General features: G+C 41.1%; 1 protein-coding gene across 23 annotated transcripts; it reads left to right on the top strand.

Moving 5' to 3' along the window:
- Positions 1–37,313: 37,313 nt before the first annotated feature.
- On the top strand, positions 37,314–137,308 carry MPDZ (multiple PDZ domain crumbs cell polarity complex component). Of its 23 annotated transcripts, none has more exons than XM_075447189.1 (50): positions 37,314–37,365; positions 45,720–45,795; positions 46,372–46,538; positions 55,615–55,836; positions 58,031–58,170; positions 60,119–60,332; positions 62,214–62,342; positions 63,554–63,757; positions 67,227–67,341; positions 69,333–69,421; positions 71,087–71,276; positions 72,609–72,698; positions 74,708–74,787; positions 75,508–75,654; positions 76,299–76,466; positions 77,444–77,629; positions 81,338–81,547; positions 83,186–83,302; positions 85,809–85,967; positions 88,931–89,218; positions 90,138–90,261; positions 94,483–94,681; positions 97,564–97,605; positions 102,035–102,133; positions 102,945–103,034; positions 103,422–103,599; positions 105,763–105,873; positions 106,401–106,484; positions 109,115–109,216; positions 110,417–110,488; positions 113,216–113,378; positions 113,980–114,176; positions 116,920–117,011; positions 117,289–117,379; positions 117,717–117,797; positions 118,901–118,993; positions 119,085–119,159; positions 120,596–120,773; positions 123,327–123,472; positions 123,796–123,879; positions 123,987–124,180; positions 124,435–124,582; positions 127,747–127,833; positions 129,231–129,327; positions 129,985–130,028; positions 131,849–131,971; positions 132,666–132,770; positions 132,888–132,997; positions 134,073–134,196; positions 135,053–137,308. In XM_075447189.1, exons 2-50 carry the CDS (start codon positions 45,780–45,782, stop codon positions 135,197–135,199), a joined length of 6,411 nt encoding a protein of 2,136 aa, XP_075303304.1. In that variant the 5' UTR covers positions 37,314–37,365; positions 45,720–45,779; the 3' UTR covers positions 135,200–137,308. The 23 variants fall into 23 exon arrangements, with proteins under 23 accessions (XP_075303304.1, XP_075303315.1, XP_075303307.1 ...); XM_075447200.1 differs by lacking the exon at positions 37,314–37,365 and adding an exon at positions 37,545–37,603 and having other exon boundaries at positions 55,726–55,836; XM_075447192.1 differs by lacking the exon at positions 37,314–37,365 and adding an exon at positions 37,545–37,603 and having other exon boundaries at positions 102,948–103,034.
- The last annotated feature ends 6,871 nt before the right edge of the window (positions 137,309–144,179 follow it).

Raw genomic sequence — 144,179 nt, 5'->3', positions numbered from 1 at the left:
AACCGGGCTAGCACAAATACAATGGAAGGTATTTAAATTTGGATGGGTTTGAAAACAAATGCTTGATGAGGTTCATAAATGTCAAATGAACAGATGGAGCTGAGAATGAAACCAGCAGGGAGATAAGGCAGAGATTGCTGCGAGCAGGGGTGGAAAACAGGAAACTCAGGCTGGTGGGCTGAGGGGTGAGGACGAGGGACTAGAGACTGCCAAGATAAGAGCTGAGACAAAGGCGGATACGGAAGGTCCTCAGGCTGCAAGGAAGAGCGGAGGTCAGCACGATCAATTATGGGAAGAAAGACCCCTGCTTGCACACCCTGGAACCAGAGAGAGGGGTCAGGAGCAAGGTGGGCGAGGGAACCTGCTCGGAGCCAGGACGCAGATGGGTTTCCCTGCAGATCGGTTCGGCAGACTGCGTGCAGTTGGCGGACTGCGTGCGGTTGGTGGTCTGTGTGCAGGGCCACGTCCTGGCACCATCAAGTTTTGTCATTGGCTTGGGGAGGTCCGCACGTCCCTGACAGGATGCTCCTGCCTTACACACAACTGTTGCTGTGTGGTGGCTTTATGCACGGCCACGTCTACACACTTTTGTACTGATGAAATGAGCTTCTTTTTTTAAAAAAAAAAACGCAGCAGCAACTTTGTTTCTTTCCAGGTCATGCACTCCCCAACATCATGCCCATTATGAGGGTCTCCTGAGATTCAGCTTTGGCTTTACACTGTCTACCATGAAAAAGCAGCCTAATGAGCGCATGTGCGATGCAACCAGCTGCTGCCATCGGGTCCTCCTAAGCAAATGGCATCTTCACCGTAAGGCTGAGCTGTGTCGTCACCCCAACGAGCTGTCTGCCTTGCCAATGCTCTCAGGTAACTGCCACACAAAGTGAGCGTGCTGTAGGCCCAGATGACTATAGGGGTTGGACAACTGTAGTTTACCTTCATGTAAATCGCAGGAGGTTTCAATGGGATGTTCAGTGGCTCTCAAAACTCGGCTGCATGCACATTATCAAGTGCGTGCTGGCTCCTCTAACAGCATCAAGTGTCAGGTGTTTGTCCATGCATTCATTTACTTTCCAAGCAGAAACACACAATGCGCAGAGCATATTTGTTGGTTAGTTGGTTGACTTGTTTGTGCAGTCTGAATGACCATAGCATAGAAAAATGAGATGAGACTGCTGTTCGCAAACTTCACCTTTAAAAGAGCCCTGCCAAATTTAAAATACTCCTTCATCTTCATATTAATTTTTTTATCTTATTCTTGTTTCCAGTGTTATGACCACATTGCTTGAAAACAATGTGGCTAAAGAATAAGAGTGCCCTTTTTTTCATTAGGTTGCTTCATCAAGTTAGAGTATGCTGAGCATAGTCACATTTTGCCATACTTGGGTACTGTTTTGGAAAGAGTACTGACTTCTCAGGCACTTCGTGAACTGTACTATTATGGTTACTGTACTTTGGAGACCATCAGAATGTGATATGTATATAGTAAAAATTTTACGCGCATCAAAACTCTGAGAGTGAGAAATTTGATACCACACTGACTAACTGCTGTTCCTTCATGCAGTTATAATACTAAGGCATTGCACTCAAATGAGTTCATTTTCCTTCCTTTTTCCTTTTCTTTTTTAGCATGAAAATGCAACTGTGATAAAATTCCTCTTTTCCATTCCTCACATAAAGTAGGAGCAAGCAAGAGAGAAATGTAAAATGTGCTTAGTGAATCCAAACACTTTTGTCTTGACACTGACTCCTTATGGCACAGGCATGTTTCTTCTAAGAAATAATGTATTTAGGCTTCTGTGACATTCTAGAATAATCATCATATATAGTGAAGAAAAAAATTACTCTAAGAGTAAGTAAAAAAAATATTCTATAAGAATAAATGTGGGTTTTTTTGCAGCCAGATAAAGGCACTTGCAGATATCCTTGCATGAAGGCTGCTTCAGAGTTTTTATTTCACTGCAAATGGTTCTAGTCCAATATTCCACCCGCCTTACACTTATTTAAAACTGAATCAGAATTGAAATAAGGATTAACCACCCACGGAGTCTGGCGTGACAATAGAAGTACTCACTGACTTTTTTCCTACACATTATTAGCAGAGGGAATTTAGGTTAAAGAGTTTCATTACGAAAATATAGTTTTTAATTCTTGACTGTCCACCTTCTTCTGATTTCTTCTCAATGACTGAAAGTTTCCACATGCCCTTGTGGCCCAAGGTAATCTTTACTCAATAAATACTTTAGACAGGGAAAGCAGACATTCTTGTGAGCAAGTGGAGAAGTTGCTCAGCAAAACAAATAAATTGTATTGTTTTACTGAATTGGAGTAGTGCTGGGAAAGAAAAAGGGGCAATTTCTTGTCTTCCCATCTCTCGCCTTTAGTCATTCATTCAAAACAGTTAAAGTCAGACAAAGGCAACAAATATTTACAGCCATTTATGATATTTGTCTTCATATTTAACAGCAACAATTTCTTTCATTTACTTTGAACATTTGTAGCAAAGGGATAGAGAAAAAATTAAATTCTGAGTTATCAAATGCAGAATTTAATGGGCTGAAATAACAGTGTTTTTTATTCCAGCCTAATTTTCAGATGTTAACGTGTTAATGGATGGCTGAATCTTGGATGCTCCAACTGACACTAATACAACTACATGAAATTACTGTTATTAAGCTTAAGAAGGCATATCCAAATGTGGAATTTAGTCAGGTCATTCAGTGTTTATACCTGGGCATCTGCACAACATTAGTAATGAGATTACAGACATACCTACATATACGTGCAAATATCTTGAGTAGAGTTTGGAGCTGTAGTTGCAAAGTACTTTGACATTGGCTGAAAATGTTACAGTGAAAGGGGTGGTCTGGCAAACTGCCATTGTTTTTTAAAAAAGCAAGAATTTCACCTTTGAGACAAGTGCAATCTATTTTTCCCGGAAACTGTGGTAGTACTCTGTGTTACTAAACTGTTTATCTGTAACTACCTGTCCAGGGAGGATAAGAAGAAAGCACCGACAACACTAGTGGTCTCCAGCATTGTGAATCAAGACCCCATCAGATGCTCTCTGCATGGATGTGCTAGAACAGGTTGAGCGCTAACTCACTACCAAGATGGAGATGATGGGATCATTAAAATGGGGGTCTGACAGACTGTCCTGTTTTATCGTGTTACCCGTGCCTTTCAACAGAGTTGTGTTGTCTTGCTACATAATTTCTTACCTAGGTTTATTAGAGTGAACTGCTTGAGAGTTTTAACTGCAACTGAAACTAGGTGGTTGGCCAATCAACAAGAAGCTTCCTGCCTGTGCTGTAACAGAGCTGCATTTCTAAATTGTGTCCCTCCTCTCTATTGTCTAGGCTTCTGGCTTCATTTTTCTTCCTTAACAGCTAGTTCCCAGTGAGGGTGTACATAATGTAGAGACAGAGGTCTTCAAACACCGGTGTGAATTGTACGCACTGTGACTAATTTCACTGAAACCATGCAGATGGGGTGAGACTAAGCTTCTGCAGGATTGGAGCTGTAAGTTATACCACTGGGCATGCTGAAAAGGAGATTCTGTGACTAGATCCTCTTTCCCACTTTTGTCTACTAGGCAGCACGGTACAAGAAAAAAAAATTGTATCTCAGCTGGGAAGTTAGTTTTAGGAAAAAATTCTTTCAATAGCTGACATCCTATTTAATTGGGAAGGGCTCATCTTTCAAGATATCTGTTTTCCCAGCTCTGAATTTCCTTTCTGAATACTTCATTTGCAAAGACATAATGTTCTCTCATTTAAAACAAAACAAAACAAAAAATCCCATACACCACCAAAACTAATTTCCTTAATTTTCTCTTGGCCAGACTGCTACATTTCTATAGAATTACATCCAGTCCAGAGAACAAACTATGAAGCAGGGTTTTTTTCCAAGAGCTCGTAGCTTTTATTGTCTTTGGATAAAGTTTTCTCTTGTGCAATGAGCCTACTTGGGATCCCATCATACCTTACATTTCATGTAATACTTCTGGGGTAAGTGATCAAATAGCACAACGGTTTTCAGCAGTATTCTGATAATTCTCAGGTTGTCCTAGAGAGACCTTGCTGACACCAGGAAGTCAAAGAAACATTAGTATTAATCCTCTAAGATACGAGAGCTTTATCTCCTGCTTCAAGAACAAGTGCTGTATCATCGGGACAGATAGAGCCAACATTCCTCTTCAGTATCCATAGGCGTTTTATGTTTCTTTTGTTTTCAGTGCTTTTCCCTGCTTCCAGTGTTTGCTCACTGTGGATATTCTGTCTCAGATTACTGCAGGAAGCTACAAATTTTAAGCGAGTATCTCTGAGTAACCAAAAAGACTGAACTTGTAAATGTGCAATCTTTTCTGTGGTGGTGGGACACAGCTGCACTTACCACACTCAGCAGCGACCATGTGGCAAAACATGGAGGCTCTAGACCAAAGAATGACGTCTCCTCTGTTTAAACATGAATATTAAAAAAGGCACTGTTCCTTTGGCAAAGTTTAGGTCAGTGTGCGGGCTGCTTTGAGCAGTACTTGCCATCTGTGCTGTTTGATGGCTACTGGCATGGGTATTGACTGCCAGGTGGGGTGTCCCTTTCTGTTACCCATTCAAAGCTGAGCCAGACATCAACACTCCTACAGCATGACTAACAAGGCAGGTGAGAGAGGGTCATGAGCAGTGCAGCATGCATGGGACCACACTAGAAAACACTCAGACACATAGCCTCAAGACTGTGTGCTACCTGGCAAGACCTACTTTTCAGCCGTGCACCAGTACATTTAAAAAGGCAGTTTGGAGGATGGGTTGATCTAGGTTTAACCTTCCTCAGTGCAATGCCTGTTCACCTGACAAAAGTGTAACAGGACAATCTGAACTTCACGTTGCTAAAATTACAGAGGTCCAACAACATGCTGTCAGGTAAAGTGCAAAAAAAGAATTACACACAGAAACAACTTGGGGAAAACTTTCCCAGAAAGGCATATGGTTGCAGGAATTTTATGAATGGCTAAAATAAGAAATTTGCCAGTCAGATGTTTTTTCTAGAAAATATTTGCTTGTTTTTATTCAGTGTCACAAAACTGGTCAGTCCTGCACTTGCTTTCCAAGCTCACATTGTATTGTGGGCCTACAAACAGACTGAAAATGACCAGCTAGTTAGAGAGACAGATGGAGCACAGGGCTTTTTTTCTTCTTCTTCTTTTTTTTCTTTTTTTTAATTAAGAAAGCAGGTATCCGAATTAAATGTTCAAATTACCATGACCAACTCATGTATGCTATTTGCATGACTTGCTAACACTTGTGCACATTTCAGGAAATTCATTTGCCTTTTAAAATTGAGGCTGTAGTGCTCAAATGACGTGCCTACCCTTCAACTCAGTAGGTGCTTGATGGAGCCGAACAGCTGCACCGGCTTGAAAAGAGTTGCTATTGTGCATTGCACATTATGGTCCTGAGAGCAAGAGCTGACTGCTGCCAACCAGCATGGATCTCCACATTCACTGCTGGTAAGCACCCTCAAGATCAGAAACTGATGCCACCGAGTTTTTCCCCTGGCTTGCTTTCCCCCATGGTGATATATTTCTATGGACAAACCTGCTCTGCTGTAGTTATCATCCCAGAGACAGGGGAAGTTTGAGGGATGCTGTTATGGGTGATACAGATGGAAGACAAAGTGCTGACCTCTGATACTTCACCACTAGCTGGGCCCTTTTTCTCTGGCTGTAATCCCTTGATGACGCCCCTGGCTAGGTAGCATTAAATACTCGCTATTTAGTCCCCACTGCAGCCCATCAAGAAAGAGGAGGACATTGTATTCCAAGTGCTGACTCATTTTGAGCGCCAAGTTCAATAGTGCTAGCCACAAAAAAAATAATGCTGTATTCAAGTGCACGCCACATATTCTTCCTGATCTGCTCTTTAAAGCATTGTATTCTAACTAGGCAGGAGGCTTGTATCTGGTGATGACCAATACTGGCTCCTTGCTCTGCCGGCTGGCAGGTGTGGGTAGTCCTGCGGAGGCGGCACAATCAGCCCCTGTGGAGGAAAGAGTCCTTCACACCACTCAGCGGCAATCTCTCCTGCCAGTTAAGGAGATTTGTGGATGAAATCCAAGGGGAATTGCAACACGTTTGCCTTGGCTGGGGGAATGAAAGCTCTGGTCTGTGCAGGCAGGGCTGCAGGCAGGGAGAAAAGCAAAGAGCTGTTTGCAAACAGCTCCCTTTTGGGAGATGCAGATGAACTGGAAGCTATTTTAAGATTAAAATAAAAGTGGTACTTTTGAAAGGACAAGGCGAATTTTTTAACCCCTCATCACTTGCTAAGCTAGCGGGCACTTGGAGCAGAGTACAGTACAGCATTTTCGAAGGCTCATGCCCTCATTACAGTATGTAAGTGAAACATCACTGAGAATTTGTGCACTATTTATTCGCTCTTGGTCACAATGACATGGTTTTGACATTCGTATCACGAACAGTCTGGGACAAATGAAGCACCAAAGCGGACTGGCAAACAGTGAAATGGATGTCTTCTGGGGAAGTAGATGGAGGGAGTAGAAGGAAACCCCAAAAGACTTAGGCTGCAGGGGCCTGCCCGCTATGCTTTCCACTGTCAGACATGGCCAAAAGAAATATAATTTAGTGACTTTAAGTGTATGCATGGGATATCAGCTGGAAAAGCTGCCAATACCTTGACTGTTCTACCCTCAAGGGGGGTGAGTCTTATTATGGATTTAAAGGTTTTGAAGGTAATGTCCAAACCAGCTCTTCTGCTGCTCAATGGCAGAGGTGCTGAGCTGTAGTTCTTCTCAGGTAACATCTAGGGCTGAGCTAAAACCCACTAAACAGAGAAGGAAGACTACACTGTCTATAATCAGAAACCTTATCCATCCTCCTTTGCAGAGATTGGGTTAGCCAAACCAGGGAGGCTGTGTTGTAGTGCTGATCTGTGATAGATCAATAACCATTAATATTTTATGTTTTACAGAAATCCAAGTTTTGAGACCGTGAGCTCACAGCGGCCTCACAAAAATAAGCATAAGTATGACCATTTTTGCACTGAGTTTTTCACCTTAAAATGCTGCATGTAAAGCTCAGCTTTCATGAGCCATTGCACCCACACACGCCTCGCCTTATGCACAGCCCTGTCATGAAACTACCCTCTCTTGTAGCTAGAAAAATCAGTGGAAGAAAGTAATCTGTCCATCGTGAAATGTCCTTAACCAACACCAAGTTGTTTTGTTGCTCAGTGGCAACATTACTGTTTGTCTGTGAATGAAGGAGGAAGGGATATGACCTGTTAGTAGTTCCTCGGGTGTATTACCAAGGTAACACTTTAGCTCCTTCTCTAAAGACATTTACCTAATCATGTTAAATTTTAAAGGAAATTGAAGAAAATAGCCTTCTTAGAAACTGGAAGGCATAGAATATCCATTGAACACTCAAAAAATTCACCCTTTTTTTTTTTTTTTTCAGTTTTCTGTCTTCCAGAAGAATTTTGCCTTTGCCATCCCCGCAAAAGGGGTCCCCCCTTCTAGTGATCTCCATCCATTCAGCTATTGTGATATGATCTCAGAAATCCTTTACTTTTCATAGTGAGGGCTGGTAGGATAAAAATAAAATTTTAAAGACTAAATCATACTCGTATGTCTCTGTTGCCTCCAGGCACTGGCAGAATTGTGTCTTGTGTTACATTTCCACAGTAGCATCTCTTGGCTTCCAAGAGAAATACAGCTTGTATTTCTGCAGTTAAGAAACAGGATGTCCTGATGCAGGACCCCTAGAAGCTCTCCAGACTGCTTGAGGATGTGCCTGTGCACAGCAATACTGCATTGTGAATGTGGCATGGATTCAGTTCCGCAAAAATTCCTAACAGTGGTCTTTAAACGCAGTTCGCTGCCCTCTTCCTCCACACCTCCATCCTCAAGTATGAGACGACTAGCAGGATTTTTTTTTATTTTATTTTTTTTGTCATTGTGGTGCAATGTTAATTACAGGATTATCCTGACCAGTCCAGGACGTGTAGCCAGCTGGTCTCACTTCTGTGTGTGGGTAATAAACACCATGCACATTTCCTGTTTCCTGATCTCACACTGAGTATATTTATATGTATGTAGATTTGATGGTTGATTTCAACATTTATCACTGTTTCCCAGATAATTTCCGGCTTTCCTTCTCCCCGAAGCACACTCTTTCCTGAACTGTATCAAAGTAAAGAACATTTCTGGGTGGTGAACATTTGTTTCCGGACAGGTAACACCCAGCAGAAGCAGATAACTCTGGAGAGTTGATGTTTCAGCATGCAGATATTTTTGCAGAGCCACTAAATCCCAGCACAGCTTCTGCACGTCCTCCTAAAGTTGGCAAAAAACAACTCTTTGCCAGCTGGTACGGATCAAACTTTTCCTCACTCTTCATTTTACTTTGAGCTATGTACCATACGGCAGTTGGTGGTGTGCCTAAATGTAAAGGAAGAACAGAGCCGAATCCAAACAGTGAAGTTGCAGCTAGTCCCTCATCTTTGCCTATGCACTGTATTTCCAGTGCTTTGTCCAGTCTTATTTCATGTCTAGCACATATGTGATGGCTTTTCGTTGCACATAAGATAATGCCTTTGGCATTAACAGATGCGCAGTTTTATTTTATTGGCAACTTCATTGTTATAAGGTCTACATATTAATTGTTGGTTCTTTTGTTCTTCTTGTTTGGGATAGGCTTTTTTATAACTCTTCAAGCGTGGGGTACTCATTTTTTACCTTGTCTTAAGCAATTCCTTATATTTAAAAGATATTTATTTTTCAAAATAACCCCATTTCTGTCTAAAAATCTTAGTATTTGCAGAAGATGACGTTTTGATGACAGTACAAACTGAAATCTTCTTTTTCCCCAGTGAACTCTTCTAGCATGGATGGGAGCCAGATCTGCACAAATCCACTAGTCTGCATTGACCTGTTTGTGGAGGTACAGCTCTCAGAAAGACCTCTGTCCTCATACCTTGCTCACTCTTGTTTTGGACCCATCTTGGATACTCAACAGAGGTGCCATACACAACAGTTTTTTGCTTATCTTGGAGAACTAAGAAAAGACCATTTCATAAAGGTCGCTGATGCAACTTTTATTCAGCACTGTATTCTGATTTCAGTTATTCGAACCATTTGCCTCCACACGAAGGCCTTTTCAGGCCATCAGTTTTCTCAAACCCTTACATTAACATTCAGCCAACCTGTCTCCTCCTACTCTTCCCACAAAAATCATTTGTATTTATGTAACTCTTAACATTTCTGTCCAAAAATTACAAAAGTAGTATCACTAAGTTCTAGTGGCTGTTTTTCAAGGAGTGATGTAGGGGTTTTGCCTCATGGTGCTTATTAAATTTCATGAGTCGTATGACTAAATCCCATTACAAAATTCATTTAAAGTTTAAGGAATAGCCAGCTAAAACCAACAGACATGGATCTAGAGCAAAGAAAAATTACCCTCACTGGAGAGGGATTGAGCTAGGGTATATTTAAGCAAACTGGACATTCACAAGACCCTGGGACCTCACTGCATGCACCCACGAGTGTTGAGAGAGCTGGCCCAGGTCACTGTGAAATCACTCTTGGTTATCTCTGAAAGGTCACAATGACTGGGGGAGATCCCTGATGACTGGAAGACAGCAAATGTCACTCCTGTCTTCAAGAAGGCCAAACAGGAGGATTTGGGAAACTACAGGATGTTCGGCCTCACCTCAATCCCTGGGAAGATTATGGAGCAAATAAACCTGAAAACAATTTCCAAACATATTGAGGACAAGAACGGGATTGCAGAAAGTCAGTATGAATTTATGAAGGGGAGATCACGTCTGACGATTCTCATAGTCTTCTACAATGAGATAACTGGCTTGATGGATGAGGAGCAAGAAGTGGGTGCTGTTTAGCTTGACTTAGCAAGGCTTTCGTCACTGTTTCCCATAACATCATCACAGACAAGCTGGTGAGATGCAGGCTAAGTAAGTGCACAGGGAGGTGAATAAAAAAACTGTCGAAACAACTAGGCTCAAAGGGATGCGAACAGCAGCACAAAGTCCATCTGGACGCCAGTCACTACTGGTGTACCGCAGGGGTAAATACTAGGTCCAGCACTGTTTAACACACTCTTTAATGACCTGAATGATGTGACAGAGTCCACCCTCAGCAAATTTGCTGACAATACAAAACCAGGAGGAGTGGCTCTTACATCAGCTGGCCGTATTGCCATTCAGAGGGACCTGGACACAGTGGAGAAATGGGATGACAGGAATTCCATGAAGTTCAACAAAGAGAACTGCAAAGTCTGCACCTGGTGAATGACTCCATGCACCAGCACAGACTAGGGGCTGACCAGCTGGAAAGCAGCTTTGCGGAAGAACTGGAAGGGGTCCTGGTGGACACCAAGTTGATCATGAGCCAGAAACATGCCCTTTCCACAAAGAAGGCCAACAGTGTCCAGGACTGCATTAGAAGGAGTGTTGCCAGTAGGCCGAGGGATGTGATCCTTTCCCTCCACTCAGCACTGCTGAGGCCACGCTGGGAATGCTGGGTCCTGTGCTGGGCTCTCCAGTGCAAGAGAGATATGGAGACACTGGAGTAGGTCCACTGAAGGGTCACAAAAAAAGGTGAAGGGACTGAAGCATCTGCGGTACAAGGACAGGCTGAGACTGCTGGGACTGTTCAGCCTGGAGATGGCTCAGGGGGATCTTATTTATGTGTATAATACCTGATGGAGCAATTGAAGAAGATGGAGACAGACTCTTCTCAGTTGTGCTCAGTGACAGGATGAGAAGCAATGCGTACAACCTGAAATGTAGTAAATACTGTTTAAACATAAAAAAACCTCCCTTTTTTAATTGCAGTGGCAGTCAGCTACTGGAACAGGGGCCAGAGAGGCTGTGGAGTCTTCTTCCTTGGAGATAATCAAACCCAACTGGACACGGCCCTGAGTGACCTGCTGTAGCTGATCCTCCTCTAAGCAGATGTGGGACTGGGCAACCTGTAGATGTTCTGGCCAGCCTCAGCCACACTGTGGTTCTGTGATTCTGTGATTAATCCAATTAAATCCAATGAAAAACAAGTTTCCTTTATGTTTCTAATAAATAAAAGAAAATGGAGCTTAAGGGGTACAGTAGTTGTTTTAAAAACAATAAGTTATGCTAGAGAGTGCATTTTTTCCATTTTTCCATGTTGGAAGTTGTTCCTGAACAGGTTAATTTCAGTGAGATGGGGGCAGAGAGTAAACTGTAAGATCAACTCCAAATGTTGATAGCTCCTTACTGCATTTGTGAAAAATGTTTCATTCCATGGACAGTACTTCTTAAGGCTTTGAAGTTCTTCATTTGAGACCAAAAGATAAGATACCACAAGCAAACAGAACAGATATTGTATGTCTTTTTCGTGACACTTCCCAAAATATTCACTGAACATGTTGAAAAACTACATTACACGATTCTGGTAGATTACACCTGGGTTAATGCCAGCAAGTTACACACTCCAAGAAAGGTGAAAATCTCCCCAAACTACAGTGAAATTAATGCTGCCAAAACTTGGTTGAATGCTTTCCAAAAGTATTTCCAAATAAAATTCCTCCATTACTCACTTGGGTGCCAATAAACAGGTCAATTTTAAACCTTGGAACTTTAAATGCAGTGAAAGCCAAGAGCTCATTTGCTACATTTTCACGACAACCGAGATTTTTTTCTTTTTTCATTTGAGCTATTAGAGGACATTTTCTATATTAAGAAACAAGTTGCTTGTCCTGGCTTTACTTAAGTTATCAACCTTTTTGTGATCTTTCATGGAACAAAAGAACTGCAAAAGAAGTTCTAAGATTAATTTCTTTCTCAATTAAATTAGTGGTCATCATTTTGGCCTATACCATTGTAACCGAGGAGATGATGCATTTTTCTTTTGGAAAGTTATTGTGAGTGTATAGCAATCTAGCTACCCTTTCATGCATTTTTTTTCTTTTTTTTTTTTGTATAGTGAAAGTTGGTCTAATGATTAAATGTTTAGTAAATTATCTCATGATACTGCCTGTATTGAATCCAACTTGTCAGGCTTCCATGTATATAAATATGTAATTGGAACATCCTACTGAGTAAATGTAACACTAAAATATAATAGTATAAATACAAATTAAATAATTAGAAAGAAGTATCCAGTTATGCATGTAATTATTTTTCGTTTTTAACTTTCATTATACTTTATAAATTTAGAATTTGTATGGGTCTTTGATCTCTGCCAGAACACTCTGTGCCAGATTTTGCTTTTGTGTTACTCTGGTGACTGTTGTGCAGCTACATCAGTGATATATTTGGTCGCCTATGGGACCCTTTGGGGGTGGGGAGGGCATCTGACTTCATACAGTCACGCACATTTAGCTGTGAAATTTCCAGGTATGCAACACTATGCCACGTTATACAATGACATATATTTATGTATATGGTACCTATTGGTGTTTATGGTATCCGCTGCAGAACAACATGCTTCTTATTGAGAGTTTGTACATAGGGATTGATTTTAACTTTGCTTTTCAGTCTGTGTATGCATTGTTTTCAATAAGTAACCTCTAGCAAGTCATTTTTATGGAAAAAAATGGTGAGATTTTTAAGACAAAAAAGTGGAAGGCAGAAGAGGAGAGACTGAACTAATTTGCTTTCAAAAATGGAATTGAAATGGGGAAAAGGCTTTCACAGAAAAAAACAATTCTGTAAAATCTCAAAACACTTTGGAGAAATGGCCGATGAAAGACTGAGGAGAAAAATGATTCACTGCTATTTAGGAGGGGGAGAAAACAAAGCAGAATCAGAAAAACAGATATTTGGAACAGAAAAGTAGGATGAAGGAGAATGTCTTTAATAAAACTGATGGTAAACGCAAACTGAATAAAAATTTTAGAGAAACAGCTAAAAGAAAAACAAGGGAAAAAAAACCCAAATCAAGGATTAAGCTTGTTATTATGTTGATACATATAGTCTGGTATTGATTTACAAAATGACCACAGAGAAAAGCTCTGTTCTGTAGATTCCACAAGTGCAGTGAACCTGCTGGAGAGATCCAAGATCTACATGATGCATGATCTTAACTAAAGCATGATTTTATTAAATGTTCCTTCTACCTGTTATATTCTTGTTATATGTTGTGGATGAACTGGGATTTTAGATACACGAATAAAAAGCGCAAAAAAATCCCAAAGTGTCTCTGCTCTTTCTTGCCACTTACCCCTACAGAGTGCTTGTACAACTCTTTGAAGGGCTGAAATGATATAAGGAATTTTACCGACTCATTTTAACTGTGCCACCAAAGAAAACTCTCTGTTTTTTGGAGAAGGAGGGGGAAAAAAGGTAAGGAGGCACGTGTGTGAAGAAACACACTCTGTAGAGCTGTGCTGGAGGACCTTTTGGGGTCTCGGGCAACATCAGTAGAGGGCATCCCCCAACAGCATCAACTCCTCTACACAGAGCCACCTGTGCACACTGCTGCTGCTGCCCCATCTCTGCACCCATACCTGGTTTGGCACATTGCTGCTCTTCTTTCTGCTACCCAGGCTCTGACCCAGAAATCCTCATCCTGACAGCAGAAAAGGATCAATCCTTTCAGCTTCTGGCCTAGCTCCCACTACTTGCCCTCTCTAAAACTCACATAGAATTCTTCCCCTTGCAGCCTGGCAAGGCATTATCAAAAGTACATCAAGTTTGCAGTCTGCAGTAAGAAATCTGATGCCAGCAACACTATGAAGTATTCACGGAAGCATCTGAAGGGTGAAGGAGCATGGTGGTAGGAGAAGGGAATGGAAGCGGGGTCGGGAGGAGAGCACACGTGGGGTGGGCAGGGTGTGGGAGATGTGGTCAGCCATGGGAGGAGGCCCAGGGACAGGAATTTTGTATGCTCACAGTACCTTGCTTTTGTAAGTGCAGCGCTGTCATTTGGCACAAATGTTTTCGTATCTATTTCTTGTGACAGTTTTCTGCTGCGTTTATATGCACGTTTTGATTATAGCTGATGGGACACACACCAGTGTGCTAAGGGCTCCATGGCCTTACTCATTTATTGCTACAGCTAGCTAAAGGTTCACAGGTAAATACAAAGTAGTTTTTGAAATAAAACTTTTGGTTTGGTTTGGGATTTTTTTACAGTATGTTAAAAATCTTCTCCAAATAATTGAGCTTGGTATTTCAAAATACACCAGTGGACTGATATACTTTTCATATAAAGATTTTTCTGACTTTTCTTCCAATGTTATTGTCCCTGTTGGGTGTGTCTAAAAGCTTGTCTCAGTGCTAATAGCATTGTTTATAACCTGTGCCTATGGAATTCTGTGGGATATGGAAGCAACTTCTCATATCTTTCTTTATCATCCATTCTGCTTTGTGAGTTTTTCTTCACAGCGCCAGGCCAAGACAGGGAAAAAAAATCCTGTGTTTTCTCCCAGCACTGCTCATGGAAAGAAATGAAGCAATTAATCTGAAATAAATTTTTTTTTTATTAATGCTCTCACGGAAAAGTTCTAACTATAGCACAGCTTAAATGGAAAGATCATCCAGTTATGCTGTAAATTTCCACATACAGACAAGCACTGAAAAGGGAAAGCCAAGATATAAAAAGAAGAGCTATCCTTGCAAAGCCTTTGTGTTGGCCGAGCATCTGCCCCAGGCACACCAGCCAGCAGAGACCTCTCGAGGCTCCTCATGGCTTCGTCCTCCTGCGCGTTGGCATCCACCACACAGGAGATGCATCTAAACACTCCACCATCTGTGGGACAGCCATTTGCTCCCATGGTGCGTACACGAAAGTCCCACAGCTTTCCTATTTCTGGACCATATGCTGCTCTCATTTATATCCCATGGATTTGGAACTGAGGCATAATGTAAATGGGAAAGCCTAGTTATCGGGATCTGCTGTTTAATTTATGCAAAACTGGAGCACTGTCATTCTGCAAATCATATGGTACACATTTTAGGAATCCATCATTTGCATAAAGATGGGGGTGTCCTGAAAAGTAATACATGTATGAAGACACACATCTGAAGCACAGAATTCACACCCAGATTTCTATTACTACCTCACCTCCAGACACCGTGGGATTCGTTTCTCACTTTTAGGTTAGATCGTTGCAGACACAAAGATGAAATTTGCATCTGGGCAAGGTTTCCAAATGCCTTCAATATTTAGCTGCAACAGCGGTTTTCAGTCAGCCACTCTCTATTTAAAAAAAAACTCCTTTCCCTCAGAACCCTATGAAGACTCTTCTTTCTGTCTTTTAACAGTACATTTTTGACCAATTTAATCTGTGAATAATTTGGTCACCTGTAAATGATATTCTTTTGTGAATTAAAATACTGAGTTAGTTCTACCATGAACATGAACTCTGTAATCTGTGTTTCGAGCCAGATGATGTGGATATATTTTTTTTAACTCTTTTAATTTGCCTTATGGGTCTGGCAAGCATCAGCAGTCAAACTCGTCGTTATGCTTCCATCAATGCACACTCATATACAATTCTATTACTTTCATGACACATACTTCCAGTATGTTTGATTCCAAGTATTTAGAAGTGCTGTGGGCCTTTTGTTGATGCCAAGCTGTTCGGGCCATGACACTGCCGTCCTGAGGGCAAGTCTCACACCAAGTAGTGTGAAACTGAACTTTGACTAAGCTAACCTTGCCCACCCTTTTGTGCGCCATTGTTGATGAGCTGGGCACCTGGTACTGTCTAGAAAAAGGATACGGGGAGGCTGCAACAGCGAAGACTCCTTTCCATTTGCTACTAATTTGCATGCCCTTGTGCTGTTCTCAGATGTTGTATTTTTTTTTGTTGCCCTGACTGAAGGTCAGGTGAGTAATTCTCCAAACAGTTGTGGGCTAGGAGCTGGGTGCCTAAATGCTTTGTGGATTTGAACTTCAATGCCTTCCTCCTGGCACCATGAGGGTACTGCCTCTGCCATAAGCCACAGTACCACTGAGGCAAACCACTGAAAAACCACTAGTGGTACCAGAGGGCTTGTTTATTTCTGTTGCTGTGAAGAGCTTTGTTAGGGCAGGCTGCTCCTCATGTCCCATTTGTGGGTCTCTCTCATAACTCTCACTATTGAAGATCCTCTTCAGTAAAGTGGTCTAGCAGTCTTCAAAAGGCAGAATAAAAAGGAGAGAAGAGCTGCTGCCTTCCTTATGCTACTCAGTTCACCCTTCCTTCACTTTTTGCAACACTACCATGCAGTATGGAGGGTAGGGAAACATGTGGCTGCCCACTCCAACTTATCCCTTCGATAAGCTAGCAATGCTGTGTATCTCATCAAGCTATGTCAAGTATTCACTGCAAAGCGATAGAAACTGGAGCATCTTGCTATCTCATGGCAGCACAGAATTAGTATGTCAGGGCACAACTGGTACTTGCTGGGTTCCTGGAAAGAAGTAGGATGAAGGAGGGTTTAGCCAAGCTGCATACATTGTTAAGCAATGCCACCATCTGGTGAGCTATCATTTTTCACAGCAGATGGTCATGACACCCTCCACCAGCTGAACGGTCACTTCAGAGGCTATGGTTTGAGCTCAGCTCACCTGTGTCCGGACAGATGCCACTCTGGGGACCAGGGTCAGGACAGCTGTCTTGGGGTCAGCCAGGTTGTGTGAAGGAAAGCAGGCACTTCAGCAGGGAGCAGAGGAGACATGTGACTGTGAGATCCTAGCCGGGTATGCTCTGTGTTTGTCTTGGACTTCATGATTTCCCTGCTGGGGTGAATTTTGTGACCTAGTGGTGAGGCCAAGCCATCTAAGGGTTTTTAAAGCACTGAAATCTCTTGCATGTGCAATAGCATGAAGATCTGACTCATATGGCAGACGCATGACAAAGCGAACACTCAGCAAGGAATTATTAGCAAGGTCTGAATGATTGTGCAGCTTGGGAATTCAAGACAGGCGTTCTCCTATCACTTGTAAAATTTATTTTTCAGTTTAAGTAAAATGCAATAGAGCTTAATTAAACACGGCCCTCTCTCCCAGAAAGTCTTTACTTGCTATGTTATATTGTGTGAAATTTGTCTTCTCTCTGATGGTTATAAAGCTTCATCTCTCTTCTCAACTTTAGTTACTGAGGGGATGAAGTTTTCCCTTGCATTTTGTCAAAATATCAATGACTAATTTTAGGTGTTTGGCTCTTCAGAGAGCAACAAGTAGAACGTTTTTTTCTCTTTCACAGAGACAAGCCCTTCTCATGCAGTACCTATTGCTATGTGATTGATAGAAGTACTGGAGAAACGGGTGAAAGGCTTTGCAGTGCTACTTTCCATTTCCTTTCAGATGTCTGTTGATTTTAAAAGGCTAGTCTATTCCTTAATACAGAATATTTATTCCCCGTCTTTGATCTCAACCACATTTCCCAAGCTATATATTAACTATGGTCCCCTGAGTGCCTGATTGCATGCCTCTTCTTTCTTATTCACATATCTGGTCAGAGAACTTGGTGTCACTGATGCATATTCATCCCAAGCTCTGTAACCATCCTCCTGTACTGGATATTAAGTACTTTATACTCAATACCAGCTGTCTGGCAATGATCAGCAATGTGGGACTGATCACTGACTTTCAGGAGAACTGTGGAGATAGTAAATAATACAGTCTGTTAAGTTAGACGAAGAGATGTTAAAACTTTCTATGATTCATGAAGCCAAGAAGCATATTAGTCAAGAACAGACCTGTTGCTGATTACCCTGGCGTCCTTAAAGAACAATGTACATTTCTCAACTCATTCATGAAATATTCCACCTCATTGTAGAAAACTGGTATTTGTGCACAGCCAAGACACAGATAACAGGAGTCAGAGGGAGGAGACAGGAGCACATGACTTGGTGAAATTCCTCCATTTCAATGCACTCTGATCTGCATTCCATCTGGAGGGTTCTCCTGTGAGTTTCTAAAACTTTAAAGAAGTAGAGCAATTTGCCCATAATGACTTTGTTTAACTTGATGGTAGCATGTCTGAGTTTCTTTAAAAAGGGTCATTTAATAGACATTTTTTTCTACTCTCTGTTTCTTCTGCTTCGGTTTCAGGCAAACATCTCAACTGGTTTCATTCTGCATGATAGCCACAGACTTTAGGTTTTAGAGTGAGTTTTGTGTTTCTCTGTCAATAGTTAATGACATCACTAACACCTAACATCATCGTGGAGAATCTGTGTTCTGCTTTAGGTGTCAGGACTATCATCAGCTATTGCAGGAAAAAATAAAAAATCGGAGTCTTGGCATTTGAAAACTTCAAATAAGGAAGAACAGCATCACCAGCTATTTTACCTTTTCAATGTGATTATAAAGCTATCAATTCAACATTTCTGGTCCCACCAATTTAACTGCCTGTATAAGCTACTGTACACACACATATTTGTGAAAAAAAGGTAGTTGTGTGTAGAAGTGTAACAGGAATGTGAAATATGTGCATGGGGTTCAAACTAAAGCAAATTCTTTCTGCTTAGCTTGGATCTCATCATTTACATGAAAAAAATTTCTTTGCAGATTCCTCTGTGAGATGAAACAGGGCTTAACCATGACTCTTGTAGCATTTGTTGGTTTTACCCGCAGTTTGTAAAACACTTTGCTATCCTCAGATGACAAAGTAGCAGGAGGGCAGATAGCTGTCAGAGCAGTTCAAATCCAGACACAGAAGCCAGGCCTTTGTATCTCCAGTCTCGTGTCCTGTGGATCAGTTTCTCACCTGCGCAAGGACAGCTGAAGAAACAAGAAAAGTGTACTGCTGCACATGGAGGAACAGGTCGAGAAAACAGTTACCGCCACACTTTAAGTGCAAGTATTTCTTTCAACAGTTGTCCCAAGGTGCCTCAAAGCAAACAGTCATGTAAATGATGCAGAAGTCCCACAGCAGGACAGTTAAAAGCATATACATTAAAAATAGCCAAACTGGCACAAGAATGATAAGTCCATTACAACACTGCTCGATTAATATTCACCAGTAGGGAGGAAGGATAGCACCAGCATGGAAATGAGATCCTGCGCTACCTCCTTGGCTTTCTTGTCTTTCTTAGGTTCAGCCCCCATGGGGGTTCACACCCTGACTCTGCCCTGGGGTGCTGTACCACAAAGACCCAGTCACCCACCACGCTCTCCTCTACCTCCTGCATCTTTCCTCCTCTATCTTCAGTGCAAGGAAATGTCAGCATGCTTGCAGGAAAGTAATGACAGCAAGCAGTATCCAGCCACCTGGAAGACAGCTTAGCCATGGCTTTCATTCTGTGGGGCTTATTTCAGCAACTCTGTGGAGGGCAGTGAGGATAAGCATGTCAAATGAAATGGGAAAACGTAAGAGACATGAAAGTAAGCTGGAATTTGATGTTGTGGGAATTAATATCTACTGTTTCTGACCAACTATCAGGTTGTCTAGGTGGCATTTGAAGGCCTTGGAAAAGGACTGTCTGCTTGTGGCAGATAAAGCAGTTGACTGAGAAGGTACATCTCATTTTTTATTATTTTGATGGATGCTACTGGCCTGTTTTGGCCCAAGGTAAGCAAAACCAAGCTGTGTGAAGGATTCAGTGTCCAGTGTATTGACACTCCATAATGTTTGTATTTAGGATCCAGTCTGTTTTAAACAGCAAGGACATGTATGACTGAATTTATGTGGATTGTATACCTAGGAAAAGACACTTTTTTGGTGTAGTATGCTGTTGTAGCTCTTATAGTACTGGAATTGGTGGGCTAAGTATGGCCACTATTATATTGCCCCAAATATGAATTTTTGTTTATTTTGGTGCTACTCATGGTGTTAATTATGCAGCTCTTCGGGATTCCTGGAGGACATGAATTAGTCAGGATTGCAATTCAAACAGCAAGATCTTAAAAAGGGAATGAGAAGAGGTGAAATACTATTACAATACCATGGGAAAACAATCCTTCCAGACCAGAGCTGATAAATCAGAGTTTGCCACACCCCTATGCAGAGATATGGTGTAGAAACAGTCTAGTTCTGCGATTGTTAAGGCTGTTATCATGCCATTCCTACCTTCTCTTTACTTTGAGGGTTAACCAATTCGAGTCTTTTCATATTAGCTATCTCAAGCTTTACTCAAACTTCCCCATCCCCTTGAAAGTCAGAGGAAAATTTTGTAATATAGGCTTAGAGGAACATGAGTTGTAGTCTTCTCAGCTCTGGACTTGTCCTGGAAAAGTCAGAGAAAATTGCAGTTATTTTTGTTAAGTTGTAGCCATGCCTTTGGATCAATTTCTAATCCCAGGTTCTGCTGGAAAAAGCCAAGTCCCAATACCTATTTCTGTAAATGCTTGAAATTATCAATGTACAAACAAATAGCTTTGGAAAGAAAATGGAAAATCAGAATTGCTGTTCAGCAAGTAAAGAAGATATCTAGACAATATCTTTGAAACTTTTAGCACTGAAAATCTCTGCAAGCTCTTGATGCTATAAAAGAATCCATGTAAAAAGTACAGACTCAATCTTTTCCAAAACTGTCAGGCTAAGTGTTTCATGATATACTAACTTTCATCAGTATACTATCATTTGTCTGCAACACTGAATACAAAGAACATACTCTGCTACATTGTAGTTGAGTTCAATGACTGTACTGACATCTACTGGTACAATAATATTTTTAACTATTATGTATGATATCTGAGGCAAAAGATTATAAGCTTGTTAGTTACGATATAAGAAAACATCACTCATGCAAATACTTATTTTACTTTCCCTTTTTGTGCACTAAAACAACGAAATACAGTATTGTGCTCACATCTTGCTAGTAACAGGACACATTTTCAGGAACTGCATTTTCATTGTAATGAAATATATCATCATCAGGATTGCAATCTGAGTATTTTGGCTGGTATTTTGATTGGCTGGCATGTCAACCAATTTTGGTCAGTATTTTAGCACTCCCTGGTCGTGCACTGAAAGGGACTGGGGATGATTCAGGCTAATTCATAGAATCATAGAATCATATAATGCTTTGGGTTGGAAGTGACCTTTAGAGGTCATCTAGCCCAACCCCCCTGCAGTGAGCAGGGACATCTTCAACTGCACCAGGTTGCTCAGAGCCCTGTCCAACCTGGCCTTGAATGTTTCCAGGGATGGGGCCTCCACTGCCTCTCTGGGCAACCTGTTCCAGGGCCTCACCATACTCATGGTAAACATTTTCTTCCTTATATCCAGTCTAAATCTACCCTCCCTTAGTTTTAAGCCATTGCTCCTTGTCCTATCGCAACAAGCCCTGCTGAAAATAGTTTCCCCATCTTTCCTATAGGCTCCCTTCAGGTACTGGAAGGCTGCTATAAGGTTTCTGTGCTCCAGGCTGAACAGCCCCAGCTCTCTCAGCCTTTTCTTGTAGGAGAGGTGCTCCAGCCCTCAAATCATCTTTGTGGCCCTCTTCTGGACCTGCTCCGACAGGTTCATCTCCTTCTTGTGCTGGGGGCTGGGAGTTGGATACAGTACTCCAGGTGGGCTCTCACTAGAGTGAAATGGCAGAATCACCTCTCCTGACCTGCTGGCCATGCTTCTCTTAATGCAGCCCAGGATATGGTTGGCCGCCTGGGCTGTGAGCGCACATTGGTGGCTCATGTCCAGCTTTTCATCCACCAGTGCCCCCAAGTCCTTCTCGGCAGGGCTGCTCTCAATCCCTTCATCCCCCAGCCTGTACTGATAGCAGGACTTGCCCCGACCCAGATGCAGGACCTTGCACTCGGCCTTGTTGAACCTCATGAGGTTCACACAGGCCCATTTCTCCAGCTTGTCCAGGACCCTCTGGGTGGCATCGTGTCCTTATGGCATGTCAGCTGCACCGCTCAGCTTGGTGTCATCTGCCAACTTGCTGACGCTGCGCTCAATCTTGCTAAGTCATTGATGAAAATGTTAAACAGCACTGGTCCCAGTACAGACCAGAGGGACACCACTTGTCACCAGCATCCATTTGGACAATGAGCCATTAACCACTACCCTCTGGCTGTAACCTTTTCCTTAGCCACTGAACAGTCCACCCATCAAATCCATATCTCTCAAATTTAGAGAGAAGGATGTTATTAGGGACTGTGTCAAAGGCTTTACAGAAGTCCACGTAAATCACATCCGTAGCTCTTCCCTTGTCCACTGATGTAGTCACGCCATCAAAGCCACCAGGTTGGTCAGGCGGGACTTGCCCTTCGTGAAGCCATGTTGGCTGTCTCGAATCACCTGTGTCCTCCATGTGCCTTAGCATAGCTTCTAGGAGGATCTGTCCCACAATCTTCCCAGGCACAGAGGTGAAGTTGACAGGTGGATAATTCCCAAGCTCCTCCTTCCTACCCTTTTTAAAAGTGGGCACAATGTTTCCCTTCCTTCAGTCACCAGGGACTTTGCCTGACGGCCATGACCCTTCAAATATCATGAAGAGTGGCTTGGCAGTGACATCAACAAATTCCCTCAGGACTCTAGGATGCATCTTATCAGGTCCCATGCATTTATGTATGTTCAGGTTCCTCAGGTGGTCATGAACCTGCTCTTCCCTTACAGTGGGAGGGGCTTTGCCCCTGTGGTCCCCATTTTGCAGTCCATCAACTGGGGAGGGGCGAGAAGAGAGGTTACCAGTGAAGACCGAGGCAAAAAAATGGTTGAGTACCTCAGCCTTCTCCTCATCTATTGATATGAGGTTGTCATTCTTGATCATCGGGGTGGGGGGGGCTGGTACGCTTTCTTTAACCTTCCCTTTCTGGCTGACATACCTGTAGAAGCCCTTCTTGTTATTTTTAGCATTCCTTGCCAAGTTCAGCTCCAGCTGTGCCTTGGCCCTCCTCCTCCCTACACAATCCACCAGCATCCCTATACTTTTCCCAGGATGCCTGTCCCTGCTTCCACTGCCTATGTAGTTACCTCTTGCCCTGTAATTTGACCAGCAGGTCTCGACTCAGCCATGTCGTTCTCTTCCCTTCCTTACCTGACTTCTTACACCTGGAGACTTGGAGCTCCTGCGCTGTATGGAAAGTGTCCTTAAAGATCTGCCAGCTCTGTTCTGCCCCCCGGTCCCTGAGAACTGTTTCCCAGGGGCTCCTGCTGACCAACTCCTTGAAGAGCTGGAAGCTGGCTTTTCTAAAATTTGCTGTCCTGACTATACTCCTCACCTTTCCCATATCCCTCAGGACTGTAAACTCTACCAATGCATGACCACGGCAGCCCAGGCCACCTCCAGTCTTGACGTCACTGATTAGCTCACTTGCATTTGTGTGCATCAGGCCCAGTACTATGTCCCTCAAGTAGGGGTGTCAGTTACCTGGCTTAAAGAGTTATCCTCAATGCATTCTAGGAATCTTCTGGATTGTTTACAGCTCACCGTGCTACTTTTCCAGCAGATGTCGAGGTGGTTGAAGCCCCCCAGCAGGATGAAAGACTGCGAGAGTGAAGCCTCCTGGAGCTGGAGGAGGAAGGCTTTGTCAGCAGGCTCCCATTGATCAGGCAGCCTGTAGTAGGCTACTACAGGTTCCACGACCAGGTTCTCTTTGTTGCCTCTGTCTCTGATTTTTACCCACAGACTTTCAACCTGCTCATGACTATTCTTCAGGGACAGCTCTTCACACTGTATTGATTTCTTGATACAGAGGGTACCGCCTCTACCCGTCTTTCCCCGGCCGTCCCTTCTGAACAGCCTGTAGCCATTGATAGCCACACTCCAGTCATGGGATCCATCCCATCAGGTTTCAGTAAGGGCAATCAGATCATAGCTCTCTAGCAGCACGGTAGCTTCCAGCTCTTCCTGTTTGTTTCCCATGCTGCATGCGTTTGTGTAGAGGTGCTTTATCTGGGCTGTTGGCCATGTCACCTTCACAGAGGAACACCCCTTGTTTCCCCTGGGGTGTTTCACAGAAACTTCCTTGTTGGCTTCTACCACCTCAGGGGCTCCCAGCTCATCTCTGCAAGACTTTGACTGCAGTGTCCACAGCACACCTCTGGGCAACAGGCTGAGGGCCCGTACTAGTACCCTGTCCCTCCAACCACTCTTGTGGTCACCCCATAGTTTGTCACTGGCAAACCTGATATGTTCCCCCTCCCCCTTCACATTCAGTGCTAAACAAATGTCACTGCAATGACATATAAGGGATAGAACACAAGTTCAGTGATAGGTACAGGTTTTCTGAGTCACAGTTTAAATAGCCCTAGTATTACATCAGAACTGCTCTATCATCACTGACAATACAGAAGTCTGCATGAAGACAGAAAGACACCCACTGTCCCCTGCAATCACCTCTGACTGAAGTTCTTTTGACACTTCTTGGAGGAGTTTTTAATGTTCAACCACATCACAAAATGGAATGGAATTCCATTAGAAATGAACATGCTAAAAAGCTGATAGGCAGGGAACAGCACACATGAATTATTGCTCTTCATAATTCATGTCCTTAAAACACAAAAAGATAAACAAACAAGAACTTTAAAGGTGATAAGATTTCCAATGGAATGTGTCCTCAGCCATTTAACACATGAAGGGTGTTATGTTAGTCTTTTTTCAAACATCAGTTTGTAACCTTCTAATACATAACTTTTGCTATATTTTAGATGTTTTTTCCTAAAAACCTAAGGATGAACAAGGTATGCTAAGGCATCACCTTTTAAATAATGTTTCATTGCTAGATTTCAAGTCACATTTTACAAAAAGTCCAATGTTGGGAATGTTCTCTCTAATTTTGCTTGGGTCCTCTGATTGCAGAGAAACATTTTTATCTTGGCTGGAGGAGGGAGACAGAATGGGTACTGTGCCAGTTCAGGAATGGAGAAAAAAGACTAGGAAATGAGATTCTCTGAGGTTTAATAAGAAATTTGTATGCTTACGGATCTTTGAAATGGTCTGTGGAATTGCCCATTTAATAATGAAAGTTGCAAAGTATATGTAGCAGTTGTTGCTTGGTTTCTGTCTATGCTCATCATTAAATCTACTTCATTAACAAGATGCACAAACCACCAACATAACACATTATAGGACTGTGCTAGGTAGAACAGAGCAACCCTTGAAATAGTTGATTTATGTTTTACCTGCAGTCAGACAGAAACTACACTTCTACAAACTTCTTAAGTGTGATTATATTTTTTATTGCAGATTTTGGACTTTATCAAAACAGTAAGAAATTATGAAGTTTGAGATGGAGGAGCAGTAGTCTTGGATAGTGATTAAATGCTTAATTTTGGAGGTGAAAATACTGACAGATGTCTATGAGGATATTTTGTACAGGTGAAGATCTCATATGCTTTGAAAATTCAACATCACAATTACATTAGATAAATCCTTTTATGCTTCAGTCATTATAAGGACACATGACTCTCTACAGTTTGCTCAGAGGAACTGCTGACCAATAACCATGTTAAAAGCTTTCACTTTACTGATGCGTAGCTTCCTAAAACTACAACAAATCACAAGCAATCTGGCTCAGTCTAACCATCCTGACATGTCCTGTTCTCAGTGTGGCAGTAGAACAAGGCATTAGGAATATATACCAATTTATAATAAATGGTTATTATTTTTAAAATATTTGAAAGAGTATTTGAAAAGGTATTTAAAAGACTAATTTATTGTTACTATAGTTAGTAACAATATGAAAAGCAGGTTTTAGTTGGAGATCTCCAACTGAGTATTGCACAAATATTAGTTTAAAAACATAGTTCTTTTGCAGTGTTAATTTATGAGAATGACATTCTTTTTATATTTTTCAATACCAAATAATCCTTTTGTATCATTACATAATTTCTAAGGCTGTGGTAACAGAAAATCTAAACTGACATTCAGGACTGAGTAGTAAATTTATTTAAGATATTACAGAAATGCTGATGTAACTAGAAAACCTAAATATTTGAAAATGAGAATTTAGTACTCCTAAACAGGTTTAGAGCTTACCTTTTACTTTCCAACTGTAAGAATATTGTGATAGAGCTTGCTCTTTGCAAAAGGAGACAAAGGTGAGGATACTGGTAAGTTTACAGATGCTTTCAGAAACTATTCATATAATTAGATATCACACTTAAATGCCTATCTGACTAAATTTTCCATCATATGCCTTATGTGTTGTAAAATTTTGCCACCCATGGTCAAATCTACCACATACTCTACAACAGCAGACTTGACACCCACCTTTGAAAGACTATCACTAAACAAAACAAGGTTTCCAGCACAAACTTGTCAATTCACTGATGCTGTGGCCATGAAGTTAACCTCAGGTAGCCAGCCTAACTTCCTCTGCAGTCTAGGGCACCAGGTTTTAGACCTGTAAAAGTGGGTTCAGAGGAGGGCCACAAAATTGATCAGAGGGCTGGAACACCAAGTCTGTGAGGAAAGGCTGAGAGAGTTGGGGTTGTTCAGCCTGGAGAAGAGAAGGCTTTTATTGCAGCCTTCCAGCACTTCAAGTGGTGTTTATAAGAAAGATGGAGAGACACTTTTTACCAGGGCCTGTAGTGACAGGACAACGAACAACAGTTTTAAACTGAAAGAGACTAAGTTTAGATTCCTCCACATAAGGAAGAAATTATTTACAATGAGGATGGTGAGACACCAGAACAAGTTTTTTATTTCCCATTTTCCCTCTTTATCCCATTTACTGCTCTACAGTATCCCTCAGTCAGTGTTGGCTTCCTGTAAGCAAAGACTGTAGCAGCTATTATGGCATATGTTGGGGAAAAATGTTTGATGTTGTTCCAGTCAACTAATTCGTACATCTTCAAGTTCAATCATTATCACTAAAAACATTGCCTGTGTTTTATTGTACTGTAAAACAGTGATAGTATGTTAATCATCTGCATGTGTTGAGGATTGTTCACTCCCTGTAATGTAATGTATATTTGATAATTATGTGTGTCTACACGATGAGACCACATGGGTACCAGGAGAAGGATGGTTACATTAGCACAGTGTCCACCCAAGCTAAAACACTCTGTCGCTCAGAACTAATTATACAAGTCAAGGTACTGCACTAATGTGGATCTAGCGTTTCTGGTACCTAAGCCACCTCTGAACACCTAAAGCTAGGCTGCCTGTCTCTGCACAGCAGTGCACCATGCCACGTAGGCATACCTGAAGTGCTAGGTAGCAACAAGAAGTCAGGACTCGTCCCAGCAGCAGCCTGAACCACCCTGGGAACCAATTCTGCAGAGAAACTACTAGGGACATGACGCCCTTCCTGCTTTATGAGCTTGCAATAGGTTCAGCAAGTTGCAGTGACGGACACTCAATCACACTATATGCCTCTCTTCATCTGACACTTGGTAAATGTAGTGCTTAAATTTCTCTTAGTTTCTCTTGGATGTTCAGCTGATTTATTTATAATTTTGAAGAGAAATTATGAAATCCTTTTTTGAGCCATCTGCCAAATTAATTTGAAGTATAAATCTCTTTTGTTGATCCTCTCCAAGCTTCTATGCTGAAAGTCTATCAGATTTATTATTTCACTCATTGGAGAAATGCTTATTGAGTTTTAGCAGATGTTCAAATTGCTTAATTTCTAGAGTTTGCAATTCCGCCCTAGTCTTAACGAGTGTCTTCAGTACCTCTGGGTTACAAGGAGTTTATGTTTCCACAGAAAATTTGATTTCTGAAATCTCCCATCAAGGTTGAAAAATCACTTATCCCCTGCCATACTTGTAAGGAAAATACCCTGTAATGCATGACTGTCACCGCTGTACTCAGCACACACTCTTCTACCAGACTGCTGATACTTATGGCTTAATGAAGGCTTGAAGAAGCTGAAAGTCAGAAGGCAAAACTGGAATGTATCTTTTTTTCCTCAAAACTGTTTATAACTGGATATAAACATACTGTTCCTGAATAAAATTGCACAGAAAAAGTAAGTCTTCTTACACTATTCAGACAACAAAATTGCCTGTTCAACGTATTTTGAACATTTCCTTTACAATTTATACAAAAGGATTTAAATAAAGATGTTCCCAAAGTTGAGAGCATTATACGAAGTAAAAGACCTGTTTGGATGTTTTCCTGAGACAAAAAGTAGAAGGTAACAAATCTGGACCTGGATCCATAGAAAATGCAATTAGTCCAGCTCGGTATATGCTTGAAAATGTATTAGATGCCTACTCCTTGCCATGGCTCTCAGGACCTTGATGGAATTATTGAGATATGGGCAGAGAGCATTCTTTGTCTTAGGAAATGATGCTTAGCAAGGAATAACATAGACAAGGGTATTCAAATCTTTCTCCTTCCTCAGACTGAGGCATTTCCTATTATGTAAGTTTTATGGATCATGAAGTTCTCTGGCTAGTTGATAGCTGAAACAAAAGTTGCTCCTTTTCATGCAGAGTGGAGATGTCCATGTATTACACAGAATAGTTTGCTGGGCAGACACTCCACCTGGAGTGCAGCTGACCATTATTCAATTTTCATTCCTCCCTTTGTTTGTACTGAGGACTCTCTTCATCAAGGACACTCCTATGACATTCCTGGAGTGAGCTAGGTTAAAGACTTCTGGTTTTTAATGTCAATAATGCCATGTATGAGGACTACAAGATGGACCAGTCTTGGTGTCAAATGCAGGGACCGTGCCCAAGTCAGCATACCATTATCTAGGACAGTCTAGGTTAATTTTGCAATAAATGTGAGTTGAAATCCCTTCCAAAAGTGATCTCAATTAATTTGTCTGACTGCCAAATTCTTCCTTAAAAACAGTGAAGAAGCAGGATGCCCTTTGTTCATTGTGGTACCTGGGCAGGAAGTGATCTTCTAACAGAGAAGTCTGGGTACAGTCCTCAAAATCAGATAGAAAAATATCTGGTTTATCAATTCTAGCAGGGCTTACCTGAAGTTAGACCAAAAGTGTATCAGGAAACAAGGATGGAGTTATCTAAGTAAATTCAGTGTCGCAAATGTAATGCTGACAGATCTCAAGGTGCGAAGACCCAAGCAGCAGCCTTAGATGAGGCTGAGTGTTGGGCCTAACAATACCGGTAGCCTTCTCTAGGTACTTACATAGATCTGGAGAAAGGCTTTTTGATCTCTCTAGCATGAGAAAATTCTTTAAGAACAGTTTTTCTCTAAATTTTTCTCAGGACAGTTTCAATACCCAAGTCCAACATTTATTTCACTACAGAGGAATGGACAGTGGCATTACTAGAAAAAGCATCTGCGGAAGATGTCTGCAGTGAGGGTGACCTTGTAGGTACAGATGTCTGAAGGCAACAGCAATGTTCCTGCAGTGCAGTCCACAAGAGTTGTCATGCAACAGCTCTCAGAAAAGGAGAACACACACAGTAACCTGGAAGACAGAAGGAGAAAGGCTGTTTGTAGCCACATGAGCAGGATGATGGGCTCTGTGCTGCGGGGTAGGGGGTTGTAGGCAAACTAGTGGTCTAACTGTGCATACAACTAGTTCCAGCTAGTTTATGCGAACAGCAGTCCTAAATGATTTGTCTCCTGCTGCTGGCTTCCCTCCTGTCTCTTTTGTCAAGTCTTTGCCATTGAAAAACACTCACAGGGAGGGGGAGGTATGGAAACATCTCTGTTGCTGTCTGCAGCAGCTCCTTTCTGCTGTTAGAGGAGCACTTTAGAAATCACGAGTGCATTTTGGACCTTATTCATGTTCAAGAACATTTGTGTATGTTAAGGTAATACAGAGCTACGAGATACAGGTTCAGTTCTCTGTGCCCTTTACCTTTACATATTTCTATAGTTGCCTGGGCATTTAGAGTTCTGTTTTTCAGAGCTCAGGTTCTCAAATGATACTGACACAGGAAAGAAGAGCACGGGAGGGAAAGGGTGATTTTTGTTTAGTTGGGTTTTGTTTATTTTCTGAAATGACATTATTATTCTTCATTCCTCCTGCATACAAATTAGATTCAGAGTTCAAATATTAATAACAGCAGCTTTAAAATTCATCACTTTGCAGTTGTTAAATCCATTTCCTCTTGGTTTGTCCCCTTGGCAACAAAAATTAAAAGGCAACCATATGATGAAAAAAATTGCAGCTTATCTGAGCCTGTCTTTGCATAACGCATTTTGAGATTCTGACTGGTTGTAGACTTGACGCTGGCTCAAGCCAGAAAACTGAAGGAAGTTTATGAGTGCCTTGAGATCTTGTCCTGTGCTCTGCACATTGTATAAATCCTTAAAAGGCTGGAGAAAAAAACCAGAGACTTAGCCAATGCCAGTAGCAACACCATCTAGCTAGAAAATTAACTGTTTTCTGCATTCAAAGTTGCGAGTACAGAGGGGCAACCATTTTAACACTGACAGTGAGGGGTTCAGCTTACTACAGTTATGTGTTTTTATATGGAATATTCATTCTTATTTTTACTTACGATGGAATTTTCTGGCACTTACTGAACAGCTAAGGGCAAGTATTCACATTTCACATCAAAGTCATTTAAGAGCTCATCATGGCAATACCACTGTGAGAAGAAACTCTTGTCTAGAAGAGAAGCAGCTGACCTAAAGCAAAGTGCACTTTAACAGAAAAAATGGATTACTGAACCAGCTTCCTGCTCTAACACAGCTTTTTTTAATGTTGGTGAGAGTAAAGTTGAAATAAATTTATATTTGTTTCAGTTGCTAAAGTGATTTCCACATAGTACTAAATTCCCATTTAAGAATGAAGTAAAACGGATCTTCCAGTTGTCAGATACTTGTATAAATGGATTTGACTTATTCCAGAAACACCAACCTTTTGAAGTCTTTTAGTCAGTTCAAACCTCTTTCCTTACTCTGTTTTTTTCAGTTTTTCTTAGTGCTTTCTTGGTGGTGTGTAGGAACAGTGAATTCCTTGGCAGCGGCCATGTATGTACAGAGCCTGGCACCAATCAAAGTGAACTGTAAGGACTTTTACACCAGTGAACCTGACTGAAACCTTAAAAATTTGGCCAGTTCAGACATGCTCAGTCACATCTGAGCCAACAGTCTGTAGTGCAAAGCACCAGAAGTTTCCTCCTTTCATCCAGCTCACTGAATAGGCCATATTCTCAATGTGGGAAAAGTTCCTTCCACTCTTCCTGTTTTTACCGGTGCTGACCTTGCTAGACAAAGTAGCATTGGTATAGGATGACAGGGATAATGGCTAATAAAGCTTTTTCCTGGGTAGCCTCTTCAAGAGATGATAGAATCATATAATAGTTTGGGTTGGAAGAGACCTTTAAAGGTCATCTAGTCCAACACCCCTGCAACGTGCAGGGACATCTTCAACCAGACCAGGCTGCTCAGAGCCCTGTCCAGCCTGGCGTTGAATGTGTCCAGGGATGGGACACCTACCACCTCTTTGGGCAACCTGTTTCAGTGTTTCGCCACTGTCATTGTAAAAAATTTCTTCCTTATATCCAGTGTAAATCTACCCTTTTTTAGTCAAAAACCATTACCCCTTGCCCTGTTGCTACAGGCACTGTTAAAAGCCTGTCCCCATCTTTCTTATAACACCCCTTAAGTGCTGAAAGGCCTCAATAAGGTCTCTTTGGAGCCTTCTCTTCTCCAGGTTGAACAACCCCAACTCTCTCAGCCTTTCCTCATAGGAGAGGTGTTGCAGTCCTCTGATCATTTCTGTGATCAGAGCTATTTCCTTCAGAGACGTCACCAGCCATTTGCAAGTGACTGGGCTGATGTGAATGAGCGATATGCAGTTTTCAAGTTCCTATGCAGAAGCATATGTACTTGGTGTGTTTGGATTTTAGAATTCAAATCTCCTTACCAACACCAACACTGTGTTGGTAATTCCTAGTCCGCAACAATCAGATATTCAACTAAACTGCATACTAGTGCTATTAACTGCAGTTAGTAATACTAGTAATAATTTTAGTCCTAAACCAAAGTGCAGCTACATCATAAATAAGGTGAAAGAAGGACACAGATGTACATTTCGGCCTCTTGTCTACATGTAACTTAAAATTGAGAGAGATCATGGAAAAACAGCCCTTTGGAAAAGCATCTGTGGAAGGTCACGGAGGAGGGCTGTTTGCAAGGTGTCTCTGTACACACAATGATTTGGCAAGTGACTTGTAAACCTTCATTGCCCTACAACTCTGATCCTGGGCCTCGTCTGGGACTGGGAGATACCATTTTGATGGTCTAATAGGTAGGGAACTGTTTATCCAAAATGGGTAGTATCATGACTGTTTCTGGGAATAAAAAGCTTGAGACTGCAAATGCAGAGCTTTGTTTTTCTTAAGCCTTTAACTTGGAAAACCACTGAAACAGAAACACCCCTCCAATTTTACAGTTTGTATCAGATGGAAAGAACTGAAAAGGACCTGTACTCTTAAAGCTAATCTGCATTACAGGGCAGGATCTCAGACACCCTGGTTAGCTAAATAGTGCATACAGAGGAAAACACAAGCTATTTGGACAGTGATAAGCTGCAGAGCCATATGACAAATTGATCTACACATACTGCTCTGCTTTACTTTAGTTTCACAATTTCATCTTCAAGAGGATTTATTCTGAAAATAAATCAACCTTCCAGATAAATATTTCCTTTTTTCCTACAAACATGGCTCCCTCCCATCTAATGTACTGTAGTTTACCTGGCTGTAAAACTGGTTAATTACATTGCATTTTTTCAGATAAATTTCTATCACTACTCTGATATCCCAACACTTAGGGAGGAGGTGCTATAATTTTCAATACATAACATTAACATGATCAGCTGCACTCAAACTCCTGAACTAGTCAGGTCAGTTCCCCCCATTCCGAATTTTTTAAAACTCAAGGAAATCCCATGTAGGACCTACCCATTTTTCTAACACAAAATTTATTAATGAAATATTGTCTTGTCGTTTCAAATACTGGAACAACTGTTGCATTGACAAGTACCCCAGATCACATGTTGCTCTGGACTGTGTCCCTTGAGGCACTTCTGAGAAAAAGCCTTTTAAATTACATTTTCTGAGAGTGGGATCTATCAACTATGTGGCCACCTTCAGCAAAACACACCATTTGAAAAAGAAGCCTTAATCTGATGAAACCAGACTCTCCTTCTAGGTATTATGTGTCTGAAAAACCTACGATAAGGTTAATATGCTTTGTCACTTCTTTGGCTTCACTTCTCTGCTATGGGCAAGGCTTGTGGTTTTAAACCCTGTTTGTGTGTAAATAAATGCCCTTTTAATTTGCCATAATTTCAAGTATTTTGTTTTGTAGTTATAAATAATTAACATACCTTTTATGATTTTTTTTACTCTGTTTTACCTTACGGGGCATACTTTCTCTTCTACGCACATGTGTAACCTCCAATAGCAATAATAACAGTTATGAATTATGTCCCCAGGGGAGACAATTTCCCTAGAAACCTTTAAAATGTAAATCTATGCACCATTCTTGCCAACATATATGCTCAAGTAAGTGAAACTAATATTCTGTACTTGCCAGCATAATAATCCACAAATTGAATAAATTTCAGGCACCAAAGTTAAAAGAAAGTTCCTAATTTTAACTCTGCATAACAACATGTATGTTGTTCCTCCAACTGCATAGTTACTTCTTGCCATCTGACTTCTGAAGCATAACTTTTATGTTGAAGTGACGGAGGAGAAGAGTGTTATATTCAATTTGACTGTATGCTTCTGCTAGTACAACTTCTGGAAAACGTAGCACAAAAGTAGTGTATTTGAAAGAGCTCCATGCAAAAGAAGAAGAAAGATGGTGATCCAGCCTTATTTAGATAGATAAGGATAGAATGCATAACCACATACTTAATGTATTTAGATTGGCAGCTATAGCAATTAGGATCATAGTTACCTTTGATCTCAGATTGGTTTTCTACAGTTTAATTCCACTTAATGCAATGGATTACCCTTGGTTTACACATCTGGGAATAAACTTTTATCTAGAATAATTATTACTATTTTCTAACAAGTAAGATTGTTAATAGTTATGTTTAAAATTTGTGTAAATGCTCTGCTGAAAAGTGTAATATTGTGTCTATGTATGCATAAATACACATGAATATACATTAACAAAATGGTGGTGTAAAACCGAAGAGTAAGATTATGAAAGCAGAAATGTATTCAATTTTTAATTAAGGTACTGCTTATGAAAAGTGTTTATTGGTCTCTTTTTATGTTTTATTCTAAGTTCAGAGATGGAATTTTTCCAGCATAAATATAAAATATAGAAATATTTCTGAGTCTTTCTTCTCAGAATTCTTCTTGGTCCCTAAAATACCCATTCTGCAGTGCGGCATGCAATATCAATGCCCATACCAAAATATAATACCCAGAGTGATGAAACTAAACAATTACTGTCGTGAATGCACCTTTTTTGTTAGGAAATAAATTGACTTGTGCCACAAATGTTGTCAGATGTGTTTCACAGGCAATATCCTTCTGACAGTGAAGCCAGCATTTGTGACTCGGAAAAAGCAGGATCAGACTCTCGCTCTCATTTAATTTCCTAGATCCTGTTCCCATTACTATTCTAAAAGAACTGCATTCCCAACAGTGGTCTGATGATTGATTTAACGGACACGTAGCCTTGGTTTTGGTGCCTCCGTTATTTTTGTAAAGACTTTTTTCTGAGTTTACTTCTCCTTCATGTTTTCTAATAAATCTAAGCAGTACAACATTAATATTAATCACTGATATTTTACCAGCTCTAAGTAAATCACGAAGGCAGACATATCATCTAGTATTCATACTTCTACCATGAGTATATTAAAAATTGGCCTGAGAAATGAAATATTACCAGATATTAATACTGGAGAACATAAAATTGTTTTTTTTAGTTCCCCTTCATCTTTTCCTTAAGAGTCCTTTTTGACAGAATATTACAGATTTTGTGGTCGTAATGGCCTTTTGAAGAAAGCTTATGTTTTAAAAATCTGCTTGTGGTTTTTGTTTAAAATCGCGTGGATAATGTATGTGGATATAGAAAATATTTTTTTAGTTTGTAAACACATTTAGACTTAAAATACAAAGTAGATTCTCTTTCCTTGCATTTTCAGGACATTTTAAGGACAGCATCTCTCAAAATTACACAACATTAATGGCCACACTACTTACACTAACAAAGCCATGACATAATTTAAACATCGTGTGGCACTGTACATCACCTAACCCACCCGGCGGAATCATTAATACCTTGAGACCCTCTTTTTCTGGGAGCTGGCTGGAGAGTTCACATGGTTTCCTCATTGTGGAATCAGTGAAACGACTATCTTTTTGTCCTACTTCATAACACTTCTAGCAGAAAGAAGACATAAGTACTAATTGCTGATGTCTTTATCTTAAATCTGTTAGCAAGCACATCCACGAGACTATCAGTGTACTCCAACCCCTAACAGTCTGCTTTGCTGTTTGCTAGAACTGTGTCTGCATGACTCTTCATCAGAGTCAACAGCTACTGTACATGAAAGCTCATTATGTTACTGTGATGCAAATTCCCGTACAGATGTGTTGTATGTTTACCAAGAGGGCTAGGTTTGCGGCTACAGCTTTGTTAGCATAATTATACCCATGCAAATATTTTTAATACGGGCAAGGCCTCAGGTAGCATGACGTTTTGAACTTCAGTAGGTATAATCTACTTAATATACACTTCAAGGGACTTGAAAAAAATCTTAATTGAAAATGCAATTCCACTTGAGAGTCGCAGTTTGCACGTTAAAAAATTATCTGAAAGGTATATTTCATACAAACACAAATTTCACTGGGAAGAACTGTTACACAGCTGATGTTGTCATACATCAGGAATAAAGTACCATTGCGCCTAATTTTGACCTGGTTTTAGCTCCAAATAAACTTACTACAGGCACTACATTTTATTTCAGTGGGATGCCACAGCTAAAGACTGAGCAACAGAAAACATAACAATAGCAATTTTGACCTGGTTTTAGCTCCAAATAAACTTACTACAGGCACTACATTTTATTTCAGTGGGATGCCACAGCTAAAGACTGAGCAACAGAAAACATAACAATAGCTGTCAGATTTTGCACTTATCTAATCTACTGTGGCTTATTTATTAGAACAATGACACATGCCAACAAATTGTACCTTATTTTTAAGATTTCATTCTGGATTCAGTAAAGGCTCCTGCAACGCAGAAAGCCAGTGGGACAGTTTATCGCGCATTCAATGACCTAGCTATAGCAAATAGAGCCTCTGTATTTGATTTTAAGAAAGCAATGTGCTCACCAGCACATGCTGGATTGAACAATGTAACCTGTGAATAAAATCTTTAAAATTCTTTCTTAGTTAAGCAGTGGAAGAATGATTGTTAAACAGGTGCAATTACATGCATATTTTTATACAGAGGAAAAGAGAGTTAATAATTTGGAGTTTGTCAGTCTGCCAACTGAAATAAACAAGAGAAATATTGTTTGGAGGGTCAACGTTTTTCCGAAGTTAGTCTTCCAAATTAAAAAAAAACAACACAACAACAAATCCATGCAATGGACAAAGAGCCGTGTTTCTTAAAATTTACATGATAAATGTTTTACTTGTCAAAGTGTTTGTCCTGGGATTTCATTTGCTGATCTTCTCTCAGATAAACAGGGCAGCACTCCATTCTGTCTCCAAAACAGTAACTTTCTTTAATTGTTTGTGGGACAAAAAACCCACCCCAAACAACTATCACCCGAATGTGACGACGCTTACTGTTAAAATCCATTTGGAGAAAGAACCAAACCAAACCAGAAGGTGAGCAGAAGCCTCTGCAGAGCCAGGCCCGAGGTGCCCAGTGAACAGCCTGGACTCCTTTCCCCACACGGGGTGACACCTCACCGGAGCTGCCCGAGAGCATCTCCAGCAAAGAAGTATCTCTTGGCACGGAGAAGGGGAGACCGTGATCCTGGTATCGTATCCTAGGCGGAGCAAAATTAGTGAACAGCGAAGTAATCCCACTTTTGGCAGAACTTATTTTTTTTTCGTGGTCACTGCGAACTCTCCTGCGTTCTGTGGTTTGTTCTTACGACGTGTGTACGTACCTGAAAGGTGCGCAGCATCTTCTCCACTTTTAGCCAGGACACTTAACCAGCTGCTGCTTGGAGGGAGGACCATCCTTCCCTTCACCCTACGACCTCACTCATCGATTTGCCTACCTTCATCACGGGTTGTTTGTTGTTTGGGGTGTGTGTTTTTTTTTTTTTTTTTTTTGTTAACGTTTCCGACCATTTCCCCCCTTCCACCGTGCCAGCGCCGGCTCCTCTCGCTGAGGCCGGCCGGGGGGCAGCGGGGCCGTGCGGACGGGCAGCCCCCCTCCGCAGGAGCCGCCGCACCACCCGGCCGCCAGCCCGGGAAGCCGGGCCAGGCCGGCTCCCCGGTGCCATCCCCGGCTGCCCGTGCGCTCCGCCCGCTCGGCCGCGGCGCCTGCAGCCGGGGGGAGAGAAACTTCCCTGGAAAGGCTGGACGCGACGCGACGCCAGGGAGGGAGCGGGCCGGGAAGCCTCCAACGTTCGGCCCCCTCGGTACCCTTCGTTGTTCGGCCGTGACTGCGGGCGGCCGCCAGAGGCAGCCCCGGAGGGGCCGCGCCGAGCCGGGCCCGTAGGGGGGTGGGGGGGAAGCGGGGCAGGATTAGGTTTCAGGCCGCCGGGGCGTGCCTGAGCGTGCTTCCCCCGCGGCGCGGCTCGGCGCCGTTACTCGGGGGCGGGAAGGGGGAAGGCGGAGAGCGGGGCCGGGCCGCGGGGGCGCGCCGAGTCCGCCGGGGTAAGCGGGGCGCCGGGCCGGGCGGCGGGGAGTGGGGTGAGCCCGCCTGCGTCGTGCCGCGGGGATGCGGGCGCGGCGGGGAGGGGCCCGCGGTGCCGCTGGAGTTCTGAGCGGCCTTTCCACACGTATTTACGTCGCTAAGTTTTATTTGTTATTGCTGTGCCGGGTTTGGCCGGGGCGGCTGGAGGAGCAGAGAGGCCGTGGAGCCGCCCGGGCGGGTGGGGGAGCCGAGCCTGTTGCTCCCCGCCCCGGGCCAAGCCGTGCGCGGGCGGCGGGCAGCGGGTCCGGCCTGCGGCGGGCGGTGGGTCCGCGGGCGGCCTGGCGGGCCGCCGTCCTCACGTAAACAAAAGCCGAGCGTCTCCCGGCTGCTGCAGGGAGCTCTGCTCCCTCCCCCCCCTTCCTCTGACCCCGGCGGGCGTGTTCCGTGCCGGGGGGCGTCCCCTCACTTGCTCCCGCCACAGACCTGCCTGGGAGGGGGGGCTCCGCGGCGTCGAGGTCCTCGCCCAACCCCTCGGTGGGAGCCGGCGCCGGGCCGGGCGCCCGAGGGGGAGCGGCGGCTTCCTCGGCGTGCGGGCTCCGGGCGGGGCCGTCGGGCTGGTACCTGTTGCCGTGGTGCGTGCTGGCGGGTTTCGGACCCCCTGCCATCCCCCCGCACCCCGGGTGTGCCGTTTGACCGCGGGCGTTGTGGCGGAGTGGAAGTGGAGGGGCGAGGCCCAGACCTCGGTTGTGTCCTCGGGGGGGTCGGGTTGTGCGGAGGGAAGGATCTGCTTCTTGGGTGGGTGGTTTGTCGTGTGCGGTGTCCCCCCGTGCTGCCGGTACCTCGCTGCCTTACTGGAGAGAGTAACAGGAGGAAAGCAAAAGAAAAAACTGCTCACAGAGCCGGCCATTTGAACTCCCTATACCACTTTTAGCAGGTTTGATTTGCTGTGTGGCCAGGCGGTGTTGTATTCTTATTTTTTACCTTTTCCTTCTTTTTTTTTTCTTTTACAAATACTACCTCATCCCTTTACATTTTTGCTTCTTAACACAGGCAGATGATTTTGTTAATGTAAGCTGTTGACCAGAAAACGTCCGTGCTGTCTTTGGTGCCAGAAAGGGTAGCGGGGGTCTCTTGCTGGAGCAGAGCAGTGATGTACTGTAATCAAGCTGAAGGGTCTGAATTCGATGTTGTGGAATTCTATTGTGTAATGCCTTGTGGTTTCCATGCCAGTACTGCATTCTTCAAGATAACAGCAACTCTTTGGGAGGGAAGAATCTAAACTGGAAAAGGGGAAAGTGGTAAAATATTTTTGGGAAATGTTGTTTGATGCTCCTGTGGAAGTGGAAAGTAACACTAGAAGAAAAGAATACAGAATGAAGATATCTAAGGTCATACCCACCTTAACTAACAACGGTTTTTATGACAGAGGTCGTCACCTTATTTTCTTTCTTTTCAAAATTCCTGTCCGTTTTTAGAAGTATTTTTTATCTCTCTGTATCTTGTTTACAGTAACGTGCATGTACCATGTGGTGATTAGCGCTGGTGTTTCTAATGGCTTCCTTGGTGCTTGCAAGAAGCTTTTTCATTAGGAACTGGATACTTTCTGCCCCCACTTTGCACAAAAGTGCACTAGGAAAGTTAGATTGATATCAGCACTAGAGGAAAAAGAACTGCGCTACTGAGGTACTAATGGATGATCTTTATATTCTGTCTGGTTCTGTGTCTGTGAATTATTCAGAGAGGAATGCCATACAACTTCTCAGTCATGCAGATTTCTGTAAATGGTTTTGTTTTAATAGATAACACTTTAATCAGTGTATTGAGAAACATCATAAAGACCTTTTAAATCATCTGTTCCATGTTTCATGTAAGCAAACTTAGAATTCGGTGGAGTATATCTAATAAACTTTTTGATTGCCTTTATATTTGAGCACCATGTTGAAGCATTTTAAGCCCATACAATGCCATGGCTGGCAGTATGCTGTATCATCATTGGTAAGGACAGTTTTGTTTCACTGTTGGCGTTCCCAGCAAGTCAATACATAAATATGCCATTTTTGCCTAGACAGTGTTGGAGTTATTTCTTTCGTAGGCTTTTCAGACCGTGTCCTGGCAGCTGAGATGTCTTGCACAGTAGTCTTGTTATATGCCGTAATGATTTTCTGCATTACTCCCCTGTTACTGTGACAGTATACAATGAGAAGTTTGTGTTTTCAGTTTGTAAGGAAAGTGGCTACTCTTCGTTGAAGCTTCCTGGCAACTGTTCAGTGGGGCTTCTTATTTATTCGGTTATGTATGCTCTTGTTACCCCTGTGAAGAATCCAGTATACATTAAGAAGTGCAACTGTTGTGGGAACGATGTTTCATCAGGTTTAACTGTCTTTGGTGAATATGGTAGTCAGTTGCCTATGATGAAAACATAGAGGCAATATTAACCGTACCTGGGTTGCATACATTAATTCAGTATGTGTAGTGTTGCATCTGTTCTGCACATACTAAAAAGCTGTTTTTCGGTTTCTGAAGCTAATGCCGTATTTCAAGAGTTAGCAGAAAGTGATTCCAATTAATCTCAATTTGAAGAGATTTTTTTTTTGTAAATAGATGATGTTAGCGTCCTTAACCAAAATAAAGGAACCCAAAGCTCCACCAGAAAAATTTCCTCTACTGTGTTGTTGTTTTTGCAATACTCTTTACAAATTACTTTTCAATACCCTGTATCGCACACATTTATCAGTAGGTGAAAGCATTAAGTATAGTTTAGGCCCATTTCCCAGTTGCAATTATGACTTGCACGTCAGGTAACATGGATATTACGTTCCTGTAGAGTTCCTTACAATGTTACAGAACATTGTTAAACACAGCAAACAGATTGCTTGTTCATCCAAAAACATTGTAAGTTTCCGTAGTACAGTAGTGTGATGTGTACAGAAGCTTAAAAATAGTTGAATGTTCAGAATTCTGTTTTCATAGTTGCTTCAAAATACATAATGGTGTTCAGCTCTATCACAGTACTTTAACATACACTACCATCATCTTTTTACATCTTCTTGATGTATTCAGCATTGTGCTGAATTTCAGGAGGCTAGGAAGGTCACTTTTCAAACAGAACTGCTTGTAGTCTTTACATCAGCCTTGCGTTAGTTTCTGAGCTGCCTGTTTATTTCTGCTTTGAATGTTTCAGAACAAGTTTCATTAGCATAGCTTTTAAATGTAAATTTCAGGCTTCTCCTGCTTGCCTGTTACGTTCCAGGTAGTCAGTGGAAATCTGCTTTGTTCCTTGTGCAATAGTGCACGTTAACTTTGCTTGCATTGAATCCTTAATTTGAATCAGTTCTCTGTTCTGTCGTCCAGAAGCGTGCAGTCCAGGGTCTCTAGGCTGATGAAACCAAGTAGTTGATGTTAATTTGTCAAGCCAAGCTCATGTCCAGTCAGTAAAACAGTGGGCTAGCCTTTTTTTCCCCCTTCTTTGTTCCTTTCCCGTTTATCCTTCCCTTGCTGTTGGTCACTGCTTTCCCACATTTACTTCCTCACCCTTTCGCTGTGTGCTGAAGTATGTGTATCTCTTTCATTAAGAGTAGTGAAGGCTATACTGGTCAGGCTACAGTTGTCAAGTCCTTGTAATATTGTACATAATCCTAGGAAGTGCTGTATGCAACAGCAAAGTTGCCCTTGTAACACTGGAAGAATACATAGAAAAGCATAAGATCTTTCTATTTACCGTGACTGGTTTCTGGTGCCTTTACATTGACAAGACTTCCCCCAGGGAGTCTGGGGATCACCTAATTTTCTTCCAAGGGATGGCAGCCAGCATGCAGGAGGTAACTGGGCAAAAGAGAAGAGCTCCTGGAAATTGCAGGCAAGGCAGAAGATTCAGCAGTAATTAATATCTTCCACTTCCTGTGTGGTTTGGTTTCCATTCCTGTGCCAGATGGTGCTAACGCAGCATGCCTGATTGGGTGGTAGCTAGAAAGTAGGGGAGGGAAACGACACAGGGTGAAAATCCAGTACGAAAAGGTATCTCTAGCCTAGCCAAATTCAGGCCTAGGTGTTGAAATTTAGATTAGAAAGTTTGAAATACTCTCTTTAGCAGCTATAAAATGCATGCTGTCATTACTGTGCTGCTTAATAGAAGCAATTTTAGTTTTAATCTCAGGCAGCTCCTAGCCAAAATTTGGGCCTGGAGATCACTGTTAAGACAGACTTTTCCTCTGTATGCTCAGAGCACTCCAGGTGATGTAGGAGCTACAGGCCAAAGCCTATTACTGTGTTTTCTATCTTTGGCATCGCATGTTTGCTAATCCAGTGCTGTGAGCTTTAGTTTCCAGGGTATTACGTGAAGTGGCTTTGTGGAATGGTAAATGGAGTATCTGTGGATGAAACAGAGTAAGCTTCCTTGTAGAAACGACGTGATCCAGTGTGAAAGAGTAATTATTGGAAGTGGGTCAGCTTTCCCTTTCCATTAGTCATTTGGGTGTTTATCTAAGTGGCTTGTGTGGTTGCAGTGGAAAGGAGGTAATCAACATAAATTTCAAGTCTGCTTTTTAAAATTCTGACAACTGTGGATTTTAGTGTTTTAGGATTGGGCACAAAGAAACCAGAGCTGCAGCGTGCCAACTGTTTTCTGGCAACTGACCTTATAGGGAAGGGCAGCATAAGGAGTGGAGAAATATGTACAGAACACATTTTTGTTTGTTAGCATGGGAATAATAAAATCTTGGACATGCAAGTTTGAAAGGGATCATCTTTAACTTTTGTATATGCTTAGTAGAAGATGGCATGTTTCTCACCTGTCTAAAATTACTTTTGTTTTCCACTTTCCTGTTACAAAGCAGGAAGAAAAAGAGAAGGTGCTTTTTTTTTTAATTTTAAGAAAAAGGCACATATTTCAGATATCTGTGCCTTTAAAAACTTGGAAATGAATTTAAGTTGGTATTTGTATGACAGTGTTTCTTCAAATTGCTGATAAAAAAGTCTAATTCAGTCAGTCTGTGTTCTTAGCACTGAAATAGATAAATAATTAAATCTTCTTTGAGCTAAGCTAGTAAGCTCTTCGAAGCATGAACAGTGTTTGTATCATGTATAGAAGGTCTGTTTTTTGCTTCAGATTCCTGTGATAGAGGCTGCCAGAAGTATGCAGAAAGAGAGAATCAGGACTAAACTTCCCATTTGTGCATCTAGAAGTATGTGATGGCATTATAAAAATACTCACTATAGGAAATGATAGACAATGCCTTTCAACAAATAGTCATGCGTGCCTCCATACTTCTCCCCGGTGCGTTCTTGTTAAAATACCTGTAAGCAAGCTGGTTTAAAGGCCTGGAGCTGCCGCTGTAGTGGGTGGTCGTGGTTATGGGTATGTCTCTCTGGTGTGTTTTGGACAGAGGTGTGCTTGCTTCCCCTGTGCTTCGGCTATGCTGATGTGCCACTAAGCTGGTGCTGACAGATCCCACTTGTTAGCATGGATGTGGCACAGCAGGAGCACAGTCACGTGGCTCTTCGCCATTTCAGAGCGCAGGCAGAGCGAGCAGGGGTCATCTTGGACGGCGGCATGTAGAAATGCTGGGGTGTCTCAATGCATTGCTTCTGTGTCGGAAGAAGCATCCTGAACAAAAACACACTGATGACAGTTTTGGTCTTGTTCCCACTTAGTGCCGCAGTTGACAAAAGCATTAATCAGGTCAGCTGAGGAGGGGTTCCCGCTAATATAAACACAAAATAAGGACAATTAAACTGAGAGTTAAAAATGGGTTTGCTGACACTAAGATAGCTCTAGAGAAGTATTCCTACCTCTAAAGCGTGAGGTAACTAGAAAGTATATCAGGAGTGTCTTAGCAGAGCGAAGAACTTCTTTTCATGGCAAATTAGATAGCATCATCTCCATCTGTAGAATGTGTTCCGGGCTTGTGTCTGCTTTTAGAAAGCTTCCATTATAAATCATCAGAGTTTGTACCTCTGAGATTGCACGAATGTGGTGGTAACCATGTCCATTCTGTCACTTGTAAAACATGACTTTCACAGCACACCAAGAATGAGGTCTTAGGCAAGTTGAATCATAATATAAATCAATATCTAGCTACTCCAAAAGATAGGGACTTTTTACAGCTGCATTTCTTCTTGAGGTTCTTGGGGAGCTAAAGCGGAATAGTAACACTATTTTTCCTGATTAGTTTCCTCAGAAGACGAGAGTTGAATAGCTGTGTGCTTGTGCATATAGTACTGTGATAAACAGGATCACAGCACTGAAATAACTGAAAAGTACTCCACTCTTTTTTTTTTTTTTTTTTTTTTTGCACAGTTCTCTGTTGCGTCCACAACACAGCCTCAAAAGTAGCAGTAGAGGAAGAACAGGAGTGTTGAAACAGGAAAGAACCGCTTTGGTTCACATTGATACTGAGAAAAACACCTGTGAACATGACATAAATGCTTCTGCTTGTAAATAGGGGCTCTGAATAGAAGAAGTGATAGTAGTTTGTTAATCTAGAAGGAAAAGCTGTGAGTGGTTAAAGTTTGGGCAAGCCAGCTTCCTCCATAATATTTAAATAGTCTCATCCAGTGCTTCCCATGTAAAAAGGACTTTTTTTGTTTTATTTTCTGTAGAGTGATAAGGTTAAAACAAAATACTTGGTTTGTTTTTCAGATCTGGTAATCATGTAGTGGGATTTGCCTTGCCAAGTGAGAAAACAAATTCATACAGGCTTGTTTTTATTTATTACTGATACATATAGTTTGGATCATGGAATGAGGTTACTTTGACAAAGTCGGATTCAAAGGATTTGAATGTCTGTCCCGAAGTGGTACATTGTCTTTAAAAAGGAAGTTCCGTGATTCTATACAAATATAATGGCAAATTCAAATGCAATAAAATAAACAGATATGAAGCCTCAGACATATTGAAACTACGGAAGTCTTGGCAGTGGAACGTGAAACCATTTTAAACCCACTTAGTTTGGGTTTTCTGCACAAACTGCAAATAATACAGGCTTGTTGAAATGTTCGTCCTGACTTGTGTTCCTTCTAAGTGAATCTATGTTAACAGCTGTTTTCTTGCTTTTATTGTGAGGATCGATTCATGTGTGTCCTGCTCAGGTTCTATAACTAATGGTCCTGCTGAATTTTAGATAGGTTGTCTTACCGAGAGATCTGTCAGCACCGTTCGTTTCCCTGTTTTTCTCCAGAGTTTCAAGAAAACCTCCTTCTTCCTGAATGCTTAGAGATCACGGCTCTCTGCATTTTGTTAAACTCACCGGATTCAAGTCGGCATGCTATACTGAAGTGCTGTTGTATTACCAAGAACACAGTGGCACCATTGTGAAAGATAAGACGATAAAATGCACAGCTCAGTTCATACACTTGCAATGATGTTTAAACTCCTCATTTCTCCTCAGCTATCCATCTCCATCAAACATACTCTGTCAGTACAAATTTCTGAGCAATTGCGGACACACTGTTGGAAAAAAAACCCCAACTCCCAGGAAGCAACAAAAAGAAATAAACAAAACGATTTCAGAATTTTGTCCCCTCAGTGTAGAATTTCCTGCCTGGAAACACACGCTGGTGAAAACCCTGCTGTCATCCAGATCTGAGTCTCAATTCCAGTAGGCGTTAATAGTGGAGGCTGTGGTGTGAGAGCCCTGGAAGCCTGTGTAGCATGAAGACCTTGTGACTTCGGTGACTTTTCTTTTTAAAAAGTGACTTTAAAAAATGTGCTATGGCTCATGCACCTCCAGTAGTCAGCATAGAGTTTGAAAACTGATCCCTCAGGGAATGTTTTTTATGAATCACTGAAAAGGAAAACAATGAAACTGTGTAAAGTATCAGTGACAGCTATGATTCATAGCTTCTGATTAAGGCAATGCAGGACATGTTGTGCAACACTATGCAGACAGCAGCTTTGATATGGAAATGCAAAAATATTACAAAGTATATTCCTAAAAGCAATTTTCAGGCAGCTTTGAGCTATAAAGTGACTCAGAATATGGTCACCTCTGAGGTTATTTTAATTATCCAAGGAGATACGGTTTTTGTGGATTGTTATTTTGCGGGGCTGTTTCTTGTTTTCAGAAGGCAAGCTTTTTTCTTCTTTAGAGCTTAGTGCTTCTATAAATATGATCCTTTTCTCTTTCTCTTATTTTTCAGGGAAATTCTGTATTTGCTGCCTCTTACCGTTAGTGGAATAGAAGCTGAGAAGGAGAAAACATGTTGGAAACAATTGGTAATCTTTTTATTTGTATTACTATATTTTTGTGGCTGAATAAAGTGTGCATGATAGATCTAGGATGTTAGTATATACTGCCGAGAGAGGTTTTGTATAAAATATCTGCTGTGCTTAGAAACACAGGAAGTATTTGCGTTTTTGTATTTTGAATTAGAAAACAAAAGGCGTACCATAATTTGTTCAGTGTATTTAATTTTTAGCCTTTTGTCTTGATTTCGTTGTTTTAATCTTTACTTGAATTAAAAAAGTCTGTATGAAAAAGACATTTTCTATTATGACTGTTGTTGTAACTACGTATTTACGGTGGTCTGTAGTCACAGTTCCTATAACTGAATTTTAATGAAGACCATGTCACTTTTGTAACCCAGTTCTTGATGGACAATATTGTAATTTTCGTTGACTTCTGTTTTGTGCTCTGCGTCTGACTTCCTCATTCATTAGGCACGTTTGGGCTGGGATTTTTGTTCAGAAATAAACCATTTGAGCAGTAGGGAGGAATACATTTAAACCTGTTACTTGCTTGTACATGGCTGTTGCTAAACTGCTAGTGACTAGGAATGATTATCGCTGCAGATACACATCGGGCTCTACAGGCCATGGAACGCTTACAGGCAAAACTTCGCGATCGAGGTGACATTGCAAATGAGGAGAAACTGAGCTTGTTAAAGTCAGTGCTGCAGAGTCCTCTCTTTAACCAAATTCTCAACCTCCAGACTTCTGTTCAACAACTGAGAGATCAGGTAGGAAAAGCAGCTTCCCAGATGCAAGAGAAAAACTGCTAAGAAGGTGCAAAAATGTGTGTGTCTCTGCATGTTGAATAGTGAAATCAAATGGCCTAAATTAAGCGTTTGATCCACAGCTTCAGGGAAGTAAGGGGGACATAACCATTGACTTCTCTGGGCTTTGTTGAGGCCTGTAGTTTGTGTGTGTGTGTGTTTTATGTATATGCTTTTTACTTATTGTGTGCCCGGTAGGGAAATGGTGATACTGGGTGGGGACTTAACATAAGGCTTTCTGTCTTTGTCCTTAAAAGGGAATATGTTTTGTATGAGGCCTTAGGATTTTTTTCCTAGGAGTCTTTTATTGCTCTCTTGTATCTTACACTGCTAAAATGAGAATAAGTAAGGGAAGCTGTGGAATGTTGACTTCAGAAGGACATGAAGATTTTCTTCTTTTTTTTTTGTAAAGAAATGGAAGATCAAAGAAAAGCAAGAGCTCCTAACTCCTTTTTCCTTGCTCAGGGTTTTAAGTAAAAGTTTACTTTTCTACATGTCTTCAGTGAGGATGAGAAAAGGGGCAACAACTCAGCTATATTAAGTTGATTATTTATTACTGTAATTTAATTTCCTTATCAACAGAGTAAGAACTTGAAAAATAAAAAAAGTAGTTCAGTAACTGAATTAGGACTAAACTATGTATCTGGATTTGCAACTAGTTGTTGACTCCTGGAAGATGGACAGTTTTGTGGCTGGTATGCAGAAATGACGAAGTGGGAGGATACAGCCCCTGCATGCTGGCCTTATCATCAGCGTGGAGCCGCATTTGGTCTCTGACCAGACGGTGGCTGGTGGGGAGTCCTCATAATCTTGATGCTACTTCAACTGTGCGGCAGAAGAGCACAGTCTGGCCCTTCATTGCATCTTGTGGACCGTCTTGATGCTATTTTGCACACACAAAAAATAAGTTAGAATGGTGTCTGCAGTGTTTTTCAGGTTTTGCATGTTTGGTACATAGAGACATCATGACACTGGAGTGATTTTAAAAAATCTAGGAAAAAAGCTGTTCTGGGTGTTTGTTTGCTCTGCTATTTGAAAAGGAGTATTTAATAGTGACATCCAGAAATTATGTGAGTTCTGTGGTCATGATTCTCAGAACATGTAGTGAGAAATAGAAGTGTGCCTGCAGCATTAATGGGAATTTGGTGAAAAGGTGAATTGAATTTTCACTTCCAATCATTATCGTGAAGTTAAAGAATGCTTCTCTTTTTGAATAGTCACCTAATTTAATAAAATTAAGCAACTGATACTAGATGTGTAATTTCAGATATGTATTTTTTAAAAAGCAAGTAGTAATTTTACCTCCTGCCCTAACACTGCAGGTTTATCTGTGCAGTAACTTTAGTGCCATGTGCATGTTGCATGGTACATACCCAGTCTAGTTGATGGAAACTGCTTGGATGTGAATTCCCTTCTTGATATGTGCTTATATGAACATTTGCACAGGCAGGTGTAAGTTTCTGGCTGTTCTTAAGATTTGGGTCAGCTCTTCAGGAGGTATCCTGTATTTTCTCTATAGAGTCATTTCTTCACTACAATATAACATGAGATTGCCTGTCCCTTCTTTGCTTTATTTAAATGTTTATAAAGCATGTTGAAACAGGACAGTGAATAAAATAATGAAATAGGTAGTCGTGTTAAAAAAAATTGTATTTTGTGGCATTTTCAAAGGCTCAGTTTTGTTTAAGGACACCCTTAAGTTTTCTGTTTATGGCTGGGAAACCACTGTGCTCTTGAACCTCTGAAACTACAAGTTAGTGAAAACTGCAAGGCGTGTGAGTAGTGATGAGGCTTTTCAGTCAAGCTGTGCCAGACTGAGGAAGGAGACAAGTCATTCCAAAGCACTTGCAGTCAGAGATGTATTTGAGTGAGGATGACAAATAGTGCTGCGCTGTGCAGTGGCCAGGTGTTGCAGTCTCTACCCGTTTGAGGCTAAGATGGCTAAATTTTTTTGATGTTTCACAGTGTGGTGCACTGAAAGTTGAATGGGGGTCTGTTTCTTCTCACGGTGAAGTGTGACAGTGACAGTCTGTTAAACTGCTCTTGTGTTTTTCATTAGTTTATGAGGTTTTAAAGAGCTGCAAGACTACTGCAAAATTCTCAGAAGGCTATCTTTTAGGAAAGTATAGATTGAAAGAGAGGATGGGAGCAGAGAAGCAATAATGGCAGTTTACTTCTGAGGTCAAACTGATTCCTTGCAGGCATCCCAGCAGAAGTAGGCCACTAAGTGAGACCTCGTTGTGGGCCTGTGGTGGCCTTAATAAATTTGAGGTAGGACGTATTCTTGTCCTGAAGCACTGTGTCTGGAAAGCATAGTGAGAGCTCTGTCTTGTGTTTGTGCAGTGAGTGTGGAGAATAAGCTGGCAAATCTAGTAAACATCTGTCATATTTTCCTAGCGAAAAATAGGATGCAATTACACAGTTTCAGCTGACAATTATTCATTGCATTCCAGTGAGAGTTACTACCATTTTTTATGGTCTAAAATAGTAGACTTCCTTTCCTTCTTTTTTTCTTCAACTAAGTGATCCATTAAGCACTAAAAGAACGTCTGAAAAAGCCTGTGTTTCTGCATGCATGGAGGTGTTTCAGATTTGCTGTCCTGTTTCCTTAAAGCGTCTGTGTGTTAACTGGAAATTGGTCCTCTTCATTGCTGGTGTGTGCTTAACAAGAGCCTCTTGAGTCTGAATTTCTGTTACATGGGATGGTGTGAGCTGAGTGGCATGTTGCTTCACCTGGATGTGGGTGAGGCGTGATGCTGAAGTCAGCAAATCTGATGCTTTGGTGCTTATTAGTGGGTGCTTCGAATTTTTTTTTTTTCATAAATGAGCAAGCAGGATTTGTTTGCACTGCAAATCTGTCATTACATGGTTAAGAACTGAAGTGGGAAAAGTCTAGGAACAGCAAAGGGAAGTTTTTTTGAGCGTTACTGTCTTGACTTCACTAGTCACTTGAGTTGAGGAGCATTGAAGGAACCAGGTTTTTTTTCTGCCTCTTCATATCCTCCTTCTTCAGTGAATGCTTGTTCTCTCAGGCTGAAGAGCAGTCTGCGTGTTTGAAGATAAGGGAGCAACAGGAAATAAAATAGAGATTGTGATGTTTTGAATGTTCCAATAATATTTTCTTTTATTTATGAAATATTTTAAAGAAAATACTCAGACCGCGCTGGCAGTCTTCTCCTGCTTCTCTTCCTTGTCTGCCTCCTCCTCCCCTCCTGCTCCCGCCTGCACTCCACTCGGGGCTCTGCCAGAACAAAATACCCTTTTGGGTATTTTGGCTGGGCTGCATTCCTTGGATTTTATTTGCTTGTGAGTGTGACCGTCGTTTTTCTGTACACAGTGCAGTAGTGGGGAGGAGTGCCCCCGCAGCGCAGCTCATGCTGGTTTGTGTGGGATAGCTGGGTGTCAGCCCTAGAGCGGGTTTCGGGAATAAGTGGAGAAACTGTGTGTTTTCATATTGCCTGTGAACACTTTCTTAACTCTGAGGTTTGTATGACTAGAGGGGACCTTCAGTTCCTATCCTGAACCACTTTCAGCAACAACACCATTTGCTCTGTTTTTTAAAATGAAAAGCTTGTACGACACTCTGATTTGGGATCTGCTTCACCCACCCCAAGGATGGAGCCACAAGGGGCAACCATCAGGGTGGTGCTGGAGCCGGGTGCGCTCCCGGGCAGCCTGGGGCTGGCCCGTGTGTCCTTGCTCCTGGTGCAGTTGCCCTTGCAGCCGTCCGTTTTGCTACCTGGGATGCTTGCAGTCAGCTGTAGTTCTGCCCTGTGATTACTGGGGTCTCCAAGAACCGGGGCTCAATGGCTGGAGTGTGGAAACACTATGAGTTTGTTGTTGTCCAAGTTGAGACCTAGCAATGCCAATTACATTGCTCTAAATCTTGGCATGCTGCAGACATGGCTTGGATAGCTCTTTTTTTGTTAAAAAAACATTTTGAGCAACTGCATGTAAGCACTATTTGATTGCATTTAGTGTTTGTGCGACTGTATGTGACTTTTATCATTCTCTGTGGTAATTAAGAATTCTTCTTTTTGTCTTACGCCAAATTGTGTCCACATTGCAGATGTTACATACAGTAAGGAGAAAGCCAATCGAGGAAGATTAACGTCAGCCAAATTATGAAACAAAGCAATGTTCTTTCATACGGTACTTACACAATCACAGTGCTATAACACTACTTCTTGATGGAATTACGGTGATTTTATTACTGCAAAATAGCGCAGTTTATGTGTTACGAAAAATATTTCATGCAACCACAAGAGTCTTTCTAAGATTTCTGCTTGTGGTTTATTGCTCTCCCTGGAATGACCTGTGCTTCTGTGGTTAGCAAGAACATCCACCAGTTATTCTCAACTCTTACATCCTATAAGACCCTGTTTAGGGGGGGGACAGGGAAGAGAGTGATTCTCACATTTCTGCTTGTAATTTGTCTGGGGATTCTGAACTTCTACCTTTAGTGTCATTATAAATGTCATTATGAAACAGAAATGTTTTTCAAGTGTCTGCGTGTGTGTGTTTCAGGACAGGAGACATTCTGAAATCTTAAGCTTTTTGCACGCACACATACAGAAAACTTTTTGCTGTTAACAGTTGTTTTTTCTTAGAGCTTTATTGGTTTATTGGTGTTTCACAAGTCAGAAGCCACTTTATGTGAGGTAGGCTTCCCATGTTAAGCACATCCTCCGTCAAACGTGTAGCTGTGTTTGTTTAAAAATGCTGTGATGAAAATGAGGTGTTGCTGTCCATTGCTGTTGAAGAGGTAGTGTTTGATACTGTGTTGTAGCTGTGCTGTAATCACAGTTGTACTGAGGTTTTAAGGTGAAGCTTTATAAAGTGCTAGTTAAACTGGTGTGTTTTGAAGGATTATTTTTGCCTTTTCCTGCTATGTACAGTATGCAGCGCTTATTTTCAATGGTATTTCAACCATCATGCAAATAAAACCGATTCAGTGTCTTCAGAATAATGGAGTTAGTAATTATTTATGGAAAATGTCTTAGAAAAAAATGAACAGCTTCCATCTTCTGGTTTGGAAGGCAGAAAGAATGGGGGAGGACAGTCAATTCATACAGTGATGTCCCGGTTCATACAAGTCTGCAGAAGGGATGAAACATCCCATCCAGCAGGTCGAGAGAGGTGATTCTGCCCCTCTACTCTGCTCTGGTGAGACCTCACCTGGAGTACTGCGTTCAGCTCTGGAGCCCTCAGCACAAGAAGGACATGGAACTGTTGGAGCGGGTCCAAAGGAGGGCTACGAAAATGATCCGAGGGCTGGAGCACCTCTCCTATGAGGACAGGCTGAGAGAGCTGGGCTTGTTCAGCCTGGAGAAGAGAAGGCTGCGGGGAGACCTGATTGCAGCCTTTAAGTACTTAAAGGGAGCCTACAGGAAAGATGGGGACAATCTTTTTAGTAGAGACAGCAGTGACAGGACGAGGGGTAATGGTTTTAAACTAAAACAGGGTAGGTTTAGGCTGGATATAAGGAAGAAATTCTTTACAATGAGGGTGGTGAAACACTGGAACGGGTTGCCCAGAGAGGTAGTGGAGGCCCCAGGCCCCATCCCTGGAAACATTCAAGACCAGGTTGGACAGTGCTCTGAGCAACCTGATCTAGTTAGTGGTGTCCGTGCTCGCTGCGGTGGGGGTTGGACTAGATGACCTCTAGGGGTCCCTTCCAACCGAAAACTTTCTATGATTCTATGATCTGACTGAGAAGGTGGGTGCTATATTGCCCGTTTGAACAGGATTTGGTCTATGGTAACATACTATGTAAAACTAAAATATGAATTGGCTATTGGTGCTACTTCTGTCTTAACGTGGAGATCTGTGAGTTTTCCACCAGAGAGAACAACAACATAAATCCCCAAGGAGACTGTCATATCTTAATGGAAGAACTCATTCAGAGTTGGCTAGAGAAGAAAACGGTGGTACTGGGCAGGTGTTCAGGTGGAGGTTAGTGTGCCGGTCATGGCTAGCCTGCTGTTTGAACATTATGGACAGTGAAATGAGCTGCCTAAAGCAATCCTCTGTTAAGCAGTACTAGCAGAACATATACAGAACATAGTACAGGATGGGCACAAAGCTCCTCTGCATGCAGAAGGTTGTGCTGTGTGGGGTGTTGAGTGGTATAAGAAGTAGTTTAGATTCAGAGAAGGCATATAATATAATTCGTAATGAGGGCAGTGTATCGTACTCAATAATGTTTTATTTTTGATGTGTAGCTCCATTTTTTTTCTTTGCTGTTTATGCGTACAAGGAAGTGTTTTATTATAAATTAGACAAGAACAATGTCATGATGTAAACACCTTTTATCTCATTCATACTGTTCTAAAAACGTCATCTCTTAGGATTGCTGTGGCTTGCTTGGTCTACTTTTTTGCGTTGCATGATTTTTCCAGTGCTGCGACTTGCTCCCTACACACTTCTGTGTAAAGGAGTGCTCCAGGTGCAGTAAAGACATGGACTTTTTATCAAGAGAGGGATTTCACAGGCTGGGATTGTCTCTGTGTTAGCAGTTTGCACACCATGTGGTAACATGGAAACAAAGCAAAATTTATGAAGGAATATTGAAGGAAAGAGACAGTGGGGTAGGCACAGCAGTGGTTCCTCAGCTACAGTCAGTTTCTGTGCCTTAAAATTCTGTTTCTTTCTTTTTTTTGCCTGCATGGCTCTTTCTTTGTAAAGCAGAGGGTGTTCTAGCTTTCTGTATATAGTCTCAAATTTTGCTTGTAGCGTTGTTGTAGGATTTTCCTTCTGTTCCCTTTTTTGTCTTAGAACATGACTGCACACTCCACTCAAAATAGGGAATTCATGCACAGTTGGATTTTATAGAACTATCAGCAGCGGGGGCTAAATGACAGTTGGCTGGGGGGGGTGAAATCCTCTTTTTCTAGGAGTTAAATCCTGTTTTTCTGGGAGTTCAAACTTTTCTGTGAGTTCGGGGGTTTTTTTGAGTTCTACAAAAGCCGTGAGTTCCATGAGTTCTGCAATCACTGTCTGGGGACTGGTTGCAAATCAGTCATTGGGCAGAGAGCAGATTGTATTGTGTATCTCGTTCTTCATATTCATTATTAGTAGTATTATTAGTAGTATTATTCATAGTATTATTAGTATTTACTTTGTTGTCCTGTGAATCTGTCTTTGCCTCAGCCCATGAGTTTTACCTTTTGTCCACTCTCCTCCCCATCACAGCAGGGGCGAAGGGGAGAGGTGAGTGAGCGGCTGCCTGGTGCTTAGTAGCAGGCTGCTGGGTTAAACCACGACAGTGACCGATGACAGTTTTTTGTGGGAAGGAACATGACAGCGGGATGTGTAAGATTTAAAGGTGGAGGAGAACAAGAAATGAAGCACATAAATTGACTAAGTTCAGTAGTAATACTTTTATACATTGAAATAGATGACATTGGGAAGGTGAAAGTGAATTATATGGACTCACACAGATAAGAAACACAGTATGACGTAGACTTTATTAGTTTCAAAGTCATGCATGTAATGTAAGGGGAAATCTTGCATTCTTGGAAGCGCAGAATTTGTTGATGTCTCAGAGTGTTGTTACATGTAATGGACTTTGAAACAAGGCTTATCCACCTGTGCCTGCCAGGCTTGCTGAAATGACTATATGTGATTAAGAAAGTGCATGTGTGCACATTTTAGGCATTACGATTTTTGTGAAACATAACCCAAGCGATTCCTCACAATTACAGACAACAGAATGTAATGACTGTGTGATGGAAATCACTGAGTTGCAAACACCCTAGTGTCCTTTTCCTCTTTCCATTTTTCTGTGGCAGAGCAGGCTAAGTGCTGCTGAGGACTTTTCTTTCCAGTGCTGTCTGGTGGCATTTTTTCTGTAACTTGAGGGTCTTTCCAGGCACATAAGGTGTTCAACAAAGGATGTTTGTTCTGCACCCAGATGAGAATGAATTGTGTGGTGGAAAACAATGCTGACCTTTTAATGACCGGACTGTTGGGAGAATGGTGTGATAAACATGATGGAAGTAGCATGCTTAAACAGTTGAGACTGATGCAGTAGATGTTTTAGAGTACCTTGACAGTTTTGAAAATTTTTGTTGATACTTGAAGTTTAAAAATGAGGCTTCAAGGAAGGGGAATCCCAGTCTTTTGTATTGTAGTCCAGAATGCTAGAAAATTTGCACTGTGAAGTTACGAAAGGTATTTGAGGCTGCAGTATTGGGGTCCTAAATTTTGGTTAATGTGCCGGGCAAGTATGAATTAGATCGATGTGGAGTAGAACAGCACCAGTTGACAGTCAACTGGCAAGTGGGATAACAGCCAAATGAGGGCTCCTGCTTCACCTGAGCTTTATACCACCACCAGCCATTCATTAGGTTGATTGGCAGAGACCTACTTGAAAACCTACTGTGGCTGGGCAAAGTGGAGAATTTTCTTATTTTCTTTTCTCCTCTGAGAAGTGTATTGTCAAGTTTCTCTGTGTAAAAGTACAGCTATGGTTTTCAGATCAGCCTGGTGAGTTTCTACTTGTTCAGTAATTTTGTATTTAATTCTAGCTCACGTAGAGGGTCACGTTGGCAGCCATAGTGCATAGTGTTGTAGAAACCCTGACCAGTGAGATTTGTTCCCTATATAGCTGGTGAGGTTTCTTTCTTTTTTTGTCAAAATAAAAATGCTTTTTTAATTTTCTTGTAAAATAATTGATTTTTTTTTTTAAAAAAATACTGGTATTGTAGAAAAAGCTTCTTCATACTTATTTACCTCTACTGTTTTGTTGAAGTACTTGAAGTTGCTATGCTGATAGGAACAAAAGAATTTTAGGCAGAGTATGGAAAGCGGTTTTAGATTACTTTTATCAATTTCTTTCATGTTTTATGCTGATAAGTGACAACTTTACAAAAATTATAAATACTTAAGATATTTTTTCCTTTTAAAATGTCTTTTTAAAATTGCAAATTGGGATGTCAGGTATTATTAACAAGCAATTGGCCTATCATGGTGCTCTTGGGTAAGGAGGAGGTTTCTGCTCTGTCTGTAAATTTGTGTTGTCATCAATTTTTTACAGGTAAATATTACACCTCCAGTACATTCTACTGATGAATTCCCCCAGCTCCTCCATCATGGTGTGAATGTGGGGTCTTTGCCGCATAATGAGTCATATTTGTTGGCTCAGCAGAATGGCAGCCCAGCTAATGTTCTAGAAGCATCTATGAGATCCATTACTCCTCAGATTAATGGGAAGACCTCTAGTAATGACTTTGAGCAGCTGATCAGAAATATGTCTCAGGTAAGCATGTTGTCTAGTAATCATGAAATGCGGATCACTGATTATCTGGAAGATTACAATACATGTATGTTTATTTAAAAGCAATTGAGTTACTAAGCAAACTAGAGGTGAGCTGCTATGTAAAACAAAAATAACCTTTTAATTTGAGGAAAACTGGTAAATGGGAAAACAGTTGGGAAAGTAGCCTTGACATTGTCACTGCTCAGTTATTGTCCTTAGCTGGGCAGTGTGCCTCTTGCAACTAATCATGCCATTATCTTTCTGTGCTCATTGTGGGACTGCTGTTTTGCGCGTGAGGGAGATGCTTTGTCAGGGCGTGCTCTTGTATGCAGAACTAATGAAAGCTAATTCTGTGACTTGCTTGGAAATAAGATGGAAAATTTATTTTTGGCCTTGCTACGCATTGTTCTGTAATCTTACTGCTTACCTGTGGTAGGCAGAAATGGTGTACAGGTCCCTTCAATGGCTGGAGCTGAGAATGGCCAGGCACATATTCTAGCATTTTTCTAATTAACCTGTAATAAAGCCAGATAGGGGAAGTCTTCTGCTGCTCTCTTGGAGAGCCTTGGTCACAGTCCTACTTTCTTCCTCTTTCTGAAATTTGTCCTATTTTTCTAGTGCTGCTTGGGAGTTGGCCTGTATCCTCTAAAATTTTCATGGAATCACAGAATGGTAGTGGTTGGAAGGGACCTGTGGGGGTCAGCTAGTCCAACCCCTCTGCCAAAGCAGGGTCACCTACAGCAGCAGGCTGCACAGGACTGCGTCCAGGCGAGTTTTGAGTATCTCCAGCAAAGAAGACTGCACAACCCCTCTGGGCAGCCTGTTTCAGTGCTCTGTCGCCCTCAAAGTAAAGAATCATAAAATCATAGGTTGGAAAAGACCTCTAAGATCATCAAGTCCAACCGTCCACCCAATACCACCATGCCTACTAAACCATATCCCGAAGTGCCACATCTACATGGTTTTTGAGCACATCCAGGGATGGTGACTTGACCACTTCCCTGGGCAGCCTCTACTGTTAAGCAATTTATTGCTTAAATAATGTCTGACCACTCTTTCAGTAGAGACATTTTCCCTAATACCCTATCTAAAACACCCCTGATGCAACTTGAGGCAATTGCCTCTTGACCTATTGCTAGTTACCTGGGAGAGGAGACCAACATCTGCCTCATTACAACCTCCTTTCAGGTAGTTGTAGAGAGCGATAATGTCCCCCCTCAGGCTTCTCTTCTCCAGACTAAACAGCCCCAGTTTCTTCAGTCACTCCTTGTAAGACTTGTTCTCTGGACCCCTCACCAGCCTTGTTGCCCTTCTCTGGACACACTCCAGCACCTCAATGTCTTTCTTGTAGTGAGGGGCCCAAAACTGAACACAGTACTCCAGGTGCAGCCTCACCAGTGCCAAGTACAGGGGCACGATCACCTTCCTGCTCCTGCTGGCTCTTCCTCATGTTCAAATGGAACTTCCTATGCTTCAGTTTGTGCCCGTTGCCCCTTGTCCTGTTGCTGGGCACCACTGAAAAGAGTCTGGCCCCATCCTCCTGACCTCCACCCTTAAGGTATTTATAAGCATTTATAAGATCCATTCTCAGTCTTCTGTTCTTTAGGCTAAATAAGCCCAGCTCCCTCAGCCTTTCCTCGTAGGAGAGATGCTCAAGTCCCGTAATCATGTTTGTATCGCTCCATTGGACTCTCTCCAGTCGTTCCTTCGCTTTCTTGAACTGGGGAGCCCAGAAATGGACACCTTACTCAAGATGGGGCCTCACTAGGGCATGGTAGAGAGGGAGGAGAACCTCCCTTGACCTGCTGGCCACACTGTTCTTAATGCAGCCCAGGATACTATTTGCCTTTTTGGCAACCAGTGCGCACTGTTAGCTCAGTGTATAATTTTACAGACACATATGTCTTAGTTTAATCGCTGCTAAGCCTAAAGTCTGTATATTTACCTCTTGTTTCCTGATTTCCTGTTCTAGGCTGTAGTCATCCTTATTTCTCAGTGTTTCATAGTTGTCACTTTTCTGTACGATAGCAAGAAATCGGAACTGAACAATTGTGTTTCAGTAATTAGCTAGTGTAGCCTTGTCCAGCTGTAGCTGTCAAATTAGAAACAAATTTCCAAGTTGTTTACCACATTTGCTAATGCTGGTTTTCAGCATTTTTAACATTTCTGCCCTTTTTTTTCTTGTACTGAACAGGGTCGTCTTGTTGAGACCATTGAGCTTACTAAACCTTTAAGTGGTGGTCTGGGCTTCAGTGTTGTGGGACTAAAGAGTGAAAACAGGGGAGAACTAGGTATATTTGTGCAAGAAATCCAGGAGGGAAGTGTGGCACATAGGTAAGATTACTACTGGAATATTTTACTGTACCAAGTGTTAACATGGCACTGTAATTATGTTATTGCTGTTGTTTTTGTGGTACAAGAGTACATTTCTCTTGTATTCAAAGCCATACTTTGTAGCAGATTTAAAACTACTCGCCACTACAATTTATGTGATGTTGGAACAGGGCCGCAAATGATCTGTTCTGAATTTCTAGAAACTACAGATGTAGTTTCTCTGTGGTTTGTTCATAATATCTGCTTTCCAACAGGGAAAACAGGGAGGTTACTGTTCGGTGTCATGGGTTTTAAAGCTGAAGTACAGATTTTGCCATCCTTGAATACACTGAAAAACAATTTTGTGGAAAAAAAAAAATCGGTTGTAACCAGCAGGGCTGTTTGTTTAGGTAGCGCTGAGCAGGTGTGAAAAACCAGCTTTTAAGCCAAGCAAAGCTTGACCTAAATTTGTTTCATTCTTAAGAAGAGATATTCAGCTGATGTTACCAGAAACTCAGCAATAATAACAGCTTGCCTAAAATATGCTTCAGACTTTAATCCTGATTCCACGAGTAGAGTTGAGAGAAATGGATTTCTGCTGTAAGAACAGCCCAACGGGAGCAGACAACTCAGTGGGGAGTGACAGCGGCACTGGTTCACTGCAGACTGGTGGAGTGTACCACTATTTGTGGATTTGCTGATCAGGATGCTGGCCAGAGCTGCTTCGTGGTGTACGGTGTATGGAACGGCTGAGTTGTCTCAGTGCTGTTTCTCAATGTGCCATAGGGAGAAATTTTCTGATTTCAATCTGCCTAAATTCCACTTTTCTTTCTTTTTTTTTTTTTTTTCATGTTTTGGTCTCCGTCAAGAGGTCTTTGCTTTCACTTCTCTTATTCCATGGAGTTGAGACCTGTCTTTACTGAATCAGACCCTGCCTGATACACTGGCAAGAAGAGCAGCATTCAGCAACTATTACAGGGCACATAAATCAGAAAGGCCCTGGCAGTAATAAATCTTTGAGAGCACTCTGAAAAACAGTTCAAATTCACAAGTGAAATGTTACGAGTTGAAACTAAATAGTATTTTTCCTGAACGCTGTTTCTTACCTTGGCTTCTACACTGTAGGTGCTCACAAAAACTGGGGTAACAGGGATCCTTGTTTTCGTGTCTGCACTTTGTTTTCAAAGCGTTGCCATGTTGGCATATTGATGACAAGATGGCAGAGTTTTTGCTGGTTTACTGCAGAAGCAATGGAAGCAGCGGAGGACATATCTGTGTAGGCTTCGTAAACTTACTTTGAAGTAGGTCAAGGGGTGGGATCAGTATGTAATTTTGCAGTAGTCCTTACTTTGTCAGAAAGTGAAACGTTATTTTTTTAATTTGTTGATGGCTTTTTCACTTCCCCCATCATTTAAAAGGAATATGTTTTATCGTTTTCTTTCTGTTTTTCTCTCTGCCTCCCCTTCTTTTTATTTGTTTTTTTTTTTTTTCCTTGATTTTGTGCAAAACAAAATTTGTTTCCGTAACATCTTGATGAAAGTGTGTTCCACTCCGTGATTTGATGAATATTCAGAACAGGCATGCTGAACGAAGTGGAGCGCTTGGTCCGTTAAGCAAGAGGCTCAAAGTCAAGAATAAACAGAAGTTTGCAGGCTATGGTTGGGAGCGACTGAGATCTAATGTGCTTAGTCTCGCATGGGGGTACAGGGAGAAGAAAGCTAGCTAGGGGGTAGTAGCCAGGAGAGAATGGCAGTGGGATTAGCTTCAAAGGAAGCGATCACCAGGGTGCCGCATCAGCTGCTTTCAGCAAAACTGCAGGGAGAGATTAAAAAGTGGTGGGAATAGAGAACAGGTTATTAAAAATACTGGAAAACTGTCAAAATACTGTAATTTCGGTGGCAACACTTCTTTGGTTTTTCTTGTTTGTTTATTTTGTCATCCCCCTTCCCTGTTTTCACATACATGACAGAGACGGAAAGCTGAAGGAAGCAGATCAAATCCTTGCTATTAACGGACAAGCCCTCGATCAGACAATTACACATCAACAGGCTATCAGCATCCTACAGAAAGCAAAAGATAATGTCCAGCTAGTTGTGGCCAGGGGCACTTTCCCTCAGCTCATCAGTCCTGTAGTTTCCCGATCTCCATCTGCTGCTAGCACAGTTTCAGCCCATTCCAACCCGGTGAGTATACCCCAAATGTTTCTGTATTCATGGGCATGCTTACTTGCATCTAGTATTTTGAGACTTTTTTTTTAATGCCTCGAATGTACATTTCCTTCACAGTTCTTGAATTATTGTTCTATTTATCTTTGTTCTACCTATTCCCGTGCAAAGAGTACAAAATACTCAGGCTTGCCGGCAAGATCTTGATCTTGGACATATTCCTTCTTCCCATCTGCCAGATTCTCTGTATCCATCGATGCAAATACAGCATGTTTACCTTAATTTACAAAGCTTCGTTTTGAGGTAGCAGTAAACAGGATCTTTTTTTCTCGTTGCCTTTTGCTTGGCCAAACAGAAATTTTTGAGGCATTGCGATCTGATCTGTGCCACCAGCCGGATGGGTGCTTCTGTGTTTGTTTCGCAGTTGTCTGTTGGCAGCAGGGCTCAAGTAAAGCAACAGGAGAGACCCATCAAAATGCCATGTGTAGAGACACACTTTGGGAGCCCTAGAAAACAGCACTGCTACATTTCCTTTCTTTCTTTTGAAGGCTTTTCAACATCTATGTGTAGGGAACATAGCTGAGAAACATAGTGACATTAACTGCACTTTCTCTTCCTGGTATCTTACTCATATAATAACTTGCCCTGGGCTGAAACGACCTGTCTTTGGTTTCTGTAGATTTTGCTGTTCGATCGTCTGTGGCCCTTCCTTAAGGGAGTTGATAGTCAGGGCTACACAGAGCAATCAGTCTGGAAGAAGCAGCTATTTTAGAGATTATTTTAGCTAGTAGCATAAAAACTTTAGTGAAGAATTTTCTGAACTATTCTTTTCTTCCGCATGCAGGAAAATTTGATTGGTCTAACTTTTCATGTCAGCACAGAGGAGAGGCCTGCTTTCTTCTAGTATTCCTGTGACAGATTTCTTTATCTGTGTGGTTACCTCCATATTCTTCAAACAGTTTCCCTTGCTTTAAAAAATACTCCTTTCAAACCTGCCACAGCTCCTTCTGTTTTCCTTATGCATGCCTTTCCCAGTCCGTGTGTTCCCTTCGCTTTCAAATGCTGGGGGAAAGCAGCTTATCTGGAGACGTTCTTTTTGCTTCAGGCTTTGCTTGGTCATCCTTGGTTTGTGTTAAGACCACGGATTCCCAAACAGGTACTGCAGGGCTGTGAATGTGCAGTACCTTGATTATTCCAAAATAACTGCTGATTTTCAAGAACCTACCTGGTGGAGCACCAGCTGCAGTTTTAATTTCAGATGAGTTTACGGTGGGGTTTGTTCTTCAGGAGAAACAATACCAGGAGCTTCCAGTCGTCCCTTCAGTTTGTCCTTTCAGCACTGCCCCACGTGAGCAAGCTAGTGTTTGTCTTGTCTTTTCAGAGCAGTTTCGCTCCTGTCAGAACATGAAGCCTGCCATCAGAGCCACTTCATTCCAGTGCTGTTGACATCAGACAAGCCAGAAATCTTTGTTCCTTACACAGGGGGCAATTCTGCTAGTGCCTGCCTTGCAATGTCTGGTCCTGCTTTCAGCCTTAACCTCTAAATTGGGTTTATGCTTTCTCCTTTGCTTTGTTGTAATGGATGTTTTTTGTTGTAATGGCTGTTGTGAACATGCACTTATCTGAAAATTTTAATTTCTAGTCCTGCGAGATTTCGTAGCACCTGTATTTTTCTCACATGCACTGTCTTAGGTTGCTGATTAAATTCATTCAGCAAGTTCTGCAAAGGCCTGACCCACTACCCCGCTCTTGTTTGTAGCAGTAAAGTTCCAGATGTTATGTAATGAGCAATTTATTGCTTAAACATTATGTAATCTTATAAGAGAAAATATTTTGCAAGTTTTAATGTATAGATGTCCTTATTTTAATCATTTGCAAGATTATATTTATTCCTCTTAGGTTCACTGGCAGCACGTGGAGACCATAGAGTTGGTGAACGATGGCTCAGGTCTGGGATTTGGGATAGTTGGAGGAAAGTCAACTGGAGTGATTGTTAAAACCATCCTCCCAGGAGGGGTGGCTGATCAGGTGAATTCAACCTACACTTATGTTTACCATTCAGTAGGGTGTGAAGTTGCTTCTGTAATCATGGAAGTAGGGGTAGCTTTTTTCCTCAGAACTGTGAAAAAAGAGAGAGCAAGTAGTGAATTTTATCCTCAGTAAAGGTGTGTTTAGTCCTGGGGATGTGTTCATTTGAATGTAAAAGCTGGATTAGGCTCTAAATAACACTTTCAAACCTGTTACTTTATAGATGTTTGGTGTGGATGTGTTTAGACTCCTAATTCTTTAATGAATGTACTAGTTGTAATCCAGCAATGGGGGGACACACCAAACGCTTTCTTGCTCTGCCCCGACAGCCAAGAGGAGCATCTGTTTCTCTCTGCTGGGCTTACTGAAGCTTGGAGCAGGCATGTGGCTTCATACGTCTACTTCAGGACACGGGCTCTGCTCCTGCCTGAAGACCTCATGTGAATTGAATTTGGTGATCAAAGCTCATTTCAAGCTTGTCCGTTGGACAGGTATCTAGGGCTGCATTAATGATGGTCAAGGAGTGAATAGGCACAGAGACTGATCAGTATTCTGACCACAGAAGTGGTGGCCTGATAACAGGGCCTAGAGATGCATTGACAGGATTTACTGCCGCACTCTTTCTCTGAACAGGTAGATGGGTCCTTTTACAGACCTGACTCTTTAATACTTTTCATATGGGCTAAATTCATGTGAATTTTTTTTATTGATTAAAGGTAATCATTAGGATGATAAAGCAGTATAAATAACTCGATCACAGTAACGGAGAAATGTATTTTATTTTGAAGTTAGTTAATCCTGAGCACCAGTTTTTAAATAGAAGTGCAAAACTGAATATATGTTTGTATGCTGTCTTTTGGAAGTGTGTTTGGAAATGAATCATGAAGTTCTCTAATCAACATGCAGTTGTTAAATACCAGTAGATAGTAACCATAACGATACGCATTTTTTTCTGTGCTCGGGTGACTGGCTGCTTGAAAAGCGATGTCCTGGATATTTCTGGGGAAATTTCTAGTAAAGTTAGTGTGTCATTAGGCAACCTACGTTTCTTCTCCGTGTTATCAGGATATTGACTTGGCACCTGAAAAAAGTCTCCTGGTTCATGTGTCTTAAAAGTGACTAAAGCTGTGTGGTCTTTTTCTAATAGTATGCTACGTGGGAGAAATCACAGGATGTTAATAGATTTTTTTTGATCGTCATTCTTCCTCCAGCATGGGAGATTGTGTAGCGGTGACCACATCTTGAAAATTGGTGATACGGACCTAGCTGGAATGAGCAGTGAGCAGGTGGCACAAGTTCTGAGGCAGTGTGGAAATCGAGTGAAACTGATAATTGCAAGAGGTCCTATTGAGGAGCCACCTCCACCAGCGGTCCCTCCAGGTACACCCGTACCCATCTCCACACCAGAGAAACAGGTAAGCAACAGTCAATGTGTTTAACTCATGGCAAACTTCTACTTCAGCTTGCCTTTTCTTTTAGCTACTCTTAGAATGTCTTTCATGGTTATGTTCTCAAAAGCCAGGATTTTCTTTCCCATTAGTGGTGTTCTCAGCTGACAGTCCACAAGAATTTAAATGTCATGAGTCCACAGTGCATTGAGCTATATGCTTGAAGCCTTTTGGGATCAAGGCTTAGGACTTCCATAAGTAGGTTCTGAATAACGTCTGGTTCTGGGTTGCTTGTGATTGTGCAGTAATACATTGGGAACAACCAAAGCCATGCAGTCTTCTCTTCAGAAGGAACAAGCTGGCGCTGTAGCATTTCTGTGTCCGCCTGTCCTTTTCCTCTCCAGGAACACTTCTTACTTCCATATCATTGCAGCCATCCATCAGACAGTTCCTCCCTGTGCCAACCAGCACACAGATGCTGCTTCTTTCCTACATCACCTGGCACTACTCGTTTGCTAGACATCTTCCAAAAAAAGTCAGCCAGCTGCTAGCCTTATTCCCCTGCTGATGAATTTACTCTCTGTGCTGTTACTCCTCTAAACTGTCAGCCACTTAAAAAAGTGCTGTAAATATTATTAGGTCCTGTCAGCTCGAAATCTCTACAAAATAGGTCATTTGCATGTTTGCAGCAAAGCCTGGTTTCATGGGAGCCAGGAACAGTTGCGTTTTCTCACATATAGTTATGACCAGATACATTGAAATGTGAATGTGTGGAGTAGGTGAATGAGAGAAGAAAAAGGTGGTTTGTTTTGAGCCTACAACTAGGTAGAATTTATACCTTACAAAGAATTTTGTATTTTACATTTTCCTATTGTTTTTCTAGAAATTTTCTTCCCAGTTACAAATTACATTTCAGATAGGTCACTTTGGAAGAAAAAGAGCCCTAGCAATTTTTGCATGATTACTGTCATTTTTGCCTCTGTCCATTGTAGTGGTATCTGTGGAAAACAAACGTATTGTTCCCCTCTGTTGTGGCTAGGAAGTTAAGATTAACATAGAGTCTTCTGAGCATCTAAGTTGATAGACTGGTACTTTTGTGTCTCTGCAGCGCTCAGAGGCATGAAAATCTGGCTGTATTTTAGATAAAAGGATCAATATTTAGCCTGAATATTACTTATCTGAAAAGCAGCAAAAGAGAAACTGAATTTGATAATTTCATCTGTGTAAATTTCTTCAGTATTTGCTTTTCTGAGGTTTGTGTGATGCAGTGTTGAAGTCTGTTTCTGCACCTGCAGGATTTACAGGATTTCTTAGTACCAACAAAATAGCTCAAAGCCACCAAGTGGCAAGATTTGACTTTTTTTGCCACCTTTCTTTCCATTTCCATCCTTTTCAATACCTTATTCCTGGTACATCTCTCCTGGCAGGAGGCAGGCTGTTTTTAAATCGCCTCTGCCTGCACAAAGTGTTGTTCTTGGAGGGAGCACCCAGTTAATGGTGCTACAAACCTGATTAATTTTGGTCTAGAGTGAAGATGATGATGGAGACAGCTTGTTTTTTTCTGTTTCTTCCTGGCAAATACAGGGTGGGTGAAGACTTCATGATGCTCTTGAAGCTATTAGTGAGAGCAGAATGGCTTTCCAAAATGGGCAGTTCACATCATATCTGTCCTCTGTAGGTGTCTATCCTGTAAGAATTCATGAGGTTGTAGAAATTGGAGCAGTTTTTTAGTGGCATGACCTGTGGTCAAAATAATCCTGTATTATCAAGCAGAGAGGTAGTTCAAGCAGTAGAAATTTATTTTTATTGTGCTTGACTGTGGTTTTGGGTGGAGTTGTTCAGATAAGAGCTGAAGTCAGATTCTCTTTTGGCAAGTAGCGTCATAGCTCTCCTGAAATCTTTTTTTGGCACGTGCATATTCATCCAGTCAAACTGGGTTTAGTTAGTATCTGCCTGGTTGCTGTAGTGGCACTTGAAAAAACATTAGCTTCTATTTGTTGTGAAAAAGAGACAGAATAAAATAGGAGTACAGCAGGTTCTTGATGGTTTTGTACTATATTTTTGAATTCTCATTTTAAATATGTGCATACATATTGATGTCCATATAAATACAATGAAATTGAAGCCTTCTATATGTAATAGTGTACTGATACATATCGGCTATGGAAGTGGGTAGTAACTATCTGGTTTAGACATCTGCAAGATGATAAATTTTTTAAAAAACTTCTTTTAAAATGTTGAAATTGAGCTTTATAAGTTGATTTTCTTCTTTTAATATAAAAGCAATATTGTTGAATTGGGATTTTAATATATATTGTACTTTCGTGAACAATAAATACATGAATTCATTACACCAAAAATCCTTTGTTACTGAAATTCAGAGGGTTGTAGTAGAGATTAGCAGGGATTGTCATTATTTAACTAGCTGGGAGTATAATTGCTACTTTCTAAACCAGAATTTTTAAGTTTTTCAAAAACAAGAAACATAATTGCCTCACTAGTAATAGCTTTTATTATGTTTTAAACATGCATAGGAAACAAAATAGCTGTAGCGGCTGAACAGGAATTTAAACAAATAGAATACAATGTATAATTTTGATCTTTATTTTCTTCTTTTTAATAACACTGCAGTCTAAAGGTGGTTCTGACTGGGTCCCAGAAGAGCAGCAAGCTACATATTTTAACATTTAAGCATACTTGGTGTAACTTATTGTACAAGAGGTTCATTGTTCAATTTGAACAAGTTTCACCAGTGATTTTAGTCATCAAATAATGATTGTGCAAGTTAGAGAGTGTCCTGGTTTCGGCTGGGATAGAGTTAATTTTCTTCCCAGTACCTCCTGTGTTTTGGATTTAGTATGAGAAGAATGCTGATAATACACTGATGGTTTTAGCTGTTGCTGAGAAATCGAGGCCTTTTTGCAGTTTCCCAGGTTCGGCTGATGTGCAGAAGCTGGGAGGGAGCACAGCCAGGCAGCTAACCCAAGCTGGCCAACGGAAATACTCGATACCATAGATTCCATGCTCAATATATAAATGGGGACTGGCAGGGGGCCAGGAACTCTGTTTTCTATGAGTTCAGTCTTTTTGCATAAGCTCAGCGAAATCTGCAAGTTCTGTGATCCCTGCTTGGGGACTGGCTGCATAATCGGTCATTGGGCAGTGAGAAAAATTGTGCTGTGTATTGCTTGTATTGCATATTATTTATTATGCCTCTTCCTTCCTGTGTTGTCTTATTAAACTGTCTTTATCTCAACCCACGAGTTTTTACTTTTTGTCCATTCTCCTCCCCATTCCGCTGGAGGTGAGGGAAGAAGTAAGTGAGGGAATGTTAGCCAAGTCTAGTTTCTCTGCTGAACACCAAACAAGAGCGGAAGCAAGTTGGTACTTTCTTTATTTACATTTGTTCTAATTTTACATGTTAATGGCATCAAAGAATGTGGCAAATCTTTAAAGAAAAAAAAAGCTTCCTTTCTAATCACACTTCTCTTATTAGGCAGATGCTTCTGTTGATAGCTGTGAAGATGGGGAGAAATTTAATGTTGAACTCACTAAAAACAACCAGGGATTAGGGATAACTATTGCTGGTTACATTGGAGACAAAACATCAGGTAATGGTCTATTCCTGCAGTTTACTATACTGTCTGTTGCGTACTATGGTGTATGTACATCAGAGACCTTATTTTAGTTTTGGTATATCATCTCTCAATAAAATCTTGACCATCTAAAATCTTTTTAAAGTTTGTAAAGAAAAAGGAATCGTTTTCCTTTTGTGAGGAGGATGTTCAGATTAGAAGCAATCAGTTTTATTATAAAATCCAACCACAGCTTTTCTTAATCAGTTTTTGCATTCACTCTTGGGTAAAGCTTGTGTTTTTAGGATTTTGATTTAACTTTTCCCCGTGCATGTATTGTTAGAAAAATGTACGTATAGATATATCCCATATTATTGGCAGTTTATAGTCACAATTTGTTGGCTTTGCTTATCTGGACTAAATTTTATCAGTCTGTTCATAGGACAGGGTGGTCACAGTTTGTCTTAGTCCGCTCTTCAGCAGCCTGCAGTTGAATCTTTAAAAGGCAAATTAAATTGTAGAACATGTGATAAATATGGTAGCATGTTATTTTAACTGATTTAGTGTTGGGGTATCACCAGTCTTTGATTTTAAATTACTATGCTGCACGTAACTGCATTAGCAAATATTCTTGCCTTAGGAACTAAATGGGCATCTCACTCAATTTTCTGACTTGGCTAAAGAACAACTTTGTTGTCAGAGAAGCAGCAATAAAGCTACTGGACAACAAACTCTGTGGGTGAATCTTTAATGAATGACAAATAGCAACTGCCATGTTACCATACAGCCGTTGCAGGATATAAAAATGCTTCAAAGTTAGTAAGACCAGCTATTTAATTATTCACAAAATCTGGGAAAACAACAAATTAAGAAAAGACAGAAAAGAATTGTCAATGTTCAGACTTAAGTATATTTGTAGTCTCGTACTTCCTAAGCTGAATATAGTCATTAGAGCAAAGCATAGATTTAGCCCTCCTTCCAGCTAACATTTGCTATGTTGAGGCCCAGTAAAAGATGAGTTTCAGGTCTGCAGAGGCACTGGAGTGTCTTGACAGCTATTAAAACCCAGTTTGTAGTGGATTATATTCCTATCATCAAATGTATTCATTTAAGTAAGTTGGAACATTTTTTGGGAGAAAGTAGATTCCGTTAAGAGATACGATACCAGTGTTATGGGCCTGTGACCCTCAGACCTGATTTCATGTCAGTTCATGATAGTATTTTTCTTTATTTGATTTATGCTATGCAAAATGCGCATTTAGGAACTACATAGATATTCACTTTACTGAGCTGTTAAAGTTGTTTCAATTTCCAGTGTGTTTTTCCTGAAAACGGTTTCTTTTTGTAAAATGTCCCTTCTGTAGTTGTTTTATATATATTACTTTTCCTTCTGATTCACAATCCGTAACTGTACAAAACAGTTGTTTTGGGGTTTGGATTTTTTTTTCTTTTGTCTTTTTTTTTTTTTTTCTTGAATTGGATCAAATACTGACTTACAGCTCTAATTAAAAGCTTGTTCAAACTGAAGTTGTAGTCCTGCTCGCCTATAATTTTCTGCAGTTTGTTGTACAGACATGCATTTTCTCACATGATTATTAAGTACATAGAAAGTACAGAATTAGCCAGGTTAGTATACTCAAACTGATTTTTCTGTCCTGCAGTTTTAAATCTGGCCAAGAGTCAGAGATGAATTTTTGATGATGTTTTTTTCAACATTTGGATTAAAATAAGTGAGAGTATTTCTTCTTTTGCAACAAGAATCGGGAATTTGGCCTTGAAAGATTTTTGAATGAAATCTGGTCCCATGCAAGCTGACATTAATGAGGCTTATGCTTTAGGAAAGTAGTAGTATGTATGTTTTACTTAAAGCATATACTTTCTTGATGATTCTTTCCAAATCTGACTGGGAGGTTGTGTTTTCTCTCTTTTTCTCCCTTTGGCTGGTGACATTAGTTGGAGATTGTTGCTTTATTTAAATGTTTTTTAATAAATAAGTTCATTTCATTTTCTCTTTGTTTTCATCCCAGAGCCTTCTGGTATCTTTGTTAAAAGCATTACAAAAGGCAGCGCTGTTGAACATGATGGCAGAATCCATGTGGGAGATCAAATCATAGTTGTAAGTAATCATAGAAAGAGATGAGATAATTTGTCAGAGAACTCTTACTTCTTTTAAGTTGTAAAGAAATGCTCATACAGTACTTGTTTAAAACATTTAGGATTGGTGTTGAAAGGGTGAGTCGTTTTTTTGACTGTTTGATCACATTGTCTTTCTGATTACGCTACCTGTGTGTAACTTGTGTTTCTAGAGAAAATCTGTGATGTATGTGTGTGTCTTGTCAGTAGGAGCTTTGAGACTGCTTAGTAAGAGCAGAGTTTCAAAGCTTGGTTCAAATTAAGCAACTGTTTTCCAAATTATTTTTATAAGTTTGTTATTAAAGTTGTAGATGCTCAGAGAAAGAAGAAAATTATTTCTATGCAAAAAACATTAGTTGTGTGGTAAAAATCAGGTCATGAATGCAGGAACTGCCTTTTTTGTGGCTGTCAAAGATCTGTCCTTGCGTTTGTGAGAAGGCAACACGAAGAACAAGTTATGGTCTCTCTCCAAGTACAAACATGCCTGTATGTTTGTAAGTGGAAGTATATATGATTTTTATAATTATTTAAACGCTGAGTACAAATAGAACTGATTATTCCAAAGTCTTATGTCGTCTTCTACTGCAGATGCAGAAGGAGAAAAGATTTGAGTGACCGCAGACAAAAGAATACTAAACATCTTTTAAATATGGTTTGCTTAAGTATGCAGGAAAAAGTAAATAACCCCATCTCATTTTTAATTACTTTATATTTAGCAGAGCATCAGAGTGGGAAGAAGTTCAGAGAAGGGCAACAGAATGATTAAGGGTATGGGGCAGTCATTCTTCATGCAGGAGGAATCAAAGTAATGGAATATGTGTGTTGTATAGGTAGACTGAAACAACTACAGGAATCAAGGAATATGGTATTGTTAGAAGTATTTTAGAAATTAGAGGCACTAAGGAGTGAGATGAAGAAAGAGTGGATAATATGGAGTTTACAGGGAGAAGGAGAACAAAAAGTGGCATTTACTAGGGATAAAGGGATGAAATTGAGCAATGTGAAAGTCTGGAGTTTCAGAAAAACCCCTGAGTTAATGAGATAATGGAATAGCTTCAAACAGACGAGGCCAAAATCTTGTTCTTTAAAATATTGAAATGATGGAGCGGAGATGACATCTGGCTGGCTGGGACAGTGCTTTATTGGGAAATTGGCCTTCCGCTGTGTCTGAGGGTACTTGACCTCAGAACAGCTGCAGTCTGTCCTACCACAGGGGATGGATGTCTCTGCTCACCCTCCCCAGCTCTCCTGGCCATGGCTGTGTTGGTTTATTCACACAGTATTTTCTCCTCGGAGATGCAGATGGTTGAAGCAATCGAGCAGCCGGCTGCACAGCGTGCTCTGCACAGCACATGCTGCGTCCTCTCCCACCTCACAGAGCAGATCTGCCTGGCCCCACGGTGGCAGGCACCCAAAGCACTTCCACCTGCTTCGCTGTGGTACTGGTTGTTACCTACCTGTGGGGTACCCCTGTGAAAGTGCTTAATGTATCCAGTGTCGTTAAGTTGTCCAGCTTTTTGTTCTTGTCTCTCTGCTTGCCTTGTGCTCAGACTAACAGATGCTGAGCTCATTGTATTATTTTGCCCTGGACATTTTTTTTTTTCTCTGGGTGATGTTTTGTGGGCTGAAAAGCTGCTTAATCCTGCAGGTGGATGGAACCAATCTTCAGGGTTTTACTAACCAACAAGCAGTTGATGTTTTGCGGCACACGGGACAAACGGTTCGGCTCACTTTGATCAGAAGAGGGCTTAAGCAGGAAAATCATATTCAGCCCCAGGAGGACTTCAGTGCTGCTGTTGAAAAGGACTTACTGTTCCAAACAATGGATAGTAGCAAAGGTAATTAAAATTGACTTTGCTTTAAAGTTGGGTTGAAACATTTTTCTTCTGAATTGCAAACTGGAAACAAAATGGACCAGATTCATTTTGGGCAGCTATTACTGATGGCAGAGCTGTCGTACATGAGCGGAGAATTTGGTCTACCGTGGTTTGGTTAATCTTTTAGACACAGTGGTATTATTTGCTACATTTTCAAAGTGAGTGTTGAAAGCTCTGCACTGCATTGAACTTGTGGCTGAATTGCTTCAAGACTTGATTAATCCTGCAAATCTTCAAATGGTAAGAAGGCAGCGAATGTTTTCTTTGTGCTCAAGGATGAGAGCTGCATTCAAGAACAAGCAAAGAGATACCCTCCACAATGAGCAAAAGCAAGTCTCAGTTCCTTTCACTACTGCGTGTCAGTGTCTCAAACTTGAGGTATGAGAGGAGTGGCCTATATCTAAGTTATTAATAATCTGATAGTGCATTAACTGTATATGTGTACAAAGTTCAGAAGCCAATGACCGAGATTAATTTTGCTGTTGATGGGATTAGCGAGGCTTAATTTTACACTCTGCACATCTTAAAGTGTATGTGCCAGATCTTGAAAGTCAAGATTCTGTTTGAACAGAATATCTGCACAGAGGCTGGATGCACAAACCAGTTTTTTTCAGCTACTTGTGTTACAGGTTGATGTTGGCAGAAGTATACCACAAGTAATGGGGTGAGGCATAACCTTCACCTTGCACAAGATCTTGTAAGACCAAATAGTCTGTTATCTATATAGCATGCTCTCATTCGCAGCAAGAATTACAGAGGAAATGCTCAGAAAGTGCTGTTTCTCCAGCCTGGAGGTGTTCAAGACAGCTGACAACAAGCAACATACCTGATAGAACTCTATGGTAGGAGAGGCTTTCTACAAGTGAAAATTCTGTTCGGTGTGCAGGTCTCCAAGTGTGTAGCATTTTTATATTTTGGTGTCAGCTTCCTGAGTTGCAACACAGAAAGCGGAGGAAGGAAAATAAAAAAAGGTAATATGAAAGTGCTGAAGAATGTTGTATTGTATGTTTTCCAGTAACTTTTCGTTCAGTCACAGACATGCACCTACTGATAGTTGTGCTTTTTTTTTTCTTGTTTGGTCAAAGAATTCACTGGAGAAGGCAAAGCATTAACGGAAGACAACATGTCTTTAAAATATAGGATTTCTTCTGGGGCCCTCATGCCAGATTCCATTTGCCAAATATGGATTGTCTGAAGTCCAGCGTTAGAGAGAGTCATTCCCTGAGGCATACCTGTGAGCTTGATGCATATTACAACACATAAAATAGCTGAAAAGTTGTCTTCTTTTTCCAGATAACACTGAAACAGAACAAGGATCCCCGTCAGTGCCATGCAGTGCCAATGTGGTAAATATTGCAGAGGACATGAAGCAACAGGAACCAGGTTCTCAACATTTAATATTTTACTCTGTGAAGATACATTTGGGTGTGCTTACACAAAGATTAGGTGTTTTGTGTGTTTTTCCATCTCCTGTGTGCTGTGTAGCTGAGGTACAGCTAGAAAGTGAAAGTAATCATATATGTGAGCATGTACTCTTAAGTGCTGTAAGATCACTGACTACTGTATGTGTCTCAAAATAATTATGTGTCAAAGATGTCACCTGAAGCAGTCTGCTTTTCCTACATACTCAGCCCTCTTTTTAGTCTAGTTTTATATTGCTACTGTTTTTAGTCTAGCTGTGTATTAAACTTTTTCCCTCTTCCTTCCCCAACATGCCTTATCTTTCCAACTGCCTGCAGCTGCCCAGCTGCAGTTCCAGGACTTCTGCCTCTTCTGATAAACTTCACAGATTCCTCAGCTTGCATTAATTTCAGTCTCTGGTAGTGTTTGAAATTCAGTCAGTTCTGGCACAATGATGTGCTCTGGCTTTTCCTATACTCTTTGTGGAAATTCTTTTTTTCTGATGGGTGTTTTCCTCTCCCTTTTGAGCTGTTAGGGCACTGTGCTGCATTTCAGAAGTCCTGTGTGATGATAGGTTTACCATATCTGAGGCAGCATGTGATGTGCTTTGTAACATTCTCCTGCTTCCAGAGCTAGAGGGGGACTGAAACGCACCACTCGTATGAGTTCTGTAGTATGTATCTTTTCATAACTTATGCTTCCTATTATCTTGGATAGCTGAAGAATTTCTTATTTATACCTTTTCTTCAAGTACTGCCAGGTCTCTGCTTTGGGGAAAGTATTGTCATATTTGAATGCCACACAACACCTGGCTTTATTTTTAGTAATGTTTCTGACCAATGACTAGACTTAGAACACCATCTGAGGCTGTCAGTTTAAACTCATACTAAAAAGCCATTGGGGTTGGGAACTTAAATCATATCATGAAGATTCTAGTCTTCAGCTGCGTGAGCATTCAGAGCAGAAGAGTTTATTTTCATACTTACTGAAGGCATAGTGCAGACCATAGACCTTGAATATGTAGGGTCCTGTTAAATCTGTTGTATTTGCTGGCTGTTGTATCTAACTACTGCTTTTTGTTGTTTCTTGCCCTACAATCTGAACAGAGTGAGCGAGGGAAAAATGGGCAGGAGGATAACTTTTCTCTGTTTTTTGAGCCTGCAAATAAACTCAATCAAGTTAAGAGTTGCTGCAGTTTGCTGCCTAGCCTGTCATAGTGTTTTTCACACCATCGTTACTTTTCTCCCTTCCTTCCCTTCCAATTTCATTGCTGCTCTTTAGCTATTAGAATTATTTCTCATTGTATGTGTGCAAGTATGTGAATCTAACCAAAAAAAGAAAAAAAAACCCCAAAACAAGACAGGAAGAGATAGGACTTGTGTTCTCTCACTGCCCTCTAGGGCGTACGGTTTCAAAAAAATTTTACAGTTGTCTAATAGTTTTGAAAGTACAAAACCTCCAGATATTGTCTGAAGACTTTCCTTGGACTCCGTAAAATTGAGGGTCTGTCCAAAAGGATCAGTATGCAGTATTGCATATATAGGTATTGCGCCCATCCCCCTGAATCAGTTTGATGAGCTCACATGCAGTCTGATTTAACAAAAATGCTCGGGGCACGCATGTAACCTTTTCATTTGCTTTGTGCCCATTATGTTGTGAAGTTGCATTAAATTCACTCAATGCTGAGACGAGTTTAAATAGGTGTCCTTGCTTCCCAGCGGTGCACGCTGAACTTTTTGACTGAACTTCATGTCTTTCAAAACACGCAGTTAGTTTTGCAAGGGTGGGTTCTAATACTATTTTGCAAGTTTTTGCTCTGGTATGCCTAGGCCTGGTGAGACAAAACATCCAAGTTTTTAGTCATATTTAGGAGAGTTCTGACATAGTGGGAATGATTGTCTAGTCTTGCGTGGTCCATATACTTTTCTTAGTTATAGGACTAGACAAGACATTTTACTGTTTGTCACAGTAATCTCAGACATAACTTTTAGATTTCCAGCTAACTACTACAGAAGAAGCAGCTACGAAAGCAAAGTGGCAGAGGATTATGGGTTCGAATTATGAAATAGTGGTAGGTAAACTTTGTTTACTGTTATAAATGCCCTGCGATCTATCCACTTATTATGTTGCTAACATACAGATAGAAATATGTTTGTATTGTATTTGTTCCTTTCTAAAGAAAAATCGTGTGTATCCTCCTGAATCCCTTGAGATTATTTTATTTTATTATAAATTTTAAATATATATTTCTCTGTATTGATTTTAGCAAAATAATCACAGGCTTCTTAGGTTACTGTGCCTACGAGTATTGTTTCACAGATTTCCTAGCTTCAGGAGGATAGATGTGTATTAGAGAAAAAGTAATATTTAGGGTGAACTTCAGAGGTCCCTTCATGATCCAGAATTTGAAGCTGATGCTTGAAACGTCCTGCCCATTCTGCATACTTAATGAATTGTTTGATGTAATGGTCTAAATAATGCATAGCACATTTACTGTAAATGTAGTTGAAAAGCAGTATCTGAGTTTAGGACTTTACTTCAGAATTATATGCCAGAGCTGTAGTCTTTACAGAAGTATGTCTGTTCTTGTCACATACAGTCTCTGCTTGTTTATGCTGAAGTGGTATGTGATAAAAATTTCAGTTTTTATGTAACTGCCCCCATTACACATGACAATATTTCTGGTTTCTCACTTGTGGAACATTCATGTCATTTTATGTAAGCTGAAATGGAAGGTAACAGGTATGGCTGTAAAGAAGTCCAACATAACCATTTCTTAATCTTATTTTAGGTGGCTGTAGTTAACAAATTCAGTGAAAGCAGTGGGTTAGGGATAAGCCTAGAAGCTACAGTGGGACATCACTTCATTAGATCTATCTTACCGGAGGGACCAGTTGGACGAAGTGGCAAGCTGTTCAGTGGAGATGAGCTGCTCGAAGTAAGAGAAAATACTGCTTTCTCTTAGTCTGCATTCAGTAATGTTTTTGAGCAGTGACTTGCTTCTCACAGGTTATGACTTTGGGAATGTAGATACCTAACTGCATACCAGATGTAACCAGAAGTGATTGAGCAGTCACTTCATATGTACTTAATGCATATTTATGTGAATGCATATGCTTACATGCATTTCTCAGCTGATAGTTGTTTTTTCACATACGGTTTGAGGTCACCAAGAAAGAATAACTATCAAAAGCATTAAGATTTAATAGGAATATCCCTACACAGTGAAGGGACTAAACGCCTGTTTACTTTTCTAAGTAATTTTCATAGGATTAAAATGTGAATTTGGTTCACATGAATGCAAGAAACATGAAGTGACAGAGTATGTGGTGTTTGTAGGGTGGTGTCATGCAATTTGTGAGACTATCCATTCAGTTCAGAACTTACCTTGGTGCTGATGCTGAGCACAAAATTGAGTAGAAGTTAAGGGTTGACAATGTCCATTAGTGTGTTCTTTGGGTTGTTTTTTTTTTTTTAAATGAGATGATTAGCGACTTGGGGTTTTTTTTTTTAGCCATTTTTGCTGATTGTACTTCTGAACACTGTGTACTTCTAAACACTGTGTATTCTTTTTTTATTGAGGTGAATGAGACCTCTTTGCTTGGAGAAAACCACAAGGATGTAGTCAATATCTTGAAAGAACTGCCTATTAAGGTGACAATGGTGTGCTGTCGTCCGGTAGCTCCCCCCATCACTCACACAGAAGTGCTGGAGAGTTTAAGTCTGTCTGAGGTTCAGCTCACAGAAAAGGTATTTTGTGTTAAAACAGTCACCGAGAAAATGACCGTTTCCTTGATAAAAAATGTGTAAAGTTCATGTACAAGATTTAGAAGTAAAATTAATATTTTAGGACTTGGAACCAGATAAATAGAAAAAGGCAGATCATGTTCCTCAACCATACTTTAGGCAACCAGAAGATGTCAATCCTGGTAGGTCATGGGCAGAAATATTCTGGGACACAGACCTGTCTACCCAAGTACTTCAGTTCTGCAGGTGGGCTGAGGGTGTATGGTAAACTGAGCTGTGTCTTGTTTAGAATCAGAATATTTTTAATTAGATTTTGAACTTTGCTTTCTGGATTTGTTTTGTGCAGAACAGCATGTGCATTCACTGTCATACACACTTCTGTCACTCATAAGTGCAAAGCTCTGGGCAGCCTGATGGACTGAACGTGCAGGAATGGCGTGCAGTATAGTGTACGAAGGAACAGGATTTGTATTAAAAGGGACACAGTTACTGCTGAGTTCTGGTCAAGGCACCAAATTCAGCTTATAGTTGCTAAGCTTTTCTGTGATACCAAGGGAAGTGAAGAACACATGTGTGTGTATGTATGTGTGTGGTTTTTTTTTAAATGTTCTGACTCCTGTCAGTGCTGCTGTGTTTGAATGAAGGCATACTATTACATATACCGTTTAATAACAGATATTTCCTGTATATTTGAATACAATTAGTAACAAAATTTTCTGAATTGTTTAGACGGAAATTCCATTTTGTAATTGTTCCAGTGAGTAGTTTCGTACACTCGCAGCATAGCTATTTGTCACAAGGGTATGTGGATTCTGTGCTAGGTTTATCAGACTTACTTGTTTACTCATGAGTGCTTGCACTTTCTCTGTGTGTAGAGACACATCACTTAGTTTTTGGTTTGTTTCTTGTGAACAGAGTTTTGTGTCTGCGGATTCATAAACATTTGCTCTTTACTGGTGAACATTCACTGTTTTCCTCAGGTTCACGTAGAACTTGGATTCATTGGCTCCTCAGACACAGAGGGAACAACTTTGGAAGTAGCTGATGAGGGTCAGAGTATGGAAGAGGTGCAAAGCTCGTCTTTGGCGATGTGGGAAACAGAAGTACAGCACATTGAGCTGGAGAAAGGGAGTATGGGACTTGGATTTAGCATATTGGACTACCAGGTAACTTCTATGCTTCTTTCTTTGAGTAAAGGACGAAATACTTCATATTGTTTGAATCTCGCAATATGATCTAAGTATGTATTTTACGGGTAAATGTTAATGGAAACCAAGCAATACAGTAAAGCTAGGTGGATGTCACTGCTGGTAGGCATCCCACTAGCCACATGACTTACTCATCTTACTGTATTAAGACTACATGGTAATACTGATCCAGACAAATAGATAATCTGTAATACACTAGGGTCTTCAGAAAGCCCATGTTCTAGCGCCCCAGGGGCAATGAATGATGTAGTCAGAATATTCAGGCATTTAGCCACGTATTTTGCACCTGCAGTGAGGTGCTTAGGGAAGATTCAATAAAGGACTTAAGTGCTTAAAGCAGGATTTACTAAAATCCAGAACTGCAATTCTGAAATCCCTTCCTTAGCTGCTGTCTGTCCAGGACATGCCTAAACACCCCCGTTCCTTTTGTGTTTGACTTCAAAATTCCTGGATATCTCAGGCTGCGATTCTTCATGTGTCCCGAGGAACAGCCCAGTGCCTGTCTCCTGCCTGCACTTTGTCAGGATCCTAGAACACGTGTTCCTCCTATTCCCAGTTGTCACGGTGGATGATTTTTAATCTGACTTGAAGTATTTTCTCCCTGCGGTCAGCATAGGCTTTTGCCCAGCTGCTTGGTTGTGCTGCAGGACGCAGTCTCCTCCCAGGTCTCCACTGGATCTCTGCACTAAGGGTGTATGCATTTGCCTCTGGAGGTCACTTCCAGGTGGAAATAATGCCCGCAGGGCACTGCTTAGAATTAGTCTGTGCCTTAGTGTTTTGCATTTGCACACTGGTAAAAGTGAAGAGCAGCGTAGTTTAATAGTCTGAAGGCTAACGGCAAAGTCAAGTATATGTGTTATGAAACAGTGATTACTCTTTAATGTGCTACTCATGATGCTCTGCAGTGAGACACCATAGTGGAGCCTGAGTATTTGGAGTTGACGTCAGCACAAAGTAAAGCATGTTTTTGCTTCAGCCTCTTCTGAAGCATTGACGTGAATGGTGGTCGCCCGTGTGGGTAGTTACTGAATTTATTTTATGGATGGTAATACTGAAGGGTTGTGGGAATTACCTTAAAATGTTTTATGTATTTTGCAAATGTGAGTTTGGTTATACCCTACAGTTCTAGTCAGCTTTCTGAAACTTAGCTTTGTTTTGATGTTATAATATTTGTGATTTGTCCTACATTCTCTCCTTTGGCATGTGGTTAAAACATTTAAATTTTTCACTGAGGTTTCTGCTTTCATGTGGGACTGTGAACAGTAAGTTTACAGTGGTTTTATCTTTGTATTTTGCTGTTCACATCAAATTTTCACAATCACAGAATCATGGAATGTTAGGGATTGGAAGGGACCTCTGTGGGTCATCTAGTCCAACCCCCCTGCCGAAGCAGGGTCACCTACAGCAGGCTGCACAGGACCGCATCCAGGCGGGTCTTGAATATCTCCAGAGAAGGAGAATCCACAACCTCTGGGGAGCCTGTTCCAGTGCTCCGTCACCCTCAGAGGGATGAAGTTCTTCCTCATGTTCAGACGGAACTTCCTGTGCTTCAGTTTGTGCCCTCTGCCCCTTGTCCTGTCGCTGGGCACCACTGAAAACAGTCTGGCCCCATCCTCCTGATACCCACCCTTCAGATATTTATAAGGTCCCCTCTCAGCCTTCTCTTCCTTAGGCTAAATAAGCCCAGCTCCCTCAGCCTTTCCTCGTAGGAGAGATGCTCCAGTCCCCTCACCATCCTTGTAGCCCTCCGCTGGACTCTCTCCAGTAGCTCTTCATCTTTCTTGAAGTGGGGAGCCCAGACCTGGATGCAGTACTCCAGATGGGCCCTCACTAGGGCAGAGTAGAAGGGAAGGAGAACCTCCCTCGACCTGCTGGCCACTCTCCTCTTAATGCATCCCAGGATGCCATTGGCCTTCTTGGCAGTCAGGGCACACTGCTGGCTCATGGTTAACCTGTCGTCCACCAGCACACCCAGGTCCCTCTCCACAGAGCTGCTCTGCAGCAGGTCCACCCCAAGCCTGTACTGGTGCATGGGGTTGTTCCTCCCCATGTGCAGGACCCTGCACTTGTTGTTGAACCTCATGAGGTTCCTCTCTGCCCAACTGTCCAGCCTGTCCAGGTCATGCTGAATGGCAGCACAGCCTTTTGGTGTATCCACCGCTCCTCCCAGTTTTATGTCATCAGCAAACTTGCTGTCCCTTCAACCAGGTCACTGATGAAAAAGTTAAACAAGACTGGGCCAAGTACTGACCCCTGAGGGTACACCACTAGTTACAGACCACAGATGTACTTTCAGTGAACTTTGACTGAAGTTAAGGAATGTTATGTTTATGCTAATACATTCCTCATGTTTTACACAATGGTAGGAAAGTCTACCTGATTTCTTACCCCGTGGAAGACTATCACATACACTACAGAGGTGATTCTTTTTTTAAAAAAGTGTGTCATGCAGTGTCATCTAAAGTGACATTGTAAATACTTGTTGTTAAAATAGTGAGGAATATGTCAGTGTTCAGGCTTAAGCACTATCTCCAGCAATGCTAGATGTATTTCCACTTGTGAAGTGTTTTATGGCTTCATGGCATTCTTTTTATTGAACTGACTGCTGTGAAGTGTTAAGAATCTTCCTGGTGTCCTTCCCTCTCTCCCTCCATCAATGCTTGTCTCTCGCCCCAGCTTTCAGCAGTCTCCAGTTCCTGTGGTTTTGAGTGCTGCCTTGGTGATATGCATCCTTTTAGATGGACATCTTAGCGTGGAAACTTTTACAGTTGCGTGCCAGCTTGCAGGTGTTTGCTTTTCTCTTCCATTTGCAGTCAGTAAAGCTGGTACATTACTACATTTCTCATTTTTTTTTCTGTGCGTGCACTCAAGTGAATTGCCATATATTGGAAGTATTATCATGTAATGATGTTCCTTGTGAATGTAATTCTGTAAGAATCATGCAAATGAGTGCACCTGTGGTAGCTGTAACAGAATCATACGTTCCTGTTGTTAGTGTTTGATGCTAGTATTTTTATAAAAATCAGTGTGTTCGAGGATGGGGACTTCAAAGCAGTTTTGTTTTCTAAAAGCAAACACCACTTTGTTGTGTCTTGTTGATTAGAGCGCTGTACTGGTATGTTCCTGTCTCCCGTAAAATGTTTAATCAGGTGTACGCAAGGACATGCCTCTTAAATCTGGTGGTGTGAGATACAAGAGAGTTACTAAAAATAAGCACTTTGTTCTGCCACAGGGCATGTGTTAACTCTGCCGCAGTCTGTGCTGCCCAGCTGTATTCCCAGACCGCTGAGTGTAAGGGAGGATGAAGTCTGCAACGCTGTCATTGCAGTAGGAAGTATTTGAATTTCTGATATGTGATTACTCAGTACAGTACAGACAGCACTCTGCAACTTAGCAGTATTTTATGCTGGAGATATATCATGGGACATCACCTGGAAAGAAGTATAATTTTCACATCTAGGAATTATAAATGGGTGGAAGTCTATAAACATACTGGCAGTATGGACAGGAGAGTACGTTCCAGCGGAGAGTTCATCTGCAGCAGAGCTCCAGCTTTTTTAATAACCCAGCTCTGTTGGGTTAGAAGAAGCTCATGCATAATAATTAGCCTCTCAAGACATGAAAGAGTAAATAAAATGAATGTTTTTCTTCGTTTTATTTAATTAGGATCCTGTTGATCCAGCAAACACCGTAATTGTGATTCGCTCATTAGTTCCTGGGGGTGTGGCTGAGCAAGATGGCAGACTTCTTCCCGGAGATCGACTTATGTTTGTCAACGATATCAACTTGGAAAATGGCAGCCTGGAGGAAGCGGTACAAGCACTGAAAGGAGCCCCTACAGGAACAGTTAAAATAGGAGTTGCCAAACCACTGCCTGTAAGGATTTGGGAATTTTATGGGTACTTTTCATGTCATTTAAGTTGGTATACGATGATCCTGACTTCTGCATACTGTGTGCTCTGGGTACAACTGGGTGGCTCAAAACATCTGTCTTTAACAGATTCCTGTATCTCCCTGTATATAGGAGTGGCCTGTGCAGTGTGTGACTGGTGTGGTGATTGCAGGACCTAGCACACTTGTCTTGCAGCTGAGAAAACAGTGAAACTTCTTGCAACAAGCACAGTCTTTCACGGCTGCAAGTTGCCAGTCATAATTTTGTACACTTTACAAGATTCTCTGAATGTGTGAAGTGGTGACATAAAGTCAATTCTATGTGGTTTGCCTGGAATTTGTCTATTCCTTTGCTTTGCAAGGTATAGTACATACGCAGTCTTTGTATTTAGACTGCACACTACATGTTTAAACAATGGTGAGTAGTCTTTAGTTCGTATACCTCGAACTCGCTATTTTAATACAGCTATAAATGATGTCAGGCTTGATTTTAGAAGGTAGTCTGTAACAATTAGAACAATGAGGTTGAAGGACACCTGGGGTTACCAAGATAAGGTATCAGTAAGGATGGTAGTGGACTAGTGTCCCTGACGTGTTAAATTCAAATCAGTAGAATGACGTACAAGATCAGTTCATATGTACAAAGAAGATACCTTTCACTGTATTTGTAATTCCAAGTGCAGTCTTTGGGGTTCATTTTTGCTATTCGTGAAATGATAATACTGTAATCCATGTGGATGCAGGTAACAAATTTTCATTCTTGGTAGGTCTTTGATGAGAGGGTGGGAGGGAATGGCTGACGTTTAAGTTACTAGAAACTTTGCTTTTTGTAGTAGAAGGGTACTTCTGTAACTTGCTTTGTTAAATTCGTTTTTTGTAGTGGAGACATTGTGTTACATACTAAAATGTCTTGCAAATCAACATTTTCGTAGTTCAGAACATACTAATCTAAAAGAGAAAATACATGGGGGTTTTGTTTCTGTTCCCAGCAGTTTGTAAACATTGAGTATTTGCACTTTAATATTTCACGTATTGTGCTTGCCAATTAATTAAGCATTGTGAATGATCACTGGTTTCTTTGCAGTACTGGACGAATGCACCTAGCATCATATTATGTATGAACAGCGAGTGGTTTGTAGTCACAATTCTATTTTGTAGTCTTGAGGCTGTTCCACATGGCAGATACAATCTTTAAAACAGAGACAGTGGATGCAGTCTTCCTGCCTGCTAACAAGATTGCTCTGTGGCAGGCAATGTTGTAAAGGCCTCTGCTGTTAGGCTCCTTCCATGTAGGCAGCATTGATGGCAGTTCTAGTACATGTTTAATAAGAGCAGAAATTGAAAATTAGTTTAGACTAGGCTGTGAGCTCTGTGGTACAGCTGGATAGGCCTGTTTCATTACTTGGGGATGTAAAAGGGGATGTGAAGCTGAATCAATTCAGGTGATTTTGAAAAAAATAGTTGTCTCTCTACCTACCCAAACCCAACACTGTGGCTGTGATGGAAATGAACTCTTTGCTGCATTTGGAATTCATTTGTTTCTCTAAACCCCCACACATAATGCACTCTGCACACCCTGTGTCCTGGCCATTCATCCAACTCAGAGCTTCATTCTTTCTGCAGCTTTCGCCAGAGGAGGGCTATGTCTCTGCTAAGGAAGATTGCTTTTTCTACACTGCCCAGTCACTTGAGGAGGAGGGGCCAGCTGATGCAGCCCTCTTCCATGCTGAGCTGGCTCTGGTTAGTGGCCCAACTTACCGAAGATTTCTGAAGTCTTTGCATTTTGTAATCACAGGGGTTGCTTTGTCACTGTTCGTGTTTATTTTTTAGTGTTTACTGTCACTCGTACACCATAGTTGGGATGGATCCCCACATGGTAGAAACTGGCATCTGTAGATTTTGGCTGTTTGCATGAGCTGTGAACCTGCCCTATCATATGTTAGTTTCTGGAAAAAAAGGAAGTATTTTGCTGAGATTTTCATAAGTGCATGGCTACCCACTTCTCCTTGCATGTACTGAGTATCCCTTTGAAAATCTTGCCTTGTGTGGAGCAATGCTCATGTACTTATGTGTAAATAAATCTCTTCACCTGTGTATCAAAATACATCACTTCTGTATCTTTAAAAGTTTTTGGAACTCTCTTTTTGCATGTAAGCCAGCCTTACAAGGAATGCTGTCTGTCTTCAAAAGCTGCCCACGCTTCCTCCTAGTAATATTCTTTAGACTTCAGCATCAATCAGTGATTATGAGATTTGCAAGGTCAAAAGGTGTTAATTTGTACAGTGTGGCTTACGTGGGCATGCATTGCTTTACATAGCTCAGAAGTTATGAGTAAGAACTCAGATAAAAAAGACAAAGGCAATAGGACTCTACAAAAAAACCAACACCCCCCCCCCCCCCGCCCCCAAACTCCCAAAACTAGAATATAAATGTTTTAGGTGTGTCTTCTCATGGTTGTTTGTACTGGTCTTGGTCTGATATTGACGTTATTTGGCTCTCATTTTCTGGGGACATGAGTAGGGAAGCAGTTCCTACTAAACACCGGAACTTAATTCATTAGAAAAAAAACAAAACCAAACAAAAACCTGAAATAGATCCTTCCAAGGCAAATATCTCTGAATTACTGATTCCAGTATGTTTACTATTTTTTCACATTTGCAAATGACAAGCTGGTTTTAATAACTTGCATTTAAACAAGACTGCCTGTTTTTTTTCTGCAGTTTGCTACGTTGGTACAGTAGTTAGATAATAGTGTTTGCATTGAGAAGTATGAAGAAGACTGTTTATGTATTATAAATATCCTTTAATTAAAGATGTGTTGACAAGACCAGATTGAAACTTAAGCATTTAAAAATTTTGTTTTGATCTGTGACTCATATAAAAAATAAAAATTGTGAAAGAACAATGAAAATGTATGGCAGATAATAATGTAGTTAAATTGTCAACTCTCTCAGCTAATTAAATGTGCAAAATATGAAATTAAGTGTGCAGTGATCCAGTTGAAGATGTGTTTGCAGGGTGCACTCACGAGGTGACTCTTTTTCGTAGGTAAATCTACAGGTCTGTCGCCATTCTTTATGATCCTTTTGTTAGGGCATAGCTTCGATAACATTAGTCTGCATGTTCCAGAAGATGGGCAGAGAGTAAGTTACACTGAAGGAGCAGTTTGAATTAGCTGTTAAGTCTTTAGGGTTGAGATGATAAAAAAAATGGATCATTTCTACCCTAAAAAGGAATCAATATGTTGAATCCCTACAGATTGTTGCTATTGCGAATATGACATAATGAATTCATAGTATGATTAACCACAGAGGCTGAAAAACAACAGTTAGGTACCATCTCTGCAGATGGGTGCACTTGGCTGATTTGTGGAAATTTATGCTATGGTCATGGCTCTGAACTCATTGATATTTTTTTTTTTTTGTTAGCATAGACTGCTTTCTTGAGCTCTGTCAGCTGACATAAAAGTATAATCAGAGTGTAGTATCTGAAGCACCATAAGTCTTTTAAGACTTAATTTTATTCTAGTATTTCAAAGTATGGGAGTCTTGAAAAAAATTGTATTTCATTTAAGAAAAAGAAGCAAAAAATACTGCCCATGTCTGTGTCTGGAACTCTTTTTAAATTTTATTTCTCATGTAACAGGAGAATTGTCTGTATTAATCTTGCTGTCAAATGTGAAATATTTTGAAGACCACAAAAAATCTTGTAATAATTTTTTCTTGTTTTGGAAAGCATTGCAGTTTCCAGAAGGTTATTTTTTTGTACCCTCTTAACCTATGGAGTTGACTGGAGGAAACATTCCTGACAGGTGGCACTAAGTGAAGCTTGTTATTTTTTCAGTGCTAATTCTTGTACAAGAAAATTGAAAAAAAAAAAAAAAAAAAGCCCTAAAGAAATAAAAATATTGATGCCAGGGAGCACAGCAGACTTCTCCCAACACCTTGTACTTCTGTTACCAGGCTTTAGCCTGCCTCAGCCCTGCAACTCATTCCAGTTGAGACTCCCACTTTACTTCAGATGTTCTTTGCAGCCCCTGAAGATGTGGTAGTATGAATTGCTATTGGAAGCAGAAACGTCTCATACTGTGCTGTGCAAATATAACTTCAATGTAAAACACAGAGGGGGGGGGGAAAAAAGGAGGAAAGTGTCAGTCAGTACGTAGCAGCTGAGGTGCATGTGTTCGGGGCTTATGTGATGTGAAGGTAACAGATAGCCTGGCTGATTGAATTGCTTTTGTTGTTAGGTGGACTCCGGCGAGGCAGATCTAGCGGATGAGTCCACCTTTGAGTTGCAGTATTCTCTAGAGAGTGACGTCTTCCAGGCTTCAATGATAGCTCTGCATGGCAGTGCCTGTAGCGGTGAGCTGAACTACAGCTTCTCTCTTCCACTATCAACTCCCAAGGTAAAAAGGAGAATGGTTTTACTGATGACAAACTTTGATTGTAAGTGTGAAAAGGCTGTATTATTAGATAGAAACGTTTTATGTCATCCTAGTTCAAGCTGCGCTATTTGTTACCAGATTAAAGTGCAGTTTTGTGTAAGATAGTGGTGGTGTCTTTCAGATGTCTCTGTTGAAGAGAGAGGCAGCTAGATGGCTGAAAGCTTGGATTTGTGCTTTGCACAGCCAGATAAATTATGGTGAGGTGTTTGTAGTGTTAAAGCCATGGTGAGCAGTCTGCTACAAAAACTTAGTTGTTATAATGTCAGAGCATAGTAAAGAGTGGTAACACACAATAACTGCATTATTCTACAATATTTTACGTGTGAAAAGCAAGAGGAAGTTTTCATCCTAAGCTTGGCTTTTATTCTTCAGAGTTAGTTTGTTTGCTAATTTGTTTACTATGTTCTTGAATGAAATGTTCATAATGATGCTGTAATTAAAAGTAAATCTGTATATATCAGACCTCTGATTGCTAATAATTTCTGTTTAAAGTCATTAAATGAAAATAAGTTCTTTAAGAGTATGACAAAGATTAGTATGTTTTTTTTCTTGCTGGTCACATACCCATAATGACTTGATTGTATCAGAGTTGGTGTTTTGTTTCTCTCCGTGGTTTTTTCATGGTCTTTTTTTCTTGGCAATCTATAGATTTATTTTGGTATTCCAGAGTCTCCTAGCAGTCATCTTTGAAAGCGACGTTGCAGGGATTTCTTCCAGGGTTTGCAGTCTGTGGTCTTGAATAGAGTAGCTGCTGCTTTTTCCTCCACACCTGAGCTGCAGTAACTCCCCTGATCCCTTCTGGAATATGTTCAGCCCTTATGAGGCAGTGGTTGGAAGGCTAAATTCATCTTCTAATGTTTTCTCTTAATCCACAGAAGAGCACATCTCTGCTGTGCCAGTGGGACAGATTGCATTGTTTAACTCTGTAATTGTTACTTAAACGGATTATGTATCTTGCATGCTGAGAAGCATTTTAGGAGATAGAGGCTGGATTTACATTATGTGTCGCATTGAGGCTTTAGAAAGTCTTAAGTTATTTTCAGCATTGACTTAAAGATGGCTTCGATTTATGTCTTTTTTTAAAAATGATGGTCCCGACTTTTCCATGTTCTCTGCGCACCAGTATGAAGGTGAGTATCAAGTTCTCATCAAGTAACATTTTATACTCTGCAGTTAGGAGTGACTTCACAAAGTAAAGAAAAACTGTTCATAGAATAAGACTTTTGAAGCAAGGGAAATGCAGTAAAAATGAAAAAATTGCTATTTGATGCTATGAGGAATGCAGAGGTATTTCAACTATTTCGGACTGCAGGGCAGTTGACAGGTTCTGAATGTCTTTTGGTGTCACTTTCAAAATAGGCAATGAAAAAAATACTTTGTCACAGCAGTGCAAATGCTCTGCTGAGGCCACATGTTGGTGTAGTTACAAATTCCTGAAATTACATTTGTCTTCAATAATTACAGCATTGGCTTTTCTTTAAGTGAAACAAAAATAAAAATGGGTATATGCTGCAACTCTTATTTTGTATATATGGCATATAGAATAAATATTGAGAACTAGCTGGGTTTTGTTTTCACTGATTTGGAAATAGGTGCAAAACAGACCTAAAAGTAGATGTGTGAGCTGTCTTTGAAACCTTATGAAATAATTTAAATAGTTGTCGTACTGATGGTGTGTTCTCCAAAAGGTAGGTAGGAAATTATTTCATTAGTTGCATAATACAGATTAGTTGTATTTAGGCTTTGCTCAGTTATCTTCTCAGATGTTACTTGAACCACTTACTTACAGGTGAACCTATTTTGATGATTGTCTGGGGAGAGAGCAAGCATGTGTGCGCTTCATGAAAGATGAGGAAAACTAATTCTGAGGCCCTTGATACAAAATGTTGCAAAATATCCCCAAATCTGGGACATATGTTTTCCCCACTTTTTGGAAAAGCAATAAAAGTATTGATAGGATCAGTGGATGACAACTAAGGCAGATAGTGGTAGACATTCTTGTGACTACATTTACTACATTTCAGAGGAAAATCCCTAATACTAATACAGAGCCTCTAAGTCCAGCCTCCGAGTTCTTGACATATCTTTCTACTATCTAATGGCCTCCATATTTTTAAACTTACTTATTCTGAAAGCTCAGGTAGAGAATATTGGAAGATTTTTTTCGGAAAGTTGTGTTTATTGAAATACCTTGAATTATTTGAAATGCAGGACCTTGAACTCTTGAAAGTCTAAACAAATTTTGTGTAGAGAGCTTAATCTTAGTACTGCAGCCATAATCGATACACTTGCAATAAGTACTAACTGCTAAGCTTCTGTAACTGCATCATTGCATTTTGTTGTTGTCACAATTCAAAACCTGTGTGTTGATTTTTTGCTGAGATGTGACCGAATTTTTACTTTTCCCTCTTTGTGTGGAAGGAATATCTAAGTATGTTTCTGCTCAGTTAAATGGATGATTAGATTGCATGCTTATTACCTGAGCTGCTTGAAATTGCTCTTTGCTTGCTAGGAGTCTTGAAAATAAATCCCTTGGTCTTCCAAGGTTCTTCCACCTGAGAAAGATAATTGGATGCTTTAATTTTAGTAACCTGCTGGAGTTACGGCTCGTTTGAGGACATGTATGTGGACGTGACTTTGCTGAAGTTAATGGAGGGTTATTGATGAGTACCAAATTAGGATTAGACCTTAAGCAGTAACTTGCTTTCATTGATTTCTGGTATTTTAGAACAGAAGAAATTATCTGAGGAATCACGTAAATTTTACAGTGAAATGCCTGTAGGGGTCTACTGAAGACACTGATGTTACACAAATATGTTTAAATTCTGTAAGATTAGTTTCTGTTTAAGTTTTTAGCATGAAATGTATTTTTTAATCATGCTGCGAAAGAATGTTGATTTTTCATTTTCTTCTGTGTTTAACAGTCTGTTGGAGAGGAATGTTCTAATACTGCAGCTGATTTCCTTGTATCTGACAAAAATCTGTACAATGTGGATCCGAATCAGAGAGTGAGAGAGCAAAAGTCCATAGTGTGCAATAGCCTGGAAACTGCAACTGGTTTTGCTAACAAGGATCTGCTGCCTCTGGATCTTTCGGATATCAACCAAAATGAAAGTGAAAACACAGAAACATGGACTGTATCTCAGACAACAGCAGAAATTGCACTAAGTACAAGCCTTGCTACTACCATGCCGCTTGAGCCCACTGGAAAAGTAAAGATGTTCATTCATTTTTTTAATTATAATAATAAAAAAAAAAACCTATGAAAACGCTGTATTACACCATAGAATCTCCTGCAGAAATTGACACTAGCCACCAGCCATATATAGGTCTTTGATTATAAATGTCCGTCAGTTGTCGTAGCTCACATCGAAACTTACAGATTTAGACCTACCCAAACCAGGAGATGATTTATGATGTCAAGATAGTAATCTTCCAGAGGCTGGTGATGCAAGAGTATATAGAATTCTGCTCATACCTCACAGCAGTAGGCACTGCTGGACCACAGTGTATGCGTTGGCCAGGCCAGAGGGCTTTTCTTGTCCCCCTCCTCAGAGGTGTGGGCGCCGGGAGGAGGGGTGCAGCTGGAAACCAGGCCTAAGAAGACAAGAGGGAGTGTTGTGACAGCCTTGCACTCTGGTGTTGGCACAAGCCTGCGCGGTTCAGCTCACAGACTGGCCTGTGATGGCAGTGTGCAAGCACTGTATTGCTTTATATGACAGTCACTGTGACAGGTGTTGCTTTTTTCTTCAGTGATAATTATTAAGAATTTCTTAAAAGAGCTGCAGTTTCTTACAAGATTTGTTACTTTAGCACTGGCAGATTGTCAGACATCTGTAGTGAATGAGTCTGAGAGCCCTTGAGTTCATCCCACAAATTATGAGAGTGTAACTGATGTCCCCAAATTAAAAACTTACTTTGTGGTAGATTTGCTATATTACCTGAGTGAAAACAGAAACCTCATGTATGTCGTTTTGATCTTTGGTGGACTGACTTTTCCAGTGTCTGTATAAGGAATCTGTATTAATTGTGCACCTAGCATTTGCATAAGATAAGGTGAGTCGAGGTCACTATGTCTCATTGTAATTTTGTCTTGGTATTCTGAACTGATGTTATTTTCCTTTGTTGTAGGATCAAGTGCTTTTAATGGAGAAGAGATGCCCAGTACCCTTGGAGGGAAGTTCCACAACCCCAAATACGGTCAAAGACATGTATGAGAAGACTATCACTATTGCAAAAGGCAATTCAAGTCTAGGTAAGGTAGCTGACATTTTTTGTAACGTGTCAGGAATATGGCGTTCTGTTTTCCTCATAGGTTTCCTGTTTTATTAGTAAAGACTAAACATTCTCCTTCTGATGGGGAAGAGCATAAGAGGATATTCATTCTTTGCTGCTCTTGCTCTGTTTGGCTATGGTGGCAGTGGATCCATTGCTGTGAACACAAAAGTAAAGTGTCCAGTCTCACGGAGAATTTCTTTTTACTGTAAAGGAGTTTAGTCATTCATAAATGTTAACAGAACAATTTTAATACGTTGTTTTTTAATGTCTATACATTTATATAATACAGTGGAAAAATTACATATAGGCAAGGAATGCTTTAGAAGAACACTTTGGTCAAAGAGCTGCAGACTGGACTTTCAAATGTATGTAAACACAAAATGATCTTGCTTTCTGAGTATGGTCAAAAGGGTCTAAACAAGCTTTTCACTTTCGTGCTGTGTATTTGTGTTTGTGTCTTCAGTACCTCAGTATTTCTGAAAATCAGATCATTGATACATTTAATGGGTAGCATATTTAGCTCAATGATATTATCATTTTACAGAGAATTTTTGAATTTTAAATATCTGCAACTTCCTGAGCATGGTAGACTTAGAGGCATGTTTTAGAGCAAAGAGGCACAACAGATGGAAATGTTTCGTGGTGCCCTCTCCCGGACCCTGGTGTGGCTGTGGGCAGCGTGAGGGGGAGCATGGGGATAGCATCCTCCCAGGCCAGTTCCCAGAGCCAGGGTGGGGGAGGCTGTGTGGTGAGAGGCAGTGGTGCTCTCCTCCAGTCCGTGGCTGGTGTGTTCATTTGCTTTGTTGTAGGTTCCTGGTGCCACTTCTTCAGCCAGCTGCACGTCCTTGAAGCCTCTGACATTGGTAGGGCAGGCGTTTGTGTGGGTGCTGGCTGTTTGCAGTGACTCCACAAGTGCTGTAAGGGGGGTTGTCCACAGGAGGCACCCTGAACGAAGGCGATGGGGCTCTTGTTCATGAACAGCTGCCACTCAGGACTCCCTTGCTGTGCAGAGGTCGGTGGGCTGCTGTGATGCTGTAGCTGAGTGGGCGCTTCTGCCTGGAATAAAGGACCCTCTGACAGCTGGATGCTTGGTCCCGTCCATACCACCTTCTCCTTCCTGAGACAGCCAGCCTCCGTGCTGGATTGGGAACTGATCTGGTTTGAAATAAAGCCTCTCCAAAATACAAAGCTGTAGGCCAGGCTGATGTGTGGGTGTAAGTTCTGACTTTCATTGGTGTGAGGTGCTTGGGTAGCTACTGCCTTTACTGGCCTCACTGCCAGACTGTGTGTAGTGCAGGTCACTGTGCTGTTCCAGTCACACGGATTTTGTTAAAAACATTTTGTTTGCAATAACCTCTTAACTCAGTGGAGCAGTGTTTTTAGTGTATGTCTATGAGCATTTTAAGTCCAGTGAACATACAAAGCAAATTTCACGTCGAGCGTAATGCAGCATAAAAATACAAACTGGGGACAGAATGCACATTGGCAAATATGACATGCATGAAAAGTAAGACTGGCATCTCATGTGTATATAGCATGAATGTGAATAATACTTTCTTCTGGCTTTTGACTGTAGTCTTTTTCTTCCAGTCTCTGTGTGCTCTGGCCTGGGAAGCTGCCTGGCCACGGTAACAAATTTACACACATGGCTGCACTGCTTTTAACTTCCAGTTTTGGCAAAAGGAGCTACATCAAGAGCTGTGAATGATGTTGAAAGCTGCAGCTGCATCAATTATTTCAGTTGAGAACTGGCACTTTTGTTTTCCTTTTAAAAGGTGTCGCCCGTAGCTTGCAACATCTCTTCAAATCCAGCCACAGCTGGAGCTCTAACCTTTTGATTGTGATTTTTAAAAGGTAAGAGGATGGAGCACCCACATGCAAGAAGAGCTGAAATGCCGTTGTCCTGTGTGGTTCAGTTGGCAATTTAACCTCAGACTGTTACTATCCGAAGTGTGACATAAACCTTGCAGATTGGTTGTGGTGAGAATGTCAGCACAGAAACCAGGGGTGATGTTTTTCTAGAGTGCAGTTACACTAGCCTCTGTCATACTGTTGTTTGTTACTGGCTTAACCAAGCAGCAAAGTTAGGTTCAGAATTTCAAACCACAATTCAGCTGTTTCCTTAGTAGTTTTCTGTGCACGCTGCCTGTATTCTGGTGGAGACCATTCCGTTGCTGAGCTGTGTTTACATTCAGATCTGACAGTGATCTGTGTGAGCAGATCGGTCAGGATGTGGTTGTTGCAAGGAGTACGTGAGTGTAAACACTGGGGCATCCACCCCAGAATGGCATCTGTAATGTGCTCAACGTTGTAATATTACTCATCTGAGGGGTAGGTGACAGGCAGTTTACCTCTACTTCTGCTAATAGGTAGGCAATAGATCATTGCCATTGTGTGTGTCTACCACAAGTCTAATACCAGGGTTTAAATTACACCTCATCACAGCTGACATCATTACGTGGCAAATCATAAATATAAATCTCCAGTCAAAGGTAACACCATACTGTTTCATCAGTTTAATAAAAAGTGCCACGATGAAGATGGGTTTGCATTTTTTCCAAAAGATAAACCTTGACTTCTGCATACCAAAGTAGAGAGGTACATGTATTCGTGTGTCTAAGAAGCATATTGGGTAGTTCCGTGCTAGTCAGGGCCACCTTCTCATACGTTAGGCAGCTAAAGTTGATCTCAGCTACAAGTGGGTGTGAGAAGCCAATGCTATTAAGAGACTTTTATCTACTGGAAGGAGTCCTAAGAGGCACAAATGTGTATCTGGATGAGTGTTGTTCTTTAAATGGTTACAGTATGTTATTTTTCTATCTGAGACAAATGTATAGGCAGATGTTTGTATGGGTGGCTGAGTCTGGGTAGGCTGAGGCTTACAGCTGCCTTCTGAACTCTCTTCAGCCAGTCTGTCTCTCAGGGTCTAAGGTCACAGAGGAAAGTGTTTGGTCTCTGTTCTCTGTAGCCATGCTTGTACATAAACTGTTAGAATTTTTTCATAGTCAGTGTCCTTGGAGATTTTGCTCTGGTTGGCTTTCATCATCTTTTCTGCTCCCAGTCCGGACAGTAAGCTAAGGACTTGCAGACACACAACTGCACTGCCAGTGCTTGCTAGCCTGATGCTTACATACAAAACCAGGAGAACACATAGCAGGCTCTTAGTTCAGTGGCTTTATCTTGTTAGTAAAGGTAAGCTTCCACATTTTTAGTGCACAAAAAAAGAATAAAAATTAGTTTGGCAGTATTAAGATAGTGGAAGTCTACTGGGTAGAATTCCAGAGTGCTGGCCCTTCATCTACCTTAACACTGCCTTAGTGAAGAACAGTTTTTCCTGGAACTGTCATCAGGGTTCATCTCGTGAGCACCAACGGCACTGAAAATAACAGTGACAACTCATGCATGTAAGAACAGTCAGAAAGGCACGTAAACCCCAGCACCACAATTAAGTCCCCACGGGCTCCCCATAGAATAGGAGGGGGAAGAGCATCACTGTCTCATTTCCCATTAATGAAATGAAAGTGGGGTTAAATGGTGTGTCTAGACGTGGAGAAGCAGTGTCCTGCTGTGCCACAAGGTGGCATCGTAGTAGTGTAACTCAAGTAGTGGACTGCATCCATCAGGAGTGTGCAGGCTGTGACAGAAGTCAGGATGCTTTTCTGGGCTGAAGTGGTGGCCCAGCTAGGAGAGCAGGAAGGCAGCCACTATCTCTGGGATCCGATTCAGGCTTTCTCTTGAAAATAAGCATGTGGTTGTATTGGCCCTATACTCCTCATTAACTGTTTAATCATTTCATCTCCTTTCCAAAAAGAACCGCCATAAACTGAACTGAAATGTGGTGTGTAAACTCAGTGAACCATCCAGAAGAGAGATAGATTTGATGTTTTAGAAGCAATTTCATTACCTTTTTTGTTTATATTCTGCTTAAATTTTCCACACTTAGTTTTTTTTGTATCGTACCTGGTATGTGAAAGGACACAAGGTAAAGTAAAGATACTGTGATTGTGATTTGTAACTGCTGTCTCCTGTTGGAAAGAAGGAAATGCAGGGGAGAGTAAGAGCAATGTTTATATGCTTGCTGACATTGGCAGGTTGGCTCGCTGGCTTTTACCTTCCCTGCCTCCAGGTTACAATTTCTTGGCACTCAGAGTTGGGGCTCAAAGACGTTATTAACTGTTTCATGCGTTTTTCACTATAGGGATGACGGTAAGTTCCAATAAAGATGGCTCAGGAATGATAGTCCGCAGCGTCATCCATGGAGGCTCAATAAGTCGTGATGGACGGATTGGTGTGGGGGACTGCATCCTGTCCATTAATGAAGAGTCAACCACGAACTTAACCAATGCACAAGCCCGGGCTATGCTGAGGAGGCATTCGCTCATTGGACCAGATATAAAGTAGGTAAAGCTAGGTGATTAATTGTGGTAGGATGAGGCTAATAATCAAGATTTGGTTATTTATGCAAGTATTCTAAATGAAAATTGTGTTCATTTTTACAACATGAAGTTGCCTTTAAGTTGCAGCCTCAGATGGTTAATTCACCTTCAGGTTACAGCTTCATGGGTTTAGAAAATGAAATCACTTGTGTGAGAGGCTTTGATGTTCTTAGAAAAGTTATTACTGTCGTTAGTAATCATCATCATTACTGCCCTGCCTGGTTTTATTGAAGGAATGGGATTAGTCAGAGTTTTGCATTCATAGTAGGACTCTGCTAAAGAAAGTAAAGATTTTCTCACGGTTGTGCTGCTTAAAGGTAGACTGTCCTGGCCACTACACAAATGATTTCCTTTGATGGCAATCTTTGCAATGGATTTTGGTTTTGACTGCTGAACAGAAAGTATGACACATGATGTTAATACAGTAAAGTAATACTTAAAACATTTGCAGTACATCAGTGACAAACAGCAGAAACAGTTTGTTTTGTGAAGTCACTTCCAAGTTTTTTAGTACATATTAAGGAGCTGTTGCTCTAGTGCACAAATATCTGCTCTTAGGGAGTACTGCTTTAAACTTGCAGTAATTAATACAAGTTTTGAAAAATCCAATTGCTTAAGAAGAAATTTTGTTCCTCGCAAGTTCACTCAAATTACAGAATTTCAACTTTCGCTCCAAGTACATTTCTTTCTAGCCACCATGGTTGTGGAGTTAACTTTGCCCACATGCACCGTCTAGAAATGAGGTTGTTCCCAAGGTTGTGGACAGTGCTCTAGACACACCAATACTGGGTTTACAACTCCAAAAATCTGGTTGCTGTTTTTCTCAAACCCATGTAACATGGATTGGGTCACATCTGCAAATGGCATTAATGGAGCTGTTGGTAATGGAAGCTTCTGCTTTTTTAAGAGGGTGGCCTTGAAAGGGATCAGTTCAGTCCCAGTATGATTGCAGGTAACTGTGTGATTTCTGTCAATTCAAAATGGACTGCAGGGCATTCTGTTCCTCCCCAGAAGTATTCTAGCTGTAAAGAGACCTGACGTTTTGGAAACAGGCAAAGTGTCTTCACTGTGGTTGGTAGATTTAATTGACTGCCCCATAGCTGTCATGTGTTCAGATTATAATTTAATGCAAACTTGTTTAAATAATGGGATATGCTTATATAATGAATTACATTATTGTCAATGCTGTCATGAATATGAGCAAGTCAGTGTTGATAAAATGTGACATTGATTATTATTGTAGGCTTTCAAACTGTATTAGAATTCTGACTGCTGCAGTTGAAATCAGTTGATATGTGCGCATGTGTGTGTACAGCTGCTTAGGTAGACAAATGCTACAGCACCGTTCTTCTGTGAAGACTTTTTTAGTAATGCCGTAGTTACGTGATCAAACACAGGTGTGTTCATTATTTGTACTTGTCCTTTTATAGGTGCTGCATTTTGCACTATGTAACTAGAAGTTTTGTTTTGTAGTCTTAGTCTTTTGCAGATATGTTGGAAATACCGAGATCTTGTCTTAGAAGTGAGTATTCAGATTTTTCAGAGAAAAGTGCATCCCTTTTTTGAAAGATCTCACAGAAAAGAGGCAGTTGTTATTCATGTTCTTACTTAAGATTTTTGTCTTTCATTTTATATTTGTGGTGTTTGGTGCATTCCCATGATAAGGGTTTAAAGTGAAGCCGGCTTCTGCACTTCGAAGAACTGAAAGACCAGATCCCTCAATGGCTTCTAACAGAGTCTTGCAAGAACAAAGACAATATTTTTTGGCCTATGTAGTTTTGATACAAAACTATTGAGTATAATTAAGCTTTTCTGTGATTTGTACTTTCAGGAGCAGTACGGGATATCAGAAAAATTTTATGATACAATCATGTAGGTAATGTCCCAAATCACAAATTTGGATGTCTGGAACATTATCTCATGATAATTCTTCCTGTTTGCTGAGAGGGAAGCACAGCTGTATAGATGTCATTTCAGAGCTAATGTGGTTCAGCACCATGCAGGATTTATGATTTAAGGGCCAACATTTCAAATAAGGAAGTAGAATCTCTTTGATGTCTTCCTTGGGAAACAAGGGTGCACAAGAACTCAAGTGTGGCCATCTTGCTGTCATTCCTCTTTATCCATACAGGACTGCAAAACTTTTAGACTGAGCTTTTTTGGGGTAGCAGGATCCCCCCAGAAAATGATTAAGCAGAACTATTTTAATTTCAAAGCTGTATTTCAGTGGCAAACATTATTTGCTGAGGAAACATAAAGCTGTTCTTATTTGCCACATAAAGGCTTTGCTTTATTTATTAAAGGAAATTTGATTTTCAATAGTTCAAGAACCAGCAATCTGAGTTTCAGACTTAGGTATTTAATTTTTTTCCCCCGTTTTGTGTGGAAAACCAGATGTGTGGCCTTACCAGAATTCATTCTGTTTCACTTCGCACTCCACCTTGCCAGGAGCTCTTATATTTCTACAATAATAGCCAATGTTTTGTGCATAGCAGCAGCAGCTGCTTGTAACATCTGTCAGATAATTACAGAGCTGAATTCACCTGCCTAAAGTGTGGGGATGAATTCCTGATCAAGAGATAAAAGATAGATTGCAGTTCCATTTTCCATACTTGTTAATAATCACTGCTATAGACAGTAATAAAGAGCAGATGCTTTCTGGGGGAGGTGTAGGTGAAGCAGAGGTGGAATGGGGAAAAAAAAAGAAAATAAAATATAAAAGAGAAAAAAAAAGCAGCTCACACTTTTACATACATAAGTATGCCTTTCGCATTCAGCATGAGACATTAACATTTGTTAACACCATTGTAAAAAGATGCTGCATCCTATGCTTCACATTCTAGATCTTCTCCAGCACCTGCTGATGATCAGGCCCTCTGTTATGTGTGAGTATTGGCGATTCAGAAACTCATTATGGCTCTATGTTGCAACTTGTCTGTAAAATCATTCCATGCTTTTATGACATCCATAGTAATGTCAGGGATATATCCAGATACAGGTACATATTCTCTGTGTGTGTGTGTGTGTGTGCATGCCCATGTGGCTGCACATGTGGATGTGCATATATATGTTTTTTAAAAAAAGTATGAGTGTGTGTGTATGTGTGTATATATATGTATATTTTTAAACTCAAAGATTGGAGCCTGCTTCCTAAGACTAGAATGACAACACCTGTTTTCTAAAAAATTATTCCTTATATTTTTAAATTTTATCTATGACAGCCACCCCAGACGTGTTCAGAGCATGTGTGTGTGTTTGTACAGGCTTCACTGCTAGAATTGGCATGAGTGTGATGTACTGATATCTGGATTAATCTCAGTGTCATATTTTCTGTGGCACTTACACTTTACTTTCTTCATGTATAAAAAGGTTCAAATTAGACCTTAAGTGTTAATGACAGTAATTCGTCCTGAACATTTTCCAGACTTTGTTATTTGGTTTGTTGGTGTTTCAAGGTTTTGTGTGGCTGTTCAGTCAAGCATGTGATAAATGTTCTTCTGTACTGCATGCGGTACTGTGTTTACAAGATACTTTCATATGTACACCCTTTGTTGTTTCCATTGCCACTGCTTTCATTGCTAGTGCATATCTCTGGGGGGAGGAGGCTGGTGGTAGCTCTCAAGAAAGGAAACCAGAACACTTTCTCCTTCAGGTTGCACAGCTATGAGAGAGAGGAAGTGATTAAACCCTGCATATACTTTCACTTGCAATTGTTGAACTTTAACTTCTCTTGCAGATAAGAAATGCAACACAATAGTAGAGCAGTCATTTACTTTTTTCCTGTTTTCTGTGTCTTCGTCCCTATTTCCTGGCACTTGTTTCTCTTACTCTTTTCCCTGTGACAACATTAAGGCAATTACCAGTCCTTTTTGCAGATGGACCATTCAGGTGCGTGGGTGGATTTTTATTTCCACTTCACAGCACAAGGGTTAACAGAGTTGACCAGAGGAGCCGAACATCCTCCTTGTTCTGGGTCCCTCATCATCCCAGTCACATGCAGAGCCGTTCAGGATGATGCTGGATGTCTTCAGACCCCACTGTGACCTCCAGGAAGTGAGCTACAGTAGCAATCCAGCAAATTATGGGTTTGATAACTGTGGGGTATCTGCCCATGAAGTACTAAACAGGGGAAAAATTATTGGCAGATATAAATCTAAGGGCTTTAGTACAATCTGACCTTGCTGTGTGTCACAGAAAGCAGGAGCAGGACAGACAGCCACTAGGTCAAGATGACTTTCTGGTATACATATTTCCTAAAACGCTAGATTTTCAGCAGAGCTAGTATTTTTGTATAACTTTTCACTGATAACACGCAAAGGAGAGAGGGGAGGAAGACAGTCACATAAGTAATACAGCTTAGCTAGAATAAGAGCAGCTACGGAAGCTTTTGTAGTTAACTGAACTTTGGAAATCATGAGCAAGGATCAAAGGTAAACTGCTACACAGAATAGCCTTTTCATGCATTTGATCCATGTAATTTAGTTTTCTGTGCTATTTTTTGTAAAATGCAAGTAAGTGTTCTGGTTTATATTTGTGAAGTAGCTGAAGCATTATTGAAGTTTAGTTGTCGATAAGAATGAACAGTTGAAAACATACTTAATGTTCCTTTGAGTGCTTAAAATTAGGCAATTAGAACTGTAGTTAAGAACTAGCATAGAAACAGCATGATTTTCTGAAGAGCCAAAATGTAACAGCTCCCAGTGATACTGTCTAAATTTGATGCCATCTGTGGAGATCAATTAGGTAATTCAGTTGCTCAATTTTAGATGCGTTTTTAAAAATGGTGGAGCGAACCTCTTTTTTTCTCAGTTCCTGTGCTGTACACAGAAAGGGAAGCTTACGTACCTTAGAGCTTTTGGGAGATGTTTGTAAGTAGCATATACAGCTGTTTGAGACCATCCTTTGAGCTGTACCTTTTGAATGTTCCAGTACAATGTTAGTTATTCATTCATATAATGAAAAACGACAAGGTATCCTGGAAGATGGAGTGCATATCGTTTGCCTCCTTCTTAGCTGATCGCTAACGCTGATGTTGCACAGAAATGTGAGGTAAGGACTACTACTAGCCTTGGACCTTGGGACTCTGCATAATTGTTTGCCATGTGCTGCTTGCACAAAAGGACTAGACAAGAGTTGAAAGATGTTGGACACTCTACTGTCAGTGATCACATTCTGCTGTCTGCATCCAGGATGGTTCTGCGCATGCCTGGTTCCTTTTTTAGGAGCCTACCTTTCTCCCTTCCATACTTTGGACAATATCTTCCAGCTGCAGTTCAGCATAAAGGAGATTGGCCAAGCCCTCTAGCTAGCAGAAAAGTTGCTTGCAATTTTTGTTTCTTTACTGCAGCCGTCTTTCAAGGGAAAATAAGTTATTTCCTACATATAGGGTGAAAATTGATGAATTTGATTGGGATGAAACTGATAAATGTAACTGGATGAATGGTACATTTTCTTTCATTGACATGCAGCTTGCACATCTCACAGCTTTTGTAGAGGAAAGGTATTCTTATGGGCTTACTGGGGGGTGCTTCAGCAGCATTTGCCTTGTGAGAGCTGCGTGAGCATAGTACTAGCACTTTGCTGTAGTTCAATGCATTTGGAGTTGGAGATGTCTGAGAAGTAGTAGTGATTATTTTCAAAAAGTCTTTTCCCTCTTGCTTCTCTCTGTTTCACTGCTAGGACTTCACAGAATAACTGCTGCATGTCTTGCCTGTTTCCTAGTGCTGGAATGACCTCAGGAAAGACAGATGAGGGTCGGTGACCTTCTGCTGACTGTTTGTTCCCTAGTGTGTATTAAATCCCCAACACTTCAAAGTGGAAACAGGTTGTGTCAAGCATACAACACTTGTGTGTTTGAAAAAAGGCCAGAGCAGAAGAAAGACATTTGAGGAAAAGCTGGTGATAACATGGATGATTTAGAAAATTGCGTTAAGAGAAGTGGGCCATTCCTCCTGTTCAGCACCCTAGGCACCTCCTTAATGACCATCTTTTGCACTTTTCTAGATATGGTAGATGTGAGAGGGGATAGGGAACATGCTTGGGTACAGGTGAAGATGACAAATAAAGATGGTCCTTATGATAATTTTGGTAGAGTGTCTTGGACAGACGGCGTTAGTCACTTAAAAGTTTTATTTGCTCTGCCTTCTTCTGCTTACTGTATTCAGCAGAAAACCAGTGAGAGAGGGAATCAGTGGCAGTCAGGGAGTGACAGACAGAATAGGACTCCAGTCAGGGGCTGATGGACAGAAGAGGGCTCGAAGTAAGTGAGAGACTCAGAGCTGAAGGAGTCTCTCCTCAGCAGCTTACACATCGTCGTAAAGTGGTCAAGAATTTTTTTTTCATCCTGTCTGTTCTGTGGGGAAATATGTTCCTAATTTTTAATCATGTGAGAGGTGAGAAGACAGCCATTTTTTTGTGTTCTTTTTCCATCAGCCTTACTTCATGGCAGATTTGGATCTGATAGTTAAGCTGCTTATCAAACAACTAAAGGTTTTTAGGAAGACAAAGAGTCATTAACGGAGTGCCATCTAACTAGCCCTGTTTAGATTATGGTGTTTGTTTGCCTGTAGAGCAAAGTCTTTCAAGAAATATTCTTCATGCCTTAATCTTTGTTCCTACTCTTTGTCTCACTCTGCCCGGTCTGTTGGGCTATTTCTGTTTCTAGCATTCAAACATGATTGGGTTACACCCAGACTTCAGGAGTCTGCGTGTCATTTGGTTGGTGAAACATGACTGTATGACTGTCCCAAGCTGGCTGGAAGTGCATGAAGGGGTGGAGGAAGGAGCTGAGCAGCGGATTGCTCCCTGTGGTATAGGTGGTGTGCTGTAACTCATTTGTGTGTCCAAATCCACACAGTATTTTTCACCAAAAACACAGAAACCTAAAATAGATAGAAAGCCTCCTGCAAGCCAACTTCCAGAAGCATTTTCAGCCAGCATTTAGGATGGTAATGGTACTTCAGACCTCACAGATCGTTCAGTGTTTGTCTTTGCACGAGGAATCTCTGTTTTGACTGAAGCTGGACTGTCACTATTAGACTGTTGTTGCTGCTCAAGCACCATTTACTTAAAATGGAGTTGCCAGCCCTCAGCAAATTGTGTACAGCTGCATAATTGGACCATAAATTCATATTTGTTGCAGAGTCACAAAGGATTCGTCTAACTCCTTATTCCCAAAATAAGAGCGTTGTGGCTTTGAAGTCAATGACTGTATGAAGGAGTCTTGAGTAGCTTCCGCATATTCATTCCTCGCACCCACCAAAGGCAGGACCAGCAGTCCTCATGCTACTTTAATCATGTCCTGTTTTATTGCAGTATTACATATGTGCCAGCAGAAAATTTAGATGAGTACAAGGCCAGTTTGGGACAACAGACAGAGGGAGCTGTGCCACTTTTTCCTTCACATACTGTCAGGTGAGTCAAAAAACTTACTGTTTTCTCCCATGGGGCTCTCAGATGTAACTCCTTTCATACACTTTGCACAGTTCAGGAAGAGAAGTTTTATTTTAGAAGAGATGAAAGATGGATTATTTTCTTCAGACTGGCAGCCATTACAATAAAAAGCTGTTCAGAATACAATTTTTGGTTTGGCTAGCAAATTTTTCTGACGTATTTACAAGGCTTTCTGTAAGTGTTTGACCCAAAAAGGAGATTGAATACTGCCTTATCCTAAACTTCTCTTAAATACCATGCAATTTGATTTGTGTATCACCACAAATATGCTTTGTGCTTCCAACACGAGAATTTGGCAGCAATGGTCTTTGCAGAACATATACTGGCAAGAATTAATTATGCTGTGCTTTTTGTAGAGTTTCAAAAATTTGTTACGGGTGTAGGCCAAAATATTCAGAGTTACTAATGATTTTTGTTTTCTTGAAATTAATCTCCAAAACCAGTAACTGTTTCTGAATGCTGCTGTTGTAGTTTCTTCCATTTTGGAAACAACGGAGAATTACCTTCAGCTTTGATTTGGTTTTAGCTCCAAAATGCAGAGTCTTTTATTCTGTGGTTGTCAGTTGACAGCAGCTTAATTGTGGAGACAGGTGGGCAGGGAATCTCCAAACACAGTGTGTATTCTAACAGACATCTGCAAAATACATTCTTTACACGAACCCTGTGTACAAATTCTGAAGCTGGCACAGTGATCCAGTACATGAAATTTTGCAGTGAAATCTAGTGATTATGTGGGTTCTTTAACAATGAATTGCATATTCCTGTTCATCAGCAGGGAACTCCCAGAGCTTCCAGAACGTGAAGAGGGGGAGGGAGAAGAAAGTGAACTTGCAGCGTTCAGTAACTGGAACCAGCCCAGAAAGTAAGTACAGTTCTAGTTGCACAGTATAAAATCTCATCTGAAATTCAAAAATTTTGAAACCTGTAATATATTTTAAGAGGGGTAAGAAAGCAACAGAATTGCTGCACTTATGTGTACTGTGCATTCAAGGATTAATTCACTGTTGATTTTTACTACCATTGGGCTAAATCCCTGCAGTGTAGTAGTTTCTTAGTTGCTTTAGTAGTTTATTCAAGAAGGGCTTTCTGAGCAGTTCAGTAGATAACTCCCACTGAAAGTCAAAACTTTCCAGGGAGTTATTTCTGAATGTTTTTAAACCACTGTGCAAATCCATGTATCCTCAGTGTGCAGCACTGTCATAATCCCAACAGATTTTCATTTCTTTTGGTTCTTGTTTTGTCACAACAGGGTTGAACTCTGGAGAGAGCCTAGCAAGTCACTGGGGATCAGCATTGTTGGAGGACGAGGGATGGGGAGCCGCCTGAGTAATGGAGAAATGATGAGAGGAATCTTTATCAAGCATATCCTGGAAGACAGCCCAGCTGGCAAAAATGGAACGCTGAAAACCGGAGATCGGATCGTGGAGGTACCAGCCAACTGTCTTTTGCTTGCCATACTCCCAGCATCTCAGGGGCCGCTGAGATCGATGTGTGGTCCTGGGCCAGCAGATGTGTAATAGTGCCAGCTGGCATTGCTTGAGCCGTACAGCATGTAGTACCATCTGCTGATGTTTGTGTGCAGACACCTTTAAGTTGAGTATACAACCTAAAGCATAGATGGCTGACTGTGTGAGCAGGGGTCTACAAAGCCAGCAGCTCTACCTGCCTGTTTTAAAGGCAGCATGTGTAGAAACAAGCCTCAGTTTGGTGAAACTAAAAGGTTTTACCTTTGCATTTTGGATAGCAACAGAAATGGCCAGTGAATAGCAAATAATGCAAATAAATGCCAAACTTACTTCCCTCTTAAATCTTAATCAGAACACATCACTCTTGTGCATCTTGTGCAGGAATTCAGGAAGATGCAGTTTTTTCCTGGTGACATGAAGAAAGCTGGATTTGATACAGAGGAATTTAAGAGCATTGTGTCTGTGACTGAGGATGGGGTAGCCAGTGTTGTTGCAGTGAGGAATTTATCTAGATTTCTCTTCTGCTTATCCAGTCCTGTGCTCATGCAGCCATTTCTGCTTTCTCACTTAAAGATATTGAAGAATGAATGCACTGAAAGGAAAGCATCTTTCCTATGATGATTATCAGTAAGACATTACTCTGTCTCCAGTGTCAGGCCATTAAGAACTGCAGTCCCTCTTCACCCTGCTGGATGTTGTTAGCTGCCTGTCCATCAGAAAGGACATAACAAGCAGGGCGATGGAGATGGTGCTTCTTCCCCTGGTTCAGTCTGGGCTTCCTTTACGTGGTGATACTTAAACTGCAGTTTGCTGTCTGCTACAAGATCCATATAAAGAATCTTGAAATAATACCCTAATATAGGTAGCACTTCCTAGAAGAGGATAGAAGAGTTTCCAGTGTGTAAACAAGTTGGGAGGTTGAATTTTGCTTGATGGCCACAAAATTAAAAAGCATTCATTATACCTGAATACCTGGATTTTTATGAATGCAGTGACTGTCTTTGACAATGATGCTTGCAGAAGTTGGAGTGGGTGAGTGAAATCAAGTAACTGATGTGGTGTTAGTGTGACTGTTACTGAATGGATTATTTCAGTTTCTCAAGTTGTGGTGTATCTAGGCTTTTCTCTCTGCTAGTGCATACAGTGTTTGAGACATGGGAAGTCAGAGAGCCTTAATGTTGTTTTTCAGTTTGTCATAGGTTTAGAATTTTCTCTCTCAGATTGTTTTTGTTCTGTCTTTATTTACATTGGATGGTTAGGTTTAAGGTAGAGTTAGACAACTAAAAAAGTGGGGTGATCATCACTATATAATGTGTGTGCAAGAATTGCCACTAACAAGTAACCCTTCTATGTTAACTTCCAGCTTTTATTATGGTCATTGTGAGAATGCTTTACTGGCGCTAACCTCACCATAACATTGTTCTTACCTGAATCACAAGACAAACTGTTTTACGCACCGATACATAAGAAGGCATGAAGAAAAGTAACCGGGCAAAAATGTGTGCTTAGCCATCCTTTGTAAATGCTTTCTTCTAGAAGAGAGAAAGCTTTTCAGCTTTGACCTAAGAATTTAACTTCCAGGAAGAGTGTCTAGTAGCTAAAATTGGGCTGATTTTTTTTTTTTTTTTTTTTTTTTTTGAAAGGGAGGGGGAAGCAAAAACAAAATACACCATACTGACATAATACCCCATAATGAAAGACCCTCCAGCACCTAACAAGTTTCAGTTTATATATCTCATAAAGTCTGGGAGGTAGGTTATTCAGAGATAGGATTTATAGGAAGTGGTATTTGGCAAACACTACCACTCTCTTCAGATTATTTCTACTTACTATAATCTCTCTTCTGTTACATTGCCTGTGGGAAAATGTATGGAACCTGAACCAAGGGTGTTGAAAAACTTGTTTTCAAAACCCTGGAAAAAATTTTTGTTTAATGTCCTTTCAGTGCTTTTGGAAATCTCAAACCTCTGGGTGAGGGACCTCAGGCCAAGTCAGTAGAAACCTTTCCAGTAGCAACAGAGGTTTGGGCTTATGTTTTGGTCAAAGTTGCCTAACCAAAACCCGACACTGACTCATTATTCTTGTAGTTTCTTGCGATGTTAAGATGAGGCCTTCCAATTACAGGTGGATGGAATTGACCTCAGAGATGCCAGCCACGAACAAGCTGTGGAAGCCATACGGAAGGCAGGCAATCCTGTAGTCTTTATGGTACAGAGCATTATAAGCAGACCAAGGGTAAGCATAAAGAATACAAAAAGAGATGTAATGCATAGTAATAGATGAAACAAGTGTTCAAGGTGGTGGTGTTTGGGAATGGGATATTTGATCCTAAACATTCCATCTCAGCTATTTTAGGAACAAAAATTTGATTTAAGTATTATTTCCATTTAGAGTGAAATCGATTTGGATTTGGAATTACCTTCCAGCACGCCGTCCTCAAACTATTTTGAAAAGCCTCAAGAAAGATAATTTGTTGGGGGGCAGAGTAGGATTCTAACTAAAACCAGCTCTTAGAGATTGACAGCATGTCTGAGAAGCGCATGCAGAAATACAGCACCTGTTAAAAAATTCATTGGACATTAATGAAAGGACCTAGAAGTACACGGAAGTTTTCCGTCACTGAGCTGCATGGACATTGCAGACTAATGCTGCTGAGTTTTAATAGAAGTTGCTTGCATCACTAGAAACTAAACTTCCTCATTGTAGAGTCTGTGTAAGCTGCGTGTTTATTTACTAGTTGTCTCATAACTCTTGTTCCCCAGCCAGAGTCTCTTTATAGCCCTTCTTCAGCTTCTGCTCCCTGTGGGCAGAAAACTACTAACCCATTTTATCGTCAGTCATCTAAGGTAAAGTTGCATGAAAAAGCTCTGTTGAATGTTGATTATTGATCCTCAAGCTACTAAAGTAAAACTTTTGCATTTGCTGTGATGTGAACAAAATTGCCACTGCTGAATGTTTAGGCCAGTTCGGGGTGGGAGTGATGCTATTACTTTATCACAGCTTACTTTTAGGGAATGCTTCTTTGCTATTTTTAATTGTAGTTATTTGTTCTCTTTATTGTCCAATTATTAAACTTGTTGGTTACTTCTTGACTGTTTATTAACAAACCCTTGTTTCTCTGTAAGCAGAAACAGTGCAAATGCTCTTACTGTACATGTGTTGCATTGTGATCTTTGTAAATGGCATTATATTTATTGTCCTCATCTTCTGAAACTTGCATCTGTACTTTTATAATAAGATCTTACGAGAGAATTTCCTGCCTTCATTCATGTGCAGTCACACAGTTAGCTAGCTGCCTACACAGAGCAGCTATATTTAACATGGCACCGCTGTGTATTTAGCAAGGCAGTCAGTTTCAAGTGACGTGTTGCTAATGAGTTAGTTTCTTCCCCTGATTTTTTTTCGTTCAGGCTGCTGTGGTAAAGAGATCTGAAGCGTACTCCAGCATAGCCCAAATAATGCAAATGGGCTGTGAAAAACTTGTTGATAGTTTTGCTACCAAGCAGTTACTTGTCAAATCCTTCTTTCATACCGGTACTGCTCTGGGTATTTTGGAGTAGGAGTTAATCTATCACCATGGTTATGGTCCCAGAGAATTTGTAGGATTACAGCATTGTGCTGCACGAAGTGCTAGCTAGTTTCTGATACCTTAGCATCCTGGACTCCTTAGTAAAATACTGAACACAAGTTAGTTGAAAAATAAAAAAAAAAAGAAGGTAAAATAAGTCCTGTTATTTTACGTTTGGTTAAAAAACAAAAGTAAATGGAAAAACACCCTTTATTTTAGCATTTGCTTTTCTTGTCCTAGACTTTGCAAGTAAGCCTGCTAAACCTAACTGTTTAGACAAACTCAGATGCTCTGCATTTTATCATGGTAGTCAGTCCATATGAATATAGTGCTGTTGCATGGATGAGAATTTGAGCTAGCAGTAGTATTTTAGGTGCTGTGCCATCATGACGAAAGGCAAGATTTTGAAGTGCTGTGGCTGATCTTTTGGTTTCTCTTTTACTAGGATTTCACTGTTTATGCATACGATGTTTGTGGTGCTTATTTTAGTTACTTAAAATTTCATCGACAGAGTTTAAAATTTTATGCAGATGACAAATGGAATGGTTAAAGTGTAATAGGATCATTACACTGATAAATTACTTTTCCCAAACTTCTCTTAGTAAAGACGAAATCAAATGTGAATTGCATGTGTAAAGAGAAATTCTTGTTGTACTGTAGGGAAGCTGCCTGTTGACTTCATGTGACTCGCCAGTGAGGAAATCGTGTTCATGCATAGCTCTACTTTCTCATTGCTGAAGTCACTGTAGAACCAAGACTTCTGTTGTTTTTCTGAATTACATTACCTTTTGTTTTGCAAAATGATATTTGAGAATAAATGTTTAGGGATGCATTTTCTATTTTCAGCAGCATTGGAAAAAACAAGATGCTTAAAGGAAATTTTTAAACAGCAACATATATCTGGATTAAATTACCAGGATGTAAATGTATTAGCTGATGCTACAAGCCTTTCACATTCCTTTCCACTTAGTGCTTCATATTTTCCAGCAGTGTTAAACTTACAGTGCTAAGACATTTAGGCAATTGCCAGATGAATGCACCTAGTGTAGAAATTACTTTTAAGTATACATTGAACAGTATTGCCAACATACTATGTAAAATCAGAGCTGTTCCATCTTTATTAATCAGGTTCTGGTCTCAACATAGAGTACAGTACAAAAACGGCATAAGGAATATAAATGTTCAAACTGCATCCTTTAATTTTGTCTAAGTATAAAAACTCCTTTTGTATTAAATAATAATAATAAGGAAGTACCTTGTGTTGTTTAAGGAGAAGACCAGAGAATTTAGTTTCATTAAACCATAAATTCAGAAAATTATAATGCATGCATATTTGTGTGCACACATACAAAGTGACCTGTAAGAGTTATTATTAGATATGAAGTCTTGTTTATATTACTAAACCTTCCCTTTTGCAAAATGCACAGTGAGTGTGTTACTACAAGAAGTAAATTAAATGATAAGAGTTCATCTGTGTTTTTTAAAATAAAACTAAACGTACTGCATTATTGCAAAGAATTGTGTTTATTCAAATCCACAAATCCACAATTTTACAATTAACTGATGTGTAAGAATATCCCATTTTCTGACATGCTTGGACAGCATTGTACAAATGTAACAACACGTACATTTTCTGTTGTCCATGCTGCTGAATTCTGCACTTTATGCACTTTGTGGGCTACAACAGGTATGAGGATCAGTGCTTTTCCTCTACAGTCTGCTAAACATAGCTGATACAAATACAGGGCAAATGCACTTTTGCTTACCTTCATGTGTCTGTAGTATAGTGCAGGAAGTGAACCTTGTTTGGTTAGTATTAACTGCTAAATAAGTATATTTTGTTTCATGAGTCACAAAGGGTTTGTTTAAAAATGTTTTTGCTTAGTTCCTGTTACGTTTTCCTTTTAGAACCCTTCCCTGCCTTTCCTGCAGAACAGTCTTTTCTGTAGGCCAGCTGTCTTCAGCAGCACTAACCCGTTTGCTGATTCTTCTCCGTTCAACGCTAACAAGGTTGGATGATGACACAGGGTCTGCTTTTGATTCACCAAACATCACATGTGTGCTTCTTTGCCTTTAGTGTCTCTCTGCATTTAATTTCTTTTATACCAATTTGGGTAAAATATTGTGGTGATGAGAGTGGAAATTCTGTGTAGTGAATTAAAAACACACAGACACGCATGCACATACATAAGTTTTGAAGAACTTAAAAAATGCCAGTTCCGTTAATCATAACCACTAAATCTGATCTAATCAGAGCTAGAATAGGTTCTCAATTACAAAATCGGTCTCTGTGGTATATGTTAAAATATCCACCTGAGTGTAACTCTCATCAACGTGAGGTATTTTGCCACTGTGTACTTCATTTTATTTTTCTGTGGTTAGGACTTTCCAGCTTTGATATCTCTTTTTTTCTTTTTTGCATGAAAAAAAAATCATTGGCAGCTTTCATTTTATGATGCTGAAAATATTTTCCCTCTGCTTCTTGAAAAGTCTTTTAAGGCACCATATACAGTATGCTGACATCTTTGGAAATACGAAAAATGTTAGATTCTTTTTTTTTGTGGTTAGTGCTTACTGCATGTTACTGATGTTTGGAACAGAGTTAACCTCTTAACACAATAATAACTAAAGGCTTAATTCTTATGTGCATGCATTTCTAATTTAATAAAACATTTTCTAGTTGCTTATACATCTTGGGAATGATTGTGCCCTTTGTCTGTTTTCCGGTGTTGTCAACTATATTGAATGTACGATGAACATATATGATATGATATGTGGTGTATAATTGCATGTGTGTTTTTGAAATCTGTCTTTGTTGCAGTTCTGAGGAAAGGGAATAGAAATGTAACATAAATGATGACTTGTATTTTCTATATTTTCAAAAAGTATTTCTGAAAAAAAGCACATTTTTAAAGAAAACCTAATGTTTTTGCATTTTCTGAATTATTCCTTTTTTAGCATTGAGATGAGAGTGGCCTCTAGTCACCTCTGTCTACTTCTGCTGAGCTAAGGTTCATGTACAGTAAGAAACTTTGCTGAATCAGGGTCCTTAATAACCCATTAAATACTTTTGTCCCTTTATAAATGGAGTTAATAAAGTTGCTGCAGTTAGTAAAATCAATCTGTAATTGAATATGAGTTATTCGTTAATAATGCTGTGCATTGCCAAAGGTGCTGTAACATGTGGATCGCTGTCTTCTGTTACTGTAGGAGGTATCGAATCCAATTAGGGTTACCTTCCGTTGTTCCCCAACTAACCCTTTTGCTCCCACACCATTCAAGGTTTGTCTTGATTCCAGTGAGCGGGTCCTACTGTATGTGTGCTGTATGTTTGTACATGTCCTGTGATACCTTCTGGCGTGCTGCTTCTTCCTCCATGTGTGCCTCCTTTTTTGAAAGTGATACTGCTCCAAACCTGCTGCCGTTTTTAATATTTGCTTGGCTGTGATCGGAGTGACCCTGGTAGCCAAAGGGGTTCATGCACTGTCCGATGCTTTGCCTTTTAAATGAAATACTGTGCCATGGCACTCTGAAAGTATTTCATGAGTTAAAGCATTCTAGGTTTTTTTGTGTGTGGCCCGATTCAGGGAGCAAAAGTCTTATGTGTGTGTATACTGTGGGGGCCAGCTTCTGCTGCTTGGCGGTGTGTGCATGTCAGGCTGAGTTCTGGAGGCAGGACATGGTCCCCTCTGCCCAAATAGTGTTGTAACACCGTTTTTACCCTTCTGACAAAGGAGACTTGCCTTTACTTTCGTTTCAGCATTTCTTTTAACATCAGATATGTTCAGATTTATGTACATGTGTACAGAGGTACAGAAAAAAGCATGTTTTTGTCAATCAAATTATGGTGGCTGCAGTTCATAAGTGCTAATCTGTCAGGATGTATGTAGCTATGCTGCCACACTTTATAGATCTTCCAGAGATCCTTCACAGCAAATTTTTACTCTTTTTTTTTTTGTCCATGTTTTCTTTGATTTTGTAAAGTTCTTAGACACTGTCATTTACCAAGACTAGCACTAAAGTGGTATGTTAGTTTTGGTTCTAAAACACAAGAGACTACTGTGAGGTCTGCTGATCTGGTCTGCTCTCATGCTGTATTTCCTGATTTTTTCGGTATACTGTGTAGCTTTCTATTTAGAACGCTAGGAACCACTCTGAAAAATCAATGTTTCTAGAACTACTTTCCACCTGTCCTTGAGGTAGAGATCTGTCACCAAATTATCTCCATGGTGGATACATGATTTTTTTGATTATGAAAAATCACTTTGGATGTTATTGAGTAGTGTTTCCACCCTTCTCAGATTCTGATGGGTAGCAATGTCTTTGCTAGAATTTTGCTGCTTCGGTTGAGGTTTATGTCTGCCCTGTAACTATTAGTGTGTTTTAGTGTATAATTGGCATAAATAATTTCTACATGAAGTTTAGTGACACAAGATATCATCCCAGAAGGATGGCATTATCTTAGATTTGAAGGACAGATCAATGTGTCTGATATGATAATATGAAAAATTATATAGCATTCATACACATTTTTTTATAAAAAGGAGTGGCTTAGGTACCATATTAAAACTTGCCACACTTTAGACATTTAATGACTTCTTAGTTAAGCTCCTAGAACAAGCTCCTGAATGAAGGAAAATCTTCTTCAAGGAGAATCAGAATGAGGGAACTGAAATAGGGCATTTGTGTTTTCCTTAGATCTTTGGAGTATACAGAGAATGAAGGTAACTAATTTTCCCTAAGAGATGGGACCTTCCTTAAATCTCAGTATGACAGTATTGGTAACTTCCTGCTTTTTGCAACACCTTCAATTTAAAGTGTATTGAAGTCTTCCAAGATGTATATTGTTATCTATTTCACTGTTGCCTCTTGATGAAGAAATTGTCTTAGTGTTTTTGACACCCAGAGACACCATCTGAGACAGAGTTCAAAGTTGTGCTAATGGAGGTAATAAAAGCTGAGATGATGAGAACAGGGCTATGAAGATAGAACACCACCTAAAAATCCTAGTGTTGGAAATATACTTGGTTTTCATGTAAAGTTTTTGTTGCTTACATCAACACCTGATCTGCCAAATATCAAAGCCTCTTGGGCATGCACGAGCTTCAGAAATATGATATTCAGACATGAGTTTCTTGCCTGTATGTTTACTCTGAGCAAGCCAAAATGATATAAATTACAAGCACTTAGCCAAATCCCTGATCAGAGTCCATAGTCGTCAGGGAAACTGACTTGAATGGAGGCTTGCCAGATGGTGGATTTGAGCGTTTAACCATTCTATTGCAGTAGTCATGTGTTTGTACTTCTTAACTTTTTTTGAATATGAATAGACCACATAGATCAAGACCAAAAGTATTCTTCTCCTTTGTGATTTTAATCTGTATCCTCCTTTGTTTGATCTCTCCTGTGCAGTTTATAGGAAACTAGTAAATGAGACTAGAAAAGTCCATTTACTGTGGATTTCTTCAGTTACCATCTGTTTCATTTTGTTTTTAAATTGTCCTTCCAGTTAATATGCCAGTTACTTTTTTGTTTTTCTGGGGGCATTTTTGAAAGCACCAGGTTCTTTGTTCCCTTTCCCTTTCCTCCTATTTGGCTTCCAGAGCAAGTGATAGGAAGAAATTATATGCGCTGACTTTTAAAAATAATTTCAAGTAGAAGTCTTTTACAAATATGGCATTAAAAAAAAAATCACTTGTGTCTTCATAAGAGACTTTTTCTGAAATGTAAAGTGGCACATAAAACTTTACTGAATTGGGCTCTTATTGTGAGTTCTGTTTGCTTCCCAGTACATTTTGGAGTGATGTTATCTCTTACCCTGCCTGGTGTTTGTTTCTATCTTTGATCTCTTGCAGCCTTTCTGTGCCGTGTTACTCATTTAGAATTCCAACTGCTTGGTATTTAAACTTCAAAGCCATAGTCATTGCCATTTTGACTTTTTTCTATACGAGTTTGCCCTACACAGGGTCTGCATGTTCTTAGCCACTGCATTTTTCTTCTTCTCCACAGGCATTTGATCAGTCCAATTTAGAGCCAGAAAAGACTTCGCTTTGTAACTTGCCTCTGCCCCCTCCTTCAGCATTTTCAGGAAAGAGCTGTGATGTTGCACAGTCATCTTCTAGCAGAGTCCCAGAGGATGTGGAGAAGGAGGATGAGTTTGGTTACAGCTGGAGTAAGTTTATCCTTTGTGATAATGTTTGAAATATTTGGTGTTGAGATAGTACTGTAACAGAACATATGGGGGATCCAGTTTGAACTACTTCGATCTCGTGTGCTTCATGGTTTGGGTGTTAAGTGTTAACTGTCAGCTTTCAGTTGTGCTTGGTCAGATGCACATGGTGAAGTATAAAAGTAGTTTGTTCGTCATTGCACTCCAATCTCTATTTTTCTCTGTGGTCCAAATTCACTGTTTCGTATGTAGGACTGCTTGAAGAATATCAGTGTACTGTAGGTAACTGGTGGCAGTGATTGACCTTCTGTTACCTGAAGGTGTTACTGTAGGGAAATTTATTGCTTTTGTGTGTGAAAAGTCTTTTTTTAAGAGAAGTTTTAATGTTTTCCGAAGTTAAAAGGAAGGCAAGGAACTAGAAATACTGTTATAAATCATGTAAGGCTTAGCTTAAAAGAAACTGGTGTACGCTTGATACTGTCTTATCCAGTTTGGGATTCTCCTGTCAGATACTGCCCACTGGATGCTGATCTTGACTCTCTAGATGACTTGTGAAGCTTTCTAATGTAAATCCAACGTCTGCTGCCCACACTTTTACATTTAGAAAATATTGTGCAGCGCTATGGAAATCTACCAGGGGAACTACACATGATTGAGCTGGAAAAAGGAAGGACAGGTCTGGGACTTAGTCTTGCTGGTAACAAAGACCGATCCAGGATGAGTGTCTTTATAGTGGGAATTGATCCAAATGGAGCGGCTGGCAAAGATGGCAGGTTACAAATTGCAGATGAGTTACTAGAGGTAAGTTTTTGCAATTTATACTAAAACCTAAACATACTGACTTAAAACACACTAAAATATTAGACTTTTGCTGCAATATAGATGTTCTTTAGTGGACTTTGAAATCCCCAAGTTACCCAAGTTGACATCACTATGCTACAATTTCTGGTGTATGCCAAATTGTTGCAGCTGGGATTTTTTTTCCTAGTTATTGTAGTGCTAAGTAAAGGTGTGTGTATATTTAAAATGGATAAAAATGGGGGATGACAGCAGTTTCTAGGTTATGGAGATATAAGGAGGGACAGTGCATTGCATACTGTGGAAAATCTGGAAGTCCTGTAGTCCATCCATCTGTGGAGTGATCCAGAATTTCTAGTTATTTCTCTGTCTACTGAAAGTGTGATAATACCAGAATATTTTCATGTTGTATGACATATAAAATGGAAACTAAATTGGGGAAACAGGAATAGATCCATCTGTATTATGGACTTTTATCTCATGACTCATTCCAGCTGTTTCGTAGTGACTTTGTGGAGGAAACTAACCTCTGAATGTGCAGCTAACATTCCCAATATGTATATAAGCATAGGGTACATTTTTGTTACCACGGTTCAGTTGATGATACTTGCAGATGTATTCTCTACTAAAGCTTTTGCCATTCTTTCTGATAGCAGTAGGTAACATTACCCTCACAGAAATGCTTTGTGTAACTTCAAAACCCTGTATGGAGGTGTCTGAGATGCACTGTGGAGATGGTGTGGGGACAGAATGGTGAGACTAAACAAAGCTTGAGGGAGACACTGAGAGAGTAGACGATGAAGGTTGGCAGTTGCAGACTTAGAGAGAAACCGAGGGGTTTGTGGCACTGTGGATCTAGTCTCGTGGAGGGACATGTTAGTTGCAGAGCCCAATGTTAACTGCTAGACAGTCTATGGAATCAGTTAAAACGTCTGTTTTTAAAACCTTGATGTTGCAGATACAGAGTGTCCTCGGAACACATTGAAGCGCATCTGTCTGAGTCTGCTGTCATGTCAAACTGATGCCAAGAGATTGTCTCCACCTCTTCCGAGAGGAGACATTTGAGCTTGCTTCTTAGGTTCCCAAGTAGCTGTCCATCACCTGTGGCAGACCATGCCCCATCCCCCACCTGGCGGTCTGGCTGTGGTTCTTCCCAAGCCCACGGCAAACACTGGAAGCAGTGCTGCACCTGGATTGTCACCTCCAGTGTAAATGTCAGGGCTCAGCATCCCTGTGACCGTGCCTGGTGAACACAGCCTATGTGGGAGCTGAGGGCTTGCTGTTATACTCAAGCCTCAGTTCAGTGTCTTGAATCTGTTGCTCACGGTTTGCTTCTCTGCTTCTGTTAGCACTCCCTTGGGGTGTGTTGCATTATTTTCCCTCTGTGTAGGTCCAAGCTGTCCTTTTCCAATCGTTTCCCCTTTCTTAGAGTGGACTTCTGCATTGTAATTTTTGATTTCCAAGAACAAATGCAACTAGTCAAATATGAGCGAATAATGGCCTTATTCTGCAAATTCACACTGATATCATATCTGAATCATGGGAGCTTCAAGGGGTTTCAGTGAGTCTGTGTTGCTAAATGAAGACAGTGATTTCCGTATCGAACCTTCAGATTGTAAATGCACCGGTGTTCAGACTTCCGTGTATAAAATGACTGGCTCAGAGCTGAGATTCTATAAATAACAGCAATCTTGTTGCTGGATATAAGCGATTCAGTTATTTGTTATGGTTAGAATTTCCCATGGCCCTGCTTTATTACCACATCAGTCATGAGGTGATCAATGGCAGGTGGAAACAGATGATGTGCCAAGTCAACCCAGTATACCTCAGATAATGACATTTTTAGTCCTGTGACAGTGTTAGTCTACAGTCACTGAATCATAGAACGATTTGAGTTGGAAGGGGGATTATAGGTCATCTGATTCCAAGCCCCCTGCCATGAGCAGGGACACCTCCCACTAGACCAGGCTGCTCAAAGCCCCATCCAACCTGGGCTTGAACACTTCCAGGGAGGGGGCATCCACAGCTTCTTTGGGCAACCTGTGCAGAGCCTCACCACCCTCACATTAAAGAATTTCTTTCCTATAGCTAGTCTAAATCTACTCTTTTTTAGTTTAAAACCATTACCCCTTGTCCTATCACAACAGGCCTTGCTAAAAAGCCTGTCCCCGTCTTTCTTATAAGCCCCCTTCAGGTACTGGAAGGCTGCAGTAAGGTCTCCCCAGAGTCTTCTCTTCTCCAGCCTGAACAACCCCAACTCTCTCAGCCTTTGCTCATAGGAGAGGTGCTCCACACCTCTGATTATTTTTGTGGTCCTCCTCTGCCCTGCTTCCAAGAGCTCCATGTCTTTCCTGTGCTGAGGGCTCCAGAGCTGGACGCAGAACTCTGGGTGGGGTCTCACCAGAGCAGAGGGGCAGAATCACCTCCCTCGACTTGCTGGCCATGCTGCTTTTGATACAGCCCAGGGTATGATCGGCCTTCTGGGTTGCAAGTGCACACTGCTGGATCAGGTTGAGCTTCTTGTCAACCAACAGCCCCAAGTGTTTCTTCTTAGGGCTCAAACTACAAGGATTTTTTACTGGAAAAAGGGAGTGAAAGCAGGGCACAACATACTTTGTTATTTAAGTACAATTGCTGCTTTAGCCAGTGCTGTGGGATAATGGATTTTTTTTTAAGGCTTAAATATTTGTTTAACTATAAAGTAATTAAAAAATTTTGAGAGTAATTGCTACCTTCCTTTATACAGATAAATGGGCAAATACTCTATGGACGGACTCATCAGAATGCTTCCTCAATAATCAAATGTGCACCATCTAAAGTAAAAATTATCTTTATCAGGTAAATTCTGGTTAAAGGTTTGGCTTAGAAGGTTTATTTTTAATATGCTTAAGTTTGCACAGAGTGGTTTTGGTTTATTTTTAATTTTGGTAAGGTAGATGTGCTTCTCAACCCAGTTCTTAGTAATGGTTAAATATGTTACGAGTTTTCTGTTTGGATATTGCGTTGTGAGTGCCGGAAGCAAACTAAAAGAAAGCACTAGACTTAAAGTCACTGTAAGAAATACAGTGTTGTATTACTACATACTTACTATATTCTTTAACTGAATCTTCTGTAGAAATAAAGATGCAGTAAATCAGATGGCTGTTTGCCCTGCAAAGTCAGTAGAGGGTTCGCAGTGTACTTCAGGGACACTTCAACATCAAGAGGTAAATTTTTTGTTTTTCTCATTTGAATGAGATACTAACATTGTTCTGAATGAAGAAGTGCCCTGTTAGCTTAGCAAACACTAGAAAAGGAGAAGAAATCCAACGGAAAAACAAATGAGGTTTTAGTACAGCTGCTAAATTTAGTACAGCTGTGCTTAGTTCTGTTTTATGTTCATCTAAACTATGAAGTAAATTGAACATTCCCGTGAATAGGGTTCTAGCAGTTTAAGTGGATCCAGAAAGTAATCAGACCCACTTCAAATGTTTGTGTGCTGCTTTATTGTGATGCAAAATGTTGAGTATAGTTGCTCACAGTTATGTTTTCATTTTCTATTAGATTGATACCAGTGCTGCAAACTCCAGTGCTTGTTCTGACTTCAGTTCATGTAGAAATATTCAATATGTGGAACTCCCTAAGGTATGTGCTGAAAATTAAATTTACATCAGCCACTTTTGTATTCTCTAGCTTGCTTTTTTGTTATGGAGTCCCTCTTAAGGCAAACAAAGTTTGTCTCTTTCTTACTGGAAGTGAGAATAGAGATTTCTGGAGGTATTCTTTCCTATTTGTGAATGGACCTCAAAGTTTGCCTGATGTATTGACTGTCTTTGGCAGCCTCATGAGTCTCTTCACATAAATGTGCCAGTTGCTCTGTGTCTCTGGAAGAAGTTGCCTCTTGTCTTATTTGCAAAACTTTTGCTAACCAGCTGCTAGTGGTGCCTCAGGTAAAATTATTGCCTTAGTTGTTCAAAGTAAATGAATTAGCAGGTTATAAGCACCAAATCCCCCCAAACAACATACATATTTAGTGGAAATTGTGCACCTGGGAGAAAATGGCCAGGTGTTCTGTAACTATGAAGCTGCCAAATAAGGGTAGAAAAATTGCTGCTTCTGCTTATTGATGTGGAGAAAACAGTTATATTCAGTGGTCATAAGGATAGAGACTTGCGGACTGTTGGTAAGCTTTTCTCTTTGGAAGGCATCTAGCTTTCTGTTATTAACCAGGAGAATATCTTACAGATTATGATATCCAGATGATTTAATTCTAGATGAAAGCGTTAGGAAGATTTCCCTCTGCCACAAAGATTTACTAATTTCACAAGAGGAGCATAGGTTTTTCCATCCTCTGTATTTTCCACTCCTGTGTGTATTTTTCCTGTGGTTTCAAATAATGAATTTAAGCTGTATAATGGACTTCTATCTACCTCAGTTTGTAGTTTCCAAACATTTTGTGTTTCTTACTCCTGTTTATGAATTTATCAACTGAATCACAATTGACCTGGCAAGTTTCAAAGGAGTGGATTTGAATTTAGAAGTGTTTCAGATTTATCTTGGTAGCCAATACTGTTTGTAGTCTGGCAGAATCTGTTTCAAAAATAGATTAGTTTAAAACAAAAATATTGATACATTGTGAAAATCCAAAATTCTGTTATGTCTGCAAGCTTCACTAGTCTTTAGAGAATGTATTCTAACATTTTGATGAACACAGTACCTAATGGTTTGCATTTTTCTGTTTGCCCCAGGATCAGGGAGGCTTTGGAATTGCCATTAGTGAAGAAGACACAATTAATGGAGTAGTTATTAAGAGCTTAACAGATCATGGTGCAGCAGCAAAGGTGTGAGAACATTTAAAATCCAAATAGGGAATGAAAATGTTTTTTGGAGTACCATCTAGAGCTCATATTTTTCGTTCTGTGTTGTCTCCAGGATGGACGAATCAAAGTTGGAGATCAAATCCTGGCAGTGGATGACGAAATTGTTGTGGGATATCCAGTAGAAAAGGTGCCTCTGAAGTGTCAGGAATGTTGCAAAAATCACACTTCTTGATGTAGGAGGTGTTTGTGTCTTAAACAAACCAGTGAGGTTTTCCTGACTGTACTGTGATGTCATTTTAAAGGCTGACTAAAGGACCAAAGATCCGCAGGCATTGTCTGGATAAGAAAACTGCTGCAGAATAAGCTAAAGCCTGAATTTAAAGCTTCGCTGCTTTTTTACATTAATGCACTACATGAAACGTCTATCTCTGTGCTACAAATGTGATTCTCCCCCCCCACCCCACCCCGTGGTTCAGATCTGATGACTGAGAGGCACTTTATTATGGGATAAAAGCCATGAACTGTTGTTCAGTAATGAATGTTCATAGCTACTCCAATTCAGAAGTATTAGAACCAGTAAAATTAATATGTGTAAATTTACATGGGTGAGTTGCATCAGTAGTAAATCAGATCATGAACTGTTCATGTATGGAGAGTGTCTGTGATAACGGCCTCATTATATTCCAAGTCTGATATTTCAACCCTTTGGAAAAAAGTAACTTCATTCCTAAATAACAAGATTTATTTCTAACTTCTAGCTCTGCAAATTCAGTTTGTATTCTGTGATGAATCAAGGAGGGCTCTTTTCTGGCACCTGCCTTGCTACCAAGAAAAGTGAATCTTTAGAGATGACAAGATTACTTTCTGATTGTTAAAGGGCAATTAGGAGAGCATCCATCTTACTCTTTGATGCACTTCTATCTTTGAAACAGTAAATGAGTAAGAGAGAGAGTGAAGTAATCTGAGGGAAGTAGGCAGGCTTTTGAAGATAAGACAGAGATTGAAGAAATAATTTCTGAAAATACTTCTACTGAAATGTAAATTCTCACACGGTTTTGGTGTCTTTCCTGTGAGATGGCAATTAATTTTGAAGGTTTTTCAGTATCCATTTAAACTAGATTTTGCATTACACCCTAGGATCCTGCTCTCCCTTTCGTAGTTCAGGTAATACTTGCAGATTTTTCTTCCAGTTGTGCATCCGATTAAGGAGCTGGATGGCAGTAGCACATATATTTAAATCAATAGATGTTTTGACATTGAGTTCTGTGGGATCAGACTTGGGCTCCACCCAAGCATTAAAAGACAGTAATAGTTTTCTGATTTTTCTGATGATTGCTATAAACATAGTATTTTGTTTAGAGAAGCCATTGAAAGACTGACACATTCTTATCTGGTATAGGTTGGCAAAGTTTCATGGAAGCTGCTTGATTAACATCCATCAGGTCTGGCCCACAGTTAACTCTATCGCTGTTTCTCATAAAAAACATCAATATTTGTGCTTGTTCATTACCAAGAAAACCTGCAGGATTGTGACTTGCAGCTCCAGTTTGCAGAACAGTTCTGCTGCTTTATTTTTGTCTTACAAGTGAACAGTCTGGTTGCACTCTTCTCTTTATCATTCAGTTTATTAGTCTCTTGAAGACATCCAAAACTATGGTGAGGCTTACAATCAACTCAGCAGAGATGGATAGCCTGACTGCAGCACCAGGCCCTTCCAGCACCACCCCAGCAGAGAGGAGGAATATGCAGCCACCAGCAAGTCTCCCCTCTTCCAGCTCACCAGAACCTGAAGCAGTCAAAAGTAAGGTTCTCCTTGTGTGTCTGTCTTCACTAGAGTTGTGAGATAAAAATGAAGACCCAGCTTGTAAATGAGTTTTCTCTATTTGTATGCACTCAGATGTCTTCTGAGTTGCATTTTGTAGTGCTTTTGGATTACAGATCTATCTAAATTGAGACTTCACGTCTAAGAACATCAGGTGTTCAAAAAACATGTAGAAGGTGTTAAAAAAAATGTGTAGATACAGCATTTCAGGACATGGTTTAGCAGGCATGGTGGTGATAGGTTGGCAGTTGGACTTGGTGATCTTAGAGGTCTTTTCCAACTTTAATGATTCTGTGATGCTATGATTCTATGACCTACCCCTTGCCTTCCCACTGGCCTGTTGTAGAGGTGGGAAGATAGAGTGATTTCCTCCTTGCTCCCAAATGCTGTGCAGCAAGTGCCTCTGTCATGGTTACCTAAGTGGGAGGCATTCCTTTAAGTGAGAAGTCATGTCACCTTACCTAGAACAGGGGAATGAATGGTAGAGACTGTCATGCCATTTATGACTAGCCACGTTTGACTTCCTCCCTTTAGAGTGGAAAGTTGAGATGTGACTGACTGAGGATGGTTATTGGTTAAGCAACACACTACTGAGAAGCTAATAATAACTAAATTGAGTAATGCACACATCGCAGTTAATTTATATGTACATCACTGCAGTAGTACTGAGTCACGTTTCTATTTCTTATTACTAGAAGTAGTATTGATTCACAATTATACTACTGTAAAGAAATCTTAAGAAACACATGGGAGACCTACTAGGCAATAATTCTGTTGTCTTCCCTTCTGCATTTAGTTTTAGGGTAAAACCTATTGGTTTGTCCAAGTGTGTCCCTTCCATCTCCATCCTACTACAGCAAGTCTTAGGGATAAAGACCTGATGGAGATTTCAGCAGTGCTCTCTCCAGCATCCTGGAGATTTGTGATTGCAACTTGGCTTCGCTACCATTTACAGAGATCCACAACCCAGCTGTTGGAATATCTCCATCTGCTTGGTCCTCCACCTGATTTTATAATCTATTGCCCCACTTTCTTTTACCAAGCCCAATTTTTTTGCTGCTCTTGCACCTTGTTTTCTCTGCATAGACGCCTTCCAAATAAGCAGCTCATCCCTAACTACTTTCTCCCTATTGGTCTGAATTCTACCACATCTCTGCCCAACTTTCGTGATTCCAGCGGTGCTGTATAGGCAGTTTTTTGCCCAGTAGTGATGCAGCTGTCTAGATGAGGTCAACCTTGCATACCAAGACTCCCTTCCAATTTTCAGTTCGTGTATTTCATGTACATGTTATGCCTTCTGGACAGAATTATTGTACTGAAGCCTTGACTCCCCTACTTGGCTTGAACTAAGCATGAACAGTTGCTCGTCATGCACACAAAGAACTGGCATAAGCGAGCAGTAGAGGAGGCTGTTCTGTACTCACACAGAAGCTTTACCCTTTAAAAGTCTTAATTGCCCTTCTGGTTTCCTTCAGAGGCCAAGACTCTTAGTTTTGAGGCCTGCTGTTCCTGCAGGACCTATTGCTCACACTATACCTAAGTATTTGTCTAACATAAATGCCAAGTCATTAGTTTCAGTGGATCTTCTTTTAATCGGTGCCTTTTTTAAAATGCCTCAAAAGGATTTACATGCCTGTTTTCACCTTTTGGAAAAAGTGTAATTTTGGTGTTTCTTGAAAGCACAGGACATCAGTTACAGAGATAATCTGTACGTCCCAGACCTTTTTGATTGGTGGTTCTCTCCTTCAGTTGCTACACAATATTCCATTCCATCCATTCCATTCTTAGCTTTTTTTTTTTCTGTGAAGAATACAGATCTGACTAAAATGCTGAAGCGAAGATACATTTGTGACATACCAGAGATACTGAATTTACAGATAATTTGCAACATAAGGATGCCATATATGTTTGCGCTATGAGGATATATATTGACACCATGAAACTTACTGCATCCAAAAGCTGTGTCAGTGGCCAGTTAGTAGTTGGACTGGTGCAAAAAAGTTCTTTTTGAGGACCATGACATATGGTGATGTGTTTAAAACCTTTGACTTGACCATGGATTGCTGAACTTGTGAAATACCACTATATTTGATTTATACTTAACATTCTTTCTCATGGTACAGATCTGAATCTGAGATGCAATATTTAGTTAGATGGACCTTAACTTGACCCATTAAAAAAGTGCAGGGTGGACATCTTTGAATACATGTATTTAATATATACGATGTACTTCATATATCTCTGATCTACATTGCATGGTTGCTGGTAGAGATGTTTAAAGTAAATTCTACCCTAAATAGAATCTGTTGTGTAAAATATTTTCTTTGACTGTCCAGACTGTGATCCAGGTATTTGATGGTATAGACACCGGATACCTGTGATTAAAACTACAGGACAGTACTTGTCTGAGTACTCTCTGTAGGTCAGCTGTTGCTGTAGAGCTGTCAATGGACTCTCAAAATGCTGTTTTAAAGACACTTTTCTAATATTGAGGCCTCTTACTGTAACGAGGACATTTAATTGTTGTTTCAGACACAAGCAGATCTTCAACTCCAGCCACGTTAGCCTCTGACCCAGCTACTTGTCCCATCATTCCTGGATGTGAAACAACCATTGATATCTCCAAAGGGCGAACTGGTCTTGGTCTGAGCATTGTTGGAGGAGCAGACACTTTGCTGGTTGGTTGGAAAAAGAAGTGTGTCACTCAAGTGAAAGAACAATAATGAAATTAAAATGTATTACAGAAGAGATTTGTTCTTCATCCGTTTCTGTAGCATTTATAGAAAGTTACCAAAGATGGGGGGGGGGGGGGGGGGGGGAGAAAAAGAAAAGAGCACTTTTAAAGTATGAATTTCTTAAATATTTCGGTAATTTGTTCATCATACATCTCACTTTTGTTTATCACTCATGAATTATAGTAGGAATTTTCAGTTTTTTCATTCGAAGTAGGGGCATGTTCTTTCAACATGCAGTTAATTTTTTTTTTGTTGTGTTTCCACAGGGAGCAATTATTATCCATGAAGTATATGAAGAAGGAGCAGCCTCTAAAGATGGCAGACTGTGGGCTGGGGATCAGATATTAGAGGTGTGGTGGTTTCTTTGGTCACTTCTGTTGTCATTTGCTAACTAGGCATCTTCTGTTTGTCTGCTGGAAGGTCCTGCACACTTTATCATTGTATGCTTTCATTGCAGGTGAATGGGATTGACCTCAGGAATGCCACGCATGATGAAGCGATAAATGTCCTCCGACAGACTCCCCAAAAAGTTCGTCTGACTGTGTACAGAGATGAGGCCCAGTATAAGGAGGAAGACATGTATGATGTACTCAATATAGAGCTCCAGAAGAAGCCTGGCAAAGGCCTTGGGCTGAGTATTGTTGGGAAGAGGTATGAGTGTACCTGGAGATTCAATGACTGGGACTTACTGGGCGTGCTCATGTTGGAGTCTGGTGCTCAGATCCTGTGGTCTTGAAGGCTGTACATACCACTTTTGTGCCTAAGCTAGCAGACCGTTCATAGAGGAATGAGCCTAGTGTTACTCAACAGAAAAATGAGACAATGTTTATTGTGTTCCCAAGAGCAAGCCGTAAAAATGACCGTCAAACAAGACTGTAATGCAAAATTCATATGTGTATTTGCAGAAGTGATACAGGGGTGTTTGTGTCAGACATCGTCAAAGGAGGAATAGCAGATACAGATGGGAGATTGATGCAAGGAGACCAGATATTGACAGTGAATGGAGAAGATGTCCGAAATGCTAACCAAGAGGCTGTTGCAGCTTTGCTGAAGGTATTGGGAAAAGTTAACATGGATAAAAGTGAAGAATTGAGATCCAGTTTTTTTGGGTGCTTTAGTTTTATTCAGACTGAATTGAGACTGTTACTGAGATGTCAGTGAGAATCAGCTGTGGATCCAAATTTAAGCTTCCTGAAGACCAGAGCATTCAGATTTTTAGAACTCCCTGATGAAAATGGGAGTAGTGGTGGTGCAGACTGCCATATGTTTACAGGGCAATAGAAGACCATTACCTAGAACTATCTAAAACTTAAAACTGTATTTTCTCCAACAAACTGATACATGGTTAACTACCTCACATTTTTAGAATGATGCAGAACTGACTTAAAATGACGGAGAATTCATCAGAGTGGTTGTACCAAAAAGTGATTACTTTCATAGCGATAATGTTAATCTTTTTTTTTTTCCTGGGTGTGTCTAGTGTCACCTTACATCCATTAAATACTATAACACATTTTCCGGTGACCAAGGCATCTGGTATAAAAAATTGCTTTATCACAAAGACAACAGAAGTAAACTCGTATCTGCAGCTCTTGGAACCAGAAGTTCTGTTCTCATTAAATTTTGTGCTTCTGATGTACTCCCCCTATTTCCAAATCAGAATGAAGTCAGATATACAGCATATCCTGTGGCCTGGCAGGAAGTCCAGCTGGTCAGCCAGCTTGTCTGTTTTCCATCCAGGGTTTTGAGACATTCCTGCTGCATGGTAAGGATTCCATCAAGTCAGCATTTTCCAATGGGAAACCATTCCACTGAAAAAAAAATTAACAGCCACTACTCATTCCTGACTCTTGGATACATACACGCACAATAATGCTTCTTTGCACTCACATTCAAAGGTATATTATTCCAGATCTTGAACAGTTCCTTGAGCTTTTTTTTTTGTTTGTTTCTTTGTTTTTATAGAGGAGGGGGGAAGCGGGGGCTAGAAAGGGGTTGTAGGAGCACTTTTTCTGTATTTTCAGCGTGTACCACTAAGTGAGAATTCCAGAACGGGGTCTGTGTTCTGACAGTGAACTTGTTAATACACTTTTCTGGAGTAGTAGTACTTTTCCATTGTTACCCGATACTTTATTTTACCTAAGGACAGTGTGTTTCTTCTTCATGTGCTGCACTTTTACATCTCTTCTAAATTAAAATGCCATTTTATATGGAAAGTTTCTTTCATTTTGGCAGGCACTTTGGAGTATCTAATTGAAGATTCTTAGTTCCCACTTACCATTCGTATATTCATGTTTTAAATGCTTCATCCCACTCAGTAGTACTTGCAATTAATTGTTGTAGCCATGAGAAATTACTTTTAAAATACCTCAGATATGTTTCTGTTAAGGATTTTGTTTTGTTCACACAGTATAAATGCAGTAAAGCATGATCACTCACATGTAGGCAATCACCATTTTTAGTTTAGGTATCAGTTCTGTTTTCAGTCATGAGAGTAAGATCTAAGAGCAAATTGTTTTGAACTGCCTGAAATGCATTTTGCTATAAAATTATTTATAATCTTTGTAAAATCCCAATGTATTTTAAGTAGCATGAGACCCCTAGAATGTGTCGTCAGTCTGAGAATTCCACCGGTTCTTGCAGTGTTTCTTTTTAAGTATCCCTAAAAGATGTGAAAACCAGATCATTTTTTCTCCTCATTTGACTTACAGATTTATCAAATAGAAGATTTCAGGAAGAGAGAGAAAGCTGTAATAAAAGTAAATGTGAACTGATTTAATTCAAAAGCTCGGTTGGAAAGTATTACCTCCCACTTTCACACGTTATAACTTTTAGATCTCATTTGTGGGTTTGCATTTTATGTGAGGATGTAGTAATTTTAGGTACATAGATTACTTCCTCAATTTTCCATTTTGGGTAAGAGTCGTCCATATGGTTTGATACAAGTCAGTTTGTACAAGCAGGAAAGAATGGTTTTGCCTGAGCTTTGATGAAGTCCTTCCCAGGCATAGAGAAGCCAACGTTATTTAAAAAAGAAAAAGCAAATTAGTATTAAATCTCTTTTAGTGTCACCCCTAAGACAATAGCAGCAGGGTATGAGGTATGGCAACCTTATTTGAATGGATATGTTCTATTGTTGGTTTTGATACGTTGGTGTGTATCTTACTGTGAATTTTCTGACGAATATGTGAACCCCTCTTAGGGTAATACAGCTAAAGCATGATAAATAAAGGCAAACTTACGTAATATTAAGGTCTTTGGATACAGGAGTTCATACTAACAACTTCCTAGTGGAAGAAAGAAAGAAAAGCAAAATAGCAGCAAAACGTTGAAATTTCTGTATTTAAATATGTTGCAGATAGGTGGTCTTCTTTTGGCACTACTTGTGTTATTTTGGAAGGCCTGTTTTCTAAATGTTTTTTGTGATAAGAACTTACCTGCCTGTTGCCAAAATCAGCCTAATGTCTGGATTTCTAAATATTTGATTTCAGGGCGAATTTTATTCTGAGACATGCAGATTATGCAGATGTGTAAATAGTTAGTAGTATAATTCAAAGCTTAAAGAGTAGTGGAAGCATATTCCATTGCGTAAATAGTCCATATCACCCAGCTTCCTGTTGGAAGTCAGGTGCAGAAAAGTCACTTAAAATGGAGATAGGTATTTGGAAAACCTCCTGTCCAAAATTTCTTCAGTTATGTTGGTATGGATCCAGAGTACCAGATAATTTCAAGAGCGGGAGAGAGATGGCTAATTACCAGTTTAAATATCTTGTTCTCAGCCATATCAACAGAAATAATCATTAATACTTTGAGGTGTTACACTGTTTTTAGTGCTTGTGAAAATAGTCAATTTCGCTATTCCTTGAAAAATGCTATCTTGAAAATACATGTTGACAGTGCAGTTGAGAAGTCAAAACTACTCCCTGTTAAGTGAAAGGTCACTGTTCCCTTTGTAATTTTCACATCTGTATTGTAATACTGGTTGATACAAAAAGGACCCTTCTCAGTATTGAATATTATTGTATACTTAGTTTGTGTGGCTCTGACCCTGCCATGAGCTCTGTCTGCTCAGTACTTATCACAGGGTTGTTAGCCCCTTATTTTCCCCTCTGCCCATATTTTTTCCTTCTTCCGCCATCTAATAAGTGACTTAAATATTGTCATAGGCTTTAATGTTGTAGACAGAAGAGATATGTTGTAAGTGACTGGTTCTTTAGTGTTCATTAGGTACGGTAAGACTAGAGGTCGGAAGGATAAAAGCTGGTCCATTCCACTCTGAGAGGAGAACATCCCAGAGCAGCCAGGTGTGTAACTGTAAAACTGTTTAGTTTGGAAGAAATAATGGTTAAATAATGAAAGCAAATAAAAAGAATTGTTTTTATCATGACAATGATTTTCCACATACCTGATCCAAGATGAAGAAGAGTACTTTTTATCTACTTTACAGCTTTTTGGTGGTCATTTTAGATGTTCACTTTAGCATATTGTATCTGTTAAAGACATTTTCCAGCCGAAAAATGTATTCCCGAAATGGCTTTGCGTGTTGCCTAGTCTGGTTTATATGGCTCCAGCCTGAGAAGCAGAGAGTGATCTGATTCTCATCAATACCAGGAGAAGTTGGAGTGGACTTTAAATCTCTCTGTTACTTCAGGAGTGCTTGGCATGCAATGGAGTATTGCTTCAGTAAACTTAGTGAATTTCTCCACTCCTTGCATATTCTTACTGTAATCTTGGTCATCAGAAGCAGGAAATCTGCACCCTTTCCATCAGGCTTCGCTCAAGTGCATTTAATTTATTGTTGGTCTAATGATGGAGTGTTACAAACTCGCATCAGTTTTCTGCATTGGAATGCATCTGTCATGTGGTAGCAGCTCACATCATGATTCTCTCCAATAGGAGCTGTATTTCTGAGAGCTCACAACTTGCTTTAGAACTTTCTCTGGCTATAAACTGGATATGCAGATCATCAAGTACTGAAGATAAATTGTTTTAAGACAATACATATTTAAACAGTTTCAAGTGAGCAGGTTAAGACTCGATAGGACTGAAATGTTAGGCTCTCTTCAAAACAGGTAATGCCAAACAAGATGAAAACATGCAGGCTTTGGGTGGTCTTGATCTAAGTTGTTAAGTAAGAAGAATCTCACAATGTTGAATGTTTTGAAAAGTCTGTAACAGTCAGCGAACTAGTCTTACTGGCAGCTGTGTTGTTCCTTTACATTGCCCTGTGGGTATAGTGGAAATCTTTCTGGAAATCTTGCAGGTGAAGCTGAGTGGAGAGCCTAATCTTAGTTTTAGCTGATGCAGTAGGTGAACATGAGAGTACTCAGGAGAAATGTGTGAAGACCTGTCTTTTGTATCCTGTCCCTGCCTTGATAATCAAGCGTAACTTTTGCACCAGAAGGTCTCTTTGAGATGACAGAAGGTGCACATAAAAGGCCACAGTCTAGCCCTGAGAAGCAGCGCTTCAAAGCGTTGCATGGGGTTGTAGATGTGCCATCTCTGTTGGTTTAATGATGCTTCAAACAAGGATCCCTCTAGAGTGACCAAGAAATATGTGGAGGTTCACTGTGTCAGCTTTAACTGGACACAGAGAAAGTAAAATACAGCAAAATCTGCTGAATACAGTGGGTTACAGTTCTGCTTTTAACAATTGGGTGTCTGAAGCCGCTCTCTAATCCCAGTCTAACACTGTGTTTAGGTCAGTGAAGGAAGTGGCAGTCTCTCATCATTCAGTCTCCCGGTCTCTGGGTCCAGTGCACCTGAGGTCTTTGAAAGTGGTCTGAAGAAGAATACGGGTAAGGTTTCTTTGGTACTTTCAGTATTTTACACACGTGAACTGGTAGCTGAGATCTTTCGCTTTGTCTAAAATGTTGTCATTATGTGCTGTAGGCCTGAAAGTGATTTCTTAGTCATTAAAATGCTGCAGGGGTGGTTATTGTACAGTACATCATATATGTCTTTGAGCAGCTTTTTATAAAGGAAATGAGCAGCTTGTTATACAAGCAGTTTCGATACTGAGAATCTGTTGAGCGGTAATTTTCTGTTTAATATAAATACATCTTTAGTCAATCTGTGTCATTCATAGAAATCCAGATACTGTTTAGTATCCACAGTATAGCTGTGGAATAGCTGTCTCGTGCTCAAATTTAGAACAAAGTTACTTCTGACCAAAGTATTGCTAGCAAATAATAGTTTTTTCTGTTCTATTTGGGCATGCTTAGCAGTCTTATTCCAAAAGTTATTTAAATGGAGAGAATGAATGACTTTTTGACCGATTCTAGAAGTATTTAAATACCATTAATTTAATGGCAGCCACTGTCAAAGTCTGCTTAAAACGTATGTCTGTAACCAGCAGAAAGTTAGAATCATCATAGTGGTTTGGATAATTTTGATAAAAAAGTTTCCTGAAAATGCTATTTTAACTTTTCTTTATTTTTAAATTCGTTTGACAGCAGCTTCTGAAATACAAGGACTAAGAACAGTTGAAATAAAAAAGGTAAGTTACAGAATGAAGTTATATATATCAGGGACAGGTTTTGTGTATGTTGTCAATAGGTGTGTTTACGGAAGGGAAGAAGTCTGGCCCTGTTAATAATTTTGAGAGAGGGGTGGATGTGGCAATAGCTAATTAATTTGCAGGTGAAGACTGTATGATCTCCACTGCCTATATTTTTTTGTAAAATCAGTGCAATTTATACTGTCACATTTTGTGACCTGTTTTGAAAGCAAAAGGAGGAAGAATTAGTGAGACCTAGTTTTACTGTTATCAGACTGAGTTAAATCCAGACTCTCTTTTAGTGAAGTCAAGGGTACTGCAAGCCCATTGTTTGTTATTTTGTATCGTATTTCACACACATTTTTTATAGGTAGGCCCTTACATGACAGCTGCCATGTTTTCAAATGTGAGATTCAGTCGTCTTCCTTATTTACAGGAGCGTGAGATCTGAGTTACAGACTGCTTCTGGTTGTCCAAAATATTTATTTTTATTTGACTTTGCCTGACATCTAGTTTGCTTGATTACATGAATTGTATTTAACCATTCTGTTTTTATACTAGAGTCTGCAAATTCCAGTTTACAATAGCAGTTTTTGCAGTTAGATAGTAGGGTGTTGTACGGTAGTGAACAGCAAGTTTTGTTCTTCAATAATACGACACTAGGGGGAGCATAAAGATTAATTCTGGTCTTTGGGACGTTCATAATAGGAGATTGATATAGATATTAAGGACAAAAATTTCAGTTCCAAGCACAAATACAGGCTAGATGGAGAATAGATTGAGAGCAGCCCTGAGGAGAAGGACTTGGGGGTGTTAGTTGATGAAAAGCTGGACATGAGCCAGCAGCGTGCTGGCCCAGAAGGCCAACCATACCCTGGGCTGCATCAAAAGCAGTGTGGCCAGGAGAGCAAGGGAGGTGATTCTGCCCCTCTGCTCCACGCTGGGGAGACCTCCCCTGGAGTCTTGCGTCCAGCTCTGGAGCCCTCAGCACAGGAAAGACGTGGACCTGTTGGAGCAGGTCCATAGGAGGCCACAAAAATGATGAGAGGGCTGAAACACCTCTCCTGTGAGGAAAGGCTGTAAGAGTTGTTCAGCCTGGAGAAGAGAAGGCTTCAGGGAGACCTTATAGCAGCCTTCCAATACCTGAAGGAGGCCTACAAGAAAGCTGGAGAGGGACGCTTTACGGCGTCCTGTTGTGATAGGACAAGAGATAATGGCTTCAAGCTGAAAGAGAGTAGGTTTAGATTAGCTGTAAAGAAGAAATTCTTTACTGTGAGGGTGGTGAGGCCCTGGCACAGGTTGCACAGAAAAATCTGTGGATGCCTCATCCCTGGAAGTGTTCAAGGCCAGGTTGGATGGGGCTTTGAGCAACCTGATCTAGTGGAAAGTGTCCCTGCCCATGGCAGGGGGGTTGGAACTAGATGACCTTCTAACCTTGGGTCCCTTCTAACCCAAACCATTCTATGATTCTATAACAAGCAATAACAAGCAATCCCATCTGTCCAGGTTTCCTTGCCCAGACTTCCTATTGCTGACATTAGGGGTCTGACACTAAAGTCTGTAAGTATGTATTTTTTTTTAAGAGAAAACAGAACTAAGTCAGCAAATTATCACCTACCACTGATAGGAAGAACCACATGTTGAGCTTTTTGCACTTTCTCGAAATGAGGCGATGTGTATTAGCTTAAAAAATGGCTCAAGACACAGGAATTCTGATTTTTATAAAATAGGGACTTCAGTAAGTTTTCAGATAGGCCTAGAATTCTCTGTATGTGTATTTTGTTCCATAAAAATCTAATCTTTTTTCATGACAATAACAGGGCCCTGCAGACTCACTAGGAGTGAGCATTGCTGGAGGTGTAGGAAGTCCGCTTGGAGATGTTCCTATATTTATTGCTATGATGCATCCGAATGGAGTTGCAGCTCAGACTCAGAAACTCAGAGTAAGTTAATTGTTCAGAAGGTTGTAATGATTGCATGGGTAATGCACAGTAATTATGCAATAAGTTAGCAGTTTAATGATACAGTCATAAGTACTTCTGGCTACGACAAGAATTTTTGCTGTTTGGATTGACGAAACAGTAACTCAGATTGGTAGCACGGTAAAAGGTTCTGAGTTGAAGTGGGAGGCCTTATCTGATATAGCACTTCCGTGTTGACTATATCCACTCTGTACCAGAGGTGGCTGAATTTGACTCATGCTCCTTGGAAAATGGGCAGTGTTATTTCAGGATGAATTCAAACATGTTACCTCTGATGATAATTTACTACTTCAATCTGCCAGTCTTCAGGTGATGTCAAATGCATCTGTTTTTTTACATGCTATGTATATCTAGAGTATTAGGATCAATTCTCTAAAGCATCGTTACTTTTTACACTGAGTCCACTAAACCAGTGTAATTTGCTAATTGTGATGTTGAATTTTCTACCTTTATATTAGGTCATTATATAGTTCAAAGATGATTTGTCTTCAAGAGAAAATGTACTGTGAAGAGCTGCTGATTTCTTTCTTCCTGCCCTGTATCACTGATAAAATCTGGCTAAATGCAAATACACAGATCTGCTGTCTTTGATAGAAAGTGACAAATAAATCTGTGTAACTAAACTTAGTTAGATTTTCTACTTTTTCTTCTGCAGGTTGGAGACAGGATTGTTAGCATCTGTGGAACATCTACTGAGGGCATGACTCACTCCCAAGCTGTTAGTCTGTTAAAAAATGCGTCAGGCACTATTGAGTTGCAGGTAAAAAAATCTTCAGTGACATTTGGAATATTTTCTGAATACTATTTTTCCAGCTGCTGTAGTGAATTATTTAGTGTCAGCAGTCTCATCTTACTGGTTTATGAACTCTGTTCCTAGGTTGTAGCTGGAGAAGTGAGTGTCATAACTGGTCAGCAGCAGGATCCACCTACGTCCAGTCTTTCATTTGCGGGATTAACTTCAACCAGCATTTTTCAGGATGATTTAGGGTCGGTAACCATAGAGTATGCATCCTCCATAACCTGTTATGTTAAGTGGAACTCCACCTAGAAAACTTACAAAATTCTAGCAAATAATGGATGAATTCTTTGGCTTAATGGTGACTTACAGATTTGGTATACATGGGACATGTAGGCCATAGGTCCTCTTCTGCATTTTTAGGATGTGGTTTGTTGTGCTGCTGTATTTTGCCCTGCTGCAGAGTTGCAATGTGATTTGATTTTTTTTCTCTGTAAATACAGCCTCCTTCGTTTCACTGAGCCTTGGTAGCTGGGATTGATACACACAAAATGTTTTTCCTTAGACTTAAATAGCAACGCCCTTTCTACAGTGGTACCTGTGCTTCCATGATGTGCTTTCTAGCACTGAACTATCAGGAGCATCGAACTTTTCTGGTATACAGGGTATACTGTTTCTGATATACTACAAGGTACAGCTATGTCAATAAGTTTTGCCTCAGACTCTGTCATAAATCTGAGGCATTTTTCTTCTAGGAACAGAGAGAAAGAGAGTGGGGTTCTTTAGCCACACGGACCTGCTTCGAAAGAGAGAACTTCAAAATTTCTTAGAGTGTATGCAGGGAAATATGCCTATAAATGGTCTGTATAAATGCACACATACAAATACGTGTTCATATATTAAAGGAGGAGACAAGCAATTAAACCTTACACCATAAACTACTGGGGCTAATTTTAGATGTTTTTTAGGACATGTAATGTGTTACAGGATTTTTAAAGTAGATGTTTGTTCTGGACATGAAGTACTGGTATTGCCTCTCTGCTTTGCTAGCCAGCAGTTAGTGGGACATTGCACCATAAGTATGCCCTGAGCTGGGTGGAAGAGGTCTTTGAAAGCGCTACCTTTAAGTAATAATGAGGGCATTAGATAGTTACAGTGTTTTACATGAACTAGAACAGCCATTTCTTTGTAATAAAAGCATTTGTAGTTACAGAGGAAGGGGAAGTGTATTGCTTAGCTTGAAAGGAACAATGTTTTTTGATAAATGTTCTACATGTTATAGCCTAAGTACAGACAGCATTGCAGTACTCATTTTCCTTTTCTTAGACCTCCTCAGTACAAGACCATTACTTTGGATAGAGGACCAGACGGCCTAGGCTTTAGTATTGTGGGCGGTTATGGCAGTCCTCACGGAGACTTACCAATTTATGTGAAGACAGTATTTGCAAAGGTAAGTGTAACTTTGTTCAGTCAATCCATTTATTAGTTAGTTCACAGCAGCTGCTATCTTAGATCATGGCTTGAGTCAGCAGCCAAAAGATTCTTACAGTTTCTCAGAGCTTTTCTTCCTTAGTGCAAGTGCTGGTCAAAACGTGCTTGCCGCATTTGAAGGGTGTAGTCTGAGGAAGATTCAGAATTTCCAAATGTATGTGCCTCTGCATATGGCAGAGTCTTCTTCAAATATCAAAATGGATTTGTGCACATAGTTAGAATAACAGCCCCCTTGCCTTATGTTCAGAGTTTATTTTCTTCATGTAGTAGAAGGGGCTGTTTTACTTTTTTTCGACCGAGAGTCTGTAAGGTAGAGCAACATAAAACAACTGAACTCAGTCTGGACCTTTGGAGAAGCTCAGGGGCTGACCTGGATTTGATAGTTTGGGCTTTCCTAGGAAACAGCCCTGAGTCAGAGAAGGGTGCAATCAAGAATCCCGAACTTTTATTGCAAATCAAAGTAGAGAGCTGGGTTTTGACTAGTGACATTCTTATACCAGTTGCTGAAAACTTCTTCAGGTCTTGAAAATCTTGCTTCTATGATAATAGAGTTTGAATGTTATACTAGGTGGACGAACAGGGTTAAGGGAATAGAAAAATCCTGTAGATCCCATTTCTAGATGATGTGAAACTCAGCCAGGGCATGGCATAGTGCAGCACTAGCAGGCTGTACTACAATTGACAGTATTTGAATCACTGAAAATCAGAAAAGTTTTAATGGGTTTTGTGCACTGAATCCATCTTATTCAGACCCTAAGGACAGCGTGGCAGGAAGGATAAGACTGAGTCTGCAGTTACATGTTGTATCGTTTCAGGGTGCAGCAGCAGAAGATGGACGCCTGAAGAGGGGGGATCAAATCATTGCTGTGAATGGGCAGAGCTTAGAAGGTGTGACCCATGAGGAAGCGGTTGCGATTCTCAAAAGGACAAAAGGAACAGTCACTTTGACTGTTTTGTCGTGAACCAGCTGCCCAAAGGGGTAGGGTCAATAAACCTATATTATTCACATTCCACATAGCAAAGAGAATGGAAATGTTTTTATAGCCTTCGTGCTCTTCCAGTTTCACAGAACTGTGTTATAACACTGAAGAAAGATAACATTTAACCATATTTTTGTATACAATAGAAGTATGTCTCTTACTGTCAAACCACTGGGATGCAGTTATGTCAGCTATTGAAAGACATGGATATTTTTCCTATTAGTATTGTAATGGATGCTCGTAATCGCCCTTCCCCCCCCAAAAAATGAATGTTTGCATTAATAATCACAGAACAAAACTGGAATGTTTTGCTAAGAGGATTTGGATATTTGAAATGTGTTGGAAAATGATAAAGTCACCAAGTCAACAAGGGGGCAGCATGGGCAGCAGTAGTCAGAAACCAGGAATGAGGTTATTGAAGAAAGAACCTGTTAACAATATATGGAATTTGGGGAAAAGAGGGGAAAGTGTGTAGTCTGATGGCACATTATTAATGGACTCAGATGGTTATTTGTATTATTTCACAGTGCCCAAGTAGAAGGAGCTAGGTGAGTGACCTGGGTGGGTTTCTTTTGCTTGTGTATTTGTGTGATTAGATTTCACAAGTCACGATGTATCAAAAAAAGAAAACTGTGCTTTAGTTTGGCTTAGGTTTGAGGGGTTGGGGGTGGGGGTGTTGAGACATGGGAGTGTGTATTTGTTTTGAAAGGAGACAACTTGTGCTCAGGGCTGAAAATTCTGCTTATTAGTGGAAACTACTCCTGGTGAATGAGAGTGCCCAGCAACTGCAATATTAGAAGAACTAGACTTTTATAATAGTAGTGTCTCCTAGCCTATATGGGTGTGAAAGCAACCTTCCCAGTATGAAATGTGTGTAAGTGAAGGTTGTCGTCTTCCAACATGCAAAATTAACTGCAGGATCAGTGCAGACCTATCTGCGAGCTGCTTGAATCAGAGCCACAAACAAGCCACTCAGGGCAGGTTTACATAGCTGCAGACAAAGGCTTGTGGATATTAGTTAAGCCAAGGTGTAAGTTGATGTTATGGTGTTGCTGCTGTTATCAGTAGCAGCAAAGGTAGTGTCCTCCTTGGACTAAGAGCCTTAAAATCAGGAGTTGAGGGTGGTTAAAAGGCTGAAAATCCCTCCCGGTGGAGGTGAGCAGTAAGAAAGCAGTGCAGGTCTTTCTGCGTCAGCATTAAGCAGAAGAGGAGAGGTGAGAGGCACAAATACTATTTTGGGGATATTAATTTTAGAGGCATAAATACAAGACAGTGTCTAGTAAGTGTGATGCAACCATGGAGCTGTTCATTGGGCAGCAATGTGGTCAATAAATTTATCAACTTCCTGAGTTTCCTAAGTTGGGATCCTCACTAAAACTTTATCCAAAAAGCTGCACTCACTGAAAGCCGTAGCTGATTGTAGCCTGCCTTCGCATCTGGTCCTTCAGTCTGGCTCCTAGGAATCTGCCAGATAAAGCACACTTTGCCCATCATTTACCTTCTTGCAGAAAAATTTTGCCAAGTCTTTGGAGAGAGAGAGATACCTGGCTACCTAGCATGCTAATTAGCAGCAAGACCCTTTGTGTCAATTAGCAAAAAACACTGTAGCAAGAAGGCCACCATGTCAGTTGTCTTTTAGGAGAAATGTGAACTGAAAGTGCAGGCAGTGGTCAGGCCATTATTAGGGAATACAAAAGACTAGCATTTGTTTCAGTGGGACCCAGAAACACTGTTAAGAATGTCTGTGAAATAGTATTAGCAAATTGATAACTATGTCTAAGTGAATTAACTAAAAACCCCACCCTCTTCGTCTCTTTAACTGTTCTAGAATTTACACTGTGGTAGGCTAAGATCAAAGAAAATAGATGGTAACATTTTACTGGCTGCTGTTGTTACTGAATTGCTCTTCTGTACTTCTTGGTTAGAGTGAGAAATGCCCATGTTAGAGTATGTAAAGTCACTTTAAATAGTATCTATATTTGTAACAGAAGTAGTGTACAGATATTTTGTTACTGCTGTTGTGTCTAAGTGGAGGATTTAAATGAATAAATTCCAAACTGTCATGATGAAGAAATAAAGTTGCAGGTGTGTTTCTGGTTGCTTTACGATGGCATACTTGCATTGTTCATTCTGTTGTGAAAGATTAATTAAAAACAATTAAAAAAAAAAGCATTACTCTTTATGTGAACCTTAAAGCATCTACTAAAAATTGCTTTATTTGGATGTTAAGATTTTATCTTTGCTTGCAAACTCTTAGCAAATGCATGAGACCAGATACTGAAACTGTCTAGGAATTAGTATGAAACTGCCTTGTTCATTAGAAACAGCATTAATCATTGTTTGGTCTCTTTAAAAAGTGTTCCTTCAGGTATGGGACTTGCCATGATGGATCAAAACAGTGAGCCATGAAGCCCAGAACTTTGCTTTTAGTTGTGACCCACACTGTGGCTTCAGAGCCCTGGATCTCCCCCGAGCCCCATGCTGGGAAAGCTGTTTCGTGACCACAGCTTAGTGGCTGCTATGCACTGGACCATGAGGTGTAATTAACTTTGCAGGCTTAGGATGTTTTGTTTTGTTTATCATTTGGTATTCAGCACAACTTTCATATCACAGACTTTAGTCCTCTAAGGTGCAGTGTACTGTGGTCCCAGTTCTACCAAATCTTCCTGCTTGACCAGCCTGATCTCCTTCTATGACCAGGTGACCCACCTAGTGGATGAAGGAAAGGCTGTGGATGTTGTGTATCTGGACTTCAGTAAGGCCTTTGACACTGTTCCCCACAGCATCCTCCTGGAGAAAGTAGCTGCCCGTGGTTTGGGTGGGTGTACTCTTCGCTGGATGAAGAACTGGCTGAATGGCTGAGCGCAGAGAGTGGTGGTGAATGGAGTTAAATCCAGCTGGTGGGCAGTCATGAGTGGTGTTCCCCAGGGCTCATTTCTGGGTCCGGTCTTGTTTAACATCTTTATCAATGATCTGGATGAGGGGATTGAATGCTCCCTCAGTAAATTTGCAGATGACACTAAGCTGGGTGGGAGTGTCAGTCTGCTGGAGGGTAGGAAGGCTCTGCAGAGGGATCTGGACAGACTGGATTGATGGGCTGAGGCCAACTGTATGAGTTTCAACAAGGCCAAGTGCTGGGTCCTGCACTTCAGTCACAACAACCCCATGCAACACTACAGGCTTGGGGCGAGTGACTGGAAAGCTGCTCGGCAGAAAAGGATCTTGAGATGTTGGTTGACAGCCAGCTGGACATGAGCCAGCAGTGTGCCCAGGTGGCCAAGAAGGCCAACAGCATCCTGGCTTGTATCAGGAATAGTGTGGTCAGCAGGATTAGGGGAATGATTATCCCCCTGCCCTCGCCACTGGTGAGGCCCCATCTTGATTACTGTGTTCAGTTTAGGGCCCCTCACTACAAGAAAGACATTAAGTTGCTGGAGCGTGTCCAGAGAAGGGCAACGAGCCTGGTGAGGGTTCTAGAGAGCAAGTCTTACAAGTTGTGGCTGAGGGAGCTGGGGCTGTTTAGTCTGGAGAAGAGGAGGCTGAGAGGGGACCCTGTTGCTCTCTACAACTGCCTGAAAGGAGGTTGTAGTAAGGCAGGTGTTGGTCTCTTCTCCCAGGTAACTAGTGATACCACAAGAGGCAATGGCCTCAAGTTGCATCAGGGAAGGTTTAGATTGAATATTAGGAAAAATTCTTTACTGAAAGAGTGGTCAGGCATTGGAACAGGCTGCCCAAGGGGTTGGTGCAGTCCCCATCCCTGGACATGTTCAAATAACGTGTAGATGTGGTACTTCAGGAAGTGGTTTAGTAGGCATGGTGGTGTTGGCTGGATGGTTGGACTTGATGATCTTAGAGGTCTTTTCCAACCTATGATTCTATTATTTTTGGTTATCTTTTTTCCATGTGACACTGTTAACTATGGAACTTGACAAGGTTGGAGCTGGAGGGCCTGGCGTCTTAAAAGCTCCAACTCATTGTCTGTTCGGATGCCAAATCCATTTTTTTAACTCTGCCTACTTCTCAGCTATTCAATGGTAGTACTCTTAGAGGGCTATTAATGAAAGAGACTGTCACATATTGTAAGCGTAAGTCTAGACAAAAGACAGCTGGCTCATGGGAATGCACATACTTGATTTCTTGGCAGTGAGCAAGTGTCCTGGGTTTGGCCAGAACAGGGTTAATTTTCACCGGAATCCAGGAAGGGGCACAGCCGGGGGGTGGGGGCTGACCCCACCTGGCCAAACAGAGCCCGGTATTCCATACCATGTGACGTCACGCTGGGTTCCGGTGGGGGGGGGCGGCGCGGCGGGAAGGCACTCGCGGCTTGGGGGGGGCGCAGCGTCGGTCCTGTTTCGGGAGAGCGGCTGTCTGTACGGTTCGTGGTTGTGTTTTCTCCTTATTTGTATCGTTGTTGTTCCTGTTTTCCCTCTGTTTGCTGTTCTGTTAAACTGCCCTTATCCCGACCCATCAGTTTCTGCCTCTTTCTTTTCATTCTCCTCCGCACGCCGGCGGGGGGAGGGGCGGCCGCGTGGCGCTTTTGTTGCCGGCGGCAGCCGAAACCAAAACATTAAATTGGCGCCCAGACGTGGAGCGGGGATAACGGCAGGGCTGAGCAGCGGGTGTTAAAACTGCTTTCATAGATTTTGTTAAAATTTATTATACGCATTTACTGTGTTAGTTAAAGTCGCCGGTAAAAATGTTTCTGACTTTGATCAAATATCTCTGCTACGTAAATCCTTGCTGTATGTGTTTGCCGCCGTGCTGTTTGTTACCTCGGGAAAGAAGATCAGGATGATGATTTTGCTGTACTGTATGATATCGACTTATGATATGATAACATCACTGTGCATGAAATTAGGCTTGTGTTTGCATGCGGCACTGCGGTCATTTCCGTACCTCGGGTCCTATGTCTTAGATTTTGTTAGTAAACAAACCCAATCTGTGGGGAAAACCGAAGGGGATACCTTCCCCCACTCTTTCGCACCCCCTCTCTCCCTCAGGCTGGTCCTAACTGCTTTTGAGAATTCCGAGTACCCGTGGGATGCTCAGGCCAGCACTCTCCTTTTGTTCTGCCTCCTGAATGGGTTTCAGCTTTTGTTTAGGGTTAAGCAAGTCGTTAAGAACATGGTGCAGAGACCTGCCCCGGGGCCGGATAGCTGTGAGTGGCTGGGTGTGTGGGACAGCATGGGCAAGTACCTAGGGCAGTGGGCACCTGCAGTGTTTTTTAAACTCACCCCTGAGGAAGTACAGGATCCGGACAAACTAGTAAAGTATCTGCAAAGAGTGTGCTGCCACCCTGGGAACTCCAGAGAGACACAGATCACCGCAAAGTGCTGGGGTCTGGCCCACGCCTACCGAGCCCTGTTCAACACTGTTCAGTGCCTTAAGGGGGAAAGGGAGGGAAACGAAGCAGCAGGCACTGCAGCTGGCGCTGCCCCCTCAGTCGGCCCTGCAGCCCCTCCAGCCCAGCAGGCAGTCCCAGCCCCCCCGACCGGCACCATGGCTGCTGCAGCCACAGCTGCAGGGTCTGCCTCGGTTTCCCCGGCAGGCACAGCAGCTGCTCCAGCCCCAGCTCCAGCCACAGGCACAGTGACTGAGCCCAATGACCAACCTGTGCAGGTAGCAGTCGCCCCCGTAAAACTAAAGAAAGACGCAAAGAGAGCAGATCGCTCCGGGAGGGATGACGATGAGCCAGGGTCATCACAGGAGATAGAGACAGAGATCATCACCCGGTCCCTGTCCCTGGGCGAGCTGCGAGACATGCGGAAAGACTTCAGCCGCCACCCAGGCGAGCACATTGCCACCTGGCTGCTGCGGTGCTGGGATAACGGGGCCAGCAGCTTGGAGTTAGAGGGCAAGGAAGCCAAGCAGCTGGGATCCCTGGCCAGGGATGGGGGCATTGACAAGGCCATTGGGAAAAAGGAACAAGTCCTCAGCCTCTGGAGGAGACTTCTGTCAGGCGTGAGGGAGAGGTACCCCTTCAGTGACGATTTTGTATGTTATCCTGGCAAGTGGACCAATATGGAAAGGGGTATTCAGTACCTGAGGGAATTAGCTGTGCGGGAGCTGGTTTACTGTGACACAGACGATGAGCAGGTACCCACAGACCCAGATGAACTCCAGTGCTCACAATCCATGTGGAGGAAGTTTGTGCGGAGCGCACCCTCCTCACATGCTAACTCACTGGCAGTTGTAAACTGGAAAGGTAAAGACGCAACAACAGTGGATGAGGTGGCTGTCAGACTCCGCCAATATGAGGAAAGTCTCTCTTCCTCCCTTGTCTCAGCTGTGGAGAAACTGGTCGAGCGACTAGACAGGAATATGTCCTACTCCCCACCTGTACGGGCCAGTGTCTCAGCTATTAGGGGCAGGCGTTTCTCTGGTCAGGAGAGGGAATACAGAGGCTATACACCGTGGGGCACCCTGTGGTTTTACCTGCGTGACCACGGAGAGGACATGAGGAAGTGGGATGGAAAACCCACCTCAAGTCTAGAGGCACGAGTGTGTGAGTTGCAAGGTAAAAGAATCACCAAAGGGGATTCTGTTAGGAAAAGTGCCGCTCCAGTTTCCAGAAGCCAGCTCTCCAGACCAGGTAGACAGTTTGACCTTGATTCCGATCCTCTGGAGGGGACCTCCAAGTCATTTTTAACAGCAGGTGAGCAGCAAATTCTCTGACGAGGATTAGAGGGGCCCTGCCTCCAGCCAGGTGGAGGAAAGGGACAACCGTGTCTATTGGACGGTGTGGATTCGGTGGCCTGGCACGTCAGATCCACGAGAGTATCAAGCTCTAGTGGACACTGGTGCACAGTGTACTTTAATGCCATCAGAGTTCAAAGGGTCAGAGTCCATTTGCATTTCGGGAGTGACAGGGGGGTCCCAAGAGCTGAGTCTACTGGAGGCTGAAGTGAGCCTCACTGGGCAGGACTGGCAGAAGCACCCCATTGTAACTGGCCCCGAGGCTCCATGCATCCTTGGGATAGACTATCTTAGGAGAGGCTATTTCAAGGACCCAAAGGGGTATCGTTGGGCTTTTGGCATAGCTGCTGTGGAGACGGAAGAAATTAAACAGCTGTCCATTTTGCCTGGTCTCTCGGAGGATCCTTCCGTTGTGGGGTTGCTGAGGGTGGAAGAACAACAGGTGCCAATCGCGACCACAACGGTGCACCGGCGACAGTATCGTACCAACCGAGACTTCCTTCTCCCCATTCATCAGCTGATCCGCCAGCTGGAGAGTCAAGGAGTGATCAGCAAAACTCGCTCACCCTTTAATAGTCCCATATGGCCAGTGAGAAAATCTACTGGAGAGTGGAGACTGACAATAGACTACCGTGGCCTGAATGAAGTCACACCACCGCTGAGTGCTGCTGTGCCAGACATGCTAGAACTTCAATATCAGCTGGAGTCAAAGGCAGCCAAGTGGTACGCTACAATTGACATCGCTAATGCATTCTTCTCCATCCCTTTGGCAGCAGAGTGCAGGCCACAGTTTGCTTTCACCTGGAGGGGCATCCAGTACACCTGGAATCAACTGCCCCAGGGGTGGAAACACAGTCCCACCATTTGCCATGGACTAATCCAGACTGCACTGGAAAAGGGTGAAGCCCCAGAACATCTGCAGTACATCGATGACATCATTATATGGGGCGACACAGCGGAGGAGGTTTTTGAGAAAGGGGAGAAAATAGTTCAGATCCTTCTGAAAGCCGGTTTCGTCATTAAGCGAAGTAAAGGGACCTGTGCAAGAGATCCAGTTTTTGGGAATAAAATGGCAGGATGGGCGCCGTCAAATCCCAATGGATGTCATCAACAAAATAGCAGCTATGTCTCCACCAACCAGCAAAAAGGAAGCACAGGCCTTCCTGGGTGTTGTGGGTTTTTGGAGGATGCACATTCCAAATTACAGCCAGATTGTAAGTCCTCTGTACCACGTGACCCGGAAGAAGAATGATTTTGAATGGGGCCCTGAGCAACGACAGGCATTTGAACAGATTAAACAGGAGATAGTTCATGCCGTAGCCCTTGGTCCAGTCCGGTCAGGGCAAGATGTTAAAAACGTGCTCTACACCGCAACCGGGGAGAATGGCCCAACCTGGAGTCTCTGGCAGAAAGCACCAGGGGAGACTCGAGGTCGACCCCTGGGGTTCTGGAGCCAGGGATACAAAGGATCCGAGGCCCGCTATACTCCCACTGAAAAAGAGATTCTGGCAGCATATGAAGGCGTTCGAGCTGCTTCAGAAGTGGTCGGCACTGAAGCACAGCTCCTCCTAGCTCCACGATTGCCGGTCCTGGGCTGGATGTTCAAAGAGAGGGTCCCCTCTACGCATCATGCCACCGATGCTACGTGGAGTAAGTGGGTCGCTCTGATCACCCAGCGCGCCCGAATGGGAAACCCCAGTCGCCCAGGAATTCTGGAGGTCATTATGGACTGGCCAGAAGGCAAAGATTTTGGAGCATCGCCAGAGGAGGAGGTGACACGTGCTGAAGAGGCCCCACTGTATAACCAGCTGCCAGAAGATAAGAAACAGTATGCCCTGTTCACGGATGGGTCCTGTCGCATTGTGGGGAAGCAGCGGAGGTGGAAGGCTGCTGTATGGAGCCCTACACGACAAGTCACGGAAACTGCCGAGGGAGAAGGTGAGTCCAGCCAGTTTGCAGAGGTGAAAGCCATCCAGCTGGCTTTAGACATTGCCAGTCGAGAGAAGTGGCCAGTGCTCTATCTTTACACTGACTCTTGGATGGTGGCCAATGCCTTGTGGGGATGGCTGCAGCAATGGAAGAAGAACAACTGGCAGCGCAGAGGCAAACCTATCTGGGCTGCCCCATTGTGGCAAGATATTGCTGCCCGGCTAGAGCAGTTGGCTGTAAAAGTCCGTCACGTGGACGCCCATGTCCCTAAGAGTCGGGCCACTGAAGAACATCAAAACAACCACCAGGTAGATCAGGCTGCTAAGATTGAAGTGGC

This window comes from Opisthocomus hoazin, chromosome Z (assembly GCF_030867145.1).
Source record: "Opisthocomus hoazin isolate bOpiHoa1 chromosome Z, bOpiHoa1.hap1, whole genome shotgun sequence".
Taxonomy (NCBI): domain Eukaryota; kingdom Metazoa; phylum Chordata; class Aves; order Opisthocomiformes; family Opisthocomidae; genus Opisthocomus; species Opisthocomus hoazin.
The sequence above is the reverse complement of the archived record's forward strand: the minus strand, read 5'-3'. Positions and strand labels throughout refer to the sequence as shown.

What these genes read in the sequence shown, in the direction of transcription:
- MPDZ (XM_075447189.1), top strand. An exon ending in CATTGGAGACAAAACATCAG is followed by an intron (nt 67,342 to 69,332) that starts GTAATGGTCTAT and finishes TTTTCATCCCAG; the next exon opens with AGCCTTCTGGTATCTTTGTT. An exon ending in GTAAAAATTATCTTTATCAG is followed by an intron (nt 117,012 to 117,288) that starts GTAAATTCTGGT and finishes AATCTTCTGTAG; the next exon opens with AAATAAAGATGCAGTAAATC.